General features: G+C 32.0%; 14 protein-coding genes across 14 annotated transcripts; 5 read left to right on the top strand and 9 right to left on the bottom strand.

Moving 5' to 3' along the window:
* Positions 1-1,588: 1,588 nt before the first annotated feature.
* On the top strand, positions 1,589-2,199 carry LOC123901721 (probable histone H2B.3). The gene has a single exon (XM_045951692.1). It carries the CDS (start codon positions 1,670-1,672, stop codon positions 2,078-2,080), a length of 411 nt encoding a protein of 136 aa, XP_045807648.1. The 5' UTR covers positions 1,589-1,669; the 3' UTR covers positions 2,081-2,199.
* A 3,873-nt stretch (positions 2,200-6,072) lies between these two features.
* Positions 6,073-6,764, top strand: LOC123901736 (probable histone H2B.3). Its single transcript, XM_045951696.1, has one exon. The coding sequence runs from the start codon at positions 6,170-6,172 to the stop codon at positions 6,578-6,580; it is 411 nt and encodes a 136-aa protein (XP_045807652.1). The 5' UTR covers positions 6,073-6,169; the 3' UTR covers positions 6,581-6,764.
* Positions 6,765-13,478: 6,714 nt separating this feature from the next.
* On the bottom strand, positions 13,479-19,415 carry LOC123888169. The gene is made up of 11 exons (XM_045937131.1): positions 19,328-19,415; positions 19,111-19,212; positions 18,925-19,029; positions 18,562-18,732; positions 18,321-18,479; positions 18,155-18,229; positions 17,626-18,064; positions 16,583-17,514; positions 16,425-16,465; positions 15,245-16,361; positions 13,479-15,154 (listed from the first exon to the last, which is right to left on the bottom strand). Exons 1-11 carry the CDS (start codon positions 19,413-19,415, stop codon positions 13,479-13,481), a joined length of 4,905 nt encoding a protein of 1,634 aa, XP_045793087.1.
* Positions 19,416-20,289: 874 nt separating this feature from the next.
* Positions 20,290-20,728, bottom strand: LOC123888158. Its single transcript, XM_045937129.1, has 2 exons — positions 20,630-20,728; positions 20,290-20,547 (listed from the first exon to the last, which is right to left on the bottom strand). The coding sequence occupies exons 1-2, from the start codon at positions 20,726-20,728 to the stop codon at positions 20,290-20,292; spliced, it is 357 nt and encodes a 118-aa protein (XP_045793085.1).
* An 8,339-nt stretch (positions 20,729-29,067) lies between these two features.
* On the bottom strand, positions 29,068-33,119 carry LOC123888149. Its single transcript, XM_045937117.1, has 15 exons — positions 33,048-33,119; positions 32,711-32,795; positions 32,330-32,388; positions 31,999-32,059; positions 31,807-31,906; positions 31,589-31,710; positions 31,367-31,451; positions 31,132-31,267; positions 30,888-31,042; positions 30,651-30,771; positions 30,360-30,563; positions 30,198-30,275; positions 29,912-30,109; positions 29,652-29,816; positions 29,068-29,569 (listed from the first exon to the last, which is right to left on the bottom strand). The coding sequence occupies exons 1-15, from the start codon at positions 33,117-33,119 to the stop codon at positions 29,267-29,269; spliced, it is 1,944 nt and encodes a 647-aa protein (XP_045793073.1). The 3' UTR covers positions 29,068-29,266.
* A 239-nt stretch (positions 33,120-33,358) lies between these two features.
* LOC123888139 (agamous-like MADS-box protein AGL80) lies at positions 33,359-33,718 on the top strand. The gene has a single exon (XM_045937105.1). The coding sequence runs from the start codon at positions 33,359-33,361 to the stop codon at positions 33,716-33,718; it is 360 nt and encodes a 119-aa protein (XP_045793061.1).
* Positions 33,719-35,479: 1,761 nt separating this feature from the next.
* On the top strand, positions 35,480-36,078 carry LOC123923433 (probable histone H2B.3). The gene has a single exon (XM_045976126.1). It carries the CDS (start codon positions 35,556-35,558, stop codon positions 35,964-35,966), a length of 411 nt encoding a protein of 136 aa, XP_045832082.1. The 5' UTR covers positions 35,480-35,555; the 3' UTR covers positions 35,967-36,078.
* A 461-nt stretch (positions 36,079-36,539) lies between these two features.
* Positions 36,540-37,883, bottom strand: LOC123902323. Its single transcript, XM_045952013.1, has 2 exons — positions 37,552-37,883; positions 36,540-36,956 (listed from the first exon to the last, which is right to left on the bottom strand). Exons 1-2 carry the CDS (start codon positions 37,568-37,570, stop codon positions 36,592-36,594), a joined length of 384 nt encoding a protein of 127 aa, XP_045807969.1. The 5' UTR covers positions 37,571-37,883; the 3' UTR covers positions 36,540-36,591.
* An 8,520-nt stretch (positions 37,884-46,403) lies between these two features.
* Positions 46,404-53,192, top strand: LOC123908338. Its single transcript, XM_045958963.1, has 8 exons — positions 46,404-46,675; positions 46,818-48,285; positions 49,223-49,338; positions 50,473-51,063; positions 51,357-51,669; positions 52,277-52,442; positions 52,627-52,729; positions 52,841-53,192. Exons 2-8 carry the CDS (start codon positions 47,125-47,127, stop codon positions 52,956-52,958), a joined length of 2,568 nt encoding a protein of 855 aa, XP_045814919.1. The 5' UTR covers positions 46,404-46,675; positions 46,818-47,124; the 3' UTR covers positions 52,959-53,192.
* Positions 53,193-57,609: 4,417 nt separating this feature from the next.
* LOC123894777 (cingulin-like) lies at positions 57,610-63,869 on the bottom strand. Its single transcript, XM_045945182.1, has 7 exons — positions 63,457-63,869; positions 62,822-62,960; positions 62,235-62,429; positions 62,009-62,131; positions 61,698-61,735; positions 61,323-61,479; positions 57,610-60,804 (listed from the first exon to the last, which is right to left on the bottom strand). Exons 1-7 carry the CDS (start codon positions 63,468-63,470, stop codon positions 57,883-57,885), a joined length of 3,588 nt encoding a protein of 1,195 aa, XP_045801138.1. The 5' UTR covers positions 63,471-63,869; the 3' UTR covers positions 57,610-57,882.
* A 492-nt stretch (positions 63,870-64,361) lies between these two features.
* On the bottom strand, positions 64,362-65,662 carry LOC123924027 (leghemoglobin-like). Its single transcript, XM_045976796.1, has 4 exons — positions 65,393-65,662; positions 65,111-65,225; positions 64,781-64,900; positions 64,362-64,704 (listed from the first exon to the last, which is right to left on the bottom strand). Exons 1-4 carry the CDS (start codon positions 65,578-65,580, stop codon positions 64,573-64,575), a joined length of 555 nt encoding a protein of 184 aa, XP_045832752.1. The 5' UTR covers positions 65,581-65,662; the 3' UTR covers positions 64,362-64,572.
* A 766-nt stretch (positions 65,663-66,428) lies between these two features.
* LOC123924019 (probable tRNA N6-adenosine threonylcarbamoyltransferase) lies at positions 66,429-70,113 on the bottom strand. The gene is made up of 4 exons (XM_045976786.1): positions 69,963-70,113; positions 68,461-69,020; positions 67,848-68,366; positions 66,429-67,027 (listed from the first exon to the last, which is right to left on the bottom strand). The coding sequence occupies exons 2-3, from the start codon at positions 69,013-69,015 to the stop codon at positions 67,863-67,865; spliced, it is 1,059 nt and encodes a 352-aa protein (XP_045832742.1). The 5' UTR covers positions 69,016-69,020; positions 69,963-70,113; the 3' UTR covers positions 66,429-67,027; positions 67,848-67,862.
* Positions 70,114-72,003: 1,890 nt separating this feature from the next.
* LOC123924231 (coatomer subunit alpha-2-like) lies at positions 72,004-77,645 on the bottom strand. Its single transcript, XM_045977060.1, has 3 exons — positions 77,206-77,645; positions 76,587-77,081; positions 72,004-75,370 (listed from the first exon to the last, which is right to left on the bottom strand). Exons 1-3 carry the CDS (start codon positions 77,411-77,413, stop codon positions 72,414-72,416), a joined length of 3,660 nt encoding a protein of 1,219 aa, XP_045833016.1. The 5' UTR covers positions 77,414-77,645; the 3' UTR covers positions 72,004-72,413.
* Positions 77,646-87,261: 9,616 nt separating this feature from the next.
* On the bottom strand, positions 87,262-88,145 carry LOC123902835. Its single transcript, XM_045952639.1, has one exon. The coding sequence runs from the start codon at positions 88,023-88,025 to the stop codon at positions 87,552-87,554; it is 474 nt and encodes a 157-aa protein (XP_045808595.1). The 5' UTR covers positions 88,026-88,145; the 3' UTR covers positions 87,262-87,551.
* Positions 88,146-107,330: the final 19,185 nt, after the last annotated feature.

Here is a 107,330-nt window from a genome sequence, read left to right as displayed (position 1 = left end):
ACGACACATCATTTAATGTCACTGTAATCTATCAACTTTGTGTGTGATGGCATGATCAATCCACTGACTAACTTGATTACTCGGCTTGTTAAACTTTTTGTCGTTGTTGGCACATGAGAACCAAACGACTATGAAAAAAAGAAGGGACGAGGAATAAAATAAATCTGAATCAAATCATTTAGAATCAAATAATAAAAAATTGTAAAAATAAATTTATAACTTACATCCCCGTCATAGATAACTCAGACAATATGGTCTGAGTACATAGACAATACAAACTTATCGTACGTGCCTCTTATAAATGAGTCTGATTTGGCTTTCTCTTTCACATCCTCTAACTCAGGTTGGATATTGCGCATCTCAATATCCTAATGCTCCTACACTTCCTCGCCCTGAGACTCATGCTTAGGTTATTGAGGTTGTTGCTCGACACAAACTTTTGCCACTTATTCCCGTGTAGAAGAGGCGGTCGATATGATTCACCCTCTTTCCTCTATTGCGACTCAAAATTTTATCCATTTTTAAAGCATCAACACAACAACATGTAAGAAATTTTGCTTGAAAATTTGTAGGTAGAATTAACAAAAATCACAGCATATTAAAATCGTTCACACTCTAAAGTGCGATCTGGATTAGTTTCTATAAGAAGAAAAAATGTGCAAAAATCTGTAAATCCAAAAAAATGTATACTAACATCTTGTCTGTTGAGCATAATTTTCATCTGTGTGGGGATTTCAAGGATTTTATGAGGGTTCCACGTTTTGATGGCCTAACAAAAGAAAATTGAGGATTTTATGAGGTTCCACGTTTTGATATTTTTGAGATTTTTCGAGAATTTTTGGTGAAGTTTTGATTTTTTTTTATTAGAAACCAATAGAATGAGGGGTGAAACGGCTGGGCTCGTGGGCACATAGGCATGGTTCGTATGATAGTGTACAAGCTATTTGCAAGTGTTCACGTTCTATTTATGTGAAGATGTATTACGTCAAAATACTTTTATACGGGAGTGTGACAATTTCAAATGTTGAGAGATGTCAAAATAATTTTACTATTTTTCTTTTAGGGTGCAAGGAGGTACTTCGGGAATTCGACAAAGAAAGAGCGTGTGAGTAAGATTGGGGGATGCGAAAAGAAAAAGTATGAACTATAGGCCTTGGATAACTTCTCAACCCACCACAACATGTCTCGTTCACCACTCTAGCGCGTAAACAAATTCAAAAAATACGTTTCAAAGTGTTTTTTTAGTGTAAAATTTACGCTATAAACAATTCGAAAAACGTTTTGTGAATTTTTTAGAGGGTGAACGAGAAATGTTGTGGTGTGTTGAGAAGTTTTCCAAGCCTGTTTTTGTATAGTTTATTTCCAAAGTACCCAAAAGAGATGGCTCCGGCCCAAATTCACTTCATAAACCGGCAAAGTTCAAACAACCCCGCCAAAAACATCCGAAAAATACGATACTCGATGTTGAAAAAATCCCTCCAAAATGAAGCATCCACGTCATCGATCCGCGCACTCTACAATTCAACCAATCAACGCACACCAACCATTCCTATATAAACGTTTCCACACACAAATCCAAATCACAACACAATACAAATTCTCTTTCTTTCTATCTCTGTTAAAACTATCTCTCTGTTTTTTCTCTTTCGTTTCGATCTTTTCATCAACAATGGCGAAGGGTGAGAAAAAGCCAGCGGAGAAGAAACCCGCAGAAAAGGCACCAGCAGAGAAAACCAAAGCGGAGAAGAAGATTCCAAAGGAAGCCTCATCCACCGATAAGAAGAAGAAGAAACACAAGAAGAGCGTGGAAACCTACAAGATCTACATCTTCAAGGTTTTGAAGCAGGTTCATCCTGATATCGGAATCTCAAGCAAGGCTATGGGAATCATGAACAGTTTCATCAATGATATCTTTGAGAAACTCGCTCAGGAATCTTCTAGACTCGCTCGTTACAACAAGAAGCCTACCATCACCTCTCGCGAGATCCAGACTGCTGTTCGTCTTGTTCTTCCCGGCGAGCTTGCCAAGCACGCTGTCTCTGAAGGAACTAAGGCCGTTACCAAGTTTACTAGCTCTTAAATAATAGATACAGTTTTCTGATTTATCTGATTTAGGGTTTATGTAAATTGTGTTTTGGATCTCATCTTATTGATGTAGCATTGAATAACCTTTATAATGAATTTTCTTTTTGCCCTAAACTCTTGTTGCAAATTTTTTCTAATTATTTTTTGTTTATGCTTTTCTTTTTTTCAATCGCTTCAAACTCGTATTGTTATTGTTTTATACAGTTGTGAGATCTGGTATGGATAGACCATAACATTATACGAGCCTACTTAGCTAGTTTAAGTTGGTAACTCAACCACCATAGTCACAAATACTTAGTTGACCATCCTAAGCTGATCCTTTTCACAATCTCATAAGTATATGAAAAGTTTTGGCTAATCTCTATGTTTCAACATGGTCTACTTTGTACCATGTTGAATAAGAAGTGGGCTAGTGTTGATTCTCACTACACCATATAGTGGACAATGTGATATTCAAACAATGGTTTTAAAGGTTGCTACGAAGATTTGTTTTTTATTTTGTTAGATAGGCTTTGTTACGGTTTCATACTATTCATTCAACTATGATCTGTTCAGTTATGAGTGAAGACTAGTGGTTATTTAGTTTAGGACTATTAGAACCTATGAATCACACACATGGACACCAGATGTGACATGGACACTAACATGTCGACTATTAGAAACTAGATTTGTTGACACTGACATGTCCACGGTTCATAGATTAGAACTCTACTCATAGTTGTCAATATCATGTTCTTTACCAGATTCTTTGGCTTTTAGAAGTTTACATGAAATTAGTTTTTACTTTTTGAAGTTCATTGGGATGTTGAACCTCCAGATTTATTGTTGACAAAACATTTATTAACTTAAGCAGTGATCTTGAAGGATTTATACAATGGATTTTAAGAATAAGTTGAGTGCAATAATAATCAATATGGTACCTTTATGGTTGAAAACCAGTAGTTAGGATAACACGTGCTACACTAGTTGAATTTCGCTCTTATAAAGTGAGAAAATCAAAAGTTGTTATTTCAACAAACTAATGATTTGTAATACTATGCTTATTTACCTTTGATTTGTTAATCAATGGTCCATAATACTCACTTTACTTTCTAAAGTGAGGAATTCCTTACTTTAGAGGAGTCGGATCCCAATTTGATATACCCGTGACTTATATATTTGGGTTTATCGTTCAATGTTAGGGATATAATGTGCATTGAATTATTTTAGTGTTGAGAAGAGATTTGATTCAGTGCTATTAGGGTCTTAACATATAGACTTGGTTGTGCTGTAGAGTGGTGTCTGGTCTTAATGCCTTAATAGTGTGTTTGGATGATAGAATGTTTCGAGGAGTCGTAATTTTTGAGGGAATTAAAATGGTTTGCACTAGCTTCTGCCTCACTCTGTGTTCGTTTCATTCTCAAGCTTCTCTCTCGCTGCGTTTACACTTGAGCTTCTCTCTCTAACTTCCATGTCTCGCTCATCTCTGGAACGCTTCTCAAATTGCTTCTCTCTCATTTCCATCTCTCAAATCATGTGTTTGGTTTTATTTTCCTCTTAAAATTGGAAATAATTGTCTGGATTATTCTGATTTACTTTTGATATCACATTTGCTTTTGTAATGGGAATTTAAAATTCATTTTGTGCCAGTAGGGTTGATTGTGAGGAAAGTGGTACACACTGCTACTAGAAATTTCCAGTTTTAATGTGATTTTGAGTTGTATTTTGTGTTTTTTAAGTATCTTTGTTTACGTGCATTTTTATGTGGTTTTGAGTTGTGATTTTGTTGCTGATATGAATGTAAAGTGTAAACATTATTACTAAATTTGAGTTGGCGATATGTCTGCTTCATTTGCTCCCTGTGTTGCTATATAATTTGATGTTAGATGGAATATGTTTGCTTCATTTAGCAGTCTGATAGCATTGTGCTTATTATTTGCAAGATTGGTTAATGGGAAAACCAGTAGTTTATTTGATACTCTTCAACTAACTCATTTGCTATTTGTGTTTGTATTTATTCAGGCTATTGTTTTAGTGACTGCGCCTGCAGTTGTCCTTCATGATTTCCTGGTGCTGTTTGTAATGGTTAGGTACATTGCTCATTGATTTTGTTGCTCCAATATATTAATGTACTGATGCTTGTCTGCATTGAGCAATACATGTGTTACTTCAATTGATAAACCAATTTTGTTATTTACCAATGGAGTTGCATAGTCATCTTACATTTGTTATGTTGCAATCTTATAAAAAATCTGTAGTGCAGTGGAAAGAGACCTTAATTATATATTTTTTGCACTTTTCTTATAAGTTGTCATAGTTCTTTTTTGTGCTTATGAGCCCATTTGTTATTTATGAACATAGTACTTTTTTGATTATATATAATGACCTGGTCATCTTATTTTAAGAAGATTAATAGAACAATTCCATGTTCAATGTCATTTGAAATGGATGCATATCATTCTTTGGTATATTTGTCAATGAGATACAAGAACCAAATGTCAATGAATAAGAACAAGAACCAGGTGAGACAAATTTTGATGAAGATCATAATAGCTGTATTGATAAAGATGATAACATAATCTTAGAGTAGTTTAAATATGAAACCATGTAAAATATTTTCTAATATTTTGTGGGCTGCAATCAATTATGGCTTTTGATTTTAATAAAAACGGGTTGATGTTGTTGTGATCCATTTGATGATGCTTAAGCCCGATAATTGTGATCAGTAATAATGGGCTTGAACACTAATTCTGATTTGTGTAGAAACAAAGTGTAGTTCCAACTCTAGAGTCCATGATGGGTGGTACTAGGGTTGTTATCTTATAAAGCTGTGAATCGAACCCATAACCTATAACATACTACCCAAACCTCTCACCACTAGATCAAACCTAGTGGCTTATATATAGATATTATTTTAAGGTACGAAGTTTAATTTTTTGAGGACCAACTTTTTTACGGGAACAAATTTATGATATTTTATTTGTAACAAAAAAGTAAGTAATGCAAGTAGAAGTAACATCGAAAGTATTGCGAAAAGTATGAGATAAATTTGTTTGTACAAGACCAACAATGAATTGGTTCAAGTGGTAATAGTCTTGATCCCTTTAAGCATGTGGTTAGGGGTTCGATTTATGGCACATGCGTATGAATAAAATATTCGGCTGTGAGGGGAGAATCCACATTGTGTGCTCCACGGGTTGTGGAAACTTCGTACCAATATCATGATAACAAAAAAAAAAATTGTTCGTACAAGAGCATGAATGTATCGTTTTCTTGACACCTAGCAAAGACAACTAAAAACTTATTATAGGAATGAAGTAAGGTTTGACAATCTTGTACGAATGAACCATACTCAGAGTGATTAATATATTCTTCAATTGTTTAGATCATCAACAATAATTTTACGATCCATCTCGAGTGGTCAACATTTTTCCTTATTACTACTTCCATTTTTATCCAATATAATTTTTTAGTGGTCATCCAAATATTTTCCTAGTTCCGACACTAATTTTATAGTGTTTTTAATTTAAAGCTGAACATGATTTTTTCTGCCATCATGTTTAATACATTATAGAAATTTTTATACAAAAAAATTACTTTTAATGAGAGACGAATTAAATATAAATATAAAAGTTTTTTGTGCTTAAAAATTCATATTGAATTATTTTTTTAAAAAATTCTAAGTTTTTGTGGAGAATTTTTTTTATAACTATGGAGAAAATTTATTTTCAATAGAAAGTAGAAGAAATTTTATAATATTATAAATATATAAATATAAAAACTCATCCAAATATAAAAATACACATTACATGAATTAACTTAAAAAGATGAAAAAATTGTAGCAGCAAAATATTTTGCAACCAAAACTTACTGAATTACTCCTATTTTAGTAAATTTTAACTTTTATAAAGATAAAAAATGGAATGTCCACGTCATCGATCCGCGCACTCTAAAACCTAACCAATCAATTTCCGCAACTGATTCCTATATAAACGATTCCCACTCTTCTTCCAGATTCATCTTCACCGCTTTCTGTTCTCTGTTTCTCATTTTTCATCTTTTCAGCAAAACTCTTTTCTCTTTCGTTTCAATCTTTTGATCAACAATGGCGAAGGGCGAGAAAAAGCCAGCGGAGAAGAAGCCAGCAGAGAAGGCACCGGCAGAGAAAACAAAGGCTGAGAAGAAGATCCCAAAGGAAGCATCCTCCACCGACAAGAAGAAGAAGAAACACAAGAAGAGCGTAGAAACCTACAAGATCTACATCTTCAAGGTTCTGAAGCAGGTTCATCCAGATATCGGAATCTCAAGCAAGGCTATGGGGATAATGAACAGTTTCATCAATGATATATTTGAGAAACTCGCTCAGGAATCTTCTAGACTCGCTCGCTACAACAAGAAGCCTACTATCACTTCTCGCGAGATCCAGACTGCTGTTCGTCTTGTTCTTCCCGGCGAGCTTGCTAAGCACGCCGTCTCCGAAGGAACCAAGGCTGTTACGAAATTCACTAGCTCTTGAATAGTTTTATTTGATTTAGGGTTTATGTAAATTATGTTTTGGATTGCATCGTATTGATGTATCAATGGAATTTCATTTTGCCCTAATTACTTCAATTTTTGGTTTTTTTTTTTATTCTTGTGTTAATTACTTCAAATTTTTATCTATAACTGAATAAATATGCGTTATGATTTTGATTCTGAAATTCTGGATTATGTGTACTTATGATTGTATGATTCAAATCCTTAATGTCAAATGTAGGATTCGAATCCCTAATATCAATTTTGTTATGCGTTCTGTGATGGTTGCAATTTTGATTCCATTTATTGAAGCCTGTGTCATTTATCAATTAGTGATTGTGAATCTCCATTCTGTGAAAGTGAGAAAACACACATCAACGCTGCAATGCACAAACAAACACAGGCTAAATTGCAGGGAGAGATGAGATTGGTAACACGAGGAAGAGTGCTGTAAGTAATCATCTACATTCCTATCTAAGTCTAACAATCTTTGTTGTATTGTTAGGGTTTTACTCAACTTAGCATTGCTCAGGTTACACGTTTTGATATACCCGTGACTTCTTCGTTTGGGTTAATTATTCAATGTTAGAGGCTTAGAGCTATACAACACAGTGAGACTATTAAATTTGTAGTGTAGATTTGTCTATTTCTTGGACCTTGCCATAACTTTACAGTTTACGCCACTAGGAGAGTCCTAACGTAATGGTTGTAGTTATCAAATGTGTGACCAGAAGAAGGCAGGACTGTCTACAATAGTTCAACATTGTCTTTGATCCTATTTTGGACCTTGTCATGGTGGGAAGTTAATTGTAGTATTTGGTAATTCCCTTTAACTTTTGTTTAATCAAGTTTTTTTCTAACCAACAATAAGATCAATGATGAATGTGATAGTGAGAAGGTTGAATGACACTTCTTAGGGAAATTTGGTAGCATTTAGCTTAAGATAGTAAGGCATATTATCTATAACTGAATATGCATTGCAAAATATATTCGGAAATTCTGGAATAAATAATATGCTGGCTTATGTGTAGACTCAGTGATGATTGTAAGTTTGTATTCTTAGGGTTTTACTCCATTTTATGCACACATTGAAATTTATTTGTCTAATGGCATTTGTCACAAGAAGACATAATCTGATTCCCTTCCTGTGATGGTTGCTAACAATTACTATTGTATAGAGTTTTCTATCACATTTTAAAGATCACAAGGTTGCTTGTTCAGTTGTTTGGCAACAGCAACACTCAATGTTTGACGGATTTGATATTTGTGAATCTCCAATCTGTGAAAGTGAGCAAACACACGTCGACACTGCAATACAAAGACATGCTAAATTGCAGGGAGAGCTGAGATTGGTAACTTGAGGAAGAGTGCTGTAAGCCTGTAAGCATGTACGTATCCTATCTACGTCCATCAATCTTTGTTTTGCATTTTGGTGTCATATATGCTTGTATTCCTTTAGGTTGTTATTTTCGTTTGCGATAGGATCCTCATAGGAACTATCATTTTGACATTCTTTTAAGTATATGCAAAGTTTGAGCTTATCTCTACGTTTCAAGAATGGGCAAATTGCTTGAAGTATTATGTTGATTAAGAAGTGGGGTAATGTTGATTCTCACTAAACAATATTGTAAACAATGCGATACTCTAAACAAGAAATGTAAAGCTTACCACATAAATTTGTTTGCTCTTTTGATAGAAGCGCAAAGGATTTGTAACGGTTTCATACATTTCATTAAATGGTTCTCTTCACCGAAGAGTGAAGACTAGTGGAAATTTAAGTTAGGAATAATAAAACCCTGTTCAATGGTCATGTTTGCCAATGACATGTTCTCTACTTGATACTTTTCTTTTGAAAAGTTTATATGAGATTAGTTTTTAATTTTAAAGTTAGGGTTTGTTAACTTGTGCCCTTAGGACACATGTTAAGATATACCAGATATACCAAAATAGAAATTCAATATTTAATGATACAAGAAATTTAATGCTTCAAAAGTCAAAATGCACAAATTAGCATTTAATATTTTCTATTTTTGCTTCCTTAACATGTGCCTTAAGGGCACAAGTTAACATTCTCCTTAAAGTTATTGTGATGTTTGATCTCCAGATTTGTTGTTGACAAAACATTTCTTAAACTAATCTATGACTCATGGGGGATTTATAAAATGGATTTTAAAAATAAGTTGAGGTCAGTAATATTTTTATTGTTGAAAACAAATGGTGAAATTGAAAAATTGAAATTTGAAAACCTAGAGCATAAGAGAGAATGCTATGTGTTAACTTTGGAGTCATGAGGTTGATGTAGGAGAACGAGGAACATGGTCTTGGATACCCACTTGAGACATAAGGCCATTTAGGTCAATTCATTGCAAAATTAAATAAGTCAACGCTAAAAACTAACAGCAATGACAAATCAAATATGTGACACTTCGCCAAAAAAAGAAATGAGGGATCAAAATAAAAATGATTTAAAATTGCATGGTTAAAATGAAATTAAACTAGTCATCAACACTAAAATTCAATAGCAGTGAAAACTTAGGTTAAATACCATACATTATTTTGGTCATGTTCTTCACTTAAAATTTGACACATCAAGTACACCAAAAAAAAAAAAAAAATTTGACACATCAACATCTTATTTAAGTGGAGAACAATTTGTTAAAATTTGACATGAAAAAAATTGTTGATGTGTCAAATTTTAGGTAGATACTTGATCTAAGTTTTCTCCTATATATAATGGAGTGCATTTGTATATTCCTTTATATAATGAAGTTTTTTCAATATGTTTTGTCCTTACTCGCACACTTTTTAGGAACTTCGTAGAAGGCCACTTATTCAAAGAGTGCTATAAGTAAAATATGTTTAACTATGAAATTTTTATGGAATGTGATACCAAAAAGAAGATGATTTTTTTAATACTGCAAAATTATATTAATAATAAAAGAATATGCACAGTAGTGCCATACAAGGTGGCATTTAACATGCACAGTATTCAATTTGTGCATCTCCTGCACTATAACTCATCTCCTCTTGGATTTTAGGCTCAAGTACAATTTACAAGAACACAACCAAGACATAATTGTTCCAAATTGACAAAACAATCATTCTACAAGATAAAGGATAACTAGTAGGAACAAACAAAACTAAAGCCCCTGTCCAAACTCCACAAAATATAGACAAGATGCATCTTGTTGACATAGATATAGATAGTGCAAATTAATTCTTATAAGTTTTCCTGCAACTATGGAGTCTCATACTTGCATAATCTCAAGATTTCACTTACTTCGATGTGAATTTGGTTCATTCATATGTCCTCTTTTGATTGGAAGCTGTTAGGAACTGTTCATTGTCTATACATGTTTTGTGCACTAACGAATGTTCTTTTAGTTAATTCATATTATAATAGTGTTTCTTTTAAATAATAAATTTTAATTTATAATGATAATCAATATTTTTTGTATTTCTTTCGCAAAAATGTATTTTAGTTTATTTTGTAATATATAATCTTTAGAAAAATGCTAAGCAGTACCCCGGAGCACTAATTAACCACACAAATATAAAAGTTTTATTTGAAATTTGTGCATTTAATATCTTAAAAACATAAAAAGTTATCTTTCTAGCATTAACTTTATCTTTGATTTTCTTTTTTATTATGTTTAACAAGTGCCCTGGGAGCACTGTTTAGCATGACCCTAATCTTTATATAAAAGATCTCATTTTGATATTACTTAAGGCTTCATAATATGTTGGGTATTTGTTTTTAATTTTTAGTTTTATAAAATAATTTTGTATAAAAATTTGAACAAATCTAAATTACTTTTCAAATGTAGATTTCAAGTATATCAGGAAAAAATAACTATATTTTGCTTTTTAATATTTTAAAACAGGCCCTTAATATTTTAACTAATAAATTCATATTTTATTCAATTTAATGTTTTTTACTATATGTTTTTCTTCTAAATATATTGATAGTGTTTGAAATTAAAATTTGACTATTGTTAAAATATAAGTATAAAAATAATTATGGTCAAAGAGGGTGCTTTAATTACCAAATATACATAATGGATGATAGTTTGTAATTTCTATAAAAATATAACTAGTGATTTTAATTATTATTTAATAAAATATAAAAAAAAATATCTTAATGGTTTAATTGTTAGTAAATTATTTTACAATTGTAAATATTAAAAATGAATAAAAATGGTCCTCGTGAGTATAACTCAGTTGGTATGAATGTTACATTTTATATGTAGAAATTGAGATCGAACCTGAAACGCTTCACTTATTCACATTAAAAGGTAAATTTCTATTCACTATGCCATTTGATTAAAAAGAAAAAGTAAAAGTAAAAGTAAGAATTATAACTATAACGATAATTACACTAAGATATAAGAAAAATAATAAAAACATCAATAAAAGACTATTGATGGAATGTTATTTTATTTGACAATACACAATTTTTATGGTGAATTTTTTTTTTGAGCTTACGGTGCATAATTCATTTGATTTTTCGTCTTGTTGAAACATTTATTCGATTTAGATTGTTAAATCAAATTCAATCAATTACTAATCAACCGATGACTCAATTATGAATGTTGCAGATCTCGAGGGTATTCCAATTACTTTGATTTTGTCTCATTATTTGAAGACATTTTACCATTTTATGCTATTAACTTGAATGATGTGAGTTTCATAGATTCCTCTTTTTAATGATGTTTAATTTGTGTTTGTATATGATGTATTCTATCAATATGAATGAATGTTATTTTTAGTTAAAAAAATAAAATAGTCAAACTTCAATGACCTAGTAAATTATTTTCTATATAATATAAACTAATTTAGACATTGTAAAATATGGAAATAATGTATTCGTAATTATCTTAATTTCAAATGGGGTATAGGAGATCCATATAACTCTTTATAAAAACCCGAACGATACTAGAAACATAACACATAATATTTGTTCTTCTGATTTCTCAAAACATTATTTGCAATTTGTTGCAACCATGCCTAGACGAAAGATAAAACTTGCTTTTATCTCTGATGAGTTGTCAAGGAAGGTAACCTACAACAAAAGAAAGAAGTGTCTCATTAAGAAGGTGACAGAACTCACAACTCTTTGTGATGTTCCTGCTTGTGCCATAACTAGTATACGTACCCGTGCAATGCACGGGGCGACTATAGCTGGTATGATTGAATAATGACATAGCTTATTTAATATAATATTTAGACCTATGTTAAATACCCTAACAAAATCAATAAATATAATTGTTTATATATTTTAAACTTTAACTGAAAACCAAAAAACAACATTAAACCAATACATAGCATTGTTTAAATCAAAGGTTTAACTTAATAAAATAATCAACTACAACACATTAGCCATGATAAGTTTATTTGACATAATACAATTACTGTTGTTGATCCATGACAACAACATTCAAGACTTGAGGTGGATCCTCTAAAGTGAAGCGACATCTTCAGCCAGGTTGTATGTTAGCAACATTTAGAAATGTATTAAAACCTACAGATATGTACCTCTCATGTTGATTTCTTGCGGCCATTCGAATTTCACAATCAACGGAAATATTTGTGTTCTGAAGAACCATACTAATGCGTCGTTGTTGCGGTGTTAAGAAAGCCTTACTTATTATTGTAGGAAAATGCTGAATAGTGGAAACATACAAAATCAAAATACAATTTTACAAAGCTAAGCAATTATAACTTATATCAAGAATATTAAAACACAAATACTATATTCTTACCAAGAATGCTCTTTGATCTACATGCTGTTGACTGATGTTTATTTCCCAATACCTTTCGAGTTCAATACCGTCATCTTGAATCAAATTCATCTGGTATACATATCGGAAACATATGATTATTATATGATATTCATAAAAGAAATTGAAAGTGAATATAAATGTTGTATTAAGAAGTTACTATTATTGCAGCTCTGCTACAATGTTGAATCCAATTGACTCACAAAATCTGATAATCATTCTAAAAGAAATTGTTGTATTAAGAAGTTTTTATTTCTAACCGAAAATTAATGTACTTAGATTGCAAAGAACATCCCAATATCATATAATCCATGCTAAAGTTCACTCACAATTCTAGCTTCATTTATTTTTATGTGTTTTTGTAGATCTGAAAACACATCCAAAACAGAACCTATGTCTACCAAGATGAATCCAAAACAGCAATATATAAACAATTACTTTGGTCTAAATATTATTTTCACAACAATAGTATAATGATGCTATTTAACATCATAAATTCTAGCTTCATTTATTTTTATGTGTTTTTGTAGATCTGAAAACACATCCAAAAAGTATTAAGCATCATAATACCTCTTCCAATTCATTGACGCAATCTGTTAATGAATTCACATTATAAAATAAATAACTAAAAAATGAAAAGTAATTATTGGTACAACAAATACAATAATAATAATAATAATAATAATAATAATAATAATAATAATAATAATAATGATGATTATAACAATAAGATGCCAATGTCAATTAAGCTCTTAATTGTTTGCATCAAAATAAGGCAATCATCCTTAAACATATGCTAAGTCAAAGTAAAACAATTAATCTACTTAAACACATATTAATCCTTACAAATGAAGACTTTAAGTGCAAAACATGTTGAGAATAAAAATCCTGATATTTGTCCCAAAAGTTGCAATAAATAAATTAGACACATGACATTACATTGACCATAAGAGATGGACACTTCCTCATGAGAGAGTCAAAATATAAGTCATTAATTATGTTATAAACCTGCAAGTACATATGGAAATATGTTAGAATAAATATAAATTAATATAAAAAATCATTTATTGGTATGATATGAAAATTAAATTATCATGTAATTACCTTTTGTTGGTTCCATCAACTAACTATGTTATGCAAGGATTCAAAAATCTCAGGAAATACCACATTTAGAGTGGTGGTGCAAGGCTTTCCATCTTCATCTAAAATAAGCATCTTCAATCCTTTCTTGGTTGTAACTCTAGAAATGGCTACATAGAGCTGACCATGTGTAAAAACCGGCCGAGGTAAATAAAGTCCGACCTTTGACATAGACTGTCCTTGGCTTTTGTTGATTGACATTGCAAAACACAAGCTTATAGGAAATTGACGGCGGCCAAACTTGAAAGGCAGACCTGAATCAGTAGGTATCAAGTCCATTCTTGGAAGAAAAACAGTTTCACCGGCATGTTTTCCATTGATAAACGTTGCTTTTATAATATTCTTCCCCAAATCCCTAACTTGTAGTCTAGTACCATTACAAAGTCCGCCAGCTTGATCAATATTTCGCAACAACATAATAGGCACACCAACTTTTAGTGTCAAGCGATGATTAGGTATCCCGGAACATTTAATGTCATTCAAAAATTCTGATGTAAACCAATCGCTTTGAACTTCATAATCTTCATCAGATTTGCACGGTGTATCACAACTAAAATAGGTTTTTTCTTCACCGGGAATCAGAGACAACACATAATCATTTACATCTTCAACAACTTCTAAAGTTGGAGCAAGTATTGCTTGATCTTCAAAATAAGCTGGTTGCCCATAATTGGTTACAACATCTGGATAAACAAAATTAACCAAAGAAAGCAACGGGTCATCGACTTCTAAATTACACAAATCTTCGGGAATTTGAATTTGGGCCTCTCCATTTTCATCTGAATCTATGAGTCCATCTCCAATTTTCAAAATCCAATCAGCAAATTCTTTAAGCTCAGATTGTGACTTGTCCGCGGAATCACCTTTCAGCCTCATATTTTTTGTCAACTCTAAAACAATGCAATGCTTCCATAATTTTGATGAGCACAATGTTTTATTCACAACATCTCCTCTTGTACCTCTCCTAATTACAGGCAAGATTTGTCTAAAGTCTCCACCTAAAACAACAACCTTTCCACCGAATGGCTTAGTGTTCAAGTCCTTATCTACCTTCGACATCAAATCCCTCATTGTACGATCAAATGCTTCAAAACAATATCGATTCATCATGGGAGCTTCGTCCCATATGATTAGACTTGCTGCTCTCAACAAATTGGCTCTATGACAATCTTGTTTAACATTGCAAGTAGATTTATCATTTATTTCTAATGGGATACAAAAAGTTGAATGAGCGGTTTTTCCATTAGGAAGCAACAGTGAAGCAATTCCGCTGGAAGCAACATTAAGCACAATTTTACCTTGAGATCTTAAGGCAGCTGATAGTGTCCTCCATAAGAAAGTCTTCCCGGTACCTCCATATCCGTACAAAAAGTAAAACTCACCGGTTTCAGACAAAACAGAAGTCATGATCTTTTGATAGACAGAAAGTTGCTCTTCAGTTAATTGCTCAACTAAACTTGCATGCAGAACACCTAATTCATCTCTATTGTAGCTCAGTTCCTCTGCTATGAGTCTATTTTCAAAATTATTGACATCTCCATCTACTGGTACAGGCATGGTCTTGTAATCACTTAATGTTCTTCCATTTAAAAGCAACAATTTTTGAATCTCAATGAGACAGAGATTTTGCAACTCTTCATCACTTAATTGCAATTCTACAACAAAATATAAATTTTATAAGACGTAAATTAAATTGATAGAAAATATCATAAACAGGGTAATAAAGATAATAAACAAATTAATACCTGGAAGATTTAGTTCTCTTCTTTTACTGTAAAGTATACCATCGGCTAATAAATGCCAAGTAGAGAGCCAAACATCGTATGGATTACTCATTGTATTCATGTTCAATAATCTAACAAACAACCTTCTCATCTGACCACCTGTAGCTGTTTCGTAAGCTTCGATAAGTCCATCTTTGAATTCCTGATCATCTTTTAAAAGGCCCAGTTCACTGCATGCCTCTTGAAATGTTTTGCATAATTTTCCGTTCACCGTTTTGATACTTTCATAACTTGTGCAACCCCTGACTTTTGTCAACAAAACTCTCAAGTAATACAGTTCACCCGCTCCAACAGGCACATATGAAAGTCTTCCGATGCTAAAACCCTTCTTCCTTAGTTCCCAACGGTTATCTCTAGGATGAAAAACAAACTTTGAAGGAAATTCTGCATAAGTCAGATCACGGCCTTCCTCATACTGAGTATTTGCATTAAACCAAGCAAGAAACATTGTGTCGATCATTTCATGGTAACTCACGACATTATGAAGTTTACTGTTATCATCAAACTTGACACATTGTTGATTTTCTAAATGAATAGACAATCTAATAACAGCTGGAAATTTTTGATGAATGTCAAATTTAAATAGTCTCCAAACAGCTTCAGACGGAGATAAATATCGACACTCATAATATTTTTTTATTTCATCAACACATTCAGTGTTCTTTGCAACCCTTTTGCCATTTGAAATCTCAATATTTGACCGGTCATGACCTTTATTAACATATTTAAATAAGTACTTGATGGCATTGGACTTATTGCAAGCTTCAACATTAATATGAGCCTGATACCTCATCAAAAGAAATGGATTGTAGGGAACAACAAAGCCATTGTCCAGCTTCACTCCACTCTTTTCTACAACTACTCCGGTATCACGTCTCCTGTACGACGGATATCCATCCTCATCAATACTTGTGGATGATTTATATTTCTTTGGAAAGAATTTTGAGCATTGAAGCGTGCCATTCATGCAAGGAGAACTGAGATTAGATTTGCCACATGGACCATGAATCATATATGAAGTAACCACAGCATGGAGTTTTGGATATAATTTAGGATGAGGAATTTCAGCAGAGATTAACTTGTCAATATCAGCACCAGAAGTTATCTTATGTTCACCATCTAACCACAATAACATATGTGCATGTGGTAGTCCTCTCTTTTGGAACTCAACGGTATACATGCCTATCATAATACATAATAACAATAAGATCTTAAAAATCAATCATTATGAAAATGAAACAACGTAATCTAACAACGATCGTATATAAATGTTTTTAATTAAACTTCCAGAATATTTACCTCCTATGACCTTGCCGAATATCTGATTTTTTTTGAAGTCAATCAACATTTGATCTAACTTCATCTTGAACACTCTACAGACGATATCAGGTCGATCAGATGGTTGAAAACCTTTAGGACGAATGAAGTCGCGTATTTCTGGCCAATTTGCATTACATGTAACTGTGATGAATAGATCAGGATAACCAAACCTCTTACAAATTCCCATAGCATCTTGACAATTATTGAACATATATCTTGGACCTCCGGTGAAAGAATCAGGAATAATAACACGCTTCCCTACTAAAGACGCATCTACATCACCTCTATCAACAGCTTCTTGTAGACCACTAAGAACATCATTACGGATTTTGGATTGGTTTTCTCTTATGAATGACAGGCGTTGGGCTTCTAACATGGTGTAACAATCAACAACAAACTGTTGAAACAACCTTTTACCATAAAGAATGTTGCCAAATTCAACTTTTCTATCTTGAAGTCGAAAAGCAATAAATTCTCTAATTGAAACTCTCTCTCTCTTTTTTTCCTTTGATACTTCTTCTGTAAAAAAACGTGGAATATCTGGTTCCCAACCATTTTCACCACGTGGAAAGAGTAAAGGATATTGAAGAGGCAAGAACAACACATGAGTTTCATGAATCCTTGTCAATCCATATTTCCTTTCATTGACAATTACATCTCTTCCAATATCAGAATCATCAAAATCTCCTACAATCAAACCTGCCACCTCATCAGCCGTAGGAATATTATGCATTCTTGAATCTTTTTCACGGTTTCGATATAATCTTAGAGATAGTTGACATTCACTGCCATTTTGTAGTGCATCTCTGACTCTCCTATAAGCTTGGGCAAGACCATTGTAATTATCTACCATATGCTGAAGGTCTTTAACTAAAGTGCGATCAATGGGATCTTTTTGTTTCTTATCAGACCTAATTTTTTTTTCATAATGTGCTTATATTAGTATGATACATATACGTTTGCGACTGAAAATTTGTAAAGAATCAAAGTGGACAACATTATAAAAAATTATAAAGAATTACCTAAAACATGCAGCTCTGTTATTTACTTCGTTCTCCGTATCATACACATACAACTGTGCAAACTTCGGAGTCATTCCTACCTCAGGTAACAGAGAACCAATTCTATGGTAATTTTGACCACCTAATATAAATTGCGGAGGTCCTAAGCCATCGTTGATTTTATCATTTATTTGACCACCCATGGAAGTAAATGCAAACATGCTATTGTAAGCTCTAATGTTATCCTTAAAATGTCTGCTCCTACGATCTTGACCACTAATTAAATCCATCAATAGTTTCGGAGGTTTCTTTAAAAGAGGCAACTTAACTTCTCCTTTTTGGCAACACATGGAAAATTCAATTTGAAGACCATTTCTTGTTTTTTCTGATCTTTCCTCATACCACATTTCAGCAAAGCACTTTGTGCATGTAAATTCAGGAAGTCCAAAATTAAGGATAGCTACATGTTTTTAAGAAAGACATTTATATTAGTATAGTTTCTCATATTGTAACGTTTTATAAAAATACTTAAAGGAGGTTAAATACATACGCTCGATTTCAGAAGCTGCATAGCAAGTTGATTTGAAATGATCAACATTATTATCCACGTCAACAGAAGAACCTGCTTTGGAAGTTAAGATAATGTCAGTTTATAATAGCATTGACTAAAATTTTCATCTTGTATAAACACCTAAAAATGTTTTAAAATTACATACCTTGTGTGTCATCCTCAAAATCCAATCTTTGAACACCGATATATTTAGAGTGTAGTGGAAATTTCCTGGAGTATTTTCCATCCGAACTTTTGAAAGTTGGATTGATAACCTCAGAGTAAGCTGAATTGTTCACTTTATTATTAGAAGCCGAAGTGGATCCTGACACAATAACTATTTTATTAGGAATAACAAACATAGTTATGTTTAGAACATATAAATAAATCTAGTTTTGTATTCTAACCTTTTTGATATTGACTTGGTTGTCTTGATTTTGAAGTAATGACTGAATCCTCGGTGAGAGAATTAACGAAACATGACGTAGGAGAAAAATACTTAGGATTTGGAGTTCGGATTCTTTTAGATGGTATGGTTGAATTCACGTTTTGAGATGAATTTGTTGTGAGAATAGAACCTGTTTATTCAATCAATCACAACTAAAATAATAAATATACTTCACCTTATGTATTGGTTTTATTTTTCATCAAATTATTATAAAGGACATATATATATATATATATATATATATATATATATATATATATATATATATATATATATATATACAAACATCAAACATATATATTAGAAAAACTTCAATACATACCTGGATTCAAAGGTGATAGAGGAATCCTATCTGCTTTCCTCTTAGCAATTGGAGTGTTGCAAACAATATTGTAGTTGGGACTTATGTCCATTGGTTGAACATTCTCTATATTTGAATATTTTAGTTAAACAACTATTAAATAAACATTCATATTAAATAGAAGGTTTGATTGAAAGGTATACATACCTAAATTTGAATAAGATCTTTCCATTGAATCTTGTGTTATTGAGCTCATTCCATCAAACCTTGAATTCTTTCTTTGGGTTGCATCCATTGGTCTAACATTTTCTATTCAAAAAAACAAATGTGTATCATTCAATAACTTGATGAATAATGAAACCATTTGTATCTTTTTTGATGAAATTATGAAATAAGAAATATGGTAGTATATAAATACATAAACCTGAAGATGAGACATTGTTATTCTTTGCTTGCTTCTTTAGTTGTTGCTTTCTACTGAATCTTGCTAGTTTAGCTTGAGAAAACTCCATAGTTTTCCCAACAATGGGTGGTTCCTTTTAGTTTTTTGTTAACAATTCATAGTGTAATGAAAAGATAACTTTTGTTTGCATCATAGAACCAACGAAAAAATATTTTTTTATGACTACTTTGAGACAAATAAAAGGAACAAATGTTGGTCAACTTATTTGTGTCATAAACTTTGTTTGTATGTGATTTGTTTGAAAGTGATTTGTCAATGAATAAAACAAATGTTATCAATGTGTTAAAGTAATATACTAACATTAGCATGTGTTTCCATGGTATTGTCTCTATCAAAGTAAAATATTTGAGAGACCAAATTAGAGTTGTCATTTTCAATGCTAATATTACACCTAAAAGGTAATAAATTGAAAAGATTATTTATTAGACTATCATAGATATTGATTGTATCAAAATGTAATATGAAAAGGAATTTTTCATATAGGATATTTGACCTATATGAATCTGTAAATTTATATTACATAAAATATATGCATATCATGCACTCATATATAACTGTCATTTGTATATATAGTGAAATCATGATATTGCATTATCATCTAAATGTTACAAAATAAAATTGAAGTTTTGGCTTTGGCTTTGGCTTGGTAGACATAGAGCTATTTTGCTTTCGATTTTTAAGTTGAAACTTGCTAAAATCTATAATACCAACATTAATATAAATACAAATTCCATAACATACATTGATGCATACCACAAAATTAGAAGGCTAATAACATACAACAAAGGTTCAGTAATGAAAATGAAACCAAAATGAGACAAACAAAACAACTTGGTCATCAATATTACAACAATGGTATTAACTACCACATTTTAATAATATTGGAATTAGATAATATGAATATAAATTATGCATTACAAAGGTTAAACTTCGCGCTTGATGACCGTAGCCTCAATGAAGTCAGGTGGAACTGAGACAGTGAAACAAAGTGTGTCTCCAATACCGAGCTCTGCGTCTTGTACAAAATCATAGAATTCTTGTTCGATGTAAGTCCGCCTCATATAATCGCGATTATATGACAATAAATTACAATGATAAATCAGATCTTTATCTTGATTGACCAAAGTAATTTCTTGTTGATCTTCACGCAAACAATTCTTTACAATATGTCTTGGGATATGCTATCAATATAGATAAGTAATAAAGTAAGTAATATGAATGTAATTAGTGCTAATTATAAAGTATGAAGGATGTAGTAAATACCAATACTTTTTTGCCACTCCAAATAGCTCTTGAAACTACTATCTGCCAGCTCTGTATCCTTTCACTACATTCAACTTGCAGATCTGGACTGTAAACCATCTCATCAGCATGGATTGCATCAATTTGGTCTTCAATATTGTCAGAATGAGCATCCATTTCATCTTGCCTAATATATATAAATAAAGAAAATGACTTGCTTGAAAAAAAAGTGTTGTATATTATCATAAAACCATAAAATATAATAAATTTGTAAATACAATAGTTTTCTATTCAGTGGTGTGGGGACATAGTATAAATTATGTTTATGCACTTTGAAACATGTAGGGTATGATTTTGTTTGCTAGTTGAGTTGCACATGCATGTGTTTATTTACTTTTATCTCTTTCCATTTTACAAAACACATAGCAAAAAATAGTCCAAGTTATAGTACATGACATGAAACTTACCCATTATTTGGTTCCAAAATTTCTGGAAATAAAATCCAAGGAGGGAGGCTCATCTTTGAGACAAATGGAGGGGCGGCTGCTGTGAAGATAGAAGAGATTGTGTGAAACTTAATAACATAACCCTAATTTTACCTTATATATCTATAAATATGTGGGCCACAACCCTATGTTTTTGTCTCAACATGTTAAAAAGATATATGATTGTTTAAGTGTAGGCCCAACATGGATTTATAATATAACTCATATTGTGAGTTTAGTCTTGGGCTTGCAGCCCAAAATAAACATTAAGTAATATGTAAAAAAATAGTAAAATGTAAATTACCTTTTCAATGTTCTTCCAATTAGCTTTTAAAACTATTGTTTTGCTCCTCCAAATAACTCTTATACTCCATTGATATATACTTTCGCTGGATATATTTTTTGGTCCTGCAACAATGTGAAGAGTTTAACCTTTATCAACTGCATGTAATATAATAAGTCAAACTTAAAATTATGTTATACAAAACATGAAGATATTTGCATAAAAAATAAATTACATATAGTGGATTTGACAATTAAATAATATTACCTCATGTCTGTTATAAAGCTCAAAATTTATGGTGCATGTTTACACCTAAGAAGTTATGGTTCATAACATGAACACACATTCATAAGATATGAAACAACAAAACATTCAATATACTAATGTATGTAGGAAAATAATATGCATAAAACATAAATAAGTACGTGTCATCATCATATTACAGACCAAGTTGTTCAACATAAAACACCGATTGATATAGTCTAGATCCATCTATAGAGATCTCAAAAAAAAAAAAAAAGATGTTCAACATTCATACATAAAGAAACAACATTAACATTTGCTTGTAATCACGATGATAATTCTAATCCTTCCACACGGTAAGAACCGTAGGAGGATTGTCGAGTAGGAACGACAACTTGTCTTCTTCTTTTAGGTTCATCCTCTTGACAAAACCGTACCATGCACCTCCAAGTTGAAATTGAGGAATCTTGGTATTGGCCTTTGCAACAGTGCATGTGACTGTGTAATTTGTGTCACGATTAATAACTTTCAGCTCATGATCTAATGAGAATGGATAGTCGTTGCACACATAGCTTGGAAAGTGCTGAAAAAGTAACATATGTAAATGTTTCTGTAAAATTTTTATTACCATTCTCTTCAAACAAAGAATTTTAAAAACTAAAATGGATAGCTACCAAGCCAATGTAAATTTAAATTCATAATATGACAATGTAAATAATAATACATCTATTTATTGGACAAATTGTATAAATAGAATAATGATTAACCATGTAAGACGATATTATAAAATTTCTAAGACAAACTTACCAAAACAGACTTGCCTTTTGCAAAGGCATCACTAATCACTCTAGTCCATCGATAATCTTCACCTTCGTTGACAGCTTGTTGTTGCACTCGTTCGCCACTATTCACATATTCTCCTTCATCTTTGTTTTCCAACGGTTCAAGTGATCTCGCAAATGAGACAATTTCTTCAAGCTTCCTGTCAATGCTTCCATCTGATTCACTACTATTATCATCCGAAGGGATTTTGATTGGTATGTCCGTAGAAGAAGGGTTTTCCTTAGTGGTTTGAAGCTCATACATGCGGAAATTGTTTCCGTCATGTTCATACTGAAGACATACTTCAGTTGGTACCCTAAACTCATTCACAATGGCTACTGCTATACCACATCTTATAAAATAAGTCCCATTGTTCTTGCTAAACAGAATAAGAGTCCTTACATCATTTTTGTTAATAATATATCCATGTCTTTTGAAATTAATTTTGTGACCCCAATTGGTAAGAAACTCTGGACAGATTTTTATCTCTTCCTATCATATAAAAAAGAGATTAATAACATGAAATATAACCAACATAAAACATATTGCAAAAACTAAAACTACCTTATCACGGTATATCATGGTTGTGAACCAATCCTTTGCGCCAACTAAGTATGGTTCGACATTCCTTATATAGACAAATTAACTCACATTTAGTTAGAGAAAAATTTCACAAAAATACATTGACTTTGAACAATTATTGTTTCCTTTAGATTTAACTTTTTTTAACTACAATGAGTTTTAAAATGCAAACAAATTAAATAATAATTTGCAACATTATCCCAAACATTTAAGGATTCAGTGGTCCCCAAAATACAATTTAATTCGAAAAATTAACACTTGCAAAACATGCATCCTATAAATAAAAATCATTAATTTGAGAAACATGAAATTTTTGGGTAGATCTGATATTTTTTCATGTGTATGTGTAGATACATTCCAACACAATATGTGTACTTGTAGATCTGACAACAGTTCATTGGTAATGTTTTTTAACAAAGATGGAAGCTTGCAATCTAGTTGAAAATAGGAAAAAAGTTGAAAAAGTGGAAGAATTCATACCTGTTTCTAGATGAAGCCATGATTTTTGTCTCTTGTGGTCCCTCCTTGTCGCAAATGTGGATAGTGTAGGATGTTGGTTTTTTAAGTAACTCCTTATGAGGTCTTTGTCATGGACTATTATGTCCTTATGTTAGGCAGCTTTGATAGCAAAAAGTGCATGTGTTACATTGATGTTTTATGATATAAGTGATTCATTAAGTGGGCTACACCCCTTTTGATCCTATGTGTACTATATATATATATATATATATATATATATATATATATATATATATATATGATTTAAAGTGATATAATTCTATCCTAAATTATTTTGTCCTAAGTTATATAAAAATTATTTTTACCTTTTTACAGAATATTAAGTTTGAATATATACATTTTTCTTGAAGTTTAACATGTACATTTGAAGAACATAAAGAAATTGCTTTTTATCGCGAAAGATTGTATCGCGAATCATCACGACGGCAACGTAGCACATTTTAAGAGTAATTATTTTAGTCAACACTAATTGCACATGTGTGGTTAGTGAGTGTTTTTTCAAAGTAGCTAGCCATTCGTGATAAATTCGCTAGAAATTTTTTCGCTATATATATAGCACTGTTACTTTATTAAATAATAAGTATTGTAAAAAAACATGTATCGGAAAGCATTTATGCATACCATCAATCCATATATAATTAAAATTTATATATAGATAATGTATGGTAGTGCAATGAAATTTTTATAATTTTTATCACGAAGAATCACACAACTATTAATTGAAACACAAAAAACTAAATTCGGTAATAATATAAGTTCCATCGAAATTACTAATTGTGAATTAGTTACAACCCAACTAAAGACGATAAACTAAATAAAAGTTGTTCAACCAAATAACAAAACCACAAGTCATTATAAACTTCAAACTTAAGTTAATACATCATTATCAATTAAACTGCTTCCAACATATTCCTCATCAATAAAAAAGCTACCAGCATATCCTTCATCGACGCCTTCTCCTATTGCGTATGACCTCAACATTCATGAATCGGGCATCTTCATCAATTTCACAACGCAATGTATCACCAACCCTCAAGTCTTTGTCAAACTTAAAGTCATACCAGCCATCGCCTAGGTATTTTTCGTGAGTGTATCGGCCTGAAGTGATTATGGTACATGGATAAACTCGTCCTGTGGCAAGATCCCTCAACCTAATCATAGTCTGCTTATCCCAAAGAACATACTTTGACGTCTTGTTGGGAAAATGCTACGTAATTAAAAGTGTACAATAAATCAGTACAGATATACAAATGAAAAATAAGAAACAAAAATGTGAATAGAATGCACTTACAAAAACTTGATTTGTTCGAACAGCTGACTCAGACATCTTCACATCAAACATGTAATAAGAAGAAGGGTCTACAGGGTCTTCCACCTCAGGTTGATTAATAACATCACCATGCTCCTCATGAATCATGTCTTCATCGGATGATATCACAATAGGATCGTAATTGGTAGGAGTAGGAGTCATATTTTCTCCATAGGCAGGGTACATTGAAAATCTGTTTACACCTCCTTCCAAATAAAGGACAATGATCATCGGTTTCATAATGCCATTATTCATGGCAACTCTCCTCCCTGAAGAAAGAAACCATAATCCGTCCTTTGGCTTGAACTTTACAGCGGTAGATTTGTTTGTTGCGGCATTAATGATGCAACCACTTTCTTCAAAATCAAGCTCTTTGTACCAGTGATTCAAAAATTCAGGACATACCTTGATTGCATTCTGATTGGTAATTCATATAAAAAAAAAAAAAACAAACTTAGTATTGTATTCTAATTAGTCACAATTTTCAAATTACGTTAATTATCGGCATCATAAAAATACAAAATACCTTATCAGGGTAAATGGTAGTTTTGAAGTGCCTAGATGCTTTAACACGGACTTCAGGTACATTCCTTATATTATAAAAAACACATAATTTATTAAATGAACTATTTTATATAAATATTTACTCTAACCTATACTAAAATGAAATGCGGCAGAATTTATAACAATATAAATTTGAAGTTGTATAGACATACACTTTAGCCGAAGGAGGAGTGGGTGGCACCAAAGCAATAGATTTTCCCTTAGCACGAACTTCAGGTAAATTCCTTATATTATAAAAAACACACAATTTATTAAATCAACTATTTTATATAAATATTTACTCTAACCTATACTAAAATGAAATGCGGCAGAATTTATAACAACATAAATTTAAAGTTGTATAGACATACACTTTAGCCGAAGGAGGAGTGGGTGGCACTGAAGCAATAGATTTTGCCTTATCAAGCCAGATTTTAAAATTGTTTTCTTCTTTATAGAAAAGTATAACATCAGTTGGTTTGACGAAACCATTAACCCTTGCTACATTGATCCCAGAATGAATAAACCATCTACCGTCACTCCACTTAAAAACAAAACTGGTCGCTTGTTTCTTAAGATTTGTAATACTTCCAGGCTTTTGAAAATCAATGTTGCTTCCATACTTGTTGATCCACTTAGAACAAACATCAATTTTCTCCTATGATATCAAACAACAAATAGAGAGAATATTGGTATTAGTGTTCTATTAGTACATATCAAAGTATAAAATTCAATCAAGAACTTTATTATAGATATTTTTGAATAGGACAACTACGATACCTTATCCGGGTAAATTCTTGTCGGAAACCAACACGGCAATGTTTTCTCACCTACGGAAAGTCCCCTTGTATATAACAAAACATATATAACTTTAGCACGAACTTCAGGTACATTGCATATATAATCAAATACACACAATTTTTTAAATTAAATATTTTATCTAAATATTTATTCTAACCTATACTAAGTATGAAATGCGGCTGATTTTATCAAAACATAAATTGTAAAGTTGTATACACATACACGTTAGCCGAAGGAGGAGTGGGTGGCACTGAAGCGATAGATTTTGCCTTATCAAGCCAAATCTTGAAATTGTTATCTTCTTTATAGAAAAGTATAACATCAGTTGGTTTGACGAAACCATTAACCCTTGCTACCATAATCCCAGAATGTATAAACCATCTACCGTCACTCTGCTTAAAAACAAAACTGGTCGCTTGTTTCTTAAGATTTGTAATAACTCCAGGCTTTTGAAAATCAATTCTGCTTCCATACTTGTTGATCCACTTAGAACAAACATGAATTTTCTCCTATGATATAAAACAATATTGGTATTTGTATTAGTTGATATGAAAGTATAAAATTCAATCAAGAACTTTCGTATAGATTTTTTTGAATAGGACAACTACGATACCTTATCCGGGTAAATTCTCGTCGGAAACCAACACGGAATTATTTTGTCACCTACCGAAGGTCCCCTTGTATAACAAAACATATATAACTAATTAGTTTGTAAACATATCATAACCAAATGATTAATTAGTTAATGAGACCACAAATTAAAATGAATAATTTATATAAGTTACTCATAGTAAAACCATTTGTAAAAATCGTTGATTTACTTAATCAAACCATCCTTTTAAATGAATAATTTATATAAATGAAACTTAGTAAAACCTTTTCCAACTATCCTTGACTAAGTCAAACACTAATTTAGCAAAATGGATTCAGAAATTCTAATTATATATAAGTCAAACCCTCATTTAGTAAAAAACGTTTTTTGACAAATAAATATATAAGTCAAACCCTAATTCCCAAATTGCATGTGTAGCTCTGACAAAAGTACATGAATAGTATACATTAAGTATTGGGATGCAGAGCAAATTCATGAAAATAGGGAACAAAGGTAAAGTATTAATTTATTGTATAGGAACAAATTAGCTTTATTAACATATAAGAACCTGGAAGAAGACGCCATTGTCGATGGTCCCAAGTGTTGCCGGTCCTAATGCGTGTGTGTGAGCCCCTTTGTCGCTGTCGTTGTCGTCTACGCTATCGCATGATCAAGGAGGAAACATATGGACATTAGCTCTCCTTGCTTAGATAAGGTTTGGTGAAACCTTTTGAGATCGTGTAACCTTTTCATCATTTTTTACACGATGACATAGGCTTAACTGGGCTGGGCTATCCCAACCTTATATTGATTTTAGTATTAGGCCCAAGCAACAATCAACTCATGAAAATTGTGACAAATCGTTTTTCATACCCCAGGCTTTAATAAAAATACACATTCTACCGTAATAAAATATAAGTGTATTTACACATTTTTTATTTTGTCAATTTATACTGAAAAATATTAGAAAAATTTTACATACCTGAACACTATTCGTCAGTTTAATTGAATATATTTTTTACTATTTGATATGTTTCAAAGACAAACTTATAATTATCGGAAAGAAATATTAATTTTTAATATGTTATATTTAACATTATTAATTACTATACGATTAAACTCTGAACAATTTTATTATATTTTTAATTATTTCTGATTATACAATTGGTTGTGCCTAATAATACATGTTTAGGTGGAGATTCAACTAACAATATATATCTTTAGTGTTTGGATGTTCTTATGTCACAACCGCTTGATCGGATCGAAATTGGAATTCGCATACATATATATGAATGTTGCTTCCCTCATTCAATTTCCTCAGCAAATGGGCCGCAAAACATTGGATCCATTGCAGTAGGCCTAACATAGTACGCTCCAATATAAGCTTTTCATCTATGCCAATAAATCAATTTTGAAGCCGCTTCAAAGGGATCAGAAGCATGGATGAGCAGTCGCTTTTATGATCACGAATGGATGAGCCGTCCCTTTTATAGATATTGTTACTCATCTTCCTTATTTATCAACTATTGCAAAGGTACACTAATTTTGGTCGCATATTGAAAAGGTACACTTTGCAAAGGTACACCTTCCTTATTTATCCTGGAGAGAGAGAAGTTCGAAGGAATCAAGAGAAAATGAAGAGAGATGAGTAAGAAAATGAGTTTACATATTGAAAAAGAGAGAGAGAAACTGAATTTTGAATTTTGAAATTGATTCCAATCAAAACAGATAAAACAACAACAGTAGCAGCATCAGTTTTCAAATATATGGCCTGAGAGAGACAGATGAAGGAGGGAAACAACATTCAAATTCATACCCAAAGAAGTAAAAAATTTGTCATTTATGCCAGTTAGGATTTTGCAATAGTTTCTTGTGAGCTTGACACCTGTCAAATTTTTTTGTCAATGTTTTTAAATTGTTTCATTTTTTTAATTAGACTATATTAGTTATTTGATATAATGGGTATTTAATATAATAGTAGCATATGAATTTATAAAAATTTATTTTTTCATCGTGTTTTATTTACTTATCATCGTAATATAAACATTTAAAATTTCAACTAATATTTTAAATGTTAAGATTATACTTTTAAATAATTTTGGAAGGTAATGATTTTTAGATAAATATCTTCCATTTTGTTAACATTTAAAAATTATATTACTTTGTAGGCTTTAAATAATAATATTATATCAAATAAAAAAAAAAAAAATAACAATACCAGATATAAGGCAAGTAACTAACACGAAATCATAATTAATTATATACCTAAATAATTGCCCACTGCCACTGGGCCAAAGAGTACAAAACAACATAGAAATTTAACTAAAACCCTTTTTACTAAATAGGCATTTGATAGTACTGATTATCTTAAAACAAAAAAATTAACCTCAAAATAGACCAACTACCCTGGGCCAACAAAATTACATAATCAAGTTCAACAAATACAAAACCACCTAACACCATCTCACACACTTAAATCCTAAGTAATCTTTTCAATTTTGATTGCTCTTTTCAAAAGCTTGATAGGTGCATTGTCATCTTCATCTTGCTTTTCAGGAGAAATTCTCTTGCTTATTTTTTTTCCCTTGATTGCTTTAATGTCAGTTGAACCAATTTGATTAAGAGCTATTACCATGCTAGAACCAGACTCATGAATATCTTCATCAAGATTGACAACATCAGATCTTGTCATTCCCTTAATTTGTTGAATTTTTCCAACAGAACTACCCTCAATGACCATGCCTTTTGCCATTTCTCCACATCCAGCCAATGTTTTCTCTTCCTAACCATCCAAACTTATAGTTAGTCATATAATTATATATAAAAAATAAAATGTGTAAATTAAGGAATATATTTACAACAACCTTGATGTTTTTGTTGGCCACAAATTCATCTTTATGAACAACTCCACTATAAGTTTTTCCAACAGCTTCTTCTTTGGTCGTTGTTCCAACGGATTTTTGAAGATCAACCGCCTCAACAACTATGTCCTTTCCTCCTCCCTCTAGACTACTTGCAGCAATTGAAAGCTTATCAAGTGCAAGAAGCAAAAAAAATGTTAGTTAACTGTATACATAACAGTAACTAAATAAAAGTATGTCAACCAATCATAGACATAATTTACCTTTGAAGACATATCACTTTTCTTTATATCACCAACATCTTTGTTGCAAATAAAAGTGTCAAGAGAAGGATCGTCAAGGTCCACAACAGTAGAAGAAAATTTACACATTAAATCTTGGGTACATGCAATAGGAGTATTATCACAAATAATTGACTTTCCTTGGTCCTTGGAGTTACTTTCATTCAATGACAGTGAATCCTAAGACAAACAAATTAACATTAAATATTGGTGCTATGGACTTGCCAAAAACTTATATACACTCAACGTATTTAACATGATAGCATACCTCAGATAAGATATTAGTAGAACCACAAACTAATACATCCTTCCCTTTGCCAATCAAAGTACTCAAGGAACCAACCTCCTAGTTTAATAAAAAATTTAATCAGTCAATTTGTTTGGAAGACAATGGTAAAAAAAATGTAGTATAGAGTTAGATATTTCATACATTGTTTAGCTTGCTAATTGAAGCTTCCTCATGATCCCACTTGTCTTTAAATTGCTTGATTATGTTAGCATCGGTGCAGATCTTTCTGACTTTAAATGTCTGTTCAAATCTGGGATTATTTGAAGGTTTAGTCTCCACTTTAAACAACCAAGTCTTATCAATCAGGCTAGTTAATTGAGATGGCACCCCTCCAACACCAGCAACCTAAAATAAGAACATATTGAAAACACTATCAATATGAAAAACATGTTTAATAAAACTCACACATATTATACTAAATCAGAATATTACCCTTTGGATGTCATCTAACATATCAGCACAGCTCATTTGGAACAAAGAGCTTGCATCTTTGTCAAATATCACAAATGTGGCAGAATCCGTCTGATCAATAACCCTAACCTTCATGCAATACCTTAAACATTGAAACAAATATAAAAGTAAGATAACATGAAGAAGCAACATTTATTCTAATATATAAATAAATAAATAAATTTCAGCAAAGGGCTACAGTAAGAGGATATTAAGTACCTAGGTATCACCTTCAACACATGCTTATTGCATTTGTCGCAAAAAAACATGTTTGAATCTGGAATAACAGATTTGTTACAAACACAAGCAGTGTACCAGAAGCATTCAGGGTTCAAGATCCTTTTCACAGTTGCACAGACAACATTCACGGATTCCTAAAAAAAAACAATATATGTAATGAAGTATATCACTTTATAAGAAAGAGCAGATAAATTAAAAAATATTTTTCGTAGGAAATTTTTACATTTGTAGCATCTTTCATGGCTTGCAAAGTGATTCTTGGTGAGTTGAATAGGAACTCATCGAGTGGGCTAACTCCCGGCTCAGCAGTGATTTGGGTAAGCGTCATCGGAGAAGGACTCTCTAGACTTTCAGGCAAGCTTGATAAACAAAAAAATAAGGATCATCAGATAATAGTTTGTAAATACTTAAGTTAAACTATAATATTAATATAATATAAAAATATATCAATGACACACCTTTCCTTCAAGATTATACTTTCCTGACAATTTGGGTTAAAGAACAGCCGGGTGCAATTCATGCAATTTTGTATATGAATCTTGTCTACAAATTCCATATCAATCACTTCAGTATCGATATGCAAAAAAAAATATACATATATAGAAACATATATTATTAACATTAACATTATTGTATATATAACAACTTAAAAAAAAATATTCATGTTTTAGTCATATAACCTTGAAAAGTCTTTGCCTTTGCAAGTTGTACAATCATAACAGCATTGGTGTGATCCCCAGAAGCAAGAAAATTATTAAGTTCATCAACATAAGGTCCAAACAAAGTGCACTGTAGTTTATGCCTAATAACAAATTATAAACTCAGTTAAAGTGTATCCTTACATTTATTTGTTAATTTTAATAACTGACTAAAAATGGAAGGTAATAAAGGTCCATACCCATCTGCCTCCAAGGCCACAACATTAAGCTTTGTGCTGCTTCCATTTTGATTGGTTATCTCACGCTCAGAACCCACACCAGTCAAAACACCAATAACATCTGAAATTAACAAAAACACTATCATGATTTAAAAAGACAGCAATTCGTAAAAGAATGAACATACACAAAAAAAAAAGAAGGAAATCACATACCCACTAAAAAATCAGTGTCATAACCTCCGCTGACAACATCAGAAATAGGAACTAAATTAAACTGAGACCCAGAAACATCAACATTTGTAAGTCTTTGAACCAATGAACCAAACTGAAAGTTCAATTTATAACGATGGTGCGTGGTACGATAAGCACCACCATTGGTCGAAACACCCATATTTTCAAAACTATACACTTTTCCTTCCATCAAATCATCTTTAAACTTATAAATTAGCGTTTTCTTTATAGTTGCGTGTATCCTTTCACCCTCAGAATCCATCAATACCATTTCGATTGAAAAAGGATTGTTAGGACGATTGAAATCACTTACTTCCCAAAGCCTGATAACTTTTGCCTTAAAATTCCATGTAGCTTTGTCTGAATTAATCTCTGAAATGCTTGAAAAATATGTTGGATTACAGCGCATCAAAGCCATTTGAAAACAGAAGTAAATTTTAAAATACTTTTTTAAAAATTGCAATATTAAATTATTTTGGTTAAATAAATAATTAAGACCAACAAAGGATGAGAGAAAAGAAGTGCAAGCAAATGAATTGCTTGCGGCGCATTTTCACAACTGACCCCTAACCCCTTTATATAGCAAACTATGAAGCCCTAATTTCAACTAACAAATGAATAAATCTAATGAAACTAAAGGCGGGATTATCAGCAATTTCAAAATTCGAATTTCAATTTGGGTTTAGGGTTTTACCTTTCACCTTTACCGTGAATTTTTGTTGAATCGATGTATGTATTTGGTGGTATTTTCGTTGGTCAGAGATAGATTTTGAATCAACCTGCAACCACAAACAAAATTATCACTGAAATGGCAATTTTTTCAACCTTGGAGATTGCTTCATGTAAAGACAACAAAAGATTAGCATAAAACAGAATGAGATTTGAATATAGGTAAGGGTTAAGATTGGGATTTCTCCCGATATATGCAGAGTGAGAAGATGAAATTTCATGAATCAGTATTTGTGATATTTGATTATAATGTTGAAGAAATATTATCAGGATGAGATTAGCCAAAAATGGTAGTCAAAGACTGATGCATCAGACAGAATGAAAGGGACGGATGGAACACGCTTCTGAACCCTCTGCCTCTGCTTGTTCTTCATTTTTTTTTTTGGCCGTTAACAAATTGTTTCACTTGGGCCGGTCTATATTGTATGAGCCGGTTTATATTGGGCTTGTTGCAATGGATCCAATGTGTTATGGCCCATTTTCTGAAACAATTTAAGGAGGGAAACCAAATTCAAATTGATACCCAAAGAAGCAAAAATTTTGTCATTTAGGCCAGCTAGGATTTTTCCAACTTTGATTGTGAGCTTGACACTTGTAAAATTTTGCCATTTAGATGTGTTGGGTGTGTGTAGTTGGAAGGATTTCTAGTCCTTTTGATTCTCAACCAGAGGTATGGCCTAATCGAGAGGGAGCCATGAAGGTGATTGAGAGGTATCAAAATTCATATATGCGAGATGAAAAGAGGAATGTGAACCAAGAGAGATTCACCATGCAGATGGTTACCAAAGCTAGGGACCAGCTAAAAAAGATGAAACACGATAATCGTGAGGACGAGCTTAATCTTCTTATGTTCGTTTGCATGCAAAACAATAGTTTATCTATCGATCTGAATGCCGAAGAATTGAAAGATTTTGATAAGTTTGTTGAGAATAAGTTGAAGGAGGTTGGTTGTAAGATTGAGACACTTGATTGATGAAATGTTATGTAAAATTATCTATTGTGACTTTGGCGTTATTTAAACCGTAATTTTTATTATTGCTCTCATGCCATTGTAACATCTATATGATTAAGTCATAAAGTTTATGGATTCAAATAAAATTTGTTGTAAACATTAAATTTGTAATTCTTCTATCAAGCGATCTTCCTCGAGTTTAACAATTTAAAGCAATAGTTTTTCAGAACTCTTGCTTAAAACTATAGAAATTGGTTAACGGCAAAAGTAGTTTTTCTATGGTGACGATAATCTAAAATACTTTGATTTCACTATTGTTAAATATGCTCGGATCCCATCCCCAAAAGCTAGCTCAAAGGACGAGGTTGCCCTCACATATTTATACACTTCACATTCCGAGAACCTAAGCAATATGAGACTTCAAACAAACTCCAACATCACAACTAACACATTCAACAACTATAACTATTACACACAAATTAATATTGCATACAAATACAAATTAACAAAGGAATGCTAAGAAATTATTATGTTTTTATTATTAAAGTATAAGACTTTCCGTTGGTCCTTATGAATTTGGAGTTAGATATCTTAAGCAAGGTATCATGTTCAACTTTCAAGCCTTGTGGCTGGAAAGGGAGACTTCACTAATGACATGGTTAACAATGTTTTTAATAATGTAAGATGAAAAATATAGAAGAATGAAGTTGTGCATTTGGTGGTACTTAAAAAATGGAAATGACCAACGAGAGTTGGGTCAAACCGAAGAGGTTAGAATTCCACAATGAAGCAAATTAAGATTAAAATTTTGATTGAGAGGTACCTACATTTAATGTCTGAAGTACTAAATCAAATAAAATTAGCTCCGTTGAATGGAACCCATGGAAAACCAAATTACAAGAATTAAAGTGCAATTTTTTAGCATGAAATCCCCGGAAACCTTTATAGGAGAAACATAACTAAATTTAGCTTCTGAACACAGCTTGATACTAACTAAAATAGTTTGATTTTTCTTGCATGCAGAATGTTCGACCACCTTACACTCCCATAAAGCCCAAATTGTAAATTTTCCTTATGATTTTGAAAAAACCTCACTTTCCTTTGATTATATTGAGCACTACGATCGAAATTAAGCACCATGGTATCTGCATCATTTATATTCCAACACATTTCACAATTAGGTCTGATAAAAGGGGTAGAGTAGGCCAACTTAGGAATCCGAACTCAAAAACCAAGCTCGCTACGTTTATTGACGAGTTGGTGAGAATGAGAATTTTTTGGTGAAAATATGAAGGTTGCGACCAATGCTGGGACTAGAGGCAGATGCAAAATTCTTGGTTAAGGTTGGGAAATCAACAACGACGTTAACTCTTGACCAAAATAAATGAAAATAAAAAGAGAAAAACTAGTAGAACCAGTTAACAAGTTAATGGTAGAAAAAAAGAGTGGTTTGACATCATATACAAGAGAGTTTTTAAAGAAGTGTGTAGGGTAAGAATTGTCTCGAGAGCTACTTTTGCCACCCTACTGAAGAAGGTCCAATAGTTAAGGAGGTCCGGCCCAAATCCCTTTCCTAAATCAGCTAGTTAGCACCCAAAAAAAAAAAACAAAAACCGCGAAAACTTAAAAATAAAAATTGCTCAAGCGTTCAATGAATGTTCGAAAATATCCCTCCAAAATGAAGAATCCACGTCATCGATCCGCGCACTCTCCAATTCAACCAATCAGAGCTCATCAACCATTCCTATATAAACAATTCAACACTCGTTCATCTTCATCACATTCCATTCTCTGTTTCTCATTCACGACCTTTCCCTGTTATTTCTCTTTCGTTTTCATTTCAATCTTTTCACCATCGATGGCCAAGGGCGAGAAAAAGCCAGCGGAGAAGAAGCCCGCAGAGAAGTCACCAGCAGAGAAAACCAAAGCGGAGAAGAAGATTCCAAAGGAAGCCTCATCCACCGATAAGAAGAAGAAGAAACACAAGAAGAGCGTTGAAACATACAAGATCTACATCTTCAAGGTTTTGAAGCAGGTTCATCCTGATATCGGAATCTCAAGCAAGGCTATGGGGATAATGAACAGTTTCATCAATGATATCTTTGAGAAACTCGCTCAAGAATCTTCTAGACTCGCTCGCTACAATAAGAAGCCTACCATCACATCTCGCGAGATCCAGACTGCTGTTCGTCTTGTTCTTCCCGGCGAGCTTGCTAAGCACGCCGTATCTGAAGGAACTAAGGCCGTTACCAAGTTTACTAGTTCTTGAATTTAAACATTTATTTAAATTAGGGTTTACTTGGTGTAAATTTTGGATCGACGCGTTTCGATTTTGATGTTGAATTGAATCAATTATAATGAAATATCTTTTTTGTGCTTAACTCTTTTCGTAACGCTGATTTAATTCGTCTTATTGTTCTTCTATCGTTTCTTTATTGTTTCCTCTGTTTCAATTGCGTGAATTTTATCGCACAAATCATGAAACTGACCTAAGTTTTTTTTTTCCTGAATGTACCCATGACATTCACATTTTGGTTAATTGATGAATGAATATTAGGGCTGGAATTTTTTTTTTTAATAATTTTGGTTTCAAGCAGATAATTAACTGTGGTACTAGGGTCTTAATGTGATGAACTTTGCCGTGTTGCCGTCTTGGACCTTATTATTGTGTGAGGTTAATTGTATTGGGTTGCATTTTATAGATTTTGTTCAATTATGCTGAAGTTTTTCCCTTACCAACAATATGATCATGGTTGAACGTTAGGACACATAGGGCAATAATAACATTAGGACACAGCACAATAATAGCATTAGGATTTAAGTTTAAATGGTCTTTCTAAGGATTCAAGCACAAAATACTCTTCTCCTAAATCCACACTGCACATAGGTGAACTTCACATTGTTTTGGCAAGCACGAAACTGCCTTCATCGTGACAGATACACATACCAAAACCAACTCGGTTCCGACTCAACGAAAATGAAGGATCAATATTACATTTGTACCACCAATGCATTCCAGCCTGCTCCTGTTTATGCAACTCCACCCGTGATTCTGGCATGACAGCAGCAGTTTCAGCCTCTGCTGCATTGTTGGTTTTTTGCGTATTCTTTGCAGCACGCCAATTCTCAAGAAGGTGATCAGCTCTGTTCAATATCTGCTCCTTCGTTTCAGTTACATTGTTCCATAATTTCATGTTACAATGCTTCCAAATGCTCCACGTAATAACAGCCAACCGAGCAGATTTTGTTCCTCTAAGTTCTGCAGTAACAGAAAAATGGTTTATGCTACAGTGTTGCTGCTGTTTACAGCAGCCTTGACATAATTCCAAACACCAATATCATGCCAAATACTCGCAGCGAAGGGACAAAGGGATAATACATGAGTAGTATCTTTGAAATTACCATCACAAAACAAAATGAAGCAGACAATTCATCCCTTTGTCACAAAGCTGCGCACGTGTTGGTAGTATTGTGAGACTGAATTACACTTGTAGTATAGACCGAAATATTCATTCCATTAGACAGCCATGTCTCCTCCCATATTGGTATGCCAGCTAACAATGAATTTCACATTCAATATGCTTCTCCACAAAAAGCTTGGATTATTACCAATGGTTGACGCAAGAAAACTACTACGAGGAAAATGTCTTGCTTTAAATAAATGGGCAACAGGACTATGGTTGACGCAAGAAAACTTTTACGAGGAAAATATATGGCTTTAAATAAATGGGCAACGAGACTATTCGGATTTGATTGAAATTTTCACCCTTGTTTAACAAGCATAGTTAAGCTAAAAACTGGTAAGGTTTCTTTCTCAAAAAAAAAAAAGGTGGTAAGGTTTTTAAATCTCATACCTCTGTTATTCTTGTGCATTTAGAGTCCTTAGGATTTGATTTTTGTCAAAAGACAATATTGCTTTTAATGTTTAAACTACACAATCTTATTTAGTGAGAAAATACTTTGATTATAGTGATTTTCTCTATCTTCTGGTTCCTCGTAATTGCAAAATTGATTGGTTTAGAAATGGACTGCTTGCTGCACATAATTTGGCCCAATTTTAGAGAATGATTACTTACCGCGTTTCAAATTATAAGTTTGTAAATTTCAGATTGTTCACGGATGTAAGCATAAGATACAACATGTGAACTATCTTATCTTGTGGAGCTGCCTGGGAGGAGCTCCAAGAATGTTCTGAAACGACTAAGGTAAAAATACATAGTCTAAGATAGAATGAGAATCATCCATTTTGCCTCTTGAATGTGCCCCTTTTATAGCATTCACTTTTTAACCTATGGGCCTCCCTTTAGTCTCTCACTCCTCATCCGTATTAGTATGACAATGTTGGAACTAGCTTCCCTTCCTCGTCTCAACTCGTCTGTACATGAAGGGCGTGTTAAGCTGATATGCGCTTCATAAGGTCGGCATGTACCAGTCCACACACATTTTAATAAAAATTGCTGAAGTAGTTAATGTATCAATTTTGTGTATAGATTCAGTGTTGACTTTTTATATTCAAAGATAAGTTAGTATTGGGAAATGATGTACAGTACAAAGAGGCGTTTGGTGAAAAAAAAAATGAAGGCTTAATATTTTCACTCGTCATTTGTTGCTATCCCCACCACCCAACCAATTCTGCAAAATCACAATAAATGTATCTAGTAATTTGAAAGAGACTTATATATGAAAAACTAATACAAGAACAACTTGGTTCCGATGAGTCGAAAATGAGGCATCAATATTAAATTTGTACCTACTCGTTTCAGGTTTCTGCCAACACATCACAGCCTGCTCCTGCCTATGCAACTGCACCCATGATAGTGGCATGACAACAGCCATTTCGGCCTCTGCTGCATTGTTGGTTTTTTTCGTATTCTTTGCAGCGCGCCAGTCCTCAAGAAGGTGATCGACTCTGTTCAATATCTGCTCCCTTGTTTAAGTTACATTGTTCCATAATTTTATGTCACAGTGCTTCCAAATGCTCCACATAATAACAGCCAACCGAGCTGATTTTTGTTCCTCTAAATTCTGCAGTAACAGAAAAATGGTTTCTGCTACCGTGTTGCTGCTGTTTACAGCAGCCTCGACATAATTCCAAACCCCACTATCACGCCAAATACTCGCAGCGAAAGGACAAAGGACTAAGACACGAGTACTATCTTCGAAATTTCCATTACACACAACACAATTAAGCGGACAATTAATCCCTTTATCACGAATCTGCGCATGTGTTGGTAGTATTGTGAGACTGAATTACACCAGTAACAGGGACCGAAATATTCATTCTATTAACAAAAATGATCATTAATTTATTGGTTTATAAAAGAAAATGTATCAAAACAGTTCAGTTTGTTAATGTACCTTTAGAAGCTCTTTTTAGAGACATTTTTTCTTCTTCTTTTCTTAATAGATGTTTGTAATTAGAGACGGGGGGGAATCGGTTGTTCGTAGATTCTTAGCTGTTTCATTATACTTTGATTGAAGATTCATCATGGCCAAAATGCCTCTAGCACTGAAGTTTTACAAGTATTTTATTTTTTCGGTTGAATCCTGTTATTGTTCGACTGATTTGGCTATTCTTTAAAAAATCATCATTAAACACAAAACTTCAATAAAACAATAAACAGAAAATGCTTTGCTCTCGTTTTCTTGTTGTCGACGTAAAATTACAATACTAATGTTTTAACGATAAAAATTAATCAGCCGTTCTTCTCTACATCGGAGACTGCTAGTTACTAAACTTGTTGAAGAGGTAAAATAGAACCAAGTCTCGCATTCATGCCATTGGTCTGTATTTCAGTTATCAATATTTTAGTTTTAAGGTAAAAAAAATCAAAATCTAAATTAAAATTTGGATTTTGACTTAGATCTAACGATTACTGATGCACTATCTGCATGAATGCGGATGATTGAAACTAAAGACGATCTAATCCCTTATTTCTTTTTCTTCTCATTCTTCCTCATCCTTTGCGTTCCTTAACTTGCAATCAACACATATTGTTAAACTGCCATAGTTGGTGGTCTAGTCCTATGCTTTGTTTGGGCCTTGTATAGTTTCTTTTGGTTGTATTTTTGACTCTGGTTGTAACTTACTTTAGTCTCTCTTGGCACGTCTTGTGCTGAGAAGACTTATTTTCTTATATATATATATATATATCTCATTTTGGTCTTTTCAAAAAAACAAAAAAAAAATTTGTTTTACTTATCCATATTATACTATGCAAAAATAATTGGCCTCATTTTTCTTTGTCTTATTCCCATGGTTTTTCTCTTTGTATATTTGAATATGAATGGGCAAAAATCTAAAAGGGTAACATCTATATTCCTATATTCTAACTAGACATTAGCAAAATCCCCTAAGTGATTATATGTGGGTCCAACATTACATACTTACTATATATTCATTCACAAGATCCTATCAATAACATGGGATTCTAAATGCTACCATCTTAATGTGAAAGTGAAACTTAGAAAAATTGTATTGAATAAATAACATTCATGCAAGTCCAAATTGGACACATGCAATGTTACTCATTTCCCAAAAAGCCCACCAATTAAGCCCGATCTAAGTTGATTTTGTTCAATAAAAATCTTCTTTGGAAGAATATCAAGGGAACATGGTTTAATGGGTGAAATGATGTTTATGGCTTCTTGGTGATGGAGTTTTGTGGAAAATAGTTGAGGGTGGTATAGGGACAAAATGAATGGAGATAAAAATAGTGTAATGTGTATGATGGCTTACCTAACAGTAGTAACATAATCCACACGCCTTCAATTTTACATACCAATGTCTTTGTCTAGATACAAGTGGAACATAGATGATTGCCCATGTTTTAATTAAAGGTAACCTAATCCCCATATTGGTATAATTGTATGGATGTATGAATTCCATGTGACTATAGCCTACAATCTAGAATTTATTGAAGTGAACTTTGTTTCATCTTATTGTTGCAATGTGTTGATTGTTTTCAAGATGCAAATGTGACCTACATTTTTCCTAATAAAATGTAGTGATTTCTAGTCATAATAAAATACAAGTAATAACCCAATTGATAAGAATATTATATATATAGGGTTCGAGGTAAAAAAAGACTAGCTCAAAATATGTTTTTATAAGTAATTTTTTCATAAACTACTTTGAAAAACTTATAATAAAAATAGAAAAAATAAGAAAAGAAAGATATAATCATAAAACATGTTGATACTCAAATAACACAACTCTTAATTTAATTTTACTTATGTTTATACGTTTGGTTCAACGGTCAAATGTCAATATTATTAGACCGAATACCTTCATTTAAATTTGAACTCAGAACCTCACATTTATATTTGTAAATGAATTTTGGTGTCCCTTAGAATAATACAAAATAATTTTTTTTACTAAACAATTATTTTATTTTTTAGTATAATTAATATTTGAAATTCCTTAGCTTATGTACCAAAAAATATTTGAAATTAAATGATGCAAATGACTCAATCCCCAACATGCTGGAGAGGAAGACAAGGCCCTGATTTCACTCGTGGTATTGTCCAATGTTTTCAACTCTATGAGTTTCAATGCACATTCATAGTACTCGTCCTTCACCTGGAAGAAAGAGTTAGCCAACCCTCCTACTTTGAGTTCATAAGCAGATGGCTAGTACTCCTTTTGGTCATGCTTATTAGAGACAATTAGGTTATATCTGTTGTTCCTAAATAGTACTAGCACGTACCATATATTTGTTCCCCAGTTTAATTACTCATTTTAGAAGATGCAAGAAAATTAGGGATAATAAAATGAAAAGCTTGAACGAAAGAAAATAAAATGATTTTTTTTTTTGGGTCAAGTAGTAATCTAGTGACTAGAAATTCCACCTTAAAGGTGAATTAGTGGAGTGTCACGAGTTCGAACCACAGCTCATGCACATATAATGCGATGTCCGTGCCAATTAAGCTAAACTCACGGGGACAAAATAAAATGATTTTTTTTTAACGAAAAAATGAATTATTTGTTTAACAACAAACTCAACTCATTTAATTAATAATTGATTTAGTATATGATGAGATGCGATATAATCATAAATTTGGTGAATATGTAACTTTGTTAGTTAGTGAGTGACATTGTTATAGTTTGTCTCATAATAAAACTTATTTTAAAGGGTAGAAAAAGTCCAATAAAATATTACATTATAATACGATGACACCAAATTTAGATCGATAGTTTTTTTTTTTTTTTTTTTTGACGTTCTGAATGATAGTTGGATATACTGAACAAGCGAACAATAAAAAGAAAAAATGCAGTTTGTGACGGTTGAAATCTTTACAATTAGGCATCTACGGCAGTTCTCCATCGGTCGAAGATTTATGTGTTACGAGGACACTTTGTTATGGTGCTAGGATTTAAGCACATGAGGAGAATCCAACCCAAAAGACTAGTCCAATAGGTGGGAGAGCCTCATGGTTTAAATACCACATCAAACACTTTGATATTCTCGATGTGGGACTCCTAACATTGCCACCCCCTTTAAGAGCCAACATCCACGACAACTTTAACTCTATCGGCACTGACCCGGTAGCCCTTTCCTTTTCGACGAGTTCACTCACCTATAAGTATTCGGTGGAACACCTTAATCCAACCTATAGGTAGCCCTTTATGTGGCCCAACTCTCAATGAGAGCACCAATTGTTAGGATTTAAACACATGAGGAGAGCCCAACCCAAAAGACTAGTCCAATAGGTGAGAGAGTCTCATGACTTAAATATCACATCAAACACTTTGATATACTCGATGTGAGACTCCGAGTGTAGTGTCGCAAAATGGACAATTTCTTGATGGAATACATGCCTTCAAGTTCAACAAGATAGACATGTTAATTATGCTCATCTCGCCAAGCCACATTCATAACATATTTTAAGCCTTAAGCTTAGGACTTTTCTCGGTTATCCAATGTTGAACCTTAGATATCTTCATTGTGTGTATGAGTTTTCATGTAGTATTTGTTACTCTATAATATAATATAACTTTAATTAAATTAATCATATCCCTGTTTTCTTAGAAGTAAATATATATTGCACAAAATATATATACATGATTTAAGAAAACTTAAGTGTATTATTTTCAGGAGACTAATGTCAACTTAATATTATTATTCATTGCTGTTTTTTTTTTAAAAAAAAATCCCTATAAATGTCTTACTTTTACAATTTTTTTTCCCCAAACTATCATAAAAATAGGACATTATGGATTTTTAATTTATAAAAGTATGGCATTTTTTAATATTTTTTTGACAGGGATATTTTTCTAAAAAATCATTATTCATCACACAATTTATTTCTCATTTCTCACCTAGAGTTAGGTCTTAGGTTAGTTTTCATGGTGAGAATCTTGTCGTAAATAAATTGGAAGCCTTTCCACGCCATTTTAGCAGAAGATTTCTATGTTTTCTATAGGTAAAATAAAACCACTCATTTTTGTTAGTTGTGACTAGTGTATACGTACTTTTATTCTAATATAAGGCTTAAATGCAGTTTTGCCCCCCCTGTTTTGATTAAATCGGAATTTTACCCCCTCTGTTTTAAAACGCGGACTTTTACCCCCCTGTTTTATAATTTTTTGGATTTTGCCCCCCCTAAAATTCTGCTTTCGAGTCACAACTTTAAAGCTTCGCACACAACTCAATTTTGATCAATAATTCACCAAAAAGATACCGAAATGACCGTAATCGAGTTATCTTTCCACATAATCAAACCCCACTGAATTTGGAGTTACAAAGAGAGATTAATTACCGTTTTAGTGAAGGTATGTCCCCCAAAATTTTGCAAAAATCTGCTTTCGAGTCACAACTTCAAAGCTTCGCATACAACTCAATTTGGATCCATAATTCACCAAAAGGCTACCGAAATGACCGTAATCGAGTTAGCTTTCCACAGAATCAAACCCCACTAAATTTGGAGTTACAGAGAGAGATTAATTACCGTTTTAGTGAAGGTGTGTCCAATTACTAATTCTGCAGAAATCTACTTGTGATCTTAAAATTCAACATCGTCTACCGAACCCATCGTAACTCCAAAATCGACGAAATTGAAATGCCAACAAGGGTAATTTCGTTAGATTTCCATACATGTAAATAGTATTAAAAAATGAGCTACAGGGTGAGAGGAATGACGAAAATACTAGTAGTAGTTTCATACGATAATTAATTTGAACAGACCTTCACTAAAACCGTAATTAATCTCTCTCTGTAACTCCAAATTTAGTGGAGTTTGATTCTGTAGAAAACTAACTCGATTGCGGTCGTTTCGATACCAGTTTGGTGAATTATTGATCTAAATTGAGTTCTGTGCGAAGCTTTGAACTTGAGGCTCAGAAGCAGATTTTGTGCAAAATTTTAGTGGGGGCAAAATCCAACAAATTATAAAATAGAGGGGGTAAAATTCCGCATTTTAAAATAGGGTGGGTAAAATTCCGCATTTTCCAAAATAGGAGAGGTAAAACTGCATTTAAGCCTTCTAATAATTACGTGAATAAAAAACATTCGTAGTGTTTTTGGACAAAAAAAAAACATTCTTATATGTCAACGAAATTAACCAATTTAAAATGACTATGAGTACGATTCGTGATATAAGGGAAAATTGGTCAACTAAAGTTGATGTATCTAGTCCAAATTTTTAACCAAATACATCAACTTTCTTTGACCAATTTTCCCTTATATTTTGGGACAGAGTAGTATGTACTTAATTAAAAACTTGCTTAAAATCGTATGAGAATAACTATATGTTTGTTTATGCAACGAAGTGATTATCTAATCTAATCTAATCTCTATCACTAATTTTGATGATTGATTGCATTTTTTGGTGACATGTTGATGATAGTTTTCATTTTTTTTGCTAACGAACATTTAATTTAGCCACTATTTGACACAAATAATTGGTTAGATCAGTATATGACAAGTATAGCAATACCATTTTGGTAACTACTTAGACACGTGGCAGATATAAATAATGCTTTAGGTTTCTAATTTTGTTCAAAATATTCATTTACGTCAAAATCTATTTTAAATTTAATTATACTATTGAAATAGTCTTTGTTCATAAATTTTTCAAATGTTATTTATCTTTCATTTTCTTTTTATTAAACCAAATTTAGAGTGACAGGATGATAACTCAGTTTAAAGTAGAGAATATAAGTTTAAGATATTTCAGATCTATTTTTTTTTTTTTTTACCTCTAAACAAAATTCTTAGAGCTTATCTTTTTTAAATCTTTACCTATTTATCTCTCTTAATAGAGTCCGTTTAGTATTGAATGAATTTTCTTTTTGTATGATTGAAATTCATCACCGCTCAATGAATTGGATAGATAAATAATAAATAATCCAAAAGACCACATGTCAACCTTGAAAATCCCACTCATCTCACTCAAAACAACTAAAAATTGGAAAGAAGCAAATGTAATAAAAATCAATAAAGAGAAAGGAACACAGATCTAAATTGTCATCAAAACAACAAATATAAAAGGGGAATAAGGGTCAGTGGGATCGCATATGATGTGTTAAATATTAGATTTCAGCGGTTATAGATTTGGTGTGAAAACGATTAATTTCATTGAAGATTTTAGTGTTAACTAGTCGATAGGAGGGGCGTTAAATAGTAGATTTCAAAGGTTATATTATATTGCTTTAGACAAAGATATCTCGGTAGCAGAGATGTGTCAGTTAGGGTGGGCAAATGGTGGGGGGGCAGGTGGCAATGGGGCCGAAGATTACTTGCTTGGGAGGAGGAGGTGGCACGTAGAGAGTTGGTGGCTAATGTTGTTTTGCAGGTTAATGCAGAAGACAAATGGAGGTGGGAGCTTGATCCTTTTGAAAGGTATTTTGTTAAAGGGACGTATGCTTTTTTTTACATCCTTTCATCAGGAGGATTCGACAGATATTAAAGATTTAGCGTGGAACCGATTAATTCTATTGAAGATTTCAGTGTTCTTATGTCAACTTTTCAATATCAGACTTCCAACAAAGGATAATCTACTTAGGCGTGGTGTTATTTTAGCTGATTCTACTTTATGTCCGGGAGGGTGCGGGGCGCAAAAAACTTGTAATCAGTTGTTCCTTCTTTGTAACGTGTTTGGGGTTATTTGATATAGGGTGATTAATTGGTTAGGAGTTTTTTAGTGTTTTTCCTAACTCTATTAAGTCTCATGCTACTCAGTTTGGTGCATCTTTTGGTTTTCGAAAAGATATCCTCCAAGGAATTCAAGTTGTGTGGGTAGTGTATTGTTGGGTTCTTTAGAAAGGAAAGGAATACTCGATTGTTCAATAATGACGAGCTTTCTATTGATCAACTTTTTGATCAAGTGAAGATGACGTCTTGGTGGTGGTTAAAGGTTAGGAAAAAGGATTTTTGTTATGACATTGACATTCATACTTGGTGGTTTTCGCCTTTGTTGTACTTAAAGGGCATTTATGTTTGAAGATTTGCTTCATCTTGTGTAACATTTTGTATCTTGTTGACATTTATTGTGCTTATTTCTTAATATATTTTGACTTTTTTAGTTTTTTTTTACATAAATCGTTTCGCATAAACTCAAAAATAAGTTTAGAAGTGGAAATTATTTGTCCTTTACACTAACAAACAAGCTTAATTTGTGATTAAAAAAAGAAGAAGCTTAATTTAGGTTTTTTTTTTTTTTTTTTTGTGTAAAAAAAAAAAGGTTAGTGGAAACAGAATTTGATGTTAAGATTAATTAATTAAGATTAAGAAGACACACCACTTTCTCTCTAGTTTCTCTCTCTCCTCTTTAATAATAATATATATAAATAAATTCTGACATCATATGCTCCTCTCATCTATCTTTTGTTCTTGTTTGTTTGTTTGTTTGTGCGTTTTTTTTGCTCTCTCTTTTCACCTCCTCACCACTTTTTTCTCTCTATATTTCAATTCTCTTCTCTTTTCATCCATTCCCTCGAAATTTTTCTAGGGTTTTCCTTTTCACGATCAATCTCAGGTACACAATCCTTCTTCAATTTCCACTAATCCCAATTTTCATTTTCATATTTCGATTACGCGCTTGATTTTTCTTCAATTCTCAATTATTCTTGTGTATGTGTGTTTGTGATTGTTGATTTTTGACTCTTATCGTTTATCAGGTGGCATGTGTGGTGGTGGTGGTGCATTGAATTTTGATTTGATTAGGGAAACACTTTTATTGTTTTCCATGGGTTTCACTCTCAGATTGTGCTTCCCTTTTTTCTTTTTCTTTTTTGTTTTCCTTTTTACTTTCCGAGAGATTCAAATGGTTGTGGCGGCTTAGCAATTTGGTTGTATTGTATTGTATTGTATTTATTACAGTCTTAGAAATGAAAAAACTTTGATTGCTTGGTGGGTTGATACAGGGATAGAGGTTGGATTCTGTATATTGTATATAGTAGTGGTGGTGGTGGGAATTCTGTTAAGATGACAGATTTTGAACCTCTACAGCAGAAACCTGAATCTGCTGATACCACCCATGCTGAGTTTGACCATGGATTGGAGGACTATATGCGTGGTCACTTGGATGATTGTATGTCATTTGCTTCGTGTAGCTCTTCCCGGGCACAGGATGATGAGGATGATGAGAGTGATCAGCTGGTTAGGAGGAGACGGAGGTCTGATCTTGAAGGGGATGATTTAGCGGAGTCATCAGCAGCGCGGAGGCGCCATTCGCGAATTTTGAGCAGATGGGCTGCCAGGCAGGCGCAGGAGATGATAACTACTATTGAAAGGAGGAATCGAGAGTCAGAGTTGATGGCGCTTGCAGGGTTACATACGGTGTCTATGTTGGACTCTTCTTTTTTGAGGGGGTCGCAGTCTCCTACTTCTGGCCAGGAGGGGGCTGTGGAGAGACCGAGCACTCAGGCATCTTCCATTCTGCAGATGTGGCGCGAATTAGAGGATGAACATTTGTTGAATCGGGCACGTGAAAGGATGAGGGAAAGGTTGAGGCGGCAGCGGCAGAGGAGTTCTTCTGATGCTAATACCAATGTGTCAAGTACCATGTCTGACAGTCGAGGCAGTGAGAATAGAGGGAGTTTGGGGGATGCAAGTGAAAGTGAAAATGATTATGGTACCTGGTCACATGATCAGATTGGATCACGTAATGCACATGTGAATCATAGTGTATCTAGCAGGGAGCAATCTCCTGATCTTGGCGAAGTTGAGAGGGAGAGAGTTAGACAAATTGTTCGGGGATGGATGGAAAGTGGTATTAGTGATCGTTCATCTAATGTGAGCCAGAGAAATAACAACCACAGATCAGAATGGCTTGGAGAAACAGAGCGTGAGAGGGTGAGAATTGTCAGGGAATGGGTGCAAATGACTAGCCAACACAGAGGTTCACGTGGGAGCCGTAGGGATGCTCAAGTAAGTGAATCTGCTCAAGCTGATCGGACCCGTGATATGGCAGCTGACCATGATGAGCGTCAGCCAGAGCATGTTCGGCGGGACATGTTGAGGTTGCGTGGAAGACAGGCTCTAGTTGATTTGCTTGTTAGGGTAGAAAGGGAAAGACAAAGGGAGCTGCAGGGTTTGTTGGAGCATCGAGCTGTTTCTGATTTTGCTCATCGCAATCGTATTCAGGTTTGTTGTGTACCCTATCAGAACTCAGAATTATCTTGCAGTATATGTTTTCCTTTGGTCATGGTTTTTTCACTTAATGTAAACCTGGTCAGATTTTGAAAGCAACAAAGTCTTGCAAGAACTAATATTTAATTCAAGGCTCCAGTAATTTATACTACAGTCTGGGTTTCAACTTTATTAACTCTTAATTATGGATTGATTCTGCATATGTCTTCTTCTGTTCTCTGATTTGGACTCTGGTTATTTTCTCCTTGGATATAGTTATAGAATGTTATTGATTTTTCGGTATTTAAATTTGCTATATGTGCTGGAAAATTTGATAAATGTGTTGTGGTGTTTCTTTTCTCTAATTTGTTTCATTGAATTCTTTTTATAAATTGAAAGCATCCATGTAGTATTGCCTTGAAAATTACTAAAATATGTTGCTTAGAAAAGTGAGCGTGAAATATCGTTTGGATGATTACAGATCACCTGCCCAGAGTGGCAGATATTTATTGCATTATAAAATTCAGAACTTTTGCTTGTTATTTTCTAGTCTAATTCAAAACTTTTTAAGACTATAATTCAAGAGGTATTTTTGTGCTGTGCATTATCAAACCTTTACATAGAAAGGGTTAACAAATTTTATATTTTATTCCTTTTGTTCGGTTATTCGTTGTAGTGGAAAACATGCCAAGTTATGATTCATGAATGCGTATTATAATATATCTCTCCCTTTGTTGTTACATGAGCAACTGGCACTGCATATTGTTTCAGTTTTTGTCTTTTTGATTCATCAGTTGACTCCTTTATCTTTAATTACTTCCTCATCAAATAATTAATAAATCATGAGACATAAAGATATCTATGTGTACATGACTTGGTTGTTTCTACTTTTTCACCAAGTATACACCCTCTAGTTGTAAATTGACTATTTATACAATATTATCATTTTCAGTCATTGCTCAGAGGTAGATTCCTTAGAAATGAAACTGTTGAAGATGAGAGGCCTCCTTCTACAGCTGCAAGTGAATTAGTTCAATTAAGGCAACGACACACCGTCTCCGGTATAAGGTATGCAATTAAATACTTGCATCCAGAGATGTTCATTTCACTCAGCTCATCATTTGTTCAATCTAATTAGGATTATAGTTTTTTTTTTTAAAGTTTTTTTAGAATCTAAATGGATATATATATATATATATATATGTAAAACAAAAATCCGCCATTGTGCATCAAAGTTAATTATTATACAAAGCATAGGGGTCAAATAAAAATCCACCAATGTGCGTCTAAGTTACTTCCCCTTGACACAGATGTTAAACCAACTAAACCACTTTTAATCTTATTTCTTATTTCTAATATTTTATACAAACAAAAGCACTGCCCGCAAGATAGATTCATGGTAAAAAAATAATTTTATTAAAATCATAAGATAGCATGATAATTTTCTTTATGTATCTTGGAGGCGTCTAAGACACAAAATCGAAGTTTTTTCTATATATATATATATATATATATAGAAAAAACTTCGATTTTGTGTCTTAGACGCCTCCAAGATACATAAAGAAAATTATCATGCTATCTTATGATTTTAATAAAATTATTTTTTTACCATGAATCTATCTTGCGGGCAGTGCTTTTGTTTGTATAAAATATTAGAAATAAGAAATAAGATTAAAAGTGGTTTAGTTGGTTTAACATCTGTGTCAAGGGGAAGTAACTTAGACGCACATTGGTGGATTTTTATTTGACCCCTATGCTTTGTATAATAATTAACTTTGATGCACAATGGCGGATTTTTGTTTTACTCGTCATTTTATTCGTTGTTAGTTTTGATATAGAAAATTATTTAGCTTTTATTTTTATTATTGATGTTTAAGTTTAGTTATTTTTTTATTATTGGTTTTAAATGAATTATTATTATTTTGCAAAAGGAATTGGCTCCTGTTCTCAATTAAATATTTACTGATTTTATTATGGCAGGACGCTTTTTAAGTTTCCTCTGAGTTTCTCTTCAATTAGTATATCAATTATTAATATATTTGTTATTTTTTTTTTGAAATTTCGTTTTTGTTCCTAAGTTTCTTAATATTTAATGAGCTGGCTCTATGCTCCTGATCATGCATTTATTAGAATGTGGTGTGTCGATGATTTTTGTTGAGTACAGCTTGTGCTTATTATCAACACTTAAATGATGTGATTCAGGGAGGGGTTTCGCTCAAGATTAGAAACTATTGTTCGTGGTCAAGCAGGCACCAATCCTGATACCACATCAAATATTAGCATTGATGAAACAAGACAAGATGAGAGCCAATCAAACACTCTCATAGATGATCAACAAGAAAGTTATGACCAAGAGCAGATTAGGAGCCAGGAAGCTGATGCACGTCAGTTGCCTAATCAAACAGGAACTTTGGAGAGTAGCACAAGTGAAAATATTAGTTGGCAAGAAGCTAGTAATCAAGGAGGGGATTGGCAAGAACAGATTGCTGCAAATGAGGGAGGAAACTGGCCGCAGAGAGTTAATGGTCCATTCAATCAGCTCAGAGATGGAATGGAAGCCAGTGACTGGCCACAGGAAACTCCCAGAAATTCAGCTGGGGAAGATCCTGATCCACAGGAGGCTCAAAGAATTTGGCAGGACGATAACACAAGGGAAGCTGTTGGTAATTGGTCTGAAGGACCTTCTGCAGCCTCAAGGAATCGCCGTGGTGTTCCTTTTAGAAGATTCAATAGATTTCATCCTCCTGATGATGATAATGTGTACAGTATGGAGCTTAGAGAACTTCTGAGCAGGTAATTTTTCCCTTTTGGATCTTTTGCCTCAGACAGCTTTGAGCCTGTTTGGCTTATATATTATCTAATTTCCAACCTGGTGTTGGAGAGATGGAAATAAAAGATGTATTCCAAAACATGTCTTGATTTCTTTGGAAACACTAGTTTAACCCTTTCCAAAATCTAAAATAAATTGGATACTTCTACCTTGATATTGTACAGGTTAACATGGCTTGATACCTCATTTATTTCCTTTCATTTCTTCCGGGCACCATGCCTTGTGATAGTTATTGATCTTTATATTCATGTTTCAGGAGAAGTGTATCTAACCTTCTACGTAGTGGTTTCCGTGAAAGTCTGGATCAACTAATTCAGTCATATGTTGAAAGGCAAGGTCATGCACCAATTGACTGGGATTTGCATCGAAACTTGCCTACAACGACTCCTGCCTCACCTGAACGAGACCCTGATCAGCAGGGGGATGAACATAATGAGGGTCAGCGTGAAGCCATCAACAGACCTTCACTGGTGTTGCCTTCTCCACCAGTGCCCCCGCCACAACCACTGTGGCACCAAGATTTGCACCAAACTGGATGGTCTCGTCATACCATGCACCGTTCTGAAATTGTGAGCAATTTTCTAATATAATATACCTTAATTACATATATTTTGGCTGTGTTCTTAATATAGCACTTTCAAATCCTTAACTTAACAAAAGTATTACCTATGGAATTGCATACAGAATATTGTAGTATATTTTTTCTTATCATTATTCTTTTAACATGCAATCAATTTAGGCTTCTATACAAAAGCATTAGTTGTCACTGCTAGGGGTACCAATTGAAGCGAGAACATTATTAAATTTGATCCGGTTCAGGATGTTAATTAAGGTTATTTGTCATAATATTTATGTTCATTAGTACCATGCTAAATAATAAAAATATGTTTCATAAGATATCCAAGTAGATCCGAGTTGAATATGTGAAACGAGAAATTATAAGCAGCTTTAAAGCTCTGGGTAGTCCACTGTTTGTGATCTTTGTTGTTAGGTCTTGGCTAATGCCATGCCTTTCTGACAATAGATCAACTTAATCACCTTTCTCTTTCTTTCATATATCCTGTTTTCTTATGTTTGCTTATCTTTACATCTGTTAAGTGTACCGTTATATGCTTTCATATTATATTTTTTCAAAATACTTTTTAAATTACTGGTTTTGATTCTGACTGGGAGCAGGAATGGGAGATAATGAATGATTTAAGATCAGATATGGCAAGACTTCAGCAAGGCATGAATCACATGCAGAGGATGTTGGAAGCCTGCATGGATATGCAACTGGAATTGCAGAGATCTGTCAGACAGGAGGTCTCTGCAGCTCTGAACCGCTCAGCTGGTGAAAATGGTGTGCTATTTTTTCTGTCTCATTCAATGCAGTTGGATGTCATTGTTTTGTGTTTTGTTTGAATGAATTTATTATTTTGGTAATAATGCAACTGTATTGGTTGCATTTAGTCAAAGTTTGTTGATTATATCTGTTCATCTTTCTTTTATCTCTAGTCACTCATTGTATATTAATCTATTTGTAGGATTGGGTGCTGAGACATCTGATGATGGGTCTAAATGGGGGCATGTAAACAAAGGAACTTGCTGTGTTTGTTGTGATAACCACATTGATTCGCTTTTGTACAGGTATTTACACATTAGGCATACGTAATTTGTCGAGGTCTAAGTTATATTGGTTGCTTTTTCTCATCGGTGGTTTTCTAATTGAATTTTCGTCCAAATATCAATTTCTTGCAGATGTGGACACATGTGCACATGTTCAAAATGTGCTAATGAGTTAATCCGTGGAGGAGGTAAGTGTCCGTTATGCCGAGCACCAATTGTTGAGGTGGTCCGAGCATATTCCATATTGTAAAAAGGAAAGTTGGAAGGACACGGTAAAGAAGAAAAGATCTCGACGGTGTTAATCTCAGTTCGGATGTCTTGAGGTTCTTATTTATAGATGTTCAGTAGATGCCCTATTTTACTGATTACATAGGGAACTTCACGAAATGTATAATTGGATTAGCAAATGGCGCTGTTAATTCATCATTCTTGCGTAAATAAATAGTTGGCTCAATTATTCTTTACAAATTTTTCTTCTACTGTAGATATATTTTTCTTTGAAAATTCTGAGCTGTACATGCAAACTAAACTATCTTTGGAAATTCTGAGCTTGTACATACAAACTAAAATAGAGAGCTCCAAAAAAATATATTTGGTCATTACCTATGATATTTTTACTTAAGGCAAATGCTAAATAGTGCCTCCGGAGCACTCTTTAAGCTCTTAAATAGTAAGTTTTTTATAGAATTTTTATCGGAATGCGTAAAGTCAACTCATTGGAAATTGTAGTATTTAACTTTTTGAATAAAAAGTTTCTTTAAATAGAATGCTTAAAGAGTGCTCCGGGGACACTCGTTAGCAAGACCCTAATATTAATAACAATGTAAAAAGTGGAGAAATGATACATGTGGGAGCCAACCTAGACTGAGATTAGAATGACATTGATTTCCCATGATTAATATATATATTAAGCACACCAGAAGAAAAAAAAAAACACGCACACATCTAAAGCTGTTTGGTTGCTATTTAAGGATAATAATGTCATACTAGGATGAGTGTAGCTACAAGGATAATGAGAAATAAACAAATTGAATTTTTACGTCAACTCATTTAATCTAGGTGAAATAACTTAAACTCATTCAAAAAGTTATATAAACAAAATTCTTTTGTTTCACACTAATCACGAAATTTGTTGTATTTACTAAACTATCTTTTAAAATATATTAAATTTGCATTGTGACTATGCAATTATCTTTAAAAGTAGGAGAATGTTAGCATGTGCCCTTTAAGAAGATAAATTCTTGGCTTAAATGCAGTTTTATCCCCATTGTTTTGATTAAATCGGAATTTCCACCCCCCCTCGGTTTTAAAATGCGGACTTTTACCCCCCTGTTTTATAATTTTTTGGATTTGCCGCCCCTAAAATTCTGCTTTCGAATCTCAATTTCAAAGCTTCACACATAACTCAATTTAGATCAATAATTCACCAAACTAATACCTAAATGACCGTAATCGAGTTAGATTTGCACAGAATCAAATCCCACTAAATTTGGAGTTACAGAGAGATATTAATTACTGTTTTAGTGAAGGTATGTATCCCAAAATTCTGCACAAAATTTGCTTTCGAGTAACAACTTTAAAGCTTCGCACACAACTCAATTTGGATCAATAATTCACCAAACGGATATCGAAATGACCATAATCGAGTTAGCTTTACACAGAATCAAAACCCACTAAATTTGGAGTTGCAAAGAGAGATTAATTACCGTTTTAGTGAAGGTATGTCACCCAAAATTCTGCACAAAATTTGCTTTCGAGTCACAACTTCAAAGCTTTATACACAACTCAATTTGGATCAATAATTCACCAAACGGATACCGAAATGACCGTAATCGAATTTTCTTTCCACAGAATCAAACCCCACTAAATTTGGAGTTACAAAGAGATTAATTACCGTTTTAGTGAAGGTCTGTCCAATTACTAATTTTGCAGAAATCTACTTCTGACCTTCAAATTCAACATCGTCTACCAAATACATCGCAACTCCAAATTCGACGAAATTGAAATGACAACAAGGGTAATTTTGTTAGCTTTCCAGACATGTAAATACTATTAAAAAATGAGCTACAGGGTGAGAGACGTGACAAAAATACCAGTAGTTGTTCCATACAATAATTAATTTGGATAGACATTCACTAAAATGATAATTAATCTCTTTGTGTAACTCCAAATTTAGTGGAGTTTGATTTTGTGAAAAACTAACTCGATTGCGGTCATTTCGGTACCAGTTTGGTGAATTATGGATCCAAATTTAATTCTGTCTGAAACTTTGAAGTTGAGACTCGAAAGCAGATTTTGTGCAGAATTTTGGTGTGGGGGCAAAATCCAAAAAAAATATAAAATAGGGGGGGTAAAAGTCCGCATTTTAAAACTGGGGGGTAAAATTTTGATTTAATCAATACTGGGGGGCAAAACTGCATTTAAGCCTAAATTCTTTGTATCATTAAATGTTATATTTCTATTTTTAGGTAGCTTAACATGTGCCATTAGGGCACAAGTTAACATGACTCTTAAAAGTAAACAACTAATTGGGGATATTTTAGGAACAATAGCATTTAATAGAGTTTAATTTGGTAACTTTTGCATATATTTAAGACCAAATTTCTTTGTTGACTTTTGTTTATAAATAAGGTCGGAGAAATTATATACTCCCTCCGTCCCATATTATAAGTAAAAAAAAGTATCACATTTATTAAAAAAAGTAAAATATGATAATTTGAAATGTGATTTTTTATATTATCCTTGAAATAAGTTTTATGGGATGATGCAAAAAGAATTTTTATTGGTTATTGATTATGGGAAAAAGAAGAAAGTAAATTAAATGCAATTTGCATTAAATTTTATGAAAATAATTAAAAGTAAATTTTAAAAATGATAGTAAAAGTTAATTGTTTTTTCTTATAATTTGGGACAAGGGAGTGTGTGTGTCTATATATATATATATATAGATAGATAGATAGATAGATTATAGATAGATAATTTTTTTAACTTAAGCTGAAATTAATAATTTTATTTTTAATTTAGAAATTTAAGTATTATGAATATTAATTAAATAAATATGAAATAATTAATATATTATTAATTTTAAATTCAAAAATTAATTTTAAAAATTAAATAATTCACACTTAATTGATTTTTTTTTCATTCTCATGAATTAAAGATGATTATAGTCATGCATTTCAATAACAAATATTATTGATGTTAGTTTAAACTATATATGTTGAAAAGTCGTAATTTTTCCAACAAATAGCACCAATAACTATATTAGTATTAAATGTGATTTTTTAAATCATGCATGTCATGTGAGAATGAATATTATATATGAATATTATATAAAATAATTATATATGTATCTATTATTTATTAAATAACTTATTATATTTGAATAATCGCATACAATTTTGTATTATTATTACTACTTATATGTATCATCTCTCACGGATTTTCATCTATTCTTTTGTATACTTGCTAGGCTGCTATAATCAAAAATTTACTTCTAGAATAATTGAATAATTGGTGCACTTGATCACCGAATATTGAACTTTGTTAAAATATTCACTGAGTGTAAAAAATTGTTACCCCTCCAATTTTGTTTTTTGTTTTTACATATCCCCTCAAATTATTGACACATATTGTTATTAAAAAAAATTATGTGTCACTATAAATACTTAGACATATCATATTGTATTTATTATTAATATAATATTATGTTTATTTTTAAAAAGATTTATGCTCTTTTTCATTAAGTTCAAATGATAAAATTGAGCTTTTGAATCGACAAAAAGAAAAATATTGAAATTTTGAATTGGTCAAGTAGGTAAAATCTTACGAGTTTAGATAATTTTACCAATGCGACTGAGTTGACCTACGATTTTACTCAAAACTATTACCTATTCTAGTTTTGATTTAACATGAAATTCATACATAAAAACGTAAAATTGATATTCCCTTCCGTTCCATTTTAACTATCATTTATATAATCTACTTTGATCGTAATATTTTATTAATATATAAAAATAAATATTACCATATAAGACGATGCTCAATTTGTCAAATCTTGTGTTACATACACACAGACTATGTGGAATTGAGAAGCTTGTGGAGTTATATAGACTATATGTCATGTATTGTAACATCGAAAGGGCTATAATAGATGATATTTTAAAAGAGTTAATAATGAAGGGGACATAAGGAATTCGGATGGGTTCTAGATAGCCATGGATGAGCTTTTGATAGAAATTTGGAGTTTGATCATTGTGTTATTCTGTGGCATATAGCAACGAATCTCTGTTTTGCCATGGACTATGAAATAACATAAATCCGACTCTTGCAGCTCACAATAGTAGAATGCTGTCGGATTACATGATGTACCTTTTGGTTTTTTGTCCTTCTTTGTCAACGGAAGGTGTTGGAAAGATCCGTTATGACGACACATGTGCAGTTAGAGCATTTTTTGAAACCGAGGGATTGTATTAGACAAACATCTGGTTTGTGCAGACAAATAATTGATGTTGATGTATGATGTATCTATACTTGCAAAGTCCTTGCAAACTCTTGAAAACGAGGGAAACTGGACTAGGGATAAAAAATGGAAAATGATCACTGATTTTTTGCGAACCTACTTTGTGACTGCTCATACATTTGCTGAATTTTGGGATTTGTGTACATAAACTATTGACTGCTCATAGGTTCTTGATATACTTTTTACATAAACAACATTTGCTGAATTTTTGGATTTCTTTATTGTATTGTTAAGTATGAAGAAATGAATAATTTTGAATTCGAACACTTAGCAAGTCCTTGTAAAGTTGTGCAGAACTTGATAACATTGATTAATATAGTGATTTCATTGGCATTATTTGTATGGAAGCACTATGACAAAAACTTTGAATTCGTTATGCGAACACCTTGGTAATACCAATTTATTTTCAAAACGGTTTTGTAAAATCTATTTTCAAAAATACAAAGAAAAAATCTATTTTTTTGACTATAGTGATTGTTGGAAAAATGAAATGGACTCTCGCTGGAAATATGTGGCACTAAAAGTCGCCTCTCGCTGAGTTTAAGTACACATTATAATAGCTTAAACAAAATAAATTAGAGATAAGTTCTTTGTGCATAACTGTGACAGCTTGAAATTATCATGGGCAGTTGTAGAAGTACTACATTCTTTGTCAAATATATATTGGTCTTAGTTTTTCTTCTTTTTGCTTCAGCTTTTCTTCAAGAGTTTTAACTTTCTTCTGGTAATCTTCATTCTCTTGTTGAAGCGAATCTTTCTTCTTGCATAGCTCACCATTTTCTCTTGTCACTTGAGCTAGTTCATACTTTAACCGAGCATTATTATGCCAAGAAGCTTCTTTGGTGGTTAGATTCCATTCCAGCTGAAATATTTTGTCCTCGAGCTCAACTTTTCTAAGTTTGCAATCCTCCAACTCTGATGTAACTTTCTCAGTGGTTAAGAGTCTTTGCATGCAGGATACTTTCTCAGCCTTCATCACGTCGTACTCTAAGGATAGTATCTGATATGAAGCTTCCAGTCTTCTGTATTCATTTTCTACTTCATATAGAGATTTCTTGAGGATGAAGTTTTCATTTTGAAGTACTTCAGTTTTCAGAAGTTGAACTTCAAGTTCAGAAATTTCTTCTGTTGCTTGTAGCCTCTCTAGTTCTGAGACCTTCAGCTCCACTTCGAGCCCTTTAACAATGCCCTTCAGTTTCTCTTCATTCAATTTGGATTTTCCCAACAAAACAACTACTTTTTCATGATTAACCATCAGAGTTTCATGGTTTTCCTTCATAGCAGCAAGCTCTTTACTATAATTACACACCGCGACCTCATATTCTGCTCGAAGGTTATCAAGCTTTGCTTCACATAGCTTTACTTTCTCCTGTTCTTCTTGAAGATTAGCTTCAGTCATAGCTTTATCAGAACATAAATCATAGACAACAAGTACAACATTCGAGGCTATTATCTCGTGTCTATAAAAAATGTTAGATATCAGGTCTGTTAGCTGCTCAACCTCTCTTTGCAAGTTGCTCACTTCAGCTGCTTTTTCCATATACATCTGTGTTAGAAATCTTTCTTCTATAGTAAACCTTTCATTTTGCTTTATGTTTTCCTGAAGAAGTGCTTCTAGGTCTACATTCATTGTTTTTTCTTTCGAAGCAATTTCTTCCAGCATTGAAGTAAATTTGCACTCCAAATCTTCAACTAAATTCATTATATCAGAAAATGCAACTTGTGATTCTTCTAGTTTAGATTCCAATACTGTATATCGGTTGTGCAACGCCAAGTTTTGCATTCTTAACTCACCATTTGACGTCTGAAGAGTTTTAGATACTTGAATCAAATTTTCATTTGTAGCTTGTAATTTTAAGTTGGATCCTTTCAGAAAATCACATTCCTTTTGAGCTTCTGTCCATTTTTTTTGAATGCTCTCCCCCATTATTTTCAAATCGACTTTTTGTGTCGCGGTAATATTTTCCATTCTCCTGATCTCAGCCTGGAGATATGTGATAATATTTTCAGAATTCTCCAGCGCCAATTGAGATAACTCCTTTTCTTCATTCAAATGTTTCACTTCAGCTTCCAAGCCAGATATCTGTTCTGATAACTGTGCAACTTCAGCTTCGAATTGTTGAAGATTCGTCTCATTTTCAAAGGATGTTTCCTTTGATTCAAGCAGCTTATTTAACTGGACAATGGTGCACAAAATCGCTTCAGTCAATTCCTTAAAATCTATTTTGGCAGCAAATTTTGAAAGCTGTGATTCATTTTTGGTGAATGACAGAAGAGAATCTTGATCCTTCCGGTTTTCTACCGAAAGAAGAAGCTGCTTATATAACTCTAGGAATGCTTCAGTGATGTTGATAGCAGTGTCAAAGTTAAACAGCAGAAAACTCGAAGGAGAAGTACCAGAAATGCCAATATCCTCTCCGGACTCTCCTTGCCTCTCACGGAATTCAGCTTCAAGATCTTGCACCCTTTGTGTTAAAGCTAAGATTTCGTTGCCGAAAGCATTAACACCATCATGTAACTTTTTTTCGAAGCTTGCAATTTGTTTCTCTTTCTCAAAAAGTCTATTACTCCATTTTTCCTCATTTTCTTCCAAAGTTTGAGCCATAAAATGTGTAGCCGTTTGCATCTCTTGATCTTTCTCGTCCAGAGTTTTCTCCAGAAACTCGATGGTACTTTGCATGTTTTTTTGTTTCTCTCGCATGACTTGACGCTCAATCTCCAAGTTCCTGAATTCTTGTAACTCAATCCCTTCATGCAAGCATCTTATTGCATTTTCATTGGTACTGAAATCAAAACCTGAACGATAGAAATTCTCCGGCAAAACCTCTATGCTCAAACTGAAATCCTCTTCTTCACTGTCTTCAATCCCATGACTATTATTTTCAGCATTTTGAAACTGAAAACTAGTCCTTGATAGATCAGCAATCACCATTTTCTGCTTTTCTACTTTCTTCTCAAAATTCCGAAAAATGGAAACAATATCAATGTTCGACTCCTGTGTTTTATTTAGCTTCACTTCCAACTCCTTTATGACATTATCCTTCTCTTCTATCTGAAGCCTGAGATTTCTACTGTCATTTTGTTTCACCATAGCGGTTATCCGTTGAATTTCTTCCTTCAAATCACAGCTCTCTTTGCGCGTCGTTGATAACTCCATTTCGAGATTTTTTTTATGCTTCGACTTCTTGTGTAACTCCTTCCGCAATCTCTCCACATCAGTCATCAGCTTTCTAGAATTTTCTTCCCACATCTTCACCTCACCATGAAGTAACTCAATTGTTACTTGTGCTGCTCCCAACATATCCTTAGATGAACAAACACTCAGTGCTGATGTTGAGTCACCGGCTTGCGGAATTTTCCCAAAGTCTTCCATTTTGTCTTGAATCTCTGTCCCTAAACTTAAGGTTGTTGAAGTAGAGGATGCATGTCTCAGTGTGGAAGTATCATAGAGAGAATCTTGTCTCTCCTGCACATTGACATTACTTTGTTGGGGAAAGTTTCCGATCCAAGAGGGAAAGGAACTATCCAAAGAGCCAACATCATGATCTGAACATGTCGTCAAAGGACCTCTTCTCTGAAACATCAGAAGCTGATTTTATTGCCTTGATAGAAAGCCAATTTGAACAAGAACTTATAATTTGAGGAAAAAATGAGAAGCTTCTTGAACTTTGTAAAAGAATTTATTTAGAATGTGTTTGGAAGTGAAGTAGGAACACTACATAGGTCTAGTTTGATAAGCAAGCAACTTAATTTAGCACTATAACATAAGTGTTTGTCATACAATTATTTATATATAAGTTATAAAACAAGGTCAAACTATTTTCATATAAACTATAAGTTGTTTTCATAAGCTATCTTGAAAATATTATAGAAGTAAGCTGAATGTAGCCTATGGACATAAGCTGTTCCTATAAACTTTCTCATACAATATCACAGGTGCTTATGTCGGTAGATAAACTCAAATAAGACAATCCAAACAGACTAATATTCCACTCTTATACAATTGATTGATTGATTGATTGAAGACTGAAACATAGGATAATAATAATAAGTTGATTGCATAAAAATGATGTAGCTAAACAATCAGCATACCTTACTGCAATGTTCTCCAGGATAAAATATATTTTCTAATTGGTCACATTGTGAGGAGACACTAGTCCTGCTGAATGTAGTGTCAGATGCATTGGATATGCTGTCCACATCCTCATAGCCAACACTCATTTCCTCCCCATATGAATTTGCATCATTCCTGTGGTCTCATAAAAATGAGTTCATATTTCATTATCATAAGCATATACTCCCTCCGGTTACTGTTATAAGCAAAAAACTATTTTTTAAATACATTAGAAAACTGATGTATCTGTCTTCAGTTTTCCAATAATCCTCAAACGTGATTTTTTGCTTATAATAGTGACCGGAGAGAGTATAAAGTTAAAACAGAATAAAGTCATTCCATAAACAGCAGACCTGTAATTACTTCTTGGTGTCAAACACTGAATTTTAACCTGAAAAATAACAGTGAGAATTTGTTAACAATAATTTTACAATAACCTATAAAGCACTTAATCCATCTTAAAATCTTATGTTCCACCAAATTGCAACTTAGCCGAATTAATAATATTCTGGTCACTATATATAAAGACAAATGTTAATATATAATTTTCGCTAATAGTTAAAGATATTAATGGTTAAAGTTGTGCATTGATATGTGTGAAAGTCAAACTGTGACAACTATTTGAGAACGGAGTTGAGTATAAGTCAAGAAATAGAAAACTTACTTGTAAGATTGCTCCTCGTGAACAATGTTGTATCAAAGGCAATGAGGCAGTATAAGTTTCTTGCCCAATGTAACCTGCTAAATTAATGGTAGCCTCCCCAAGAGTCCCAAACCTGGGAGATCCCTGTATTATAACAATGCCATTTTCACTCATTTAAGAATATGTTTGGTCTTAGAAAATTATTATAAAGAAGCTTTGTATAACAACATAATGATGCAACACAAACCATTGCTACAAGAAGCTTAAGGAGACAGCCTTGATTTTCTTGTAGAGAATAATCAGAAATCCACATGGTACTTAACATAGACTCTTCCCAATGACACTCTCCATTTTTAACTAATGCTTTCCCAGATTTGGCTATGGTTTCCCCATTTTCTATAGAAATAATAGATACAAAAAGCTGGTTCCACCCTTTTTCAATCTGCATCATCATAAATAAAATAAACTCCAATATTATCAATGAACAAAATGATAGCCAAAAATATTATGTCCTAATATTATCATGCACCATGTGTGTAAAACTTTTTTACTTATACATCAAATCATATTTCACCATATAGCAATAGACGCGCCTTAGATAGTACCTCATTAGCCAAGTCATTGCCCTAACGCAAAGATATACAAATTTTTTCTCGTTTTTAAGTAAACAATAAAAAGATCTACAAAAATGCTCATTTGACCCTACAAAAGGTATCTAAGCCAATTTACCTCCCAAAGTTCACTACATGATAAACTACAATTTGATGCTAAAATTCAAAGTATATTTTGATCATAAAAAAAACTTGCATTAGAGAGTGGGACTAAGTGAAAAACCTCAAGAGCCTTGAAATCATAGAACTTGAAATCCAATCTCTCTTGAAATTTATCTCTGCTATGCCGATTAGAACGATATAACTTCCTCTTTTCTTTTCTATCCTTCACTTGTCTCTCATTTTCATGATAAGCTTCGTCACTGTCACATTGAATCACAAAAAGATTTTCACATTATATGACAAAAAGATGAACATATAAATTTTCATGAATGTCATTGGTAAATTCAGGAGTGTATGTACATCGTTTAAGAAAGGGTTAAATAGTGTTCAATCTATGTAATGTTAGCGAATTTTGGTTTATCCTTGTAATTTTTTTATTTTTTGTGATTCCAATCATGTAATGTGAAGATTTTGTCTATTAGTTTCTCATGGCTTATGACCCGAGATAAATGATGACATGGCATACTCAAGGAGAGGGTAAACCGAAATACACTAACATTACATCGACAAAACACTATATATTTATCCAAACAGTCGTAAGCCAACATGTTCAGTGAGATACTGAAAGGATGAAATCTTCACATTACAGGATTGAAATCGCAAAAACTAATATTACAGAGGATAAATCAAAATTCGCTAACATTACAAGGAAAACACTATTTAACTCTTTAAGAAATAACAAAAGAGAAAGTTTACCTTGACATGGCCATTCTGATTCTATATGCAGAGAAGAAAGTAACACAAAAAATATATGCAACATATATTTAGAAATATGAAGTGCTTATATATAAATAACATATGGTATTGTCAAAAATTTAAATGGTGTTAAGCTAACTAACACTTTGAATTTTTGTTTTTTAAGAGCCTTTTGCTCTTTTGAGAAGGTTATTTTAGAAATCATAAGTTGAAACTTGAAAGTGCTTTTGACTATGATGTTCGTGCGGTCCAATTATATCATGTTATGGTCAACTAGTTAAGTTTCGTTCATTTCATTCATTTGAAGGATCAATAGTATTGCAGTCCAAAATTAAATATCATACCATCAGCCACAAATGGAACGAGAAGTCAATTTTCTTGTAGTGTGAGTTGACAATGAATTATAATATAAACTATGATTCAAATTGCATGGCTTGTTAATGTTCTCATTTATTTTTCTATTTGTCACATATAATTATATAACAATTGTTAATCTTTCATGTTAGACATGCCTATATAATACATGCCACTTTTTTTTTTTAAAAAAAAAAAAATACTCTATATCCGGTTTAAGAATCGACTAATTGATTAGCAAATTAGGAAGAATTTGTAAATATTACTAACTTATTCATAAACAACCTACGTGAAAATTAGAATACCCTTAACCTCAAACGACTTAAAGGACATAATAGGATAATCCAAGGTCTTATTTGGGTTTTAATGTAAATTTATGGTGTCTTCGACGGACTAATTCGAAGATAAGACCTCGATTTGGGTTGTCAAAGGAATATTATGATCTTCATTGTTGTTGGAGAGCTCATTTTGCAGCGGTTCACGGAGAAAAATGTAAATGCGAATGAATTTGAGGTACAACTTTCATAGGATAATCTTGTCACAACTAAAGATTATAAAAGAAGGAAATTTACTAGGAAGAGATGCATTACAAATTTCCAATCATATAGAGTATTTTAATTTGAAAACAGTTTCAAGTGAAAAAAGGGAAAGAATAAAGATACACTCCATGATTTTAGAGTGGCCTATAGTCTTCTTTTTTTGCCCTTGGAAAACTTGTTTAACAAGTTTAGTGAAATCAAAATCATCTATTAAACCCAACTTTCACCATCCCATTGCCTTTTTAATTGCAGATGCTAGTTCATCATAGGCTATACCCCAAGCACAATCCAATTCCTCACTCCATTTGTCCTCCACAGCCTTTTTTATTGTTTTCAACATTGCTTCTTTAAAAACCTACAAAATATTAGTGTTGGTTAGCTTGTAAAATTAGAGAAATAATGCTTAACTTGTGTAAAATTAAGGAGCATACCATGAAATGAAGATCAATGACACCTTTTTGAACATGAACAGAACCCAAATATTCTAATGTAACATCATCTGCCACATCTACTTTTCCTTTTGCTCGGAGTTGAACAGCTGAGTCACGAGTCTACAATCATGACAACCAAAATGACTCTTTCAAAAAAATAAGCGACAACCAATGACTGAGACGGTGGTTTCATTACTATGACAAAAAAAATAATGGAAAACCAATAATAGTTGAATTTCGAGAAACATATACGTCTTCTCTTGTTTTATTAAACTGGTATCAATTAGGTCACCAGATAACATAACGTGACTATAATTTAATACTACTAACCATTTCAAAAATCAATTCAGCATGCGCTTCAAGCGTTGAATTGTTATGTGGTATTCCATCAAAGCTTTTTAAAAATGAGAACATGTCTTTTGCATCTGGTAATTTCTCCAATATCCTTATTTCAAATAAACCATAACCATAAGAGTGTCACATGTATATCTAAGTGTATATATTTGATTTAAAGTTAAAAAAAACCATAAACATGTATTAGAAATTCAATAAACTATAACTTAAAAAGTTAAACAATGAAAGGTGAGGCCATAGTAGACAAAGAAAACTTACAAGGTATAGAAGAGAATACTAAGTTGAGGAATATTTTTCTTGAATGCTTCCCATGAGCTATTCACCAAAGCCTCTTGCTCCTCAGTGAAAACAATCATGCTAGTATATTTTGATTTATTTTTATCCTTTTTTTGTTTTCGTTTTGTTCTTTGTATTCTATAATGCAACAATTTACATAAATCTAACATTTGTTTATAGAAAAGGCTTGAAGACTGTGAAGAGCTAAAGGTGGTTTATTGTGATTATTATTCCAAGTATTTCTTGGCCTATGGAGGGAGGCAATCATTATTAAGAGATGATAATTAAATAATTTATTTTAAAAAAATATTACTAAATAAATAATTCAAAACATTTAAAACTTTAAATATCGAATATGATTCCTCGCAACTCATGTAAACCTAACTATCAAGATTCAAGGGATTAATATCTGCAGTTACATGTAGAGATATCTAGTTTACACAACAATGAAGGGTAACTATCATGACTTAAAAAATATTAATGATACATTCTATGATTATTTTATAATAAACTATCTTCTATCATCAGGTGAAGTCATTTAGAGACTCAACTCAAAAACATTCCACAGTTTATAAGTAAATAGTAATTTAGCCTGCAAAAAATTCTAGTTTGTTTGAGTCGACCAATGTGTTAAAAGTTTAAAAAAATTGCCCCAATCAAAATTTAAGAGGATATTAAAGACACAAAAGATGTCTCAATTCTTTCTTATTCACCTCTAAAGTTACATGTTCAACTAATAATAGTTTTAAAACTTTGTTTGGCTTCTCAAGCTTCTAAGGGTTAGCATTTGAAGCACCTTGAAGAGTAGCATAAAGTCATGATATTAGACTAAGACTGCAACATCTATTCGACGTCGATAGAAATTAAAAATTAATTAAAGACACTCAATATTTTATTTGTAATTGTTTAATTTAGCTTCAAATACAAATTACAAGGAAAATACATTGAGATGTAATTGTTGCAGCATAGTTTAGCACATTATCACTCTCACTCACTATCAAGTTATGCAGAAAGACCATAAGCAATAGGAGAGAGCATAAGGTTGGATACAAACAGCCTTTGATAAGACAGCGGTAGAATAGAGGATGTCAACCATACATGGATATCACATCAAATATATAATATATGTTTGGTATCACTGTTAGTACGTCAGAATCACGGTAATTAGTGTAGATTTTGGAAAATCACAGTAGGTCACCGTGATTCTGACATACCCACCGTAATACCAAACATAGACATAATCAAAGTCCTAAAATATCATTACTAACATAATTCCATATATCACATGGATAATCCTAACCAAATGCATACCCTACAAGAGGAGAAATGGAGTTGTTAACAATCATGCCAGGACCTTAGGTACAAGGCAAGTGCCGTTGATTTGAAACCACGGAACCTGGTATATCTTTGGCGCGGATGCCATTTCTGTACCACATAACTCTACAAAATATCAAACAAGATGAAGAGTTTCTTGATACATAAATTTATAACGCTAATTTAATGGTACTTGAGTATCACAATACAGACATAAACATGAAGATGACTGGTTTGGATATCAATTAGTTTGTCCTGTGGTCTTTTCGTTCACATCTCTCGAACACAGTTGAGTACTCAGACCTGTGAAATCGGAAGGAAAAAAAAAACTTAGATAATGAAACACACAATATTCAATTATGTACTAGTTTGTTTCTCAAGATTTTTTAACAGAAACCAAGTCGAGTTGGATAATTAGAGGAATAGCATGTATAAACCATAAGGATGCGTGGATAGCGGGGAGCGTATTCAGATTTTTAAACTATGAAGCACGACCACTCCTTAGATTAACCGTATCCCGTGTCGGACACTGACACGACACCGACACTTATAATTACACTTAATTATGCCATTTTCTCAAATTATTATCGGTGTTGACGTGCAGTGTCTGTGTCGTGTCTGGTGTCCGTGTTCGTGCTTCATAGTTTTTAAACACTTGGTGAATAGAGTAGTGGCTCTTTTTCAGAAGGGGAAGCCCTTCTCTCTCCTACCCTTTCTCATACTTTTAATCAAACAGTTCTTTCTTTTTTTAGATTCATTTTCTTGGTTCCTAACAAATAAACCAACCTCTCAGATCCTCAAGAAGCAGCTAACGTAAGCAGAGGAATTGTTGCAAATTGAAATTGATGGAGAATTCGGTGGCATTCTTGAAGGGATCCAATGATTATCAAATATTGTATCCTTCAAGGGAGAGCCTTATAAGTTTTACATGATGCAGTTAAGTCCTTTTAACATATACATAACTTAAGGGTAAAAAAGAAAGGCCTGCATGACTCGAAATGAATTTAATTTCTTAGTATATTGAAATTTCCCACCTAACCTTGACTATAGAATAGAAATGAAAATTCTTACATAATAAACACAGACATTTTATAATTTTGTGTGCACAAGATAACTCACGCACCTCAAGATTGAAAAATCAAATGCTTTTGTCTGCAAGACTATTTGCTTTTGCCAAATTTGCTTCTCTCCAGATTGCTTTGACTTCATCTGTCCGGAACCGCTGGGTGAATGTAGAATCTTCCAGTGCAGTCGACGCACCATGAGCAAATTCAAGGAGACCGGTATAAGCTATCATAGCACCATTATCAATGCAGTACCTATCATCAGTTGCAAACAACCTTCCGCCACGTTCAGAGCACATTGTTCTCATCATCTCTTGCAAGCGTTCGTTGCAACCTACACCTCCAACTATAAGAACATCTTTGGTATCACAATGAGCCATGGCTCGCTCAGTTATCTCCACCAGCATGGCAAATAGTGTCTCCTGCAGAGAGTAGCATAAGTCTGCAGGCGTGCACTCATTATTCTTTAGCTTTTCATTAGCAGTTGCTTCAATAAAGCTCAATATTCCGCTAAAAGATACATCCATTCCTTTGACTACATAAGGAAGGTCTATAAATTTCTCTCCTTTCTTCGCAAGCTGAAGGATAAGAAAATTATATCAGTTAAGGTGAACGATCCAAATATCATACAACAAACATAAACAATGTAAAATAGATAACTAGAAAAATCACCTGCTCAATATTATATCCAGGACTAGGATCATTAGAAAGTGTCAAAACCCTAGCAAACCGATCCAAACAATTCCCAACAGCAATATCAATAGTCTCACCAAAAATTCGATACCTTCCTTCACTATAAGCAATAACTTGAGTATTCCCACCACTAACATACAAAACAACAGGATCATCAGCACCTGTTACAATCCTACCCATTTCAATATGAGCCACACAATGATTAACACCAACGATAGGTTTCTTCCAAAGCTGCGAAAGAACGCGAACAACAATAGCCGAAACTTGTAATGGAGCTCCCATTCCAGGACCTTTGGTGTAACAAATGCAATCAATATCTTGTGGAGTAACCTGTGCTGTTTCCAAAGCTGATTTGACAAGTGGAATAATGTGTTGAAGATGATGTTGTGCTGTTTCTCTAGGTAAAAAACCTTGACCAGGTGGTGTTATATATGTATGTCTTGGATTTGAAAGAATTGTTCCATCTAATGTTACTATTCCAACACCTATTTTGTTTGCTGAACCTTCAAACCCTATTGCTATCATTTTCTTCATTTTCACTTCAAAATAAATATAAAAAAAAAAACAAAAAAAAAAAATCTTCATTTTCACTTCAACATAACAAAATCAACAAGAAAATCCTTCATTTTCACTTCAAAATAATAAAACCAACAAAGAAATAAAGAGTAAACAGTCAATTTAGTCCCTAAACTATAAACTCTCACCAATATAGTCCCTAAATTATTAAGAACAACTAAAAGGTCCCAAAAATATACTCACATCCAACAATTTCGTCCCTCAGTTAATTTTTCCATTGAGTGGCCGTTAGTGGTCCCTGAACTATTAAAATACTTCAATTTAGTCCCTAAACTATCTTAAAAAAACAAAATAGTCCCTAAACTATCATAAAAAACAACAAAATAGGTACCTAAACTATCATTAAAAACAACAAAAATAATCCCTAAATGTTAAAAAAACAAACACATCCATAATCACCTATACCATACAAGAATTACAAAGAAGAACAACCTCTTCTACAGAAGATAACAGGAAAGCCTTGGCCAAACAATTCCTATAAAATAACTTATTGTAAAATCAATTAAACAAAAAGAATAAGCTTTAAACCAGTAGAAAAAACCAGGAAATCAGTAAACTAGTAAATTCAGTAGCTTTAAAGCAGTAAACCCAAAAAACCAATTTAAAGCATATTTCATTCATTCATTACATAATAAGTCAACTAAATTGCTGTTAAAGCTCTTTCAATATTATGTTAAGATTTTCATTAATTTTGTTCAGTCACTGTGTTCAGTCACTGTGTTCAGTTATAGTCAATGTTTTAAACTATGGAATTGCTCAAACCCTTACAAATTTACAACAGTGAAAAAAAACAGAGGGATTCGTGTAAATTTTACAAGAAATTGGAGTAAAAGATTGGTTTTTTTTTTATATTAAAATTTGAGTATTTGGGTATATGAGAAAAGGAAGAAAACGTGGTTACTTACCTTGGGGCGGTGGTTGACGGCGGCGGTGGTGGTTGGTTACCGGAGGAACGGCGATAAGTTGTGAAATGAAACGGATAGTGTCTATGTTTGGTTCCTAAAATCTTGGAATGAGGTTTTGTTTTTGATTTGCACGGTGTTCTTTTTTCTGTAAAAGCCCAAACCCGACAGTTATGGGCTACCCAATAAATTTTTGGCCTGTTTAATTTCTTTCATGTTGGAGGTGAAAATGTTGGGAAAAATGTTAGCTACATGATGGTTCAATTTTGAAACTTTTCACATATATTTAGGTCTATTTGGATAAACAGCGAATACTTATAGTATTAAAGCTTTTAATATGGGAGCTTATGTCATAAGCTCTTGTGCTTAATAAGCTATTTACATTTGTATATGTTCAATAAAAAATACATACATAAATTAAAGTGTTTGGATGTCTCATCACATAAGCAAATATAAATTAAAGGCACTAGGTTTGTTCTAGTAATGAGGGATTTGGGTAGTACACTATAGGTCCTGGGTTCGATTCTCAGCTCATTGTAAACAAAAAAAAAAAGCAATTATAAATTTAAGTTTGACTTTGCATAAAAATAAATAAATTTAATATTGATTCGAAAAGATAAATTAAAAAAAAAAAAAAAAAGTGGGATACTTTTAAAAAAGATAAGTGTGGAGAAAAAAAAGAATAACCGTAGAAAAATAAGATAATTTTAAGATTAACTCAAAAAAAAAATTCTAAAAAATATGTTAATATTGCGTAAAATGGAGCCGGCGGGATTCGAAACAGGATCCTTTTTCATAAGCTTCATGTTAAGCCCAACAATAAGCATATTATGCGAGCTTTTTAAAATATGGCATAAGTAGCTTATGAAATTGTGATAAGGTTAATCATCTCAGCAGCTGCACTTACGAAACAAATATAGTGCAGGGGTACATTTAACTATTCTCTTTTATTCATCTCAGCTGCACCTTTCTTAAGTTGCACTTAAGAAACAAATAGTGTACATTTAACCTTATTAAACATACAGGGGTAGGAAAATAGCTCAAAAGTTCTAACCATGAGACTCATTCACCAATACTATGAATTAAGCTCTAGAAGATTAACAAGGTTCCTCGACATATGCACCTGGCTAGAGCAAGCTTATTTAAGAAGCTCTTTTCTAGTCCTAGATGTGATAATGAGACCATAAACAACCATGTGTTTCAATATTGCTTTTTTAATTTTCTTCATAAGACGTGTTTCAATATTGCTTTTAGACTAGGAAGATTTGGTTGAAAAGAAGCTATCACACTTTTTTAAAAATTGGATCTGTCTGAATTTACCGATGGGGGAGAAGTATCTATCATTCTGTTTTCATGTAATGAATGCTAAAAGACAATGGTTATGTTTTCTGATATGGTATTTGGCTTGCAAGGAATAAGTTGTTTATTTACTCACTTGGAACGTTGATAGCCTTCATAATGCTGATACTGTAGATGCTTTAGGAATGAGATATGGCTTAAAAATTGCAAAGGATATGCTATTTTTGAATCTATAAGTAGAATCTGATTCTTTGATTATGAACGTTACCGCCTTTAAATTTGGAATAATTATAGAAAATTGCTAAGTTTCCAGCCTGCCTTTTATCAAACTTATTAGAAGAGAAGCTAATACAATGGCTCATTTCTTTAGCTAGGTTTGCTGTTTATAATACTGACTTGGAAGATACTTGATAAACCGATTGCATTTTTTTATTGACATTAGAATGATACAGAAAGTTAACATTCAGGGAAAAACAGAATTAAAAACTATGAGATTAAAAAAAAAACATACAAAAGGTAGAACTGCATATAGTCCCAAGAGGGCCATTGCTCAATCGAAATCTTCATAAATTGTGAGAGTTCAACCAGATATCTCTGTCAAGGTGAAGGAATGCTACTAAAAGTACCCTTTTGAACATTAATTTTACACTTTTAAAGCATGTACAGAAAGTAGCAATATATGTAAGATTCAATAGTTATGTAAGATTCAATAGTGTTGTCATTAAGTAACCTTACCGAGAAGCCATGAGTAAATTGCACCAACTGACAATCAAATAAAGATTTTACAAAAGAAACACAATTCTTGCAACCAAAGGACTGAAGCCTGGTTGAACACACATGATATGTACCAAGCCGAACAAAAATGCAGTCTTGCATATAGCCTATATAACCATAAATTTGATCCAAGTACAACCTTTCACTTTCTTGTGTATGAAAAACTAACAACCCTCAATATTCAAAATGGATTTATTACATTGAAAATCACTTTCAACTGAACAAAAGAGTAAGCTGAAGAGCAAAAAGTAATTCCTCTTGACTATTTCTTGCTTCTACCGCAGTCCCATGAAAATATAAACTGAACAATAGGGATCTATCTAGTGCTGAAAATTGACCTGAAACAGAATTTGAGAAAATGCTCCTGGTCCTATAGCTCAATCAGCGTACCTGGGAAGGTGAACAGAGCAGTCCAGAAGAATCGGCACCTACCACTGAAATATCACACACAGTACAAAGCTGCCCCTCCTGGCTTGGCACAAAACGGGAAGAACAATATGGGCAAGCAACATCCTTCTGTCCTCGATAGATTGGCACATAGGTTGCACCACAAGTGACAAATGGGTTTCGGAAATCATAGTTCAACTGTGTAGCATCAGTCATATTTCTTTCGGCAGCTGCCAACACTTGCCTTGCTGTCTTCGCTTGGTTTTCAATGGTAGGATTTGTCTCAAGTAGCCTTCTAGCGAAGTTAGCAGCAGTGGCAAGGTTCTTTGCCTTGTAGCAGACACTCATTGCATTCTGCAAAGCTAACCTCAAGTGAGGTGCCTGAAGGTTGCAGTGAGTGAAATAAGCAGCAAGCTCCTGCTGTCTTACTGGATTGTCCTTAAGTTCTCTCCTCTTAAGCTCAATCTGCAGACCCAAAACATACTCTTTGACTATGATAATCAGTTCCTTCACATCATCCACTTCCCTCCTTGACTCCACCACAATCAAAGGAATTGTATGAAGAATATTAACAAATGTCTTAAGAGCCTCAGTGAATTTCCCGGCAGTAAAAAACTTATAACCAGCCCTAAGCTTTTCATCCAGCTGAGACAATTTGAAAGGAAGAGCTGGGGGGCCTCTTACACTTGTACTAGATGACTCGGTCCAACCTCTTTCAACTGCAAGTGATATGATTGGAGCAGATGAAAATGCACGCAGATATGAATGACTGCCAGTATGAAGATCAAGAAACATGGATTTCAAAGGGGCAAAATTTCTTATCCCAAGTTGTCGGTTCAGCAACCTCATTGCAGTATCAAAATTTCCAGCAGCTGCATGCTCAGCCGCAAGTGATGATTTCTGCATCCATATATGGCTTACTGGCATGCCAGGCGTTGGAGGGATAAAAACTGAAGATTGTGTGCCAAAAGAAGCTGTTGGGGTGTTGGCTTCAGGGCCCAGCTCTAAATCCTCCATCTCCCATCCACCTTCTTCATCATTTTCTTCAGGCAATTCTTCTCCCAAAATTGCAGCAACATCTCCATTTTGCAAGTGTGCATCTACATCAGCTATTATGTCAAGCCCCTCAACCCAATTTGCATCAACAGCCTCATCCTCTTCTTCATCAGCAACTCCTCGACCTATATTGTCAAACCCGCCATCAAACATTCCTCGCATGACCCTAAGAAGAGGCCAGTCACTTCCACACATGACAGGTGAAGGGGGAATCAAGAGAGACGGTACTTTCCCCTCGGGCAAAGATGGAACATTATCTCCAAGTTCAGCAGCAAGACGTTCTGCAACATCATGCAACCCGTGGACTGATGCAGCGACATAAGCAAGAGGCAAATGGCCCACATTTTCCAAGACCTTGACACGTTCTCGAACATCACCCATGTATAAGGCATTGTGAAACTGGCCCATCACATCATTCTTTACTTCAGCAATTTTCAACATCTTTGAAAGTTTCTCCAAGTTGCCAGTTACAAGGTAGAGGAAAGACAACCTCTCAAAATTCTTTGTTCTCTGATAAGCATACTCTACTATGCCAGCATTACCTTGGCGAAGAGCCTCAACCCCTAAACGATACCAGTAATCTTTCTCATCAATTGCAGTGGCCGATGCAACAGCAATTTGAATGTTCCCACTTTCTAAAGCCAAATTGAACCGAATTTTTTCATCTTTCACAAAATGCAGGGCAACCTCAGGAAAACCCTTCTGTTGTAGATAAGCAATCATAGCCTGCCCACAGAGTTGGGAGTTCCTTATCATGTTCATAACATGGTCATATTTTTTCTTGAAGAGGGAAAGCTTAAAAATATATTCAGTTGCATCAATAGTTATTACTCGGCTCTTTCCATCCCGATCCAAGCAAAAGATTATATTTCCCGAAACCTTTGTGATGTAAATTGGAACGTCCAGTGTTTTTATAATGCCATTATCTCCATTGGGAAGACAGTACTTGATGTGATTCAGTGTTGTATAAATGAAAACACCATTGTCATCCCAAGCTCCACTCTTTACACGGATTGTTTCATGGAGAGTGCATTGGTGCACAAGCGTCTTGCTAGCTATTATAATGGCATGTTTGCTTAGCAGAGCAACATGTGCCATGTCATTAGACCAGACAACATATTTGATAAAAGGGGTCTGGAGATCACCTACAACAGCCCTCTGTTGAAGTTCAAACACGACAACCCTATCCTCCGACCTACAAAGTAAGTGGGCTGCTCCTGCATAGAATATAGCATCAGTGGCAATTGGAAGGGCACTCTTTTTAACAATCTCATTCTTCAAATTTTTTAGAAGGACTTGATTGGTGCTCTTCTCAAGAACAGCAAACCGATTACGACCAACAAAAACAGCTGATCCCCCATGACCTTTTTTTGCTTCTTGCACATCTCCCCTACCATAACCATCCTTTGATTGGCAATACAACTCATAAGAACCACCATCTACATCTGAACACAAAAGAAATGCATTATCAGCCGGGCTATAGGAAAGAGTCTTTGGACTTTGATTCAAGCTTAAAGAACCCGGTCGTCGAAATGGAAGTACTTGCACATCTCTTTGTGTTGAGAATTCATAGAAACACAAGAACCGGTCTTTTGTGTAGTATAAAGAATCCCCACTAACCACAAATGCAGGCCTTTCCCTCTCCAACTTAAAAACAATCATGCCACTATCGTGGCCAGCAGCTAACAGATTCATTTCAGGATGTGCAGCAAGAATCCAAAACCTATCATGCTCTCTGCGAAATGTTTGAATTCCAGTTCGCTTTGTTGCATCCCATATGCGAATACTTTTGTCTTCAGAGTTTGACACAATGATATCCTGTTTGGCATGGAACATTACACATGAAACATTATTCATGTGCCCTCTCAAAGTGTCCACTTCCCATGCCTTTGTGTCTGAAAAATAGATAGATATTTTATCAGTAGCAGAAACCAGTCACACTTCAAATACTACCAAACCAAGTTAACTAATACATTTAATGTATACAAATTACAGTACAATAAACGACTTGACGCATATATTCCTCTGATCTCAAACAAATAGAGGTCATAAATTCATTTTTTGTATCTATTGATTTCATTTTCATTGTTGTATATTGATATAGTGTGTGTTCAATGTATCTTTTAACATCAGATGTCTAGCTGATAGTTCTTTAAATTGTGCATTTAAACAAAGCATCATTTGAACAAAGGTTAAAACATACCAAATAATAGTTCATCTTACTTAAAATCTTGTCAAGTTGTCTATGGGATTTAATCTTCCTAATACTCGAGAGCCCTCTTGTCGGAAAGAGGCTCAATACGAGCCTAAATGGAAATTAGAAGATCTAAATAAAAGTGTTCATAATATGAAAATGGATTGGAACTTGATTGTTACAGTGACAGACATAGTGATATACTCCTTCTGAGCTTCAATATAAGCAGAGGAGGAAGTAATATTAAAGTATGAAGAAAGAAGAACCAAGAATGTGATTCTGGATTAGGATTTAGGGTGATGGGCAGACAGACAGAAATATGGGGGAGCCCATCCATAACTGGTAGTTTGGTGGTAATATGGACCAGCAAGCAATTAAGTACACTATTTGTTTTGTCTAAAATTAAAATAATTGGTAGTTTGGTGGTAAAATTGCAAAAGCAACAGACAGCATCCCCAAATAATTAATAAATAAATAATATTCAATTGTTTATCAACCAGTCAATATCCATCATCATATCATAATAAATAATGAATGCGTGTTTGTAAAGCCAATTTATCTTATATACATACATGAACAGAAGACATAGAAAGTACTCCATTGAAGAAAATGGGGAACTCAAAAGAGATAATTGATATAGAGAAACTTCCGGATCATGTTGTGATAGAGATATTCATAAGAACAGGAGTGAGTGATTGGACACAAATATCATGTGTCAAGAAGCAGCGGGCTTCCCTTTTTCGAACAGAATGTTAATATAATATAATAATCAGAATCGCATCAACACTATATGAAAATGCAATACCGATAAACATAGCATTTAAAACAAGAAATGTAAAGCCAAATATATGCCAAACATGTCACATCCCAAGTATTAATCCTAACTGATAACTAAAGAAGATTGTTTTGATATTTACCATTCATCCTCCAAATCTTAACTTGCCTATCATCGGCAGCAGAGACAATGAGAGGCAATGTGGGATGAAAAGAAGCCCAGTTAACACCACGATCATGACCTTCCAACACATACTTAACAACAGCATCAACACCACCAAAAAGATCAGTATTCATCTGACTCAACCTCAATATATCATCAGCAGGAGAAGCATTCTTCCTCTTAAGAGATCCAATATCCCAAACACGAACAGTTTGATCCAACGACGCAGACACAACAAGATCATCCTTAGGATGAAACAAAGCACACATAACATAATGATTATGACCAGTCAAAACAGAAATGCATGTTCGGGACTGCCAATTCCAGATTCGAATAGTTTGATCATCACTAGCACTCACAATCCAAGGACTCTCATGATGAAATTGAACAGTCCTAATATAATCCAAATGACCTAATAGTGTAAACAAACACCTATGTAACTTATAGTTCCACACCTTAATCTTGTAATCATCACCTGCAATAATCATAAATCTCAAATTCAACAACGATCTAATCTAATTATCTAACATATATATAACAGATGAATCTGAAACTTTCAGATCTAAGAGATATTTGAATAATGATGATGGTAACGATACCTCCGGAAACGAAGAGAGGTTGAGAATTGTGAAAATGGACACCGCGAACGGGACCGTCGTGTTCGTCGAATTTGTCGATGAGAGTTCCCATGCGATAATCCCATAACTGGATAACGCCACTGTGGAGACTGGCGAGGATCCATGGACGCTTGGGGTGGAAGCTGAGACCCTTGACTCTGTTACTTTTGGTCTCGAATTTGGTCAACATGTTGTTGTTGTTGTTTGAGCGAGATCAGTGTGAATTGAGATTACAGTTAAGAGAAGAAGAAGAAGATAGAAGAGAATGGAGATCGAGAAGGAGAAGAATGAGATCTGGGAGATCCTTCTTCGCACCCTGTTAGAGAGAGAGAGAAGGGAGTGGTAATAGTATATCCGATTTACTTGTGTGTCCTCTCATAAACCTATTTTGTCTTTTTATTTTTTACAAAAATATTATACTAATACTAGTAACTTACATTTTAAGTTTCATTTTCAATACTTCTTTTTTTTTTTTTAAGGAATTTTCAATACTTCTTGTTAATTATTGTGCAGTGTCGGTGTAAAAATTATTTACACATATCCAATAATGCGTTGCCACATCATTTAATAAATATGACACATCATGTGTTTTAATGAATGTGACACATCATGTGTTTTAATGAATGTGACACATCATTAGCAAATGCTAAGTAGCCTAGCAGCTACATGCTCTTTTATTTGTACTCTTGGTCCTGGTGTCAAAACTCAGGTTTTACATTTTTTATACCAAAATATATATATATATATATCATATATGATTTGTCAGTATATTATTGAATACATGTGTAAAATAACTTTATACCGACGGTGCATATATAAATTAAATTCTTAAAATAATGACATCAAATTATCGAATTTATTAAAACAAAAAAAATTAAATTATTAAAATATATTTTTGCACATTATTTTTCCTATTATATCTCATTTTAATTCATTAATAAATTTATATTTTTTGCACACAATTTCTTTTTCCAATAAATTTGATATGTTCAAAAAATACAATAGTTTTTAGTTGTGTTACGTTAAAAAAAAGATTGATATGTTATGTACCAAAAAATAACTTTAGTTTTTTAAATATATAGTATTAATTAATTTTATTGAAAAATGCAAGAGTAATTGACAAATCATATCCTTAAAATATCAAAACGACAGTTAAATATAAACATTAAATTCACAGTCAAATGATATTTTAACAGCAACGGACAAAATACTTTTTAAATTTCTAACTATTTATTTATATAAAAGTGAGGTGATATAATAAACTAGTCAATTTTTTATTCTATGACCGATAATGCATGTCTTTTAAATTTAATTTATTATTATAGTTATCAAATCAAATATTTTATTATGATCATTAACCACATATTATTTAATTTTTTAAAAGTATAAGTTTTTTTTTAAGACATTAAAAGTATAAGTTGTTTAATTTATTTTTGTTAAAAAAAATTGTTTAATTTATTATTTCACTTACTGAGTGAGAATAAATTAAACAATTTTTTTTTAAGTTTGCCTAGAGAATAAAAAAACTTAATTTAAAAAAAATTGTATAAATTGCCTAGAGAAAGAAACTGAGTGAGAGAGATGATTGATGGGTTAAATATGATGTAGATGGATTATGATAAGATTCAATAGGTGTTTGATCCAAGGGTGAAAAAAATTGGTCCAAGATGAGAAAAAATATGTTTGGGACCATGCTAAACGGACCCTACCCTATGTTATTATTCTCTTGCTTTTTTTCACTTATGTTACTGCCGTGACATCTTTAGCATTTTGTCATAGGTCAATTATGTAGCGCACACACCAGAAAATTTAAATTTAACTTTTATGCACTGTGTTGTAAAATTATTTTACACATACGTTTATTAATATACCAACACATCGTGTATGGTATTTAAAAATACATTATGTATCATGTTTATTAAATTATGTGACAACACATCATTAAATGCATGTGTAAAGAATTTTTACACCGGCAGTGCACAACAATTAAACTCAGAAAATTTTGTATGATACAAATTTTTTTTTAACAAACAAAAATGAAATATATTAACCAACCAAATAATGCCCTCAATATAAGGTATGACGAAAATGACTACAGGAATTTACGGATACAAAACAACGAGAGAACAAAATTACATTGTGCCCAAACAAGTAAACGGGGTTGACCACTAGTTATGGCAGTTGGAAACTAGATTATTTTTTGTATCATACATAATTTACTTTTTTTTAGTACATATACAAAATGACGAGACATTGGAAACTCAGCTCACAAAGTAGAGTGATCGGAGTTCAAACCTGATCACGACGTCCGACCTAAAATTTCGGAATTTTTTCAGTTGAACTATAATTTGTAGACAATTTACTTTCTATTATTAGATTAATAAGTCTCACGTTTAAAACGAATGAGATATCATAAGATTTATTGATTTAATAGTGACAAATAAATATCTACATGGTGCAAAAGACTATTTTGCTTGATTTGTTAGTAACATACCCACTTTATGGTCATTTAACGAATTTTCTATTTAGTCGTTCTTACTATCGTACTTGTTTGTCAAATGTTCTAGCAAATTATTATTTTGAATTTTAGAAGTGCAACTCGTTATCACCTTGATCTCTATATGTATTGAAATTGCAAACATACTCACAAGTGTCTCTTCTATTACTCATTTTAGTCATTGAATATATTTTTTTTTTTTTGAAGAGGCTCATTGAATATGTTTTTAAATAATCAAATATTTTAAATAATCAATTTAGGCAGTGTTTTTTTGTTTTTGACACAAAATGTGTTTTTTGTTGATTAGTTTAGTCCACAAAATTTATTAACAAAAAATACATTAAAGATTCGCTTGCAATTATAATATACTTATGGCTCGTTTGGCCCTATTTTTTTAGAGTTTATGCAAACAACTTATACAATTTTTCTATATTATTATAAGTTTGTCAAGGTATTTTATGATAAAATAGCTTATAAAATTACAATTTTCACCAGTTTGAACTTATAAAATAGTATAAAACCTAATTTATATTGTATAAGCTCTAAAATATCTGGGCCAAACGAGCCCTTAGAACCGGTTTGGATCGACTTATTTTTTACCTTATAATTATTTTTATGCAAATAATAAGTTTTTATGTTAATTCATTAGTTCTCACCGACGAACATTGTAATTTCATAAACTATTTTTATTTCATAAACTTTTTTGACAAACTTATAATAATATATAGAATTTTATTTATTTGCGTAAGCTAAAAAATAAGTCGATAGAAATAAACTCTTTGAGACAATGCCACACATTACCACTGAGTTTCTATAAACAATATTTGTAAGTGTTTTCAGATGGACCAAGATTGTCATTTTCCATTTAAACATGTTTGGGCTTTTCTTTGGGCCACGGTATCAAAAAACTTGAAAAATTCTCTTCGTCCCCCCTACATATATTATCTCCCCTCCCAAAAAAATCAATTTTGTCCTTGAATAAAAACTTCGGAAACATTTTTCGAAGTTTCCCTAGTTCAAATTTGGAAAAAATTTGGAAAACATATTCCGAAGTTTGTATTCTAGGCAGTTTTTTTTTTAGAAAATGCGTTCTGAAGTTTTTATTCAAGTTCAAGGATAAAAACATAAAACTCATGAGGGAGAAAATATATGTTGAGGGATGAGAATTTTTCCAAAAACTCAGAAGCTCTTTAGGCCCTCTGAAATTCTCTTGGGTCCCAAAAATTCAAAAATACCCTCTATTTATACCAAGTTTCATTTGTACGTAAAAAAAAAGTGCAGTTCAAAAAACTGCACTTCTCGAGAATAATAACTGCTTTAGTGTAAATGCTAGATTATTGTATATTGCTTCATCTTTCTTCTTTTTTTTTTTTTGACAAGATATATTGGTTCATCTTAAGAAACTAATTTGTAGATATACATTAATTTTTCTTTTTAAAACTAGATCATCTTTTCAAAAACAATTTGTCAAATAATAGATTTCATAAATTCTTTACATGTCTTATCTCTTATTCGAGAGTCTTGAATTCTTTACAGGTAATCTTTGATGGTTTCTCTTCCCACCCTCAATTTTTTCTTCTCGCGCAAAATACGCAGAAAATTTTGAAAAATATTTTCTGAAGTTTACACTAAATTTTGCACTGAAACAAATTCGAAAAACGTTTTCCGAAGTTTTCTACGCGAAAAGAGAAATTGAGGGTGAAGAGACAAAATATCTAATCTTTGAATAATGTGGGCTTTAAAGAGAAATTGGGTTTGAGAGCAATGATAACTATGTGGGCTTGATGTTAAGCCTGAAAAATATTTAGTACAGTTTGAGTAAAATCAGTAACTCTAATATCATTGGAAAGTTTCTCTTCCAGCTTCTCATGTTTCTTTTTCCCTCTTTGGATTTCTTTTTTTGCCCTTCAATAAAAATTTCGGAACGCTTTTCCGAATTTTTTTCCTTGTAAAAAAGTTTCGGAATATGTTTTCCGAATTTTTTCTGAATTTAAACTAGAAAAACTTCGAAAAATACGTTCCAAATTTTTTTTAAGAGTAAAATTAGATTTTTCGGGAGGAAAAAGAGTCCTAGAAGGCCAAAAGAGAAGCTTTAAGTAACAACATAACACACTACAAGTACATTCTTTTGATAAAATATTATATTATATATACACACACGTTTTATTTCAATACATTAAACTTTTGGGTCCAATGATATTTTTTGACATAGAATAATTCAAAACATATTACTTAGTGCGATTCCATTAATTTCATGTGAGCAATGGAAAAATGATTACTGATGTTCTGCACACTCTAAATTAAGTCACATGAATTCTAACCACTAAATTATTTGATAAAAAAAAGTTATATGAGCATATAATATATTGGGACGCTAAATCACACCACAATTCTCCACTTCTATACACTCTGTTAATATAAATATAAGTTTTTATTGGATCACGAGAGGACATCTGATTGAGATCATCTATGTTGAGTTTAAGAACAACTATACAAATGAGTTAGACCCTACAATTTTACCTAAAAACCTTAAGGCGTTAGGTTTACGGATCATTTCACTTATAAAATGATCAACCTCGACTTTTCTAAACAATATGAGACTTAACTCTCACCTCATACTTGTCACAAGAGTTTCACGACTAGATTCTTTAACAAAAATAAAAAAACAAAAATTAATCATATAAGTGGTGCCAATAGTGTCCCCTTAGGTACAATATGTGTGGCCCGGGTAGACAGAGAAGCAAAAAGAATCATGAGTAAGCATAACATGGCAAGCAAGTTTAGATTAGAGAAACCTTTTCTTTCACTTTCCTATGATTTTCCCTTTCCTTTGCTGCTAATTACTAATACCATGTCATGACTCATGTGTTTTCTGACTTCTCTCTTTACCATTAGATTTCTCTTCTTTACTCATCATTCTTACTTGGATGATACCTTCTTGTGGCAATAAAGGAATCCAACAGAACACAAACATTAGACAACCGTATCAGAAAGTGATAACATAACACCATTCTTTTAATGATAACTTTATTATCACTTTTTCTTGGAGCAGCACTAATAATTATATATACGGTTGTCACATAGTTGTCACTTGTGGATACCAATTGTTATGTTTTCCAATTAATTTTGCATTTGCATTCCAACAAACAAAATTAATTTTGTCCTAGAGACATAGTAGTATATTTGTATTTTTAAATCAGATTTTTATTATTGTACTAAGTTATAGCTAAGTTATAACATCATTCATAAAACTATGCAGGATTCACATGCATAGGCAGCATTGAACTTTGTTGAGAGGGTCAAGTAGTTTTAAGTTGTGACTTAAGCACTCGAGCAGGAAGTTATTTTGAATAAAATAGCTTTTTTAAGGGTTTCATTATTTGCTCGAAGATTGCTAAAGAACAAATTGTCATTTAAGGATAACTTGTTGCGTTGTTGAATAAATCAGTTGGATTCTGTGTTATGTGTAGGTGATTATGGAGTCACTTAAACCTTCGATCACTTGTTTTTCAATTGTAAATTGCCTACTTCTCTTTGGAGTAAAATCATGCATTGGTTGGTTATGTCTTGTCATGTTTCAAATTCAGCAAATGAACATGCTATGCAATTTATATAATACTCATCTGTGTAGAAAAGAAGTTCGTCAATGTATTCAAGCGGTTTGATTAACTTGTTATTAGTCTATATTTAAAAAGAATAGATGATCGGAAGACAATTTGATTCACATTTTGCAATTTAATAAATCATTTTATAATATTAACAACCTCATGAATATGTTGATAGTTGATAGAATCCTTTCAATTTGTGAAAATAAAACTTAAAAGACCAATCTAAAAAAATACTCTCTCCGATCTTATATATAATAAACATTTTACTTTTTAAATTCATTGTAAAATGAATGTATTTGGACTATATTATTGTCTATATACATCAATTCGACAATGAATCTAAAAAGTTAATTTTCTCTTATATATAGGATCGGAGGGAGTGTTAAACTTTTGGACAAATTTTGCCTATAAATATATTGTTTTTTAATTATTTTATGTCACAATACATTTTATAGGCAGGTAATTAGCTAAGTATTCAGTAATTATTGCATTTATATGAGACCCCTAAAGATCCAAAAGAAAAGTATATATCTCCATCATTGAGTCGGCAAAATATATATATTTTAGCACATAGTATATTCAACTATATGGTAAATGTACATTCAAATATTTTCCACGAGGAACATCCTCTTGGCTATAGCCCCCACCTGGCGGTTGATCTGTAATCCTTGAATCATTTTCTTGACATTGACGCATCCTATGCTTCTACTTAACCAACCTCATAATTATATTCTTTTCCTAACTAATAAGTTGTGAAAACTAATTTGTACCAAAAATAATTAAATTATTAGAAGTTGTGAAAAGTACTACTGCTCAAATAATCTTCGTTGAAACTTGTGCTTAATTAGTAGTTTACCTTTATTTTCTATTTATAATAATAATAATATTAATTAAGTTAGCATCACTATTTCTTTCCATATCATTACTATGTATAGTGTATATTCCTCAATTTGATGAGCCACAAACACTATTGTATATGGCTCTTTATTCCTTATCCAAGTTACTTCATAAAGTATCTTATGGCTTATAGATCAAGTTCTCTTTCTTTATATTGTTGGGTTCATTTTTACTTAATTAGCTTCAAGATTTATATATACTCTACTCTCCATCATATTCATCAACTATGACTTAAACTTTTTTTTCTCATTATTGTATTTGTCACGCCCCCTTTTAGGAGATCTTAAAGAGTAAAGATAAAGAAACGTAAAAATGAAGTCATGGGATTAAATTTATGCGTAGTGGTGTACGTAGAGAAATAACATATGTTTGGTGTTTTGGTACATTCGCACTAATTTTATTTTTATTTCTACCAAAGATTCTAGTAAAATTTACATGCACTAAATATTGAGAAGGGAAAATATATTATAAGTTCGAATTTGTGTCTCGGCCTATCTAATATTTATGTAGTGTTTTATCGTCCGAGTTGTACTTAAGGCACCCTAATTAACATTATAATTAATTAACAAAAAATAGTTATTGCTAGCCTAGGACTATGTTAATTTCATTTTTTCAAAAGAGTTATAGGTTGGTCTCAAAGAAAGTATTTGTATAAGTTATTGATCAAAGGAAGTTCCCTTTTATAATAGAGATTTTGAATATAAAAGGGAAGTTCCCTTTTTATAATATTGATTTTTCGGTGGAAAATGAGTTTTGGATTTCTCATGTGCAATATGCGATGATATGTTGATTTTGTGTGAAAAGAATTGGGAGAATATAAAAGCTAATTTGTTGGTTTTTAACTTGGAGTCGGGCATGAAAGTGAATTTCCATAAGAACTTGCTAGTGGGTATGCTAATGTGGATAGTTCTTGTAAAATTGGACATGCCCAGGCAAGTATATTGTTCTTATGAGCGGAGCTAACTTTGTGGATTATATCATTTTGTTATATGTAATTGATTTGATAGGAATCCTTACATAGCGGCGAATTTACATAGCGGTGAATGATGGGGAGGATATATACGTCTTTTGGAAGCAATCATTGTTTGGATTGGGGAAATTTTTGTGAGAGAGATTTGTTGAGGCAAAATTCTAAATTATGTTTTAAAGATTTGGTTATCTAATGTGTGCTCTTGAATGATTAATTCAGGAAAAAATTTAATTAAAATATCACCAAGAATCAAATGTTAAACCTAAAAACTTTTAAGGCCATGAACAAATATGAACATTAGAAGGTTCATAACAAAGTTCAAAAGGACTAACCCAAAAACTCATAGAAATATGAGCATCGATCAGATAGTTTATGAAAAAGTTCAGAAGGTTCCACAAAAAAATTCATAAGATGATGAACAAATAAAAACATGAGAAGATTCTACTCAGAACTAAGAATGTTCAACCCAGATCGAAACTCTGAAGAACAATGAATAAGTATGTATGAAGTTACCATTCATAAGGATCAAGTCACCATTTTCAATAATCGACAATGTTCACCTGCAAAAATTATTCTCTAGAATAGTAGCATAACATGCTACAACAAGATCCTCCTCTTAAGCAAACAACCGCCTTCACTACCTCCACCCCCGATATAATCCTAACGAAAAATCTCAATTACAAAGTTATTCTTATATAATGACAAAATAAAAAGTCTACCAAATTTAAGCTCCGATCCCAATATTTAAGCTGAACTAAAACTCAAAAGTTGACAAAATAGGAATTGATCAAAATTATAAAATTCAAAATGAGAACACCAAAATCCTAAAATTGATAAAAGAAATTACGACTAAAACAACCGGCCACTTTTTATTATTTTCATAATTTTCTTAGAGATTTATAGTTTTTATGTACTTTCATCGGACTAGCCACTTTTTATTCATAAAAAATAAATAAAATATGAGGGCGCATATACTTAAGCAAATCACTTCTATAAATTAAGCAAAAACTCTTTCACCTGGTTGAGTTGCATATAAAATTAAGAATTTTCAGCTGTTAAATTTCAAAGAAAAATTTGGTTCAAAAAAAAAAAATTCAAAGAAAATTTAGTCAAAAAAAAAAAAATCAAAGAATTGTATTCCCCCAAGAATATTCAAATCCGGCGTCTAAGAACTAAGAAATATTATAATTTTTCACCTATTAAAATATAAATTTGACATGTTATTCAGATTTATTACATTTTATTTTCTCATAAAACGACAAAAACTTAGCTAGTGTTTAAATTAGCGGGTACACATCATGCCACATGTCATCCATCTCCATCGCCCATAGTGTAATCCTAATCCTGTAATTTATTCCATTTCACTCACAAATCACAATCACCGCTTCAAACAAATTCATGCATATTGCATAATGTCAAAATATAAAATCAACCGTATTAATCAGATACCTCTTCGATATACTCCTATATTCACTTTTTTTCCATTTAAAAATATAAATACTATAATAATCAATAATTCACTATAGGTAAATATTTCCCAACCTACCAAATTAATACATGTTCCAAATACCATTTGCGTTCCATAGAAGAATCAATAGAAGAAGAGATTTATTCCATTACGTAACGCTACCTAGCTAGCCACCAAAACCAACCCCATCTACCCTTATCTTATTCCTTTTTTGCCAACTTTATATTAATTTTCGTTCATTCAATAATTACCACCACATTTTTTTTTCTTTTTTCAAAAAATAAATAATTATATTTGATAATTACTAAAATAACCTCTAAACTTAACATTTACTACATTAATTAATCATGTCATTAAGAAAACCCACAAAGAACCGTATATGAATTTATATCATCATAGGAAAAAGACAAGAAACATAAAATTCAGTAGTCGGTTATACGAACAACGATCGTTCATGAAAATTAATTCTTACAGAAAAATTCATAATTCAAGAATTATAATCTTTAAACATTTAATCAAGAAAACGATCATATATTAATTAAACCATAGAAATTAAATAATTAAATAAATAAAGAAAATTGAAATGGAGCTATAGAAATATAGAATTCAACATTATGTTGATGGATTGGATTGAATTAATTCACATATAAGATCCAGATCTTAATATTTCACATCTTATACAAATCGTGAAATATTCATATATATAAATATATAATTAACATATAAAAAAAAACAAAAGAAAAAAAAGAAGAAATTGATGAGGAAATTGAGAAAAGAAGAACAAAAATCGTGTAATTAATTTACGTAATTTGATCAACGAGCACCAAGATAGTGTTCGATCGAATTGCAGAGAGGTTGAAGAAGATGATGAAGATGAAGATTGAATTTTCATGTACAAGGACAAGTTCTTTTAGGAAAAGTGGATCTGAAAAACGCATCCATATCTTCATTATTCGAAACTTCAAAGAATTGAAGTTCATCCATAAGCTTCCTCTTGCAAGAAACGAACGGTTTCGGTTTTCTCGGCGCCGGTGGACAATCCTGAATCTCCGGTATCTTACTTTCCTTTGACGTCGGTGTCCGGTAACTCTGATCGTTTTCGTTTACTCCGTCAACGACGGTACCATCGTCGGTGGCGGTGACGGTGGCGTCGTTTTCGTTTTGAATTATTTCATCAGGTTGTGTGATTGCGGTTGAAGATGACATGGTATCAGCTATAGCAACGACGTCGTCAGGGATGATGATTTGATCGGAGGAAGGAGTGGTGACGACGTCTTCTTCAACGTTGTCGTCGAGTTTGACGACGGCGTTGATACGGAGCTTAGGTAATTGGTGATGATGGAGGTGGAGATCGGTGGACATGTTAAGGGTGTGTTTGGATGGTGTGTAAGAGAAAATTACTTAACGTGATGTGCGTGAAAGTGCGTTTGATAGTGAATATATATAGAGAGAATTGGGTTGTGAGAAAAGAACTTTATGGAAAGCTTTGAAAGCGTGCTTTAGAAGGTAATAAAAGAGAAGATAGAGAGAGAGAGAGAGAGAGAGAAAGAATGTGATGGGTTTTTTGGTTGGAGGTGAGGTATCACTATCATACAACAGTGTACAGTATAATAACTTATGCTTATTTAATTTTACAGTTCATACACACAACCTTAATTACTATTTCCTTTAAACTTTAAAGCAAGATCAAAATTTCGCTCACCAAAAATTGGACTCGAATTTTTTTAAATAATCTATTTTAATAAAAGCTCATTAACTATTTGAGCTTAATATTTTTTTTATTATAAATAAAAATTAACTCTTTAAATTTATTGAATAAATGATATATTTAAGGTCCGTTTGGCTCAGCTTTTTTTAGAGTTTATGCAAACAGCTTATGCAATATAAATTGAGTTTTATGCTATTTTATAAGTTCACACTAGTGAAAATTATAACTTTATAAGTTATTTTATCATAAACTGTCTTGACAAACTTATAATAATATATACAAATTGTATAATTGATTGATGTATCTACTCCATGTTATAATAAACAAAAAATCATCTTTTAAGTTTTTGAATAACTCATATATCCTGTTTTTAAATTTATTGAATAACTGATTGATGTATCTAGTCTATATTGTGTGATCAGATACATTAGTTATTTGATAAAATTAAAAAAATTGTTTATAATAAGAAATAAATAAATACTTATTATTATTATTATTGACAAAAAATACTTATTATTATTATTATTATACCAAATAATTCAATTAATTAACTATATGGGCAGGAGGAGCTAATAAATGTTGAGTTATTGCTAAGAATTTGACTCATACTGCACAAAAATGTAATTTAAATTTTTACTGTTTTCGTGGATATTTTTGCCTTGAAATTCAACTCAACTAATTTTTTTATAAATAAAAAAAAAAACTTGGGGAGAAATATGGTGAATTTTGTTCCTAACAAAATTTACTAGGTTAATTTTAACAAATTTTTATAAAGTTTTGTTTAACTTTAACACTTTTAAGACGTTCATTTCATATTTATCTTTATTTCATTTGCCTTTTTATTACAATCTTCAAGTCTTGCAAAACAAACAAAAAAAAACCAGCGTTCATGCATTTTTTTTAATGGTAAATATATTATATTATGTAAATATAAAAAATGAAAAAGGTTAGAGAATGTTCAGGAAAATAAAGATGGATTAGAAGTAAATTTTATTAGAATTCAACAATTTCGAAAGTAAGATAAAAAAAATAATGAGGCACACCATCAACAACTAGAACCCCTCAAAATTATCATATGAGAAGAAGGAAATTTATCGATAAGAAAGAGGTAAGGATCATTCACAAGTAGGACAAAACAATAAGAGAACTTTTAATCCTTTTGATCCATCGAGACTCAAGACGACACTCCCAACAAATTCTACCGGTTCCGACAATCATGCATATGTTGAAATGTCCCAATTTTTTTTTGTATAAACTTCAAATTTGTATATAAGTGATCAGCTTGAATTGTCCCAATTTTAGAATCAATTCATGCATAACTAAATATTATTATTACAAAAATTGAAATTGATTTTTTTTTTTATTACCAATGCTTTGATTATTATTTTTACTACCGGTTTGGACTTCTAGCTGACTTTTTTCTTTTGTTGATAAAATATCTAGCTGACTTTTTTCTTTTGTTGATAAAATATCTAGCTGGCTAATTACTCATTAAATTAACTACGTTACAACCTACTACTAATAAATTATGGAGAATGTTAACTTGTGCCCTTAAGGCACATGTTAAGGAAGCAAAAATAGAAATTATTAAATGCTAATTTGTGCATTTTGACTTTTGAAGCATTAAATTTCTTGTATAATTAAATGTTGAATTTCTATTTTGGTATATCTTAACATGTGCAATAATTTCTATTTTGGTATATCATGATTTGTAAAAATTAATAGTAATAATTTCACGATTATACAACTTGAGTTAGAGAGACATGGCAATTTAAGACAGAGAAATCACAGAAGATCTGTTTCGGATAATGGGAGCACTATGGAAACTTTAAATTAATCCCATTACTATGAGTAACTACATATTTTAATCCAATTAAAGTTTTACATTAAAAATTCTTAACTAGATATATTTACTTGCATAAATAAATTCCCCCATCGGAAAATATATTTATTTTGCAATCTTGAAGTTACTACTTGCATAAAAAATAAAAAAAAATTGATACTTTCTTTTTCAATACAGTATTGACATTAATATAATAAGGAAAATGCTAAACAGTGCTCCCGAAGCACTGGTTAAGCATGTTAAAATAGAAATTATGTCTCGAAATGCGTGCATTCAATGCCTCAAAAGTATAAAAAGTTGTCTTTTCAATATAAATTTTATTTTTTATTTCCTTTTTAGGTATACTTAACAAGTGCCCGGGGCACTGTTTAGCATGACCCATGTAATAATAGTAAAGTTTGTTTAATCGTGGCCCATACTTTATTGCAATATGGCCCTGAATAATCCTGATGTTGATGCTCAATGAAAAATATCAACATCAGTGAGAGTTTATCATCTACGTAACAGTAACTACGATAATAAGGTAAACGACAAATGGAACTATTCCACGTGTAAAAGCTTTTTGACTTGGTTGGACAGAATTGTCTTTTTGAATGATGAGTATAGGGAATAAGATAGACTCGGTTGTAGTGGATAAAAGTGGTGTTAATTGACGGAACGGGAGTTGACGGTAGGTCCCTTGGTTTAACGAAGAGTGATTAGTGATAATTAGTGCGAATGGAACGTTCACTTTACGTTATTTACAGGCGCAAAACTGCAAAAGCATATATACATAGGTTTTTGCCACGTGCCTAACAAAGCGCGTACCAACAATTGCCGGAAAAAAAAATAACTTTGACTATTTCCCAAACTTTATTAAAGTAATTTTTCCCTTTTTAAATAAAGAAAATTAAACTCTTCATTAAAAAGAAAATTAAAGTAACTTTTTCCCTTCCATTTTGTATTATCTCTAGCTTCGTGAGTTTAACTCAATTGTTAGGAGGTCATATTATTGCTAACGCCTAATAAAGATACAACATTTTTCACAAACACACGTATCCATGTGAAGTCAATTTTACATCCCTTATGAGGCGGTATAACAACCGCAAGTGTACAAATTGATGCGGCCTAATTCAAGCAGGGATTACATTCTAGAATTTAGATATAGAAACCGTAATTAAAAAGATAAATTGATTATATGTTTCATTGATTTTAATCATAACAATGCCTATATAAATAGGTGCATACACCTAATAAGATAACTACGACAACTACACAATAGTGCTGCTCAATAATTAATAATAGAATGTTTAAAAGACCCCTTCTAGAATAAACTAGAAGAGTTATTGTTTTTATCCTCAAGAATCATATCACAAGCAGGCATAAGAAATAAACCGTAGATATTCAGAGTATTCGATCTTATATTCACCTTCTTTCTCTACCATTGGTTATGGTTATTAATTTTTTTTAAGGGCAAATATAATAAAAGAATAAAATCGATGTACAAACCAAGAATACTAGAATTACTCAAAAAGCAAGACAAAAAGAAAAAAGAACCAAAAGATCTCCCAACCGCCAAAACACACCACACCTATAAAGAGACTCCTAGTAACTAGAGCTGTCAAAATGGGCTGCCCGACCAAATTCGGGCCGTCCCGGTCGGGCTTCGGGCTTCATCAGGCCGGGCTAAAAAGTCCGGATAAAAAATGGGCTACCAAAATTAATGCCTGAGCCCGGCCCGGCCCGGGTTGTCGGGCTTTCGAGCCGCCCGATTTATTTTTTATTTTATATTTAGTGCTCAAACTCAACATTATAAATATGATCAATAATTTTCGCGCGTCCTATTTTTACTCATCCGATACTTATGATCAACATTATAAATATGATCAACATTATATATATATATATATATATATATATATATATATATATATAATTCTCGCGCGCCGTATTTTTACTCATCCGCTATCTACGAGTTTCTCGCGCACCCTAATTTTACTCATCTGTTACCTACGAGTTTCTCGCGCGCCCTATTGTTACCCATCTGCTACCTATGAGTTTCTCGCGCCCTATATTTTTACTCATCCGCTACTTACGAGTTTCTTGCACGTCATATTTTTACTCATCCGCTACCTACGACTTTCTCGCGCGCCCTATTTTTACTCAACCACCACGTATGAGTTTCTCGCGCGCCCTATTTTAACTTATCCGCTACCTACGAGTTTCTCGAGTGCCTTATTTTTACTCATCCGCTACTTAAGTAGCGGAGGTGTTTTATAATTTATATTACGAACTAAGTTCAAATCATCCAAAACAAATTATCTATATTTATTTTTAATTTTATATTTTAATTTTTTCGGGCTTTCGGCCCGCCCGTGGCCCATTCGGGCTAGCCCATATTTTAATCGGGCTTTATCGGACCGGGCTAAAAAGCCCGAAAATAATTCGGGCTAAGATTTTCAAGGCCCGAGTCCGGGAAAAAATCGGGCTTGGCGGCCGGCCCATTCGAGGTAGCCCATTTTGACAGCTCTACTAATAATTGTAAGGCTAACATCGATACACTCCAAGAGATACAACTCAACCAACCATTGAAGTACTGATTATGGTTATTAATGGAGCTAGTAGATAATTTTGCCACAATAAGAAAAGATAATTATCTCTACTATAAAAAAAAAATTATCTCATTCATTTTCTAATTGTCACTTTGTAAATTTTCTTTTATACAAACTTTTGTAAAATATTACTATTTCTATTTATTTGTTATTTTCAAAACATCAGTGCAATATTAATTTTTTTTAATGTTGGCAGAAATTCTGCTGGACTTATAATGAGGGGTGGTGGGGTGGGCATAAATTCTGGTTTTTAATTGATGGTTGATTCATTTGAAATTCATTATTTTCTAATATAGATAAATTAATTTTTTTATTACCTATAGGCTATATTGTAATTTGCTTGTCTATCAAAAAAATTTCTTCCAAAAGAAACCAAATGAAGTATATTAATAAATTCAAGTGTGTCTAAAATGGATAAATACAAATGTTGAAAATACACAAAGAGACCTAAAAAAACAAAGCACCAAAGGGACAAAATCAAGCTAAGAGATAGAGTATCAAGATGAACAAATGAATTTACAAAAATTCAAAATCAAAAGAAGAATCTGACTTCTTAGCCTATTACCGGTACCAAACAAATTAAGATTTTAACTCTATCGAACATTTGCCTTAAAATCCCTTGTATATATATATTTTTTCTCTTTTTATTTATATTATCTATATTTATGAGCTATCAATGTAGGATAAGGAATACCAACATAGTTGTGATGTTTAATTAGGATAGAATTTTTCTTTTTAGTTACCATGATATTGGTACGAAGTTTCCACGGTCATTAATGATGATTAATCTCCATCAAGAAACTCGTGAGATACACAAGTTCTCCTCTTTCAACCGAATTTTCTCTATACACATGAGTCAGGAATCGAACTCCTGACCACATGTTTAAGGGGACCAGAACTCTTTTCACTTGTATCAATCCATTGTTGGTCATCAGAATACTCTCTCTTTTTTTCTTTTTTTTTTATAAGCGTCAGGATACTCTTAATTCAACCAAAAAAGAAAAAAAATCCATGTAATAAAAAATATAAAAAATTCTCTATTTCAAGATAATTCACACACTAGTCTACCAAATCAACCGCAAGTCAAAGTGATTTTTTGAACAAATGATTTCACCAAATTGAATAGCTTACACAAAAGGATTAATATGAAGAATATAAGAGATACCCAATTAACCACATGAGAACATTATACCAAATACTCTGTAAAAAAAAAAAAACATTATACCAAATACTGTCAGAAAAACAATATACCAAATATCACCAAAGAAGTCACACTCATAAAACTGGAAAAAAACATTATACCAAATATTACCAAAGAAGTCACACTCATAAAATTACAAATGGGTAACAATTATATTTTAATGGTGCAATGATATATATAAGTTAAAATACAATCATGCAAGATGAAATTCATGATCGTCTGTATTTTTCCCAACAAACAATTTATTAATTAATGAACATGAAAATATATGGTAGAAATGCATGCATTGCAAATTTGCAATAATATCTTGAAAACTTAATAGTAAAAAGATTGATTATTGAATATTGTTCCCTGTAATATAACATTAACATGTGTTGGTAATATTGTTGTCTGTTACGGAAAGATGGGTTTCGTAGTTGATCCCATCACTCTTTGCGAGTGTTGGTTCGCTTTCAGTTTCAGCGATCCACACACACACCCACATGAGATGCGCGTGCACATGGGTAGGTATTGCATGCAAAGAACACGACCTATCTATCTTTCTGTGCCATATTGTTTTCTATTTATGATACACCCTCCGTTCTACAATGAGCAATTTACTTTTTGCATAAAAGTTGTTCTTGATAATGACGGTTTATCTTTTCTATTTTTTGGGATCTCAATACTGCATTGGATAACAAAGCCAAAGTCTACTAGTATATCGTGGATAAAGTGAAAAAAATCGGACGGTTTTGATTTAATCACATGATTTTTATAATTCTTACATAAAAATTAGATCATCCATGAAGATTTGCTTGGGATGTGACCAGCGGTGGACCCAACGATGAATTATTAGTGGGGCTAAATTTATTAGCATTGCTAAATAAAATTCATTATCTTAATAATTTAGTTAAACAACAAACAATATATAAAATTACTACTAATATAACATGTATATTCAAAAAAAGAATACCAACAATCCAGAAAATTTCTATTCAAAAAATGAAATCAATAAACTAACAAACTATATCCAAAAAACCACAAAATTTCTATTAAAAAAAAATGCTATAACTTATTGAATGTATATGTTAAATTATACCTATTACTATTGTTTGATACTTCACAATATTATACATTGGACCAAAATACATAGAACCTAAAATTATACTAGCTTATAGATTATTTTGATAAACTAATTCAATTAGCTTATAACTTATTAATTTTTATTCCAATTTTACCATATCATCGGCTAATTGAAAAAAATTAAACCTATTGTTTTATGTCAGTTCAATCGTTAATTTTACTCAATACTACAAATTAAATTAGTTATCCACTATTTTTTGACAAACAAAGTCAAAGTTGATTATTATAAAAATAAAGTATATATATAACTTAAAATAATACACACTATGTATAACCAAGGACTTGAAATCAACAATAGTAGACTATAAACTAATATTTACACTAATACTTAAAGTAATGGGTACTGAGAGACTTACGGTAATTAATAATAAACTCTAAACTAATATTTACATTAATATTTGTATGAATATATATAAAGAATAATTTAAAATTATTTATAAAATTACTATTATTATTTTCGGAGAAAACAATTGAATCTAATGCATTTTCAAGTTTTTCACCACCCACAAAATTATTTTTACAATTTTTTTTTGAACTCTAAACCAAGGCATAAGGCATACCAAGGGAGGACAAGATACAAAATAAATGAAAGAACCAAGGATTTGGCACAAAACAAAGCCAAAATCCCAAAATAAGTTTTATTATATTGGATAAAATAAGATATGATATGTGACATTAATTTAAGGATGAGATTTATTAATCAAATAGTAAAAATAAATTTGTATATTATGAAGGACTTGTCTCACTTATGCTTGTTAGAGAAATTTAAACGTCAAATCCCAAAATAACAAATATCGTCTAAAACTCATACAAAGGAGAGATCTCATATATTGTCAACATAAACCATTTTCTATTTTTGATATAATACTAGATAAAATGGAAATGGTACTCCTACCTATATATATATATATATAGAGAGAGAGAGAAAAAACTTGAAATGAAATAATAATCGAAAAGGTTACATATAGCACAAGAGGAAAATCATATAAAGAGGAGTATCAAAGATATTAACAAAAGTAACGGGCCATAAAACGACAAGTAAAAAAGAGGTTTTTCCTAAACTACATTTTATATTTTGAAGGTATTAACTCATCAACTAGTGAAAATATATATATATATATATATATATATATATATATATATATATATATATATATATATATATATATAAAATAAAAGTCGGTAAATACCTCAAATTATTTTGCCTAATTTTTTTTTTGCATAAGTCATTTTTTTTAAATGACAAATTATTAATATATAACAATGTTATGTTGATTTTTCGATCTCTTGTCAGGACTGAACTCTGACCTCCAACTATTTAACTCTTACCTCAATCAGTTTAACTTATTCCACCCCACTTTTCTATGTGTTGCTAAGCTTCTCATCTCATATTTGTATATTGAAATTTTTTAATATGGACCATTTATAAAAGTGGTTTATCATGGACTAATACTAAAAAATAAAACTTTCAACGATAAGTTGTTTTGAAGCTAAGTATAAAATAATGATTTACTTGATATCCATTTTATTAATATAAAGAAAAATAAATATGCAACTCTTATTAATCATTATTTTAACCGCAAAAACAAAGAAAGTCGTAATACTCGTATTTGATAAATGTATTTTAGTAGAAGCATTACTCTCTCTTTCATTTACAATTTTTCGAACCCATGTTAAATGGTGAAGTAAATGAATTATTGCAAGAGGTGGGGAGTATAATTCTTTATGGACAATAAGTATACATTTCTTGGTGATCTTTCTTTTGATATGATTAGAGCATAGGATACCATTTTAGAGCCTTGAATACGCCTAGCTACTTCTATCTTCCTCTATAGACTATAGTATAAATTATTGTGTTTATTTGTGTGGATTGGGTTTACCAAATATACCAACCCATCATCAAATGAATCTTTCCACGTGCATTGTCTACTTACTACACATTTAATTATATGTGCTTGGTTTTCACCACTAATCATAGCCAAACCATATATAGTTATGTTTATTTATTTATTTATGGAGAATGTTAACATGTGCATATATGATATATGACACATGTTAAGGTAGTAAAAATAGAAATTATGTCATAGAATTTGTGCATTTTAACTTTTCAAGCATTAAATGTCTTGTATCATTAAATGTTAAATTTCTATATTAAGAGATACCTTATCGTGTGCCCTATATGCACATGTTAACAAGACCCTTTATTTATTTACCAAATCATTTTTTATTGCATTGGTATAATTGTCTTCCGATTTGATAAATAGATTTGTTTGTGGATAGTCCAATTACAATTTGACTTTTCTTAATACTCTACTTCCTTCGTTCTTCTAAATTTTTATCTTTATTACTAAAAACACACAATGATACAACATACTCTAATTAGATAAGTGTTTAGGTCATAATTTGTTTTTGTCAAGTTTTTATCGCTATTACTAAAAACACACAACGATACAACATGTATGCATTAGATATAAATGTTTTATTTTACTGGTTGAGCATAATGCTTTTCAAGCTGGAAGATTTATTCATTATATTCTATATACTTTCACATCCATGGGAAGAGATATAATAAGGGAGAAATGGATATGGCCTTAAATGTGACACACTGTTCTCCGGTTGATTATTATATATAATACCTTTGCCATTTAAAAAAAAAAAGTTTTTCAGTTGATTTTAGATTTTTCTTTGTACATTTATATTTTCTTTTTCTAAATAAACAAAATAACAAGTAATTAAAAACTCACATATATAAAGTGAGGAGATCGGAGTTCGAACCATGGTCATCCATGCACAATTTTAACATATCAATTTGCGGACCGGTTGATTTTAATTAGATTTGAGGAGCACACACATTTTCTCAAACAAATCTGCAGGGGATATATATATAATATTGGACATGATCTTATCAAAGTTTATTTGTGGAAGCTATGGTTCCTCAGTACTAGTAGAAGTTATAATCATTGTCTCTTTTATTAGTAGTGTGTCCATCGATTAGACTGCCGTTCAAGGTACAATGTTTTTCTTTTATTTCCTTTATCTTTAATGTCAAATCATATCATATACTCCCTCCGTACCACAATATATGTCACTTTGGAAAAAAAAATTGTACCACATAGTATGTCGCTTTATATTACCAATGAAGTATTTAATGTTATTTTTCCTATTATACCTTTAACTATTTATTACCCTCTTTTCTTTCAATTTTTCAATTTATTTTTTTCATATCATAAATAAAAGATAATTTTGTAAATCAACTCATAATCTTTTTTTTCCATACAACATTAATTATCTTTCTTAATATGTGTAAAAGTGTCAAAGCGACATATATTGTGGTACGGAGGGAGTATGTGAGAGAAACCCAATACATTAATTAATGTATCTGGATTTTCTGTTGTAGCTGATTCACACAATAGACATGCAATCTCAGCTGTTAATTAATTTTTAGTCAGACGACTCTAGTTCATACAAAGTTGATTTGATAGATTAACACAATTTTTATCTCATCCATTCGTTTTTTAGCGGACAATTTATAACAATTATTGCGTGCAGTTATTGTGGGAGTATACAATTATCGGAGTTGGTTCTCATCATCTTAATCATTGTTTTGCTTTGATAATGTTGAGTAATTGGTGGATAGATTTCAGTTCTTTTCTTGAAAGTGGTTTTTGAGCAAGTTTATGGTACTTAATTTCTATGAGTGGATATTGAAACCCTACTTAGATAAATTTGGTTGGTTGATTAGATCTTGATCGAGCTAGTTTTTGTTCTTTTGTTTTATCTTAGTTCTAGTTTGTTTCTCTTTCTCTTATATAATTGAAATGGGCTCGTGTGTCAATTAATATAGGGATTAGATTTCTCACAGCAATTGCGTCAATGCAATAATTATTATGAATCAATTTAAGGAATTGACTTTCTCCTACAAATATATTTTCATACACACTTATCAACATTTAATTGAAATATACTCCGTAATTCAAAATATCACGGTTGGTAAAAAAAACTAATCAATGAAATTCAATGATATTAGTACATTTTATACTTTTATAGAAAATGCTAAAAAGTATTCCAGAATTACTCTTTAAATATCTTATTATGAAGTAAGTTTTTATAAAAAATATATGAAATTAATCTATTAAAAATTAAAATGTTTAGTTTTATAAAAATGTTAGTCAAAATGCCTTTTTAAAGGGTAATTTTGTTGGCCATTTTTGCATTTTTCTACACAAAATCACAAATCGGGAGTAGTACATTTTGACTTTATATGCCTTAGAGTATATCTGTCATTGATCCCTATGAGTATGTATGACTAGGATCAGTAAGTGTAAGACTCATGGTCGCACGTGGAGAAAGGTTTTACAATCATTGTCACAGCAACTCTCCACACAATCCCATGTAAATGTTTCACTTCAGGAAATAGTCATTTTAGTCTCTTAATGTGTAACCCGCTGTCATTCTGGTCTCTCATTGAGGAAAAATTACTAAATAGTCAATGATTCTGCATTTCGTTAATCAGTTTAGTCCATGCTGTTAAGTTTGACCATTAGCTCAACAAAAAAACTGACGTGGAATTTTTTGGACATACATCAACTTGCTTAGCTGACAATAGGGATGGGGAAAGAACCATTTTGGTCTCTGAATGTGCAACTCTCTGTCATTATGGTCCCCGACTCAAGAAAAAAAAAAAAAATCCTTGCCCCTGCAATTCATTAGTCACTTTGGTCCCTAATGTTAAAAATGGTCGTTAACTTTATAAAAAAACTTATGTGACATTTTTTAGTGACTTGTAGCACGCAGAATTAACACATTTATGTGACAGTTGTATGGATGATGTGGTCGGAGACTAATCTAGTTTGACCATAAATTTTTATTAATATATAAAAACCAAATGTTAGCAAATAAGATATTATTCAATTTGTCTCATGAATATTCTCAAAATATAAAATTTTTATAATTTTTTATAATAGATAATTAAAATTATTAGTGATCAAAGTTATGCATTGACATGTGTACAATGATAAAAAACGAAAAATAAAAAGGAACGGATGAAGTAGTTTATATATGATTTTTAGGTAAATGAATAGGTGCCAATGATTTTTCTTTAAAAATTGGGTTTAAAATTATGAGCTTTATTCATAAATGTACGAAGAAAATGAAGAAGAATGAGAGGAAGAAGATAAAGAAATGAAGAGAAAATAAAAAGTAATGTTATTTTAGTTTCTCTTGTCACATCATTCACTCAGTTGTCAGACAAATGTGTTAAATCTACGTGTCACGTGTCTCTAAAAAAATATTACTTCAGCTTTTTTATAAAGTTAGCAACAATTTTTAACGCAATGGACCAAAGTGACTAACGGATTGCAAAAGACTATTTTGTATTTTTTTCCTTGAGTCAGGGATCATAATGACAGCAAGTTGCACATTCAAGGACCAAAATGGTTGTTTCCCCGTCCCTCGTGCCAACTCAGCAAGCTGACGTGTGTTCAAAAAAATGTCATGTCAGCTTTTTTGTTGAGTTAACAGTCAAACTTAATAGCAGAGACCAAACCGACTAACGGAATGCAGATTCAGGGACTATTCAATAGTTTTTACGCAGTGAGGGACCAAAATGACAGCGAATTGCACATTGAGGGACTAAAATGACTATTTCTCCAATTCATTTTTATTACTAGTACATCTAATTTTAAGTACTCCCTCTTTCTAAATTAAGGTGGGTTTGATTTTGTGGAAAGAAAATGAAAGGAAAAAAATTACAAAATCGATGGATGAACTTAGACTAGAGTTAGTTCAAGTTCATTGTTTTGACCATATTTTTCTACTTATAAATAAAAATAAATATTATGATATAAGATGTTGTTGGATTCGTCTCAATGAGTATTTTCAAAATTTATATCAATTTTTTATAATTTTTACTATAATATAATTAAAAATATTAATCGTCAAAGTTATGCATCGGCATATGTGAAACAGTCAACTGTGTCACTCAATTTAGGACGGAGGGAGTAATAGTCCTTAATCTCTTTAAATTTAAATATATTAAATTTTATTTTTGGCTTCTTTAAAAATTTAAAAAAATTAATTCCTCTAAATTTTCATTTTTTTAATTTTAGTTTCTCATTTTTATAAAAGTTTATGTAGCATGTTAAAAATAATTTATTTTAATGACATATCATTATTAAGATCTTCAAATGTCACTAATTTAAACTATTTAATTTTTAGTTTAATAATTTAATCTTTAATTTTAAGTTATAGATAAATTAATAAAAATTAAAGGTTAAACAGTTAAATTATTAAACTAATGGTATTTTGAGATCTTAATAATAATACTTCCTTCAATCTTAAATATAAGCAAAAATCAAAACGTATTTAACTCAAATTTAGATTAAATACGTTTTTAGTTTTGCTCATATCTAATACCAGAAGGAATATGTTTTAAGAAAATGTATGTGGATGCTTTTTTTATCCGTTAAATGCTTCAATAACTAAAATATATCGCGAGATCATTGATTCAATAACTAATATATATAATTTATATTATAGATCAGATACACTAATTTTAACGGATCAAAACACAATCATAGTCATTACATGCTTAACTACACTTTAACACTTGGCGTGTGAAAGTTAATCAATAATTGTCACATTTTTTTTTTCCATTTTTTAATAATGAATATGTTTAGTATTCTCTTTCTAAAATGGAGTTGCCAGATCGAAAAGAAAGTGCACATTAGAAGAGTTGATGAGAAGCCTCTTTTGTTGTTTCTTAATGTTTCCTTTGCATGTTTCCAATCTGTCTTTTTCGATCATATGCTTCTGCATCAAGTTTTCTCTGTCTCTCACCATGTTCTATTTTTTTGTCCCTTTAATTATTTTATTATTTTTTATAATAATAATATGGAACCCAATGTGTAGATTAATTCAAGCGGTGCATATAGGAGTACATGTTATTGACATTATTACTTCCTTTTAATTATTTAATATTTTTTGTAACAAAGTCGAATTTTAGAGAATCTAAACAACGTGATGAATATTTGTTTTAATTTTCCAAATACATGTAATGAAATTAAGTACTTATTTTTTTATACTAGTGAAGATTCCTGGAAATAGGTGTGTATACTATACAAATACTATAGGTAGCACCGATTGAAATTATTATACACTTGAAAATAAAAATGAATTAATTAATTAGTTAGCTACAAGACAATGAATTCACGTTTGGCTAGCTAGTGAAGTGAATCAATTATATCCCTATATTGCTTAATTGCTTATTCACTCATCAAGATGTTTTTTTCTCCAGCTGGATCAATTGGCATTATGTAGGCTTGTATAGTTGCATATTTTTATTTTAGCTGATATAGGGATAAGCTTAAGCATCTATATATGCTCATGATGGATTGATTCATAAATCATCATCATGGTCCTTATTTGTCCACATTTGTTCTCAAGGTAAATGTTAGAAATATGGTTTTTATAAATGAAAATATTTAGTAAATATTTTTGAAGCTGATCTTTCATATTGGATTAGTTTTTCGAGTTAAAATTTTCTTATCGTGTCATAATTCAACTACAATATATTTTGGTTCTATCGAATGATCTAATTTTTTTTGTTTATAATGAGGTGGGAATCGAACCTAGGACCTATAGTGTACTACCAAATTTTTCATCACTAGACCAAACCTAGTGGCTTATCGAATGACCTAATGATTTTTTTATGAAGATAAAAAATTGATTTTTTTGTTTAATTTTTTTCAGGTACCCTAATGATTAGAAATTTTACTTTTAAGATGGATGTTCGGAGTTCGAACCGCAACTCATATATTGTGATGTCTCTTTTAATGTATCACATTTTTTGTATATCGAGGTAGAAAGATCCATTAAAAGATTAATCTCTTCCTATATGTATCACATCACATTCTTTAAGACTAGTCAAAAATCGAACTTTTAATCAAATACTTAAAAAATTATAGACCATATGCCACACGTTCTTAGCAAATGAGTCAAATTTAGATATATCATGTACTCCATAAATATAGTAATGTCCCATAACCAAGATCAGAGGTAATATCTTGGTTTTTAGAATCTACATTTTACCAAATTTATACTATAGAGCATGTTAATTAATTTATTTTACGGTTTGACTTTGTTGTAGTTATTTAAAATGGTTAAAAATAAAATTAATAGTTACAATTTTTTTCAGTTCTTCACAATCCACAGTGCAGCAGATTTGTCTTGCCGTCATAAAAAGGTGACTCTTGATTAAAAAACAAAAAAATTTCATGTTCATGCATGTGTCAGGCCTACATTCAATTGAATACAGCCAAATTAATGTGAACAAACTTATCATAATGGGAATATATCGTAATAGTATTTTAGTAATATTCACAATAAATATTGAAAAACAAAGTTTCTTCTACAAATTTGTGTGGCTAATCCATATGAGATCAAATTTTTAATTGGAAAAATTACTGAATTATAGATTTAGGAAGATAATAACATTTTAGCCACTGTGATGATTGGTGACCAGCTTGTAATTTTATAATGTAATTTAATTATTTTATTGATTTAATTAATTTAATTTAATGTACCTACATATGCTACATATCCTTGGTACAGAGTTAATCGATCAACCTCGAGTTTAGAAATTTAGACACAAAACATTCAACTCTATTCTTTCCGGTATATGTGTAGATGAGCCCTCTAATTCTTGTTCTAATTCTTCTAATAATTTCTTTCTATATTTGTTTAATTTAATTTATTATTTAATGTATACTCCCTGTTTTCAAAGTGTGTATTCAATCAAGCCACGTCTCACCCTATTTTCAACGTTCAAAATTCATATATTTTGCCACGTCATTAAAAGGAATCCTATGAACTAGTTGCAGAAATAAAAAATCTTTGAAAAAAATAGGAGTAGTAAACAAACTACTAAGGGAATCCTATGAACTATGTGGAATGAATTAAATCATTGATTGATGTTTATTGAGACTGAGAGGGTATCCATATATTGACGAGGTTTAGTTATATAACTTAGTATAAGGGTAAGTATGTATTAAGTTTTGACTAAAATTTTAAAAGAATTTTACAATAATTGTTGTCAATATACTGTATCACTTAAGTACAAGAAGACTAAGAGTGGCTAGACCAAAATTCACTAAAAAAAACAATTGATTCATTAAAAATATTACTGATCTTAACAGTTGATCAGAACAGGTAGATGGTCAGCTAGCAGTCCGTTGAGCAGGTGGTTGACGGCGGGTCGAGCAGTTGATCCACGGAGGAGGAGGAGAGTTGTACCTGCAGGTGCTCCGATGCCAAAGTCAGACAAGGAAAGAGAGCAAGAGAGATACTAGAGAGAGAAAGTAATTGAGAGAATGAATAATGTTACCTAGCTCTCCTGTATAGGAGAGCTTATATAGCCCCCAGCTTTGGGCCAAAGGTTATCTTATTGGGTTGGACTTGTCAAGGCCCAATAACATGGACTGCCAAGATATCACCCTTAGATAGTGGGTAGAACAATAATTTGCTCATATCTTGGAGAGGTTCCACCATGTTCTGCTGACATGGATATGATGGGGCAAGTCATGTGGACTTTAGAAGGTATGAAGTGGACTAATTCGAGTCTAGTCCATAACAATTACTTAAGGGAAAAATTAGGTGAAAGAAAAAAGAGTGTGGTCCTCTAAAGAAAATATTAACAAAACCTATATTATTCTAATAAACCAAACCTATTCCTAGCAAAATTATGACCAATAGTAACATGAATTGTATCCCACCAATGAGAGTCTCGTAAATGAAGTTCAATATTAACTATATTAACAACATATTGATTATCTTCTCTATAAATGTTAAAAATAGTGAAAAAAAATCTTCTTAGTTAGCTAAACACAATTTAACCAACAATTTCTTAGCTGCCAAGGAACCACAAATGAATTTTTAAATTGTTTTCATATGTTCAAATGATTAGTTTTACAAACCAATATACCGGACTCATGTGAATAATGAGTCCGAGATCATATATTCAAATGATTAGTTTTACCCCTAAGATGAATAGTTCAGAAAAACTTGAATTCAATTCCTAGTGAAAATAATTATTTGTCATACTTTACTTACCTCGCAGTCGAACTCTAGATTACTGGGACCCCGTCCCTTAGGAACTAGAGAGTTAAATACCAAAAACAAAAACGACAACAAGAAAAACTAACAAGGACACTTACTCAAGACACCGCAAGCAGCATATGCGCTATTTGCGGAGGGGGAGAAGCCCATAACTTTAGATTAACGTCTAACAGAGCATCATTTTTAGCTAGTCAATCAACACATCCATTTTCTTCTCTAAGAGTATAAGAAAACGATAAAGACCAATTACACGTCTGAAAGATACGAATCTGACCAAGAACAATTGTGTGAGCGTGAAAATTATTATCATCTTGAAGGATGAGATCAATAGTTGATTGGAAATCAGCTTCAAACATGTGTCGAGTTTGAAACTCAATATTTTCAAAAGTAATTAATTTGGATGACAACTTTTTGCCGACACATCATGTATGGTAATTAAAAACACATGATATATCATATTCATTAAATGATGTGGCAGAATGTCATTGAATGTATGTGTAAAATATTTTTACACCGACGGTGCACAACAATTAAACTCATATTTTTTCCTGGCTCCGCCACCTGCTGCAATGGTTTTCTTTCTTTAACTAGACTCTTACCCGTGCGATGCACGAGTGTGATGCGATTGTTTTTATTTTACAATTGCATAAAACTGAAACATTACATATTATCAAAATAATAATAATAAAATAGAGAATTCGAGATTCAAAAGATTTATTTTGTGGCATTGTAAGTGACTGATGTGGTTAAATGAAGAAATATTATTGGTTTAAGGATTATGATTTACTTTACATGAGTAACAGAATAACTATCTAAAATTTATATATATATATATATATATATAGGAGTAATATGATATATCTCCGCACAACGTATAAATCTATTTCAAAACACACAAAGGATTGGATGAAAAGAGATGCGGCAAAATCTAAGTCACACAATTGGCATATAAATAGTGACAGAATTAGAAAAACTCAAATAAAACAAATAAAATTAAAGGGTACATACTTTTTAAAAATATTCCAAAGGGACATATGTGAAGAGCATCAACCTCACAGTTCAGTTCTTTTAAGTAAGAGATGATGACCCAAAGCCTAAAATTAAATATTATAAAAATAAGTATTTCAATTAAAAAAATGAACAAATAAAAAAGTAAAGGAAAGTAAAGTAAAACAACTATTACATAATTCAATTAAAAATAAAGTATTTATTGTTTAATTTGTATCATAATAGAATATGAATACACATATACAGTAGCACTTAACTAAACCTATAAATGATGTGCAACACAAAAGTTGAATGTATGATCTGCAACAAACAAAAAATGTCAAATTCTGTTAATTTTATTTGTTATGCAAAAAGTTAATTTTTGCAAAAAATAAAATAACTACAACAAATCATGGTTTTAGAAAATAACATGTGATGCACAAAAGATGAAGATGCAAGATAATGAAAAGAGAAATTGCACATATAAGATATGAGAAAATCTATTCTCACATTCAACCGAAAAAACAAATGGTAATCTTGTTAAGCACATGATTGAGCATCAGGGGATGAAAATATTTGTTTATAACATTCGTAATGGTCAGTTAGGAAAATATGAATATGATACAAATTAAAACAATTGTAACCTGTATATTAAAATATTGGTAGAAGAGTCCAAGGGATGAAAATTGAATGGTGACTTAAGAGATGAAAAATATATTACCGGGAGTTACAAAGTTAATTATTGTGTATTTTTGTATTCTCCTTATTATAATATAGTAAGCAAATGTTATTATATTCGCCAAAAAAAATAAAGGCTAAGTAAAGGTTTGAGTGAGTGTATATTAAAAAGTCATAAGTATATAAATGTAGAATATGAAAAGTATAGAGATGACAATAATAAAATAATAATAATAATATAATAATAATAATAATATAAGTAGAAATGATGTGGCATTGTAGAGTGATTTAATTGGATTTAAATGGATGATGTGGCTAAATGAAACCATTTGATTGGTCTAAGTGGATTAGGGTTAGGAGAACTATTTAGGAATTATATATACTAGACACTTACCCGTGCGATGCACGGGTCTTATACGTTATT

Source organism: Trifolium pratense, linkage group LG1, assembly GCF_020283565.1.
Source record: "Trifolium pratense cultivar HEN17-A07 linkage group LG1, ARS_RC_1.1, whole genome shotgun sequence".
Lineage (NCBI taxonomy): Eukaryota > Viridiplantae > Streptophyta > Magnoliopsida > Fabales > Fabaceae > Trifolium > Trifolium pratense.
The sequence above is the reverse complement of the archived record's forward strand: the minus strand, read 5'-3'. Positions and strand labels throughout refer to the sequence as shown.

Excerpts from the sequence above, each read along its gene's own strand:
- LOC123901721 (XM_045951692.1), top strand. The coding sequence starts at position 1,670 with ATGGCGAAGGGTGAGAAAAAGCCAGCGGAGAAGAAACCCGCAGAAAAG.
- LOC123901736 (XM_045951696.1), top strand. The coding sequence starts at position 6,170 with ATGGCGAAGGGCGAGAAAAAGCCAGCGGAGAAGAAGCCAGCAGAGAAG.
- LOC123888169 (XM_045937131.1), bottom strand. The coding sequence starts at position 19,415 with ATGGAGTTTTCTCAAGCTAAACTAGCAAGATTCAGTAGAAAGCAACAA. Across the intron at positions 19,213-19,327 it reads TAACAATGTCTCATCTTCAG|AAAATGTTAGACCAATGGAT; the intron begins GTTTATGTATTT and ends TTTTTTGAATAG. Across the intron at positions 15,155-15,244 it reads AAGAGAACTAAATCTTCCAG|AATTGCAATTAAGTGATGAA; the intron begins GTATTAATTTGT and ends ATTTTGTTGTAG.
- LOC123888158 (XM_045937129.1), bottom strand. The coding sequence starts at position 20,728 with ATGGTTTACAGTCCAGATCTGCAAGTTGAATGTAGTGAAAGGATACAG. Across the intron at positions 20,548-20,629 it reads GGAGTGGCAAAAAAGTATTG|CATATCCCAAGACATATTGT; the intron begins GTATTTACTACA and ends CTATATTGATAG.
- LOC123888149 (XM_045937117.1), bottom strand. The coding sequence starts at position 33,119 with ATGAAGAACAAGCAGAGGCAGAGGGTTCAGAAGCGTGTTCCATCCGTC. Across the intron at positions 30,276-30,359 it reads CAATTAGCAAGCTAAACAAT|GAGGTTGGTTCCTTGAGTAC; the intron begins GTATGAAATATC and ends TTATTAAACTAG. Across the intron at positions 29,817-29,911 it reads AAAGTGATATGTCTTCAAAG|CTTTCAATTGCTGCAAGTAG; the intron begins GTAAATTATGTC and ends GCACTTGATAAG.
- LOC123888139 (XM_045937105.1), top strand. The coding sequence starts at position 33,359 with ATGTGTTGGGTGTGTGTAGTTGGAAGGATTTCTAGTCCTTTTGATTCT.
- LOC123923433 (XM_045976126.1), top strand. The coding sequence starts at position 35,556 with ATGGCCAAGGGCGAGAAAAAGCCAGCGGAGAAGAAGCCCGCAGAGAAG.
- LOC123908338 (XM_045958963.1), top strand. The coding sequence starts at position 47,125 with ATGACAGATTTTGAACCTCTACAGCAGAAACCTGAATCTGCTGATACC. Across the intron at positions 49,339-50,472 it reads CACACCGTCTCCGGTATAAG|GGAGGGGTTTCGCTCAAGAT; the intron begins GTATGCAATTAA and ends GATGTGATTCAG. Across the intron at positions 52,730-52,840 it reads ATTGATTCGCTTTTGTACAG|ATGTGGACACATGTGCACAT; the intron begins GTATTTACACAT and ends AATTTCTTGCAG.
- LOC123894777 (XM_045945182.1), bottom strand. Across the intron at positions 62,430-62,821 it reads ATGATTTCAAGGCTCTTGAG|ATTGAAAAAGGGTGGAACCA; the intron begins GTTTTTCACTTA and ends ATGATGATGCAG. Across the intron at positions 62,132-62,234 it reads TTAAGCTTCTTGTAGCAATG|GGATCTCCCAGGTTTGGGAC; the intron begins GTTTGTGTTGCA and ends GTTATAATACAG.
- LOC123924027 (XM_045976796.1), bottom strand. The coding sequence starts at position 65,580 with ATGTTAGATTTATGTAAATTGTTGCATTATAGAATACAAAGAACAAAA. Across the intron at positions 65,226-65,392 it reads AGTATTCTCTTCTATACCTT|GATATTGGAGAAATTACCAG; the intron begins GTAAGTTTTCTT and ends ATTTGAAATAAG. Across the intron at positions 64,705-64,780 it reads TCATTGATCTTCATTTCATG|GTTTTTAAAGAAGCAATGTT; the intron begins GTATGCTCCTTA and ends AATATTTTGTAG.
- LOC123924019 (XM_045976786.1), bottom strand. The coding sequence starts at position 69,015 with ATGAAGAAAATGATAGCAATAGGGTTTGAAGGTTCAGCAAACAAAATA. Across the intron at positions 68,367-68,460 it reads CTGGATATAATATTGAGCAG|CTTGCGAAGAAAGGAGAGAA; the intron begins GTGATTTTTCTA and ends CTTATCCTTCAG.
- LOC123924231 (XM_045977060.1), bottom strand. The coding sequence starts at position 77,413 with ATGTTGACCAAATTCGAGACCAAAAGTAACAGAGTCAAGGGTCTCAGC. Across the intron at positions 77,082-77,205 it reads ACCTCTCTTCGTTTCCGGAG|GTGATGATTACAAGATTAAG; the intron begins GTATCGTTACCA and ends TGATTATTGCAG. Across the intron at positions 75,371-76,586 it reads TAAGATTTGGAGGATGAATG|ACACAAAGGCATGGGAAGTG; the intron begins GTAAATATCAAA and ends TCTATTTTTCAG.
- LOC123902835 (XM_045952639.1), bottom strand. The coding sequence starts at position 88,025 with ATGTCCACCGATCTCCACCTCCATCATCACCAATTACCTAAGCTCCGT.